The 136795-nt window shown below is 34.4% G+C and overlaps 1 protein-coding gene and 1 long non-coding RNA gene across 2 annotated transcripts; one reads left to right on the top strand and one right to left on the bottom strand.

Annotated features, from left to right (window-relative positions):
- Positions 1–29306: 29306 nt before the first annotated feature.
- On the bottom strand, positions 29307–45966 carry LOC101135308 (dynein light chain 1, cytoplasmic-like). The gene is made up of 2 exons (XM_004045673.1): positions 45950–45966; positions 29307–29601 (listed from the first exon to the last, which is right to left on the bottom strand). The coding sequence occupies exons 1-2, from the start codon at positions 45964–45966 to the stop codon at positions 29307–29309; spliced, it is 312 nt and encodes a 103-aa protein (XP_004045721.1).
- Positions 45967–67906: 21940 nt separating this feature from the next.
- On the top strand, positions 67907–135128 carry LOC101135069 (uncharacterized). Its single transcript, XR_175133.4, has 4 exons — positions 67907–68043; positions 95838–95978; positions 121026–121134; positions 134667–135128. It is a non-coding gene; the product is annotated as an uncharacterized lncRNA (long non-coding RNA).
- Positions 135129–136795: the final 1667 nt, after the last annotated feature.

Raw genomic sequence — 136795 nt, 5'->3', positions numbered from 1 at the left:
CAGAGACTAACTATAATAGGGGAGTAAATATCTGGTAATGTTTGTACTTATTTGAAAAAAAAATTCCATTCTAGAACTTTAAGACGTTGAGTTATTTGAAAAATTACTGTGAAAAAAAGAAAAAGATGACCTTATCTTACATGTTAGATTCCTGATTCCTTGCTAAAACATTTATGAGATACAAATTAGGTACCTCGGAAAAGGAAATGTCAAATAAAGAAGAAATCTGTGGGATCAGAGATAGGTACCTCAGAAAAGGAAATGTCAAATAAAGAAGAAATCTGTGGGATCAGAGATGATGGTATGTTTAAATTTTTTCCATTAATTTTTCACAAAAATTTCATTACTTATTTGTCTCACAGGTACAATAAGTTTTTCTCTTTTCAAATTAGCCATTTATAGCTTTTCACCCTATGGGCAGAGTGCTTTTACAATCCTTAGTCATGACTGTTTTAAGATTTGAGGTTTGGCTCTACTGTTTTAACTATAGTGTTTGGTGTATTATAAAACAGGAAACAATGGATGAAGTTGATTATTATTGCTATTTTATTATAAATGAGCTTTTATTTAAAGAGAGATTCTGGCATCAAACTAAGTAAGGTATATTTTATAAATGCTAGGTTTAGTTATAATGTTCAATACTGCCAGCATACATTGTCTTTCAGGGTAGTATAAAAATAAGACCCTCTTGTTAGAAGTTTTTCAAGGGCCTGAACTTTACACCTTTTATACCATTTCCACATGAGGACAGTCTTTCCACTTTATAGTGCTAATAAATTTTCTCTGAGGAAAAAGTAATAGGTTTTAGTCATGCTTTCAGGAAAAATCTTATAGGTTCAGATAAAATTTAACCTTTGACTAAACTTGATTTGTACTCTAAAAGTTAAAAAGACAGAATCCAGATAAATGAAAACAATATACATTTAAAATATTTCTTTAAAAAATAACTAATATTGAAGTAATAAAGAATGTGTAATTGTAGCGCTAAATGCCACTCATTATTTTAAAACCTAAGAGATGAAGAGGGTCATGTAAACATACAAATAATACAGTCAGAAAACATTGCCATTGAGAAAATTTACAGATTAGATACAGGCATTTAATCAATCACATGAGACCAACTTCATAAATACAGTTTTGGGTTGCCCATTCCAAACATAGGAACTACAAATTTTAGAATTGGAAGTGGAATCAGAGATTTACCAGTAGAACATTCTCCACCCAACATATAAATCATTCAATGTAAAAATAAATTGAATAATGTACTTAAGTAATGCCATCCCTAATTCTTCTTGAGTTTTCCAATGACTGAAAGAGTCTCTTCAGAAAATATTCATGTATTATTTATAATTTTATAATATTCTCTCATTCCTGTGAAAATTTGTTGCATGCAACTTCTACCCACTGATTATAGTTTAATTTCTACATATCTTATTCAACAAACTTTTGAGTGACTAATTTTTATTAGGCAACATATTTCTTTTTATATACATCTGATGAAAAGAAGGCAAATAGCTCAGAAGACTCATTGAGGCAGCATTCATAGGAAAGAAATAATAAAGACAGGAAAAGAGGTGTTAGAGTTATGCGTTGCCTACCATTATCTGAAGCAGTGCAAAGCAAAGCATCAGGGACGGATGTCAGATTCCACAAAGGTGATCTTTACAACCCTTCACTCCTTTTCTAGAATGATTAGGGGACGGAATATAATAATACCAAGTGCTCTCTTGTCAATTCAGTGTTCAGAGAAAGTGACGGTACAACGGGTACCACTATTCCTCTGAAGAGAGGGTAGTCAAGCTCCAAGCCAAAGATTACAGTAAGATTTGCCATGTTTGTGTTTATGATTGGGGGCTGGAAGTTCTTGACTAAAGTGAATGATTATTTTAAGTACCTTACTGGGAGCATAACAATTTCTCACCAGTTCTGTAGGAGGCCAGTTTCTTTTCTCTGAAACCAGCCTTAATGGAACCAGGCTTGGAAAAGTTAAACCTTACCTATCAAAATATTTTCAGATATTTGAAGGCAACTTGCATTTTCCTGTAAGCTTTTCTCTTTACTTAAATGCACAGATAGTCTGCTGCAAGCCTTGAACTCCTTGAGTGCAAGGATCATTTTTTCATCCCATTATCAAGCACAGTTTTGTTTTATAGTGTGCACTTCAATGTTTGTAGAATGCATGGATAATCATAGCCCTAATCCAGGGTATTGGTTCAGCATTCTTTCCATAACACTGAAGTTTATGGAGGTTCCTCTTTAAGTTGGTGCCCAAAACCAGGAACCATCTTCCAGATCTGTGTGTTTAACTTTCTTTTATATTGCCATATGTAAATTAGCACAGTCCAAAAGTAGATTTCTTTTAAGTATCAGAGTAACACTGTTGGCTCATTTTGAGATTGTGGTCATATAAAATCTTGGACCTTTCCATGAACTCTTGTCATTCCAGAAGACCAACCCATATATTACATTCAGAAGAAAAATGGTCTCATCTTGTAGCAGTCACATCCTGTACTTAGAAAATTATCTTTTGAACTCAAAATCAGGGCCACATGTTTTCTCCTTTATACTTCATCTTGCTGCTCTAAGTTTATTTCATTCTAACAAGCTCATTTTGCATTCTAAATATATCACCCTACATATCAGCAACCCCACATTGCCTTCTGAAGACTTGACAAACATATCTTAATAGTAAACAAAATCAATCATTTACAAAAGAACAAGTCCCTGTGGCTGGTACAATCAACTAGGTTTGACATATATGCACTCATCACAATTAATTTGCTTTTTTTTTGTTTAGCAACTATGAGTTAGAGCAACCCACGTAAAACAAAACAATATGAAAAATGTGCACTATTCTATTTTCTTAATCTTGCAATCTACCATCATATGAAGGAGTGTGGAGTGAAGAACTAAGAATGAGTTTGCAACTTAGATTCAGATTTCCACTCCAACACTCTATAACTGTGTATGTTCAGCATTAGCCACTCTGAGTTTAACTTTTCCTTATTTGCCAGAACGATGTTGGCGTGAGCTTTGAGATGGTGTGTGTATTGCACCAATGCAGTTCTGGGACTTGCAATAGAAATGAATTAAATATTGAATTCCTCCTCTATACAGAAAGGACACAAGAACATTTTGAACTATGGATATTATAAACCTGTTTGCTATTTGTTGATCGCCTTGTCTTTATATTTTATTTGATCTCAATACATCTGAAGTTTATGGTTTTTTAGAGTCTGTATTTTAGTTTTTAAATATTGAGATAGCTGTACACCTCTATTATTTTGGGCCTGTGTTTGTCCAGGACTTCTGAGAAACAGATGCCAAGATAGGATTAAATGTGCAAGGGTATTATTAGAGAACCAACTGTGTGGAGGAAAACGAAGAGGGAACAGAGAATTACTGAAAGAGCCTTGGGACCTAAGTGAAGGAGAGGGAGAAAAAGTTGTATAGAAGCCCTCTAGACAGTTGAGCAGGCTAAGGAAGTATTAGTAAAACCATCAGAGAGTCCTTCAGCCAAAGTCCTCAGAGCAGTCTGTGTCTGCTGGCGGCAGTGCTGTCTTTGTATGCTTTCCATGCTCGGTCATTGGCTGGGGGCACTCTGTGGGAAGCATGGCTTCAAAGCAAACGCTAAGATAGAATAGAGAGCACTGTAGCATCAGTCTTAACCAATTAAACCTCCTGTTGTTGGAGGTCTATGAGGCAGGGCCTCTTTGAAAAGTCTGGGTCTTTATTAAAGAAAAGTGTAAATAATGTATAGTATAGATCATGATGAACTGTATCCTAATAAGGATTTTTTTTAAGTAACGTTAAAAACATGACTTTTTGGAGGTCTTGTTATAAATGAGCATCTGCAAAATACAAAGATAATAACTCATATTAATGTTTTGACGTCATGTAATATAAATAGGCATAAGCACGATTAAAAAGAATAAGAAGAGAAGAAGAAAATGGAAAGGAAGGAGGAGAAGTAAGAGGTAGAAAATGCTCCCACAAACAACACTGATACAAAATACCACCAAAAGCTATGAAACATATGGTGCATTATAAGGGACCTTGGATATTGCCCAATACAAACTTCTCATCTAAAAATTAGGAGACAGAAGCAGAGATTTAAGTAATTTGGTCAAGGCTACACAAATCCTTGACTTTGTTCTTTACATTGTATCACTTTAGTAGCTTAGTTACCAAATGGAAATTATAAAAGGTTCTAAAACATAGTAGGTAAATAACCTGGCAGTGTAGGATTGAATCTTATTACCAACACATGGTCACATAAAGCAAATTGATTTAATGTCACCTATAATATTCATAGCCTAGAAAAGCAGACATTGTTGCTGTTTTCTAAAGAGCTAAAGCAGAATCTCAAGTACAGTTCGGCAGAGACTGGCAAGCCATTTTCTGTCCTAAACACAGGGAATAATTGTGAATAATAGAGCTCCTTGATTACAAAAGAGTTCATTGTTAAAGCTATGATATCACATTGATAATGCAAGTGCAGTTCTCCAAACAGGTGAGTGGAAGATGAATGGAAGAACTTCCATCCAGCTGACATGGGACCCAGGGAGAACTAGCACTCTTTTTTGATATTTTTGCAGGGTTACTTAAGTGTGTGCTGTAAAGAGGGTAAGGCTAGTTGGAACACCAGAGCATCATCTAAACTGCCAGTTTTGGATGGCAGATAACTTCACAAAGGTCCACTTTCAAACTCTGTTAATTATAAATATTTTTAACCCAAATGTGCTTCCAGTGAAAAAATTTTTCATTAATCCAAGGTCCTCCTTAGAATTTAAGCATGAAATAAGCAAAACAAAGAAGCAATAATAGTCATTTATACTTTGGAAACTCACCAAACAAGATATAATCTTTTTTATTACAAATTTTGAAATAGTGAAGAGTCAAAATCATTCAGATACAGGATTATGGAGTTTGTTTGTTTATTGTTTTTTACAGAATATCTGTAGTTACATAGTTTTAAATTTCTAATGTCTACAAGTGGAATTTTTCTTTTCTTCTAATTTCTGAGAATGAGCAAATGGAAATAATGCTGATTATACTTAATGAGAATAAATATAATGTCATAAAGATATTATTATGTAAAATGTATAAACGGAAAGTATGAAATAAAAACAGTGAAAACTTGACTCACAAGTTGTTTCTGACGAAGTTATTCAATTGGTGTTCCAGAGACCACACCTCCATTCCCTTCCACACCTGTCCCCATCCCCCATTTCTGTGCTCCACTGCAAGGCAATTCAGTCTTCTGAGGTTTATACTCCGCAGTTCTTGACAACAGGAGATAAATCCTGTAATTTTGTTAATCCCCACTGAAATGCTGGGATTATTGCCATTTGACTCTTAATGTAAAAAACTAAGCAACAAAAATATGTTTAGCAAATATAGCCATGAATTATTTCAGTAAAACTGTTAACTATGGTTTGTGTTTAAAAAAATAAATAAATGTAGAAATACAAGAACACAACGGCCTCTGTAAACTGAGATTAGTGTTCCATTACAAAACTAGAAGGTACTATGAGTTTTGGTATAAACTGAGGGAAGAGGGGCTTTAGTTGTTATGCTTTCTAGTAAAAATTTTAGCTTCAACCTAAACCATTATAATAATAAGCATTGAATTCTGTTTTCTTGTCACTAACAAGCAAAGGATAATATCTCATTATATTATGTATTGAAAGATTCTTCTTTGAACTCAAAAAGAAGAGAAAGGCTGTCAACATATCCATCTTTAAAGAATATAAGATATTAAGAATGAGAAATTTCCACCATTCATTCAGTTTTTAACACCATTAATTATGAATTTTATCACTCAGTATTATGGACATTTAACAATTTGCCTAAGGCCATGGTGACAAATCTACAGAAGGACAAATAATCTACAAATTCTTGATTTTTACTTCATAACACACAATAATAGGCCACCCAGTTGCTGAATATTTGTAAACATTAAGAGAAACACCTAAGGGTCAGTTTTAGAAGACAAATGCCATCACACAGTTTAAATTACCAGGAAACAAAAGAAAATAATAAATAAAATCAACAAGGCTTCATACAGGAGGCAGTTTTCCATTTCTAGACACAATTATTTATTCATAAATAAACTTATTTTTAGTTGAGTTTCAGGTGCTTTTACAGCTACAAGCTGATGACTGAAAGTGGCCATTGATATCACTTACTCTATTCCCTGTTTCCCTAAGTGGCACTTAAATACTCCTATCCAATTGATGACTGTACTTCAAGTGACTTTCAAAGAAGGGGATCCCTAATCTCTCAGTTGGAAATTCAAAGTTGTCTTGTGTACAAGGAGTTATAATAAAGTAACTTAAATTATTCTGAAGTATTCAGATTTAGAGAAGAATTAGTCATTATCCTTCTTCATAATAGCATTAATATTTTTGAAGTGAATCTCTGTATTTGATCTTCCATACTCTAAGAAAGCTGGTAGTGTTTCCCCAGTTCTAGCATTCCCACTTGACAGTCTAGTTCCTTTTGAATTTTTAAGATTTATTTGGTGACTTTTGATTTTTGAATTGATGTACATTGTCCTTTTCTAGCCTTTCCACAGCGTTATAGCACAGAAGCAAAATATCACTTAATAGGATTAAGTTACAGATTTAGGTAATGGTAGGCATTGCTCCTCCTATCGGCTAGGTACCAGCTATCTGCAATGTCTGCACATCACTACCTTAGAAATTAGACACCTATAGTTGACCTATTATCAGATTGATGGTTGTAAGATAAAAATAGACATGAAGACAGATAAAAAAGTTATGTATTTCTTCTTTAACAAAATGAACATCTTGCCTTATGGCTTTAAACCTGTAAAAATGCCAAGGGAGTTTTATTCTTTTCCTTATCTAGCAAACCAAAACTTTAGTGCTTACAAAAATCTGCCCAAGGACATAAAGTCTGGCTCAGTTTATTGTAATTTCTTTTAATGAGAGGAAGCCAGAAAATGTGCTAGTTTGGGTCAGGTTGCTAGATTTGCTGCAAGAAAAATCAGACCACATTATGAAGATTTATCAGATAATTATGTTTTATTTAACAATAAACTAAAAACTGAGGACTTATAAAGGATTGAAGACAGAGACAGAAAAAAAATTGAAATTCTGAATCTGTTGCTTTTCTCAAAATCATATTCACATGTCCAAATAAGTAAATAAATGTCTTCTCCATTTCAAAATATGCAAGGCTCAGGGAAATGTGCAATGGGGCAAGGAAGATCATTGCTTCAAGAAGAGGGTTATAATTATAGTTCTGCCATAGATTTATTCAAACAAATCACTTATATTTGATAAGTGGGATTGATAAATCACTTACACGGGATACATTCAGATCAGCTGGTTTTCCTCTTTGATACTAAAAGATAGTTTCTTCTGTAAACTGCAAAACAAAATTTATAAAAAGAAAGAAGACAAATGTCTTTATCAACTGATGATACTTTCTTAAATATAATATGCTTACTAAAAGTACATTATTTGGTCCAAATGAGAGTTAATTCTAGCATAGTTAAGAATTTTCATACTGGCAAATGTCCTGTTTGGTTTCACATGAGTACCTGAGTGTCTTTCACAACGTATATTTATGCATCTGGTCAAATGTTATTGAAGTATCTCTGTTCTTTGTCATTTCTTTGTTAGTAGATAGGGGATAGGGCTCATTGAAGAGATTATCTATCTATCTATCTATTTATCATCTATCTATGTATCTATCCCTTCTCCAGTTTCTTGAAGGATAATTTCTTATACATGGGGAAATATTCTTGAAAATATTTGGATGTGGTTTCCATATGTGTATATGATTTCATAACAACATTACTTTGTATATGGATTATATATATTACTTACCTGATATGATTTGGCTGTGTCCCTACCCAAATCAATTCTTGAATTGTAGCTCCCATAATCCCCATGTGTCATGGGAGGGACTCAGAGGAAGATAATTGAATCTTGGGGTCAGTTACCCTCATGCTACTGTTCTCATGTGAGTGAGTGAGATCCCAAGAGGTCTGATGGTTTTATAAGGGGCTTCCCCCTTCACTTCACTCTCATTCTCTCTCCTGACACCGTATGAAGAGGTGTCTTTTGCAGTAAGTTTCCTGAGGCCTCCCAAGCCATGCAGAGCTGTGAGTTGATTAAACTTATTTCCTTTATCAATTACCAACTGTCAGGTATTTCTTTATACCAGTGTGTGAGAATGGACTAATACAGTAAACTGGTACTAGTAGAGTGAGGTATTGCTATAAAGATAACCCAAAATGTGGAAGTGACTTTGGAACTCGGTAACAAGCAGAGGTTGGAACAGTTCAGAGGGCTCAGAAGAAGACAGGCAAATATGTGAAAATTAGGACCTTCCTAGAGATGTGTTGAATGGTTTTGACCAAAATGCTGATAGTGATATGGACAATGAAGTCCAGGCTGAGATGCTTAGATGGAGATGAGAAACTTATTTGGGACTGGAGCACAGGTGACTCCTGCTATGCTTTAGCAAAGCAACTGGTGGCATTTCACCCCTTCCCTAGAGATCTGTGGAATTTTGAACTTGATAAACATGATTTAGGGTATCTGGCAGAAGAAATTTCTAAGAAGCAAAGTTTGACTTTGGTGCTTGTAAAAACATTCAATTTTATTCATTCACAAATACATGCTTTGGAATTGCAACTTATATTTAAAAGGGAAGCAGAGCATAAAATTTCAGAAAATTTGCAGTCTGATGATACAATAGCAAAGAAAAATCCATTTTCTGAGGAGAAAGATAAGCCAGCTGCAAAAATTTGCATAAATAATGAGGAGCCAAATGTTAATTGCCAATACAGTGGGGAAAATGTCTCCAGGGCATGTCAGAGGTCTTCACAGCAGCCTCTCCCATCACAAGCCTGGAGGCCTAGGGGGAAAAATGGTTTTGTGAGCCAGCAGTCTTAGGACTTGGAACCCTGCTTCCCAGCTGTGGCTAAAAGGGGCCAATGTACAGCTCAGGTCATTGCTTCAGAGGGTGCAAGCCCCAAGCCTTATCAGCTTATTCATGGTGTTGGGCCTGTGGGTGAACAGAAGTCAAGAACTGAGGTTTGGGAGTCTCCTCCTAGATTCAGAGGATATATGGAAATGCCTGGATATCCAGACAGAAGTATGCTGCATATATGCAGTCCTCATGGAGATCCTTTACTAGGACAGTACAGAAGGGGAATGTGGGATTGGAGCCCCCACTGAGAGTCCTCACTAAGGCACTGCCTATTGGAGCTGTGAGAAGAGGGCCACTGTCCTTTATACCCCAGAATTCTTGATCCACTGAGAGCTCGCATTGTGCATCTGGAAAAGCCAAAGCCACTCAACACCAGCTTATGAAAGTAGCCAGGAAGGGGGATGTACCCTGGGAAACTACAGAAGTGGAGATGCCCAAGACTATGGGAACCCAACTCTTGTGTCAGTGTGACTTGGATGTGAGATATGGAGTCAAAGGTGATCATTTTGGAACTTTGAGATTTGAATGCCCCACTGGACTTCAGACTTACATGGGGGCCTGTAGCCTCTTAATTTTGGCCAATTTTTTCCCATTTAGAATGGGTATATTTACCCAATACCTGTACCCCCATTGTATCTAGGAGTTTGCTTTTGATTTTACAGGCTCATAGGTGAAAGGGACTTGCCTTGATGAGACTTTGGACTTGGACTTTTGAGTTAACACTGGCATGAGTTAAGACTCCAGTGGACTGTTGGAAGGGTGGGCTTGTGTTTTGAAATGTGAGGACTGTGAGGACATGATGTTTGGAGGGGCCAGAGGTGGAATGATCTTGTTTGGCTGTGTCCCCACCGAAATTTCATCTTGAAATGTAATTCCCATAATCCCCATGTGTTATGGGACAGAGCTGGTGGGAGGTAATTGAATCATGGGGGCAGTTACTCCCATGCTGCTCTTCTCCAGGAGTGTGTTCTCAAGAGAGCTGATGGTTTTATGAGCGGCTTCCCCCTTTGCTCTCATTGTCTTTCTTGCCAGCCTGTGAAGAGGTGCCTTCCACCATTATTGTAAGTTTCCTGAGGTCTCCCCAGCCATGTGGAACTGTGAGTCAATTAATCCTTTTTTCCTTCATAAATTATCCCATCTCAGGTATTTCTTCATAGCAGCATGAGAACAAACTAATTCATTTCCTAACATACAATGATAATTTTTGCTGATTAACTACCTGTCATCCTTACTTGGCATTATAGAATACTCTTCATGTGGTCCATGATGTGAAAGTGATTATAATTTTGAAGAGAGAACATTTATATATTATTAGATCAGTACTTGCATGTATATTAGAGAATAAATATTTCTTATCTTGTTATTACCATCTATATTGTTTTGTGACTAGGCTTGGAATATATCACAAAATCAAATCAATGGTTATGCACACAACTTTGGTCACACTATAACTTTGGTGCATGCTTCTCTTGACAAGGTTTCATGCCATTCATCCTTGTTTCTGGGTTATACATGTGTTCATCTCAAATCCCTGTTAATGGAAGCCTTCTAAATAAAACTAATTATTTGAGCCTCTATGAACTATACAAATGGACATAGTTTAAACTACCCAGATGAATAATGAAGTTAATAATGCTATAAATATTATCTGAAGATTAGTGAATATGGTTGCTTTGAATTAAAAAATAAAACAAAAAACATTAATCAGATTAAGATCTGAATTGTCAAGTTTTACACTCTTTTAGAATCTGTATTAGAAGTGTTTTCATAAAATACATCCCTGAAGTAAATTTACTTCTCTGTGAGCAAAATTTAGTTTTTTAAATCAGTTATAAATTGTTAGTACTTATTCTCCAGTATCTACTTTTAGATTAAATAGCTGTTTGTTGTTTATATGAAAGAGTAAGGAGATGAATGGTATCTTTATAAGGAAGAAAAACATCTGGAACCACAGAGTAAACTCTACATATCATTACAGCCTTGTCCTGTGGAAAAGGCAGATCTTTTCAAATGTCTTGAAAACATTATGGTGAGGCTGGTTGTTCTTGAGCTATCTTCTTGTCTTCCTGGTCACTGGCTTATGGTCACGTCTGTTTTTCTGATTTCCTGATGGACTTTCTCACTACATTGCTACATAAACCACTAGACTGCAATCTCAATCACATTTGGAAATGTTTTCTGGGATGTGGTTTTTGCATTATTTTTTTCTTTTCTCTCTGGCAGCAAATTCAATTCCAGCTAATCTTGCTTCTTTCGTTGTTGTTGGTGTTGTTGTTGTTGTTGTTGTTGTTGTTGTTTCTGGAATAGATTTCTTGGATCGGCTCTCTACTTTGGTCTTGGTTTGCTTAAATTGAAATATAGCTGGCACTTATTAAATAGAAAGTACTGAACAAACTTTTGTTTAAGTTTCCAAAATAATTCCTAAAATTATCTCTTATTTTGACTTAACTGTAATACGGATGAAAGCAAGTTAATACTTTCTCATCATTCAATGCTATTGTAGATTTTCTTTTCTTCTTTAACAAGCACGTAAGATTCAAATTTTGCTTGTCATTGCTCTTCTATAAGCATGTAATTTTTATAAAGAAAATATATTGTGATTAATGTAAAAATGATACTTAAAATATTCTTACAGTATTTGCCTAAGCATTTTGCACAATGTGGTCATGTTTTGCCAAAATTTCTTTTGTATGTTTATGTATTTTACAAATACAATTGTACATAATAAACGTGTATAACATGTTGTTTCAAAATATGTGTACATTGTGGAATGGCTACATTCATCTAATTAACATATGTAGTAGTTCACATACTTAAAATGTTTTTGTGGTGAGAACACATAAAATCTACCCTCCTAGCAATTTTCAAGTATATAATATTTTGTTATTACCTACAGTCATCATGTTGTACAATAGATAGCTTGAACTTATTTCTCCTATCTGATTGAAATTTTGTTTCCTTAACCAACATCTCTTAACCCTTTTTCCCCCCACCCTCATCCTCTGATAACCATCTTTCTATCCTCTACTTTTATGAGGGCAACATTTTTCAATTTCACATTTAAGTGACATCCTGTAGAATTTATCTTGCCCTGCCTAGTGTGGTTCACTAAACATAATGTCCTCAAAGTTTATCTATGTCAAAAATGACATGATTTCCTTTTTAAAGGCTGAATGGTATTCCATCGTGTATATAACGCATATTCTTTATCCATTTATTCTTTGACAGACACTTTGGTTGGTTCCAATCTTTGCTATTGTGAATAATGCTGCAATGAACATGGAAGTGCAGATATCTCTTTGATATGCTGATTTCATTTCTTTTGGAAATATGCCTAGTGGTGGGATTGTTGGATCATATGGTAGTTCTGTTTTTGATTTTTGGAGGAACCTCAATTCTGTTTTTCATAATGGCTATACTAATTTACATTCTCACCAACTGGGTTCAGTGTTCCCTTTTCTCCCCGTCTCACTAACACTTGTTATCTTTTGTCTGTTCGATAATAACCATTCTAACATTAGTATAGTGCTAACTCATTGTGGATTTGATTTGCATTTCTCTGATTATTAGTTATATTGAGCATTTTTTTTCAGATCGCTGTTGACCATTTGTAAATTTTCTTTTAAGAAATATCTATTCAGATTTTTTGACCAATTTTTAATTGGGTTGCTGTCCTACTGTTGAATTATTTGAGTTTCTTATATATTTTGGATATTAATCCCCTTTAGCACATTTATGATTTACAGATTTTTTTTCCCATTCTGTAGGTTGTCTGCTTATATTGATGTTTTCCTTGGCTGTGCAGAAGCTTTTTAATTTAACAAAATCCCATGTATCTCTTTTTGATTTTGTTTCCTATGCTTTTGAGTTCATATCCAAAAAATTATCACCCAAACAAATGTTATTGAGTTTTGTCCCTATATTCTCTTCCAGTAGTTTTACAATTTCAGGATTTACATTTATGTATTTAATCTATTTTAATTTGATTGACATGCATATATGGTATATGATGAGGGTCTAGTTTTTCTGTATGTGGATATTCAGTTGTTCCAGCACCCTTTATTGAACAGACAGTTTTTTCCCATTGTAAGGTCTTGGCATCTTTCCTGAAAATCAATTTACCATAAAAGCATGGACTTATTTCTGGGCTCTCTATTCTGTTTCATCTGTCTGTGTGCTGTTTTTATACCAGTACTTTGCTGTTTTGATTACTATATCTTTGTATTGTATTTTGAAGTTAGGGAATGCTTTGCTTCCAGTTTTGTCTTTTTTGTTCCTGATTGCTTTAGATATTCAGGGTCATTTGTGGCTGTTTACAAATTTTATTTTTTATTTATATGGAAAATGTTATCAGTATTTTGATAAGTATTGCATTGAATCTGTAGATCACTTTGAGTAACAGAGATATTTTAATAACATGATTTCTTACAATTTATGAACATAGAATATCTTTTCATTTATTTGCCTTCTTCAGTTTCTTTCATCAATGTTTTATAGTTTCCAGTGAAGAAGTTTTTCACCTCCTTGATTATTTTTTCCTAAGAATTTCCTTTGATAACTATTGTAAATAGAACTGTTTTCTTTACTTCTATTTCAGATAGTTTGTTGTTAGTATATAGAAATGCTACTGATTTTTGTATGTTGATTTTATATATTGTAACTTTACTACATTTGTTTATTAGTTTTATCTCTTTTGTCAGTTTTTAAGGTTTTCTATATATAAGATCATATTATGTGCAAATAGGGACAATTTAACTTCTTCCTTTCTAATTTGCATGCCTTTTATTTCTTTATTTTGCCTAAATATTCTGGCTACAACTTCCCATGCTACACTGAATAGAAGTGGTGAGAATGGGCATCCTTGTCTTCTTTCTAATAACAGAGGAAAAGCTTTTAAATTTTCACCATTAAGTATGATGTTAGCTGTGGGTTTGTCATATATAGCTCTAATTGTGTTGAGGTATTGTCTTTCTATATCTAATTTATGGAGAGGTTTTATCATGAAAAGACACAGGATTTCATCAATTATTTTTCTGAATCTATAGAGATAATCATATGGTTTTCTGTCCTAAAATTTGTTAATGTGGCATATCACATTTATAGATTTGCATATGTTGAACCATTCATACATTTCTGAGATCAATCCTACTTTATTGTGGTTAATGATTCTTTTGATATTCTGTTCAATTAAATTTGCTAATATTCTGATGAGGATTTTTGCATCTATGTTCATCAGAGATATTGGCCTGTATTTTTTTTCCTGTAATGTCTTTTTCTGGCTTTGGTATCAGGGTAATGCTGGCATATTAAAATGAATTTAGAAGTATTCTCTGTTCTTCAATTTTTTGCAAGAGATTGAGAAAAATTGATGTTAGTCTTTTTTGAAATGTTTGGTAGAATAAAGCAGTGAAGTCATAGGTTCTGAGCTTTTATTTGATAGAAGGTGTTTTATTACTAATTCCATCTCCTAACTAATAGTTTGTCTGTTCAAATTTTCTATTTATTCATAGTTCAATCTTGGTAGTTGCATGTGTCTAGGAAATTATTCATTTCTTCTAGGTTATGCAATTTTTTTGGTTTATAGTTGCTCATGGTAGTCTCTTATAATTGTCTGTATTTCTTCGTGAATTGTTGTAATGTCTTCTCTTTTATTTATAATTTTATTTGAGTCTTCTTTTTTTTAGTAGTTAGTCTAGCCACAGGTTGGCTGATTTTGTTCTTTTCAAAAATAAAAAAAAAACTCTGAGTTTTGTTGATCTTTTATATTATTTTTTCTGTCTCTTATTTATTTCTGTCATGATCTTTATTATTTTCTTTACTAATTTTGAGCTTAGTATATTCTGTTTTTCTACTTTAAGTGTACTAAAGATTGTTTATTTGGAGTCTTTCTTCTTTTGGGATATAAGTATTTATTACTATAAATTTTTTTGTTAGAACTGCCCTTGCTGCATCTCATAAGTTGTGGTATATTGTGTTTCCTTTGTCATTTGTCTCAATATATATATTAATTTTTTAATTGCTTCTTTGACTCATTGTTTTTCCAGAAACATGTTGTTTATCTTCCAAGTACTTTTTAACTTTCTGAAATTGCTTCCATTATTGATTTCTAGTTTTATGCCTTTGTGGTCAGAAAAGATACTTGATATAATTTCAATCTTCTTAATTTTTTTTAAGATTTGTTTTGTGGACTAGCATATCATCTATCCTGGAGAACGGTTCACCTGCAGTTGAGAGGAATATGTATTCTGTAGCTGGATGGACAGCTCTGTATATGTCTGTTAGATTCATTTGGTCTAAAGTGTAGCTCACATTTGATGTTTTTATAATGATTTTCTCCCTGGAGAATCTCTTCATTGTTAAGAGTAAAGCCTTGAAGTCATTTACTATTATTGCATTACAGTCCAATTCTCCTTTTATTAGTATTTGCTTTATATATTTAGGTGCTCCAATGTTGGGTGTATATTTATAATTGTTGTATCTTCTTCCAGAATAGACCCCTTTTTCAGTATATTTAGCTGGACCTAAAGCTTATTTTATCTCATAGAAGTGTAGTTACTGCTCTCTTTTGGTTTCCATTGGCTTAGAATATCTTTTTTTCATCCCTTGATTTTTAGTGTATGTGTGTCCTTACAGGTAAAACAAGTCTCTTGTAGACAGCATAAAGTTGGGTCTTGTTTTTCCATCTAGTCAGCACTCTATGCCTTTAGATTGAATAATTTAATCCATTTACAAATAAGGTGATTATTGATAGGTAAGTAATTACTACTGCCATTTAAAAAAATTGTTTCCTGGCTTTTTTGTACATCCTTTGTTTCAGTCTTTCTCTTTTGTTGTCTTACTTTGTGGCTAATTAATTTTCTCTAGTGAAATGTTTTGATTCCTTTATTTTTATCTTTTGTGTATTTACTATAGGTTTATGCTTTGTGGTTATGATGAGGCTTACAAAAAGCAACTAATAGTCATAAAAATCTATGTTAAACTGAATTTATATTGATTTCATTTAAAAACTACATTTTTACTCCACCATCAGTTCTGATATTTTAACTTTTTGATTTCACAACTTAAATGTTTCTATATTGTATGTCACTTACCAAATTATTGTACCTATTATTTTTAATAATTTTATCTTTTAACCTTCATAATAAAGAGATAACATGATTTATGTAATATCATTACAGTATTAGAGTGTGTGATTACTTTTTCCAGTGAGTTTCATACTTTCATATTTTTGTGTTACTATTTAGCATCTTCTCTTTCAGTTTGAAGAACTTCCTTTCTCATTTTTTTGTAATATGCTAATAATGAAATCCCTCAGTTTTTGTCTGGGAAATGTCTTATCACTTCTTAATTTCTGAAGAAGAGTTTGTAGATACAATATTCTTAGTTAACAGTTATTTTTTTTCTCTTTAGCACTTTCAATATATTATCCCATTTTCTTTTTGCCTGTAAAAATTGCTTCTGAGAAATCTGCTGCTTGTCTTATTAGAACTCCCTTATATTTAATTTGCTTCTTTTCTCTGAATGTTTTCTGGATCCTTTGTTTGTCTTTAATTTTTGACAGTTTTGTTATATCTTGGCGTAATCTTGTTCCAATTGAATCTGATTTCAGACTTTTAAGCTTTTTGTGTTTGGATATGTATATCTTTCTCCAAATTTGGAAAGGTTTCTGCAATTATTTCTTTAAATAACCTTTCTAATAATTTGTTTCTCTTCTTCACACAGCCCTATAACTCAAACATTTGTTTCTTCGTATAAACAATGATAACTTGAATATTTGCTCTTTTAATGCTGTCTTATAAATCCAGTAAGCTTTCTTTAGTCCCTTTTATTCTTTTTTATCTTTTGTCCTCTGACTGTATTTTTAAATAACCTATTTTCAAGTTCACAGGTCTTTCCTTCTGCTTGATCTATTTTGATGTTGATATTCTCCTGCATTTTTTATTTTAATTGTGGAGTTTTTTTCAGCTCTAGAATTGTTTTTGGAGTTTTATTTTAATTTAATTTATCTGTTAAATTTCCAAGTTTCATATTTCAGTACTTTCTTGATTTCATTGAATTGTTTCCCTCTATTTTATTGAAGTTTCCTGTACTTTAAAATAATTATGTCCATGGTGGTTGTGAGGTCTCCTGCTGCAGGATTCCAGGGATCCATGGTGAGAGCAGGCCAATCCTTGCCTGCTCAACTCACCCCTTCCCCAGGAGTTACCGGAGGCCAAGAATGTATTCCAGTGTGACACAGCCCCATGCAGAGATCCCAGCTTCTTCCTCTTTCAGACCAGCCTCTGTTTCCTCCTTCCATCCACTCTCAATGTCTTCCTTCCAAAGATGTGCTCAGAGTTTGTCAGTCTTCCTTGTGTCCCATTCCCTCAGTGGCAGATGTTCCCCCAGCTGCATCTAGTTGGACACATTCCTTCTCTGCTTTTTTGAATATACTTTAAAGGTAAAGTCCAGAATATTTTCAGATGAATAGGATATTGGTATAAAAGACAGCTACTCAAATATTGTAAACTGCAAGGCTACATAAATTCACCAAAGGATTAATCACAGATTGAGAAGAGGACTATGTTAGTCTATTTTGCATCACTATAAAGGAAAGTCTAAGACTGGGTAATTTATAAACAAATATATATATTTGGCTCGTGGTTCTGCAGGCTGTAAAAGCAAGGTGCCAGCATCTTCTGAATTTCTGGTGAGGACTCAGGAAGCTTACAGTCATGGCAGAAGGCAAAGGGGGTGCTGGCATATACATGGTGAGAGCAGGAGCAAGACAGGGAGGTGGAAGTACCAGATTCTTTTAAACAACCAGATCTCATGTAAACTCATAGAGTGAGAACTCATTCATTATTACAGAGATAGCAACAAGCCATTAATGAGGAATCTACCCCCATGTCCCAAACACCTCATAGCAGGCCTCACCTCCAACATTGGGGATTACATTTCAACATGAGATTTGAAGAGAACAAAAATCCAAACCGTATCAAGGACCAAGATTGAGCACTAGAATATTCTAATATTAAAGGGTCAAGGAAAAAAAGAGAAAGAGCAGAGGAGATACAGATAATCAAGAGGAAAATAAAAAGGACGTGGTAACTTGGAAACCAAGGCAGGAAAATTATATAAAAACAGCAATAATAATCAAGTGTTTTAAAATCAACTATTAATTTACCATGGCTCAATCAAGAAAGTCGAATCTCTTTGAATATTGTACAATAAGAAATGTATTGCTTATACAATTGCAGGAGGAGCTGAAAGCAAGTTCTAAAGGAAGTTAAGAGTTCAGGGAAGAGCTGCTAACCAGCCTGCTGAAAGCATTGGTATGAATGGATAATTTAGAGTTTGCAGGGAAATTGTGAGGAAGCCTGGTCATTCCAGCTGATATCGTAAGACTGCAAAGAACAGCTAAAGCAGAAATCTATGGAAGGCTATTCTCTCTGCATATGGTGGTGGACTTGGCTTGAAGAACTGGTATTTGCAAAGCAAAGCTTCAAGCAGGGAAAGGAAGAGGAAGGACAAGCTGAAACCCACTGGCATCTTGTGTCTGCTTCAATTCTGCCGTCTTGAACGTGTGAATATTTCCTTTTTGGGCAACTCTAACCCAACAGAAGTATAAAGGGTAATATATTCTAGGAATTGTAGTTACAGCTTAGCCATGTTGACATGAAATAAAATTATCACAGTCCATCAGTTTTCAACCTGAGAGCTATATACATAGGTTTAAAGCATATTTTACTTTCACATAATGACAATAGCAAAATCTTGTTTTAGCCTAACCTGATAAAACTGTCTCTCATACAAATTAAAACAATATGTCTTTTCAAAAGAAGATATAAAGTTCACATACCACAGTGTCTCTATATATTTGGGTAATTTTCAGTACTTTTCTAGCCAAGCACTACTCCTCCCTGATATCCTATAACTTATGCACAGAGCTATGACTTCCACCATTATATTAATGTGATATAATTATAACATCTTACCTTAAATATTAAGAACATAAGAAACAGAAAGAAATACAACAAAATTACCAGAACACAAACATATATATGTCAATGTAAAGAATAAATACTCATAACTACTTCAGTCTTCATTTCTACATGTGGTCACATGGTCATAGCTGCAATTTGTATTTTCCTTTTTCCTTTACCTACAATCCATATTCCCTTTGCAAGAGCTTCAACTAACTGATTTCTTGGTGGTGACCCAAGCCTTCATTTCTAAAGAATCTGTCCCAATAGCAATTTTGGCTGTATTCGCTGTTGTACTTTTTAAATTAAATTTACTTCAGAATATGAAATAACTAAAAGATATCTCGGGAGATCTTCTGCATTCTACTTTCACCCCTCCTTATCCAGTCCTATCAACATGATTTTTTCCTGATAGAATCGATTCTCCAATCTGTACAGTTACCTTCCTTCCCATTAGTACACTGGCATAAGAAGCCCAAGTGGCCAGGTGGCAGACTCAATTTATAACATATTGTAACCACTGCTGGGTATCCTGATTCTAGCTTTCCACCCTCAGGAACAAAAACCTCTATACCAGAAAAGCACAGTGTTGCAGGAAAAAGAAACAAACATTTGTAGTACATAATAAAGGGTAAAAGTGATGTGATAGAGACTACTGTCATATTCACCCCTTGATTCCCAGGTCAGGGACTCTTGGATATGGGAGAAACAGCCCCATATATTGATTACTGATCCAGAAGCTACACCATGTTCTAAAGAACTTTACTCCGTCTTGCAATAGCAACGAATTGTTACCCAGTGGCCGCCATTTCCAAGTCTTCCAAAGGCCATTCTACTTCAGGAAAATTTGGGAAAATCTTGCCTTTTTTCCTGTATATGGTATCTCCTCACAGATCCCATTTGGTACCTTAAATCCTAGAGCTTTCAGGGACTTGAATATTGTTATATGTTTGGGAGAAATGTGATGGGATAGTGATAGGCCTTCAGGAGGATCACCCTTCTCCTGAAAAGCAACCACATTAATAGATGCCATTATAGGTTTTTTTAGGGCAAGGAGAGGGTGATTTGCTTTTACTGATGAAGCTCAACAGCATTTAGGGATCTAAGATAGACAGCATCATTGAAATCTGTACACATTTCATCATACTAAATTTTAAAGTTTCACTTCTCCTAATAAATGATATAACTTTAAGATGAAAGTGCAATATTGCAAATTCAATTTACATTGTAATTTAGCTACCCACAGAATTAGACTTTGGATTTGGTTTTCAGAAATTTAAACACTGCTATATGAGATAAGTCTTGTAGGGTAACTCTGGGAAGCCAAGTATATTGAGATAACAGTAGAACTACGAAGAATATCTGGCAGACAAGTCTATTGAACACTGCTGTTGCTTTTGATAAAATGGATCAGCTTGCAATCAAATCTCCCATTTTGGTAAAAGAAAGAAGAGAAACAGCACTTAATGAGCACGAGTCTAAGCATCATACAATATTCAACGAAGTAATAACATCCAGATTTCCTTTTCTGGTGGTAGTGTGAGTTCTATGCTCAGCTGATCTCATTCTGCTTTCTATGAAGATCTCCTGTTATTTACACGATAGGGTCACATCTGAAAGGGTTTACTGAGGAGGAACTCTGTTTCTGAAAAATGCTTACTTTTTTTTTTTTTTTTTTTTGACAGAGGGTTCCTCTATTGCTCAGGCTGGAGTGCAATGGTGTCCTCCTAGCTCACTGCAGCCACGAATTCCTGGGCTCAAGCGATCCTCCTGCCTTATCCTACCCAGTAGATAGGATTATAGGTGTGTGCCACCACGACTGGAGGATTTTTAAATTTTTTTAAATGGGATCTAGATATGTAAAATGCTCATTATTTCATTCAAGAGTGTGAGTTTGTGAACCCAGAGACTGGGGAATGGGTGAAGCTGTTCCAGGTCTAACAGCCTCCTTTAGGATTTCTGAGAAAAAGAAAATGCATCCCTTAAAATATTAGCTGGGTATCAAATCCCAAACACTAGTAGGCAGAGTTCAAAATCAATGAAGAACCATACATCATTCAAGGTTCTGGCACTGGGATTTCCATAGAAAAATCTTTGTATCTCCCTTAACTGCAGATAACAGCTTAGGCACCTTTCTCAACAGATTTTGAATTACTAACCAGAGATAAAGATGTAGAAATAATCAGCCCTTATACAAAGACTGTGGTTCTAGTGGATACTGCATACAGTGGGAGCAATTACTACCTCTGCCTAGATGAAAGGGTATGGCAGACAGATGTCTGGAGAAGGGATCTGAAGGCAGGGATTATCTCTCAAGTTGTCATATTACTTTCAGCTTTGTTTCTATCCTTTATTCTTCTGCTGAACAAACTTTAGCTTAAAGCAGAAAACACAACTAGTTCAAACATGTGAAGCTCAAAATTATTTAACTCTTACTCAGTTTAGACTTCTCTTCTCAGGAAAAAAAGAGCTTTTCTTGACAAAGTGGTGTTTTGCCTTCTTTTATGCTTCTATGTAGTCCTGTTTTAAATACAATGGAAATATGACTTTAGTGAGGGTCACAGAAATAAACTTACACAACACACAAATTTTTCTGTTTCTTGACTTTGTAATTTACAGTTTAAATCCTAAGGTAAATAGGATGCAGTTCAAACAACTGTTTTACATCTGTACAAAGATAGTCACTTTCCTAGCTGAGGAAGAAAGACCCACATTTTTCTCCAGTCAATTCTACATTGTAAAGTTTCAACTTTACACTGTTCCACCTCTTTCGCCATGTTTCATATACTCTCCACTTTTAGTCCAGCTATCGTTTTAGCAAATAATTTGTGAAGGTATAAGATAATAGTACCTCATATGTACACCTCATATGTAACACACCTCATGTCTCCACTTTTTGGCATGAGTCACTTTGGTAAAATCCATCTTGCAACTAAGCTTGGGAAATCTAGAAATATAAAGGAGTTAACACATTCTGGAGAAACGTCTGGATTGATGGAGATAAGAGCTGGTGGATGAATATTCCCCTTTTTCGTCCTTTGGACAGACGATTCTGAGCATATATATATACACCTTAGTGTTCTTTAGGAGGTCCTTGTAAAATCAAGATCACATTGCCCTGCTTTAAACAACTTGGGAATGTACCCTTGTGTTAATTTTCCCTCTTTCTTGGTTCTTTTTTCCCAATCTCCAATCCTAATTCTGGGGATAAATTTGCAAAATACTCCACCTGTCCTTATATACTTGTCCCAGGCAATTCTTTCTGGAGAACTCAGGCTGAGGCAACTCCACTCCTGTACATAATTACTGTTTGATTTGGAATATTGTTAGTAGTCAGCAAGTCCACAATGCTTCAGCCTAGCTGAATTCAAAACTTCAAATAAAGGCCGTGAGTGGTGGCTCACGCCTGTAATCCTAGCATCTTGGGAGGCCAAGGCGGGCGGATCACCTGAGGTTGGGAGTTTGAAACCAGCCTGACCAACATGCAGAAACCCCGTCTCTACTAAAAATACAAAAAGTTAGCCAGGTGTGATGACACGCACCTGTAATCCCAGCTACTAGGGAGGCTCAAGCAGGAGAATTGCTTGAACGCAGGATGCGGACGTTTCAGTGAGCCGAGATCGTGCCATTGCACTCCAGCCTGGGAAACAAGAGGGAAACTCCATCTCAAAAAAGGAAAAACAAAACAAAACAAAACAAAAATTCGAATAATCTGTAAGGATTCTAGCTCCATGCATCTGCTTCCACTCATATAATTTCATTCAGGCAGACAATTTCACGCAGTGGTACAGTTATCACCAGCAGCTCTTAGTTCTTATCTTCTACTCTAAGGGAGTTTAATTAGAAATAAAATGCCTGCATGTTTTCATCCAAAATTGCAATATTGTGTCCAGTTGGCCTGGCTTACATCACATCCCAGGCTCAATTAGTCACTGGCCAGGGTATGGAAGGCTTTGACCTCTGGAATAATTGAAAGAGGAGAGGAAGGTATAGTTCCTCAAAGAAAAATCAGTTTACCATTCCAAAATAACAACAGATATTTAATATTCATTACTTCTCTTTATTGTGTTCCTCTTATTGCTCTCTCCCTGCTATTTTAGCAATATAGACTTTTACAAAAGATTGTTATTACTATACAGTAAATTGGCTTCCTTGTTTATTATGGTTTACCTTATCTTGTCTAGAACAAAGAATTTTTTTAAGAAAAAGAGTGAAGTAAAATATGCTAAAGAAATTAAAATAAATAAAAAATAAAAGAATGTGAAAAAATATGAAACCAGGAATTAGAATAGGTACTGTAGATACCTTCAACTTGTATTAGAGGGTATCTATAAACTTGACTGTAAGCTTTCTAGTGGTTACTGTGATCAAGGAAACGCAATTAGTGAGAAAAGTATGTGGTTTCTCCATGCCAAAACAATATAATTATTCAGAAAAGATAAGATACTCCTCTTATCAAGACCAGAAATTCCTGCAGTAAGCCTCACCAACAAAATCCTGTACCATTAACAAGATACACATTCAGCCACTTATTTGTAGTAAATATGTTGATGTTATTTCATAGAACTGTCCTTCTAAAGCCTCTTGGTATAAGCTTAGGACATTATACTGAACTGTAATTTAAAATAAACAGTTATATGGATGTTAACATAGTTTGGATCTTTGTCCCCACCCAAATCTCATGTTGAAATGTAATCCCCAATTCTGGAGGTGGGGCCTGGTAGGAGGTGATTGGATAATGGGGGTTGTTTTTCATGAATGATTTGGCACCATTTCCTTTGATACTCTCGTCTCTAGTGATAGTGAGTGTATTCTCATGAGATCTGATTGTTTATAAGCGTGTGGCACCCCCTCTTTCTCCTGCTGTGGCCATATAAGTGCTCATTCCCCCTTTGACTTCTGCCGTGATTATGGCTTTCCTGAGGCCTCCCCAGAAGCTGAGCAGATGATGGTATTATGCTTCCTGTACAGCCTGCAGAAGTGTAAGCCAATTTCTTTATAAATTACCCGGTCTCTGGTATTTCCTTACAGCAATGAGAGAACAGACCAATACAAATGTCAATATTCTGTAATCTGAGTATGTGGTTCTCTAAGAATCTGACTTAATTTAGGAATAAAATGTCAAAAATGGAGACCAGATTTTTCTTAGGTCTGGTACAGTAGACATTAATCCCTAGCAGCCCTTTGATGAAACGAGACAAAATGAAAGTCATATAAACTCAGAAGGCACTAAATATTATCTTAGAATTAAAAAAAAAGTCACATTGAGGTATTAAATATTTTGAGGGAATTTATAGTACATAAACATTTATATTTATTACTTTTCATTTATTCGGCAAATAGTACCCACTGTGTTCAATATGTGCTAAATGTTACGAATGTGATGGTGAGCAAGTCTAAATAAAGTGGATGCTCTCATAAAGCTGAGAGTCTATGGAATAAACTGACATTAACAATCACACTTAAAAAGATATAATTACAAACTCACGTAAGTGCTCTGAAGAAAATAACTTGGCCCTGGTGTCTGCGAGGACTCTTCTAAATATTCATGCATATGAATCCATTTAACACTTTAGATAACCCTATGAATTAGGCATTATGACTGTCCCCAAATTATATATCAGCAATCTAAGACACACAAAACAAAAGCACATGGCTACTAATGATACTTCCAGGAGGTGAACGTAGGCAAGTCTAACTCCAGAGAGCCATTTTGTTCCTATAACATGGATTATGGTTTTATAAGACCACATAAAAACAAATTGTGAAGAGACCAAACTATCCTTATTTTCAGGTGATATAATGTGAAAAAATAGAGTTGGATGTAATTGATAAGTCATCCCCAGCAGGATGGCATTGGCCAAATGATTACACCTGCCAGGGCATCAGCTATGCTTCTTCTGCTAAGTCACCTGGATAAGTGCTTACCTCGGGCAGCCAGTCCTGCTCCCTGTGCCCTCAATCTCTTCGCCAAAGGCTGGATTTGAGTCCAACCACAGGATTATTCACAAATTACACAGACACTCAGGGCTAGGTTTGCTCTACCTGCCCCAAAGTCAGAGTTCCCCCAGCAGTGGTCACTCTGCCAGCAATGTGCTTATGCCAGAGTGAGTAATACATCTTCAAGTTCTTTGTTACTGGCTTTAGTGGTGTGTTTTGAAATCCCAGTACTATAAATGGGAGAAAATGATAAAACACGCAACAAGTTAGGTCCTGCCTTAACATAACTATTATTAACAAATTATCTACTGGTTCCAATAAAAGAAACAAGAACTATCTCACATAATACCAACTTAACAGTAAGTGGTGTTCCTGTACACAATCAGTAACTAAAAGGAGAGGAAACTAAGATAGATTAATTTTCAAGATAGCAAAATAAAATATTCCTCCAAAACAATCAAACAAAAGAAAGCAAAGAAGTAAATAAAAACAACCCGGCTGGGTGCAGTGGCTCACGCCCGTAATCCCAGCACTTTGGGAGGCCGAGGTGGGTGGATCACAAGGTCAGGAGATCGAGACCATCCTGGCTAACACGGTGAAACCCCGTCTGTAATAAAAAAATAGAAAAAGTTAGCCAGGCGTGCTGGTGGAGGCCTGTAGTCCCAGCTACTCGGGAGGCTGAGGCAGGAGAATGGCCTGAACCAGGGAGGTGGAGCTTGCAGTGAGCCGAGATCGCACCACTGCATTCCAGCCTTGGCGACAGAGCAAGATTCTATCTCAAAAAATTAAAAAATAAATAAATAAATAAATAAATAAATAAATAAATACAACCTATAGACCATCTAGAAATTACATGTAAGTAATTTAGAAGGCTGTCATAAAGTAGGTTGTAGCACAAGATTTAAATAAATGGAAACTAATACCATATTTCTGAATGAGATGACTTAATATTGTAAAGGTTTTAATTTTTTGTAAATGTATCTATAATTGCAAAATAATTCCAATAAAACTCAAACAGAGTTTTGGAAAAACATGAGGAGGCTATTTTAAAAATTTACATAAAAGAGGCTGGGCATAATGGCTCATGCCTATAATCCCAGCACTTTGGGAGGGTGAGACAAAAGGATTGCTTAAGCCCAGGAGTTTGAGACCAGCCTCGGCAACAGAACAGGACCTTATATCTACAAAAATTTTTAAAAATCAGCTGGATGTGGTGGCAGACGCCTGTAGGCCTATAGTCCTAGCTACTCAAGAGGTTGAAGCAGAAAGATTGCTTGATCCCAGGAGTTTGAGGTTGCATTGAGCTATGATCACACCACAGCATTCCAGCCCGAGTGACACAGGCGCTTTCTCTAAAACAAATACATAAAAAAGAATAAAAATTTATATAAAGAAGTAAAATTATGTTGCTTACTAATAGTATCTTTAAAAGATAAAACAGAGAAGAGGCCTCATGCTACTGGACATTAATCCATGTAATCCATGTTAGAGAACATTATGATGGAAACAGTGCACTCCTTATATATGAACAGAAAGATTCACTAACAGTCTTGTATACAAAGACACTGAGCATAGATTTAAGGAGGTCTCAAACTTTAGGGGAGAAAAGATGGATTATTTAGTAGAAGGCATTGCAAAAATGGCTCATTTTTGATGTGAAAAAAAATTGCCTCATTTTATATAAAAGGTAAATTTGATATGAAAGACTTGAATATAAAAGGCAAAATATAAAAGCTAAGAAAAATATTAATAATAAAATATAAATTTAAATGCCTAAATATTCAAGTTTTTTCTTAAATAAAATGTATTAGAAACTTGGAGAAAATATTTGCAATGCTTAAAACAAAGAATTTACAAGAAACTCTGCAAATCAAAAGGAAACCTAAAAAACACAAGTGAAAATGGGCAAAAAGCATAAACAGGCAGTTCACAGCAAGATTGAAAAGTTGCTCTATTACATTACTAACATATTAATTTAAACAGAAACAATACCAAGATTCTATAAGACTGGAATTAGAACTCAGAAAAAATGCCAAGTATTTGCAAATATGTATGAAATGAAAACTCTTGTGCTTTGTGCACGGTTGTTGGAAGTTTAGACAGCTGCAGATATCCAACAGTATTTAGGGAAATTAAGCATGCTTGTTTTTTTTGTGAATATATCTTTGAACTAGTAATTTCACTCCTTATTGTGTACTCCTTATTACATATTTGCTAGTTCATATTAGAGTATTATTTTAAGAAGGGAGGAGTTATAGTTTACCCAGGTATTCAGCCCAAGACAATCGGATAATAAAACTAGGATGAGTGCACACTGTGGAGTAGCATGAAGCATTCAAAAGCAGAGAACATGAGATTCATATACCACCCTAGAATGACTGTGAAACAGTTTGGAGTGGAAAAAGTCAGGCAGAAATTTTTAGCATAAGATCATTTATTTTAATGAAAATAGATACATATAAAAAAGCAACTGTTAATGTTCCTTATGGATATATACTTAACCAAAGACACGTGTTAAACAGACTTGTGTAGCTGGAAAGAGAAAGAAAAATAGAGTGGCAATTATGGCTCAAAGAGTAAAAATAATAAATAATGAGATAAACCAAATGCACCTTTGTCTTGGTTATTATTATTGCTGTGAAACAAATCTTTCCAAAGTTTAATAACATAAAACAATAGCAAAGACTTGGAACCAACCCTAATGTCCATCAGCGATAGACTGGATTAAGAAAGTGTGGCACATATACACCATGGAATACTATGCAGCCATAAAAAAGGATGAGTTCATGTCCTTTGTGGGAACATGGATGAAGCTGAAAATCATCAGTCTGAGCAAACTGTCGCAAGGACAGAAAACCAAACACCACATGTTCTCACTCATAGGTGAGAATTGAACAATGAGAACATTTGGACATAAGGCGGGGAACATCACACACTGGGGCCTGTCATGGGGTGGGGGGATTGGGGAGGGATAGCATTAGGAGAAATACTTAATGTAAATGACGAGTTAATGGGTGCAGCAAACCAACATGGCACAGGTATACATATGTAACAAAACTGCATGTTGTGCACATGTACCCTAGAACTTAAAGTATAATAATAAAAAAATAGTATTTATCATACTCATGGATCTATGAGTTAGGGCCTCAGAATGGCTATGTCTGAGGCCTCTGCTTAGAAGATTCAGATGGCTGGGGACAAAAACACCTGGGGCTGTATGATCTACTTCCAAGATGATGTCTGCACTCACATGTTTAAAACCTAAGTTGAGATCATTTAAAGACTGACCCAACTGTGACTGGTCAACAGAACACTTATACATGGCTTCTCTACGTGGCTGAGGCTTGTCACAGCCCAATGGCTTGGTTCTGAGGGGGCATCCTAAGAGGGTCCTTCATTGAATAGGTGTTCCAAGAAAACCAAGTAGAGGTTCCATGGTTTTCAAAAACCTACTCTCAGAAGTCACAGTGTCAATGCTACCATACTCATTGGTTGAAGAAGTCACAACCTCACTGTGCTATAAGAAGTGGAGATGCAGTCCCCACCTCTCGGTAGGAGGGGTGGCAAAAGAAGCATAATGAAGGACTGGAGATATTATCAAGGTCATCTTTAGAAAATATAACCTGTCACATTTGTCCACAAAAAGAAAGTGATAATGTCTCCTGAGCTGCGCAATGTATTAATCACTCCACATCTCAGGTCTCCTCCACAACACCCCCCAACACATGAAAGGGAAGAAAAGATGTCTGATCTAAATGGCAGGTGGGTGTGATCAGTAAAAGCTTTAGCCCTTGAACTTAAAGCTAAAATTTGTGTAGGAATTAGATATAAAAAAGGGAAAAGTATTTCAAGTGTAGGAGGCAGCATGTGTTAATGCATTGCAGCAGCAAGGAGCCAGGGTTATGGCGTACACTAGGGACTGAAACATGGTCATTATGACTGGGGCACTGTCTCAGTCTGTCCATTCTGAATTTACCCTGCTATAATAAAATACTTGACATTGAGTAATTGATAAATAATAAAGATTTAATTCTCACAGTTCTGGAAAGAAAGTCCAAGACCAAACTGTTGGCATTCAGTGTCTGGTGAGGGCTTTTTTTGCTTCCTCTGAATGGGAGGAACTCTGTGTCCTCACATAGCAGAAGTTCCTTCAGCCCTTTTGTAAGATTACTAATCTCACGAGAGCTCTGCCTTCATGACTTAATCACCTCCTAAATGCCTCACTTCTTAATACTATCACACTGTTATTTAAGTTTCAACGTATGAATTTTGGGGGACATATTTAGATCAAAACAGGAACCAAGACAGAGAGACAGAATAGGGAGGTAGGTAGAGTTCAAATAATGTAGGTAATATAAAAAATGTTGCAGCTCATTTTAATGGGAAAAGGGAGCAATGGAATTTTTTTTTTTTTTCAATGACATGATTTTAACTAGATTTGAACAGAAGAATGGCCACTTGGCCCAGGTAGAAGTAGATGAAGTGTTTGGTTTCATGTGTCAGGTAACTACCGAAGCTCCTCCCCACGATGCAACTCCAGGTGAGATTGTACTTCTTGTCAAATTCCTTCTTGATATGAACCGCAGTGTCCTCTATGTTGTATTTCTCCAGCGCCTGAGCAGCGCACTCCACTGAGTCCTGTTGCATCTCTTCCGACATGTCCGTATTTTTGATCACGGCCTTTCGGTCGCACTTGATTACCACGGAGAACTGCAAGGGTCTCCTGGGGAAGGTGCTAGCACCGCTCAGGCCCGGCTGGAGCTGCCTTTGCTACCGAAGCCGTGGCGCCACACGCCCAGTGATCCATCCAAAAACAAGGACTGAAGCCTAAATTCCAAATACCAGAGACTGAAATTTTCAGGCTTCCTAAGGGAACACCTCGTTTGAACCTTTGTCGTGTTTTGTACAGGGCATTCTCTGTACTGTTTTGTTGTGGTTATAAAACAATTAGTAGAATAGCCTACGTTTGTATTCATTTTCTGTTCCATACTTCTGCCCCACGTTGTTTTCTCTCAAAATCCATTCCTTTAAAAAATAAATCTGTTGCAGATGAAAAAAAATTTTTTAAAATGACATGATTGAATGTATGTTTTGAAAACAATCCTATTTCTGTAGTGTGGCAAATAAATAGGAGGAAAACCAGAGTCAATATAGGAAAACCCAAATTTAGACTAATAAAGCGATCTAAAGAAGAGATAAAGTTTGCTTGAGATAAATGAAAACAGTGGAAGTGGAAAGATGTATACTTATTCAGAGCAGGAATCGCAATGAAAATGCTAATGATTTGGATATGGTAGAGGAAGAAGTAAGAATTATCCTAAACTGAGCAATTGGATGGACCCAACATTTTCTGGGAGAGAGAAAGTTGGTTAGGGTTATGCTTATAAATTAAGGCTTGATCATGAATTTTGAACATAATATCTGTGCTCAGATTAGAATTTTCATCTGAAGTAAAATTTTGGAGACTATTGCATGTTTAGTTTGCTGTGAATATGGAAAAAATTATTTATGAAGATTGTAAAGTTCAAACATGTTTTCTAAAAATATTTGTTCAGAGTCCTTTTTAAAATCATTTATAAAGTCATATTGAGAAACTGAAATGAACAAATATTATAAAATATTCTTTGAAAGAAGATGGATGAATACGTATCTTTCAAGAAACCCAGCATGGTTTCTTTTAACCCCTATTTTAAATTGTTTGAAAAGGCAATGGATCTGAGGTGAAGAACAGTACAGATACTTAGAATACAATTAAGGTACAGAGAATGATAAATTTGGGGTCACATTTTAACAAGCCAGCAAAACTGGGAGAGAGACTAATGTCGTGTTGAAAACATTGAGCTAACTGATATTAATTTCTATAGCTAATTTCATTGAAACTGTTTATGTGCTTAGCACTTTACATGTTTAACTAATATATTCATAACAATCTGATGAATTAAGAAATGGTATTATTTTTACTTCAAAGACCATGAAACAGACTCGGGAGAGTTATATTTCTTAAAAAAGATTACCTGCAAGGGCAAAAACTAGAATATAAATTTGTGTGGTTTCTATCCACCTCAAAGACAACACAAATCTCCATGAAAGGGAGACACAAAGATATTCATGAGAAACACTGCCTTGTATTTTATGTTGCTGTTCTATAAAATGAGATGTATACAATAAGATTTAATAAAATATAAAAACCTAGAAAACTGCAAAGTCTAATAACTTTGGATCAGACTTTAAAAATTAATCAAGTAGAATATTTCAGATGATTTTTCTCTATCTCATCTGGCATAAGGTGTGGAGGATTGGCAAACTGAATTATTTGGCTATGACATGATGAGTAACATATGAGTGAAAAATATCTAGACATGAGACCCTAGCATGTGCTTCCTAACCACTCTTTGGCAGAATTGAAGCTTCTCGTCTGTCTGCTAGCCAAGACTCTTAACATTAGGTATGGCATCATTAGGTATTAGAATGCTTTTATAGCGTATTTCTTGGAAGGAATTTTTGGGAAGCCTTAAATCTTAGCAAATGGGAACATAGACCTTTTAAGGTAGTGTCCAGAGATGAACTCAATGTAATTTTCCATGTTTTAACAGCTGCTATTCAAGGAGATCATATTTTTTTGCAAACAAATAGCATTTTATAATGTTTACAGGTAGTTTTTTGCTATATTTATTAAAAAGTAAAATCAAAATGCTAAATGGTAGATATTAATTAGATGCAAAATAATGCATAGGTCCCACATGTATGAGTTGGTTTTGATGTCATGAAAGAAAGTACATTTAACTGCTTTGATTAACTGACATAACTAAGAAGAACTCAACTGTATGACCAATTGGGAATAATCTTTGGTAGAAAGTTGGCCTATAATTACTTGTGTCTTATTTGCCTCTGGCTCTTTTTCTTTGGCTTTTACACTGCTGGTAGCATTTTTTAGCCTGCAGGGACATCAAGTTTTCAACATTCTACCAGTAAGGAGAAAAAATGCTCTTAAAGAGTCCTGATATTCAAAGCCTCTTATATAGAGTCCTTGGGATACTTTATGAGGTCACTGGTCCATACAATTGAGCTTCTAGTGAGACTAATAATAGAATTATAAGTAAAAATTGAGTATGAATACACTTTCTTTTCTTGGCTCTCTCTTGTGTGATATATATTTGGTATCCCTTTCCCCTATGTGGTTTCTACGGAAAAATAAGGTCTGAGGTTTTATTATTATTATTTTATTATTTTCTTAATAATGTAAGCATTCACCTCTCCCCTGAATGATCAGCAAAAACTGAGTGGAGGCCAACAACAACAGCAAAATTCCTAAGCTGGCTTAGAGATTCTCTACTTATTTCTATCTTATATGCTGTTATTCATCATTTATCAGTGGAATTTGTATGGTCTAGAAGAAAAGGATTACGGTATAATCCCAGGGAAAATACACAAAAAGCTACCACTGTGTCTGTCTCTCTCTAGTTAGCATCCTAAGGTAAAACTTCAAGAAAGGCCCTAAAGAATAATATGTAATTTGGCCCAGCTTACAAAGGTAGAAACCCAAGTATGATTTAGAATCAAGTGCTGGGTAGAAACAAATATTTGCCTTGAGCATTGTCTTCAATGAAGGCAAAAACAATTTGGATTTTCATACTTTTCGATAGTAGAATAAGTCTAAGACAATGAGTCCCATAAGTTATTGGATTACAAATCTTAGAATCACATTCCATGAGTACATTTTCCTCCCTCAGTAAAATTCCATCAATCTATATTAAACCATTAAGACTCAAATGGTTTTAAAAATTGGCAAGTAAATAAAAGAGTCATAGGGTTTTATTGGACTTTAAGTCCTCGCATTCCTTAAATTATACCATGGGCAAACATAAATTTACAATGTATCTGTCTTAACTTTGCCCCTATATTTTGTGAAGTCAAAACATTTCAATTTCAGGAGCTAAGCAATTACAGTGTCCAGTCACTTTGCAAATAAGTCTGCTTTGTCTGACCACCTGAATACACAAGTCCATCATTCTTAAAACAAAGTCTTTGCCTCAACATTTCTTTTGTTGGCTTTATACTAGTTAGCTACTTTTTGTCAGCTCTTGTCTTGATAATCTCCTTTACTTGGGACACTTATTGCTTCCTCTAAGATTTGAATCTTACCCTGTCCTTACCAGTATTTCTTAAAACCTTAAAAATGTACCCTCAAAATCCTGTCCCATCACTGGAATCTTGACGCCTTCTGTTGGGCCCACTGACACTATTCACTTGTCTGGATTTTTGAAGCTTATTGGTCCTATGTCAGTGTTCCCTACTCATCTGTTAAAATGCTCACTAGTTGTCTTCGGCTGAATTTTGCCTATTATTACCAGTTGCTATTCTATCCATATTCAGATCCTATTTGTCCAGCTGGACTGGCTGTGGTGTATGAAATCACTAATCTTGGTTAATTGTTTAGTTCTGATACTGACCTAGCTGAATTTGTTAATGGTATTGAGCTTTATTTTCTTCACCTTCAATATGGGGACAGAGTTAAGCATCTATGATTTTATATCTAATTAATATAGAGAAAGGTGGTTATAAATATACAGAAATTATATAGATAAGTAGGTAACATTGATTCAACACTTACTGTATGAATAAGCACTGTAACAAGCTCTTTATTGAAATGATAATAATGTAGGGATTGCTATGATTTCCATCTACGTGACTTGCTAAGATCTCAGACTTTCTTCTGAATCCAAGACATAATGACTATTATGACTTAGTTTATACTATTATTGTAAGAAATAGAGATAAAGCCCTTGGCATTGTCCCTGATATTTAAGCGGCAACTCCACCTGTCCTTGTGGCTGAGTTTAAAACAGACAGGAGTCCTGATATGGTTTGGCTGTGTCCCCACCCAAATCTCATCCTGAATTGTACTCCCATAATTCCCACATATGGTGGGAGGGAACTGGTGGGAGATAACTGAATCATGAGGGCGGTTTTCCTCACACTCTTCTCCTGGTAGTGAATATGTCTCATGAGATCTGATGGTTTTATCAGGGGTTTCTGCTTTTGCATCTTCCTTATTCTCTCTGCTTCCTGCCATCCATGTAAGATGGAACTTGCCCCTCCTTGCCTTTCACCATGATTGTGAGGCTTCCCCAGACACATGGAACTGTAAGTCCAATTAAATCTCTTTCTATTGTAAATTGCCCAGTCTTGCATATGTCTTTATCAGCAGCATGAAAACGGACTAATACACATGGCTATTTCTCTGTATCCGTAATAATATTTTATAGTATTCTGAATAATTGATTCCAGAAAATATAATCATGCTTTGGTACTGTGAAGAGTCAATTTCATTTACAAAATAGTGGTGACGGTGCTACCAGATGAAGTCTGTGGCGATAACTACACCAGAATATTTCTGGTGATAGATATACCAGAATAGATAGAGAAAGAATCTATAGAACAAGACAAAATTTCAGTTTTTGTAGTTTTCATCCTTTGCATTAGTTCATTCACTCAACCTATATGCCTATTCTATATTTAAGATATGGCCAGCATAATTGTATGTATGCTAGAAATATTGTGGTGAATAAAACAGAAAAAAAGTTTCCATATTTTGGAATTTAGAACCTAGTGGCACAATCCATCTTTACCAGGTAAGTCATGACTATTTAAGAGAAACACAATGAGCAACTGCCTGGTAACTACCAATTAATGTTATGTCCCCATTACTATGCAATTAATAATTAAGAAAGTCAATATTACGACTTTTGACACCCAAAAAAGATGAAAAAGGTAGTTTTTTTTTCCTACGAACTGATTCTCTTTCCTATTTTATACTTTGCTTTTCTTCATAGTTGCTAATAGCCTATGTGTGGGTGTTTATCTTATAAGTAAAACTTGTTTATTTGCAAATGTTTATTTTCTACTATAATATAAGATGCACTAGAATATAAGAAATCAGGGATTTCTGTCTGTTTCATTCAGTGTTACATATAATATAAAAAGTTCTGACACAGAGTAAGTACTCAATAAATATTTGTTGACTAAATTAAATTGATGAATAAAATAGATTCCCAGGGAGCAAAGGGCTCCATAGATATTCCCAAAGGTAACTGGAGTTGAAGAAGAAAAGGTCTCCATTTGGTATTAGATGTAGCATATCTTTGTATTAACAGAAAAAAAAAATCCTATGTGAAACTTTGTTGGAGGCTGGAATTAAAGTATAATCGGGGTTGGAATTAAAGTATAATTCCTTTAATACTGAATATATATGAAAACAAGAAAGTATAGTTTATTACTTTTAATGGAAATGTGTTTATACCCTCCTTTCTAATGTGGCCTGGTGAAAAATGGTTTCATATATAAAAGTGATCATGAAACTTCTTTTGAACAGAAAACAGATCTAAAATTCAGCCAGACATAAAGAAACAAGATATTTTCTTAAAATATGACTTGGGATGAAAAGACCAGGGCAATCTCTCCATATTTAGTTTTAAATCTCAATGGAAGGCAATTAATTTAAGGTGTATGAAAGGATAATTCTATAAACATGTTTAATGAAGACTTTCCTATGCCAAGGATGGTGATTATACCAATTGCAAATGATAGATTTATGTTTTTAGCTTTTCCCTCACATATGCCAGCTGGCCTGGAATAGAAGAATATGAGTTAAAATACATTTCACTATTGTGCTAAAAATATCATTTTGACTTGAAACTTAGGCCTGAGATAATAGTCTTACTTGTAATGCATACCTTTAGAGATAATATTTTAGACAGTTGCAAAATAGGACAAAAGAGATGACCCTTTAAAAAACATATAATGAATTCTTGACATTTCTGTAGTTTGGCTAAATCCAGTGTAAAAACGGTTTCAGGAAGTGAGATGTTTTATATAGTTTCATTTTATAAATAAGAATATGTGTGTTCTTTTAGTTTAAAAAGCCCCAAATGCAATGACTATCTTTCAGACTGCTTTTGCCTGAGGAGGAAAACAATTATCATCTTGTTTTATTTTTTGTTTCAATAATTTTCAATTCAGAAAATCAAGTTTTAAAAATTATGTTTATGCCTTGTGAATATCCTAAAGTGTTTTTTTAGAAAGCAGCTGTAATGAAGTAAAAAATAAGTATGAGGAACAAGCTAAAAAAGAATTTTATTCATAAGCAATAAAAATCTCTATGTGATGATTCTAAGAATTTTTCAAACTCAAGGGAAAAAGTGGCCCAAATCATTTCACAGGTGTCACAGTTTTCAGATTTAGAGATGAGATAGCATCATTTATTATCGAAGTATTACTAAATCAGTAAAAAAAGACATTTTAAAATATCTAAGCCCTCTATAAGTTGTAGACAATATTTATATTTCAATCTACAAAATAGTTAAGTATTAATATTTGGAAAGCACAGGAACCCATGACCTGACGGGACTTCATTCTATAATTCTAATCGCTAAATTTAATTCATAAGAGAAATAAGTTGTAATTCTAAGGTGGTTCAATTTATAAGTGAATGATGTAAAAGAATCAATGCTGCTTTTACTAAGTTATACAAAAGAACTACTGACAGAGAAAAAATTCATAAGCCAATATGTTTCGCAACGTATTTTTAATCAAAGAAAGATTAAAATACCTAACAATAGCCTTTCAGACTAATCTTTTATTCATTAGTAGATTATACCATTAATCGACATCACAGTTTTATTATTTTGTCTCTAATACTTCTAGAATTTTTGTCTCTTATTAGTATTTAATATTTACTTGTGATTAAAAGAAATTCTTCAATTTGGTGAGACATTCACAAAAACACACACATGTGGCTGGTCTTTTTAAGAGAATGCTGCTTGCCTGAATCCATCTTTATCAGGTAAACTACGACTCTCCCAGAGAGCCACAACTAGCAACTGCCTAAAAACTACAACCACTCATTTGCCTTCATTCCTATGTATATAATTTCTACCCTCTTACCAATGAATATAGTTCTCTTTTTAAATTTGGGATAATGCTGGGGAATGGCGATGGGAAAGGGAAAAGAAAGAAGCATGGGCTTTGGAAAAATTTGACCCTGTAGCTACGTTCATGCCTAACAGAATTTTTAAAAAATGAAATAAAATAAAATAAGTCTTCAGATGGTAGAAAACCCAAGAGCTGTCTTGCCACACAATGATCAGAATAAACACTAAGATTCTGGTAACTTCTTATAACACCTGTTTATAAATATCATTTAATCCTCATAGAGCTCTTTGAGGCAGATACTTTATCAGGACCTCTTTAAATGTACAAGAGATTAATTTAACTCAACTCTGTTTTATATAATTTAGCTAAAATATTCTGACTCAAGATCACGAAGTGCAGTGGTTTGCAGTTTGAGGAATAGTGACAAGGACGCTTCACCCACATACCATCAGAAGTCATGCTCAAATTGCATTTGGGCTACTTTAAACTACTTACACCACAAGCCTGCTCTGAGTTTGACAGAGAGGCTACTCCATTTAATTATATATTATTTATATTAAATTTTCCCTTGCCTGAATTAGGAAAATGATTTTATACATTTATTATACAGTTGGAGTTTTTTTGTCACCACCAGAATTATTTTCTGGGATACCCTGACTTCCTGAATGATTTTTAAAATTTGCAAATATTACAGTTTATCTTATAAAATTCTAAATTTTCAAAAACGTATAATGTCATGTATTTACCATTACAGTATCATACAGAAGAGTTTGATCATCCTAAATCTCCCCATGCTTCACATTTTCATTCTTCTGTCCATGAACACCTTCAATCATTGATATCTTACAGCCTCTATAATTTTGCTTTTTGCAGAATGTCATACAATTGAAATCACACAATATGTAGCCTTTTCAGACCAGCTTTCTTATCTTGGCATTATGCATTTGAGTTTCCTCCATATCTTTTCATTGCTTGATAGTTCATTTTTTAAATCACTGAATCCATTGGATGATGTAACACAGTTTGTTTATCCTTTCGCCTGTTAAAAACATTCTAGTTGTTTCCAATTTGATTGTGAGTATGAATAAAGCTAAACTTTCCTCTGCATGTTTTTGTGTGATCATAGTTTTTAACTCAATTAGATAAATACCTAGGAGAGCTACATCATATGGTAAACCTATTTTCCTTCTTTGTAAGAAACAGTCAAATTATCTTCCAAAATGGCTGCACAATTTCACATTCCTATCAGCAATAAGTAAGAGTTACTGTTCTTCCACATTCTCATCAGCATTTGGTATTGTTAATGTTTTGAATCTCAGCCATTCTAAGAAGTCTATAGTGGCATCTCATCACTGTTTTAGCTCAAAATTCCCTAATTGCAAATGATATCAAGTATCTTTGCATATTCTTGTTGCAGTTTGCCTTATCTTATTTAGTGAGGTGTTTACTGTGATCTTTTACCCATTTTTCAACTGCGATTTTTATTTATAGTATTCTATTCTATACATTTCTCTCTAAGCACTGCTTTTACTTTATCCCACCAATTTTGTATTTTTATTGACTTTTAGTACAAAATACTTGTTAATTTCTCTTGAAACTTCTTTTTTGACCCATGTTTTACTAGAAGTATGTTGTCTAATCTCTGTTTTTAAAATTTTCAGCCCTATTTCTGTTATTGACTTCTTGTTTAATTCCTTGTAGTCTGTGAAGATATATTCTATGAGTATTATTCTTCAATTTTTCTTTAGAGTGTGTTTTAGGGCCCAGAATGTGGGTTATGTTGGTGGAGGGTCCATGTGAGCTAAGAAGGCATCATGTTGTGTTGGTTAAAATATTCCATTCTATCAATTAGATATATTTGATTGATGATTGTGTTCCATTCAACTGTGTCCTACTAATTTTCTGCCTGCTTTATCTGGCCATTACTGAAAGAGAGGATTGAATTCTTCATCTGCAATAGTGAATTTGTCTATTTCTTCTTATACTTCTATCAGTTTTGCATCATATATTTTGGCACTGTGTTGTTAGGGGCATATACAGTAAATTTTGTTTTGTACTTTTGGAAAATTAACCTCTGTAACATTATGTAATGACCCTCTTTATTCTTGTCTATTTTATTTGCTCTGAAGTTTATTTTGTCTGAAATTAATATAGCTACTCCAGCTTTCTTTCACTTAGAATTAGCATAATATATGTTTCCATTCCTTTACCTTTAGCCTGTTTCTTTATATCTAAAGGGAAATTTTGTAGACAATGCATAGGTTTTTTTAAATATATTCTGATATTCACTGTTATTTAATTGGTACATTTAGGCCACTCAAAAAGTGCTTATCAACCACTTTTTAAAGTGCTTTTTTATATAGCTGAAATTATATCTACTGTATTTGTAACTATTTATTTTGTGCATTTTTCTTTGTCTTTTTCAGTTCTCACATTTTTCTTATTTTTCTGGTTTTATTGAGAATCTTACATTATTCAATTTTGTCTCCCCTCAGTAAAATAAATTTTATTTCCTTAAAAAATGTTTTAGTGATTGCCCTAGATTTTGAAATGTACATTTTACAACCATCTGAATTCATTTTCAAGTAACCCTATACTTTTTTTGAGTAGTGTAAGTAATTTCTAACAGAGTAGTTAGTCCTAATTTCTCCCTACTGTTGTTAGTGGTGGCAAGTCTGTACACATATGCAGCAACCTCAATTCTTGCTGCTCACTCAGATGAAAGAATTGGACTAGGAGGCATAGGGCAGAAGGGGAGACCCAGGCACGTTTTCGAGCAGGAGTGACATTTTATTAAAAAGCTTTAGAGCAGAAATGAAAAGAAGTAAAGTACACTTGGAAGAGAGCATGTGACTTGAGAAATCAAGTGTGTGGTTTGACCTTTGACTTAGAATTTTATATGTTGGCATGCTTCTGTGGTCTTGGGTCTCTTCTCCCCTGATTCTTCCCTTTGGGTGGGCTGTCCGAATGCCCAGTGGCCTGCCAGCACTTGGAGGGGACTGCATGTGCAGTGTATTTACTGCAGTTGTATGCATGCTCACTTGAGGCATTCTTCCCTTACCAGTCAAGTGTTCCTATAAAGTCATATACCAGTTAAACTCTGCCATTTTGCCTCCTAGCATGCATGCTTGAGACCACTTGCCCAGCTCCTGAGATCTTATTGTGAAGCTGATCAACAGTTTCAGGTTTTTCTAGCTATTGGTGCCTTTCTCTGGCACAGGCTATTGCCAATTATTATTTAAGAGAGACAGTTAAGTGCCTGACCATCATCTGATGGTCACCTGACATTCCTGCTGGTAGAGGAGGCCCTCTCCTGTCCTCTTCATGTCTGACTAGCTACCTATGCAGCACCTCTCTTATAATATTGATGCCACTTATTTACTTATTTGTATAACATTACAACTTTGAACAAATAGTTATCTATTAGATAACAATTATACATCTATTATAGATTTATTAGATCTGTAATGATAATTATTTATACATCTATTAGATCTATAATAATAATTATATTATATTATATATAATATATATAATTATATAATATATAATATATATAATATAATAATTATATTATATTAATATGATCTATTAATAATAGATCATAATAATAATTATTATAGATCTATTTTATATAATAACTATAATAATAACTATTTACAGATCTATTACATAACTAGCTAGATCTATTCCTTTTGACAATTTCTCATTAAACATAGGAAAACAAAATTTTATTTTACCGATATTCATTGCTTCTCAGATGCTCTTTCTTTATGGAGCTCCAATTTTGTATATAATTTTCCTTCTTTCTGAAGAACTTCTTGTAAAGTTTCTTTCAGGTAGTTTTTACTAAAACTGCTAGTAAAAAATGTTTCCTCAGTTTTTGATTTTCTGAGAAAGTATTTATTTCTGCTTCACTTTTGAATGATCATTTTGGTGGATAAATTATTCTTAGTTGGAATTTTTTTTTCAGCATGTGAATACTTCACTCTACTTTTTTCTTGCTTCTATTGTTTCCAAAGAGAAGTTTGATGTAGTTCTTATCCTTGTTCCTTGAAGGTGGTTTTCCTCTCTTCTGTCTATCTTGTTTCTTTTTCTTTATATGAATGCCAAGGTGTATATTTTTTGGTCTTTATTTGCTTAGTGTTTTCTGGGTCTGTGTTTTAGTATCTGTCAATAATTTAAAAAAATTATCAGTTATTACTATTTCAAACATTTCTTGTGCTCCTTTTCTCTCTTTCTTCCCTAGTATTTCAATTACACATATATTAATCATTTGTAATTATCCTACAGTGCTGGGATATTCTATTATGTCATTAAATTTTTTTTCTGTTCATTTCAGTTTGAAAAGTTTCTATTGACATAATTTCAAGCTCATTGACTCTTTTTCTCAGATGTGCCCAGTCTACTTATAAACCCATCAAAAGTCATTTTACATTTCTGTTACTATGCTTTTGATTTTTGGCATTTCCTTTTGACAATTTCCCAATGTTTCTATTTCTCTGCTTACATTACCCATACCTTCTTATATCTTGTCCACTTTTCTCATTAGAGCCCATACATCATTGATGAAAACTGTATCAGTCTGTTCTCACACTGCTGATAAAGACATACCTGAGACTGAGTAGTTTATAAAGGAAAGAGATTTAATTGACTCACGGTTCCACTTGGCTGGGGAGGCCTCACAATCGTAATGGAAGGCAAAGGAGGAGCAAAGTAACATCTTACATGCTGGCAAGCAAGAAAGAGAGCATGGGCAGGGGAACTCCTCTTTGTAAAACCATCAGATCTTTTAAGACTTATTCACTATCATGAGAACAGCATGGGAAAGACCTATCTCCATGATTCAATTAATCCCACCAGCTCCCTTCTACAATACGTGGGAATTATGGAAGGTACAATTAGAAATTTGGGTGGGAACACAGCCAAGCCATATCATTCTGCCCCTGGCGCCTTCCAAATCTAATGTCCTTTTCACATTATAAAACCAATTATGCCTTCCCAACAGTCCCCAGAAGTCTTAACTCATTTCAGCATTAATTCAAAAGCCAACAGTCCAAAGTCTCATCTGAGACAAGGCAAGACCCTTCTGCCTATGAGCCTGTAATGTCAAAAGTTAGTCACTTCCTACATACAATGGGGGTATAAGCATTGGGTAAACACACCCATTCTAAATGGGATAAATTGGCCTAAACAAAGGGGCTACAAGCCCTATGCAAGCTCAAAAATTCAACAGGGCAGTCAAATATTAAAGCTCTGAAATGATCTTCTTTGACTCTAGGTCCCACATCCAGGTCACACTGATGCAAGACGTAGGTTGGCTCCCATGGCCTTGGGCAGCTCTGCCCATGTGACTTTGCATGGTACAGCTCTGCTCCTGGCTACTTTCATGGGCTGGCATTGAGTGCCTGCAGCTTTTCCAGGAACATGGTGCAAGCTGTTGGTGGATCTATCATCCTGGGGTCTAGAGGACGGCAGCCCTCCTCCCAGAGCTCCACTAAGTAGTGCCCCAGTGGGGACTCTGTGTGGGGGTTTGCATCCCTTCGGCACTAACCTAGCAGAGGTTTTCCAGGAGGGATCTGCACCTGCAGCACACCTCTGTCTGTACATCCAGGCATTTCCATACATTCTCTGAAATCTAGGCAGAGGTTCTGAAATCCCAATTCTTGACTTCTGTGTACCAGCAGACCCAATGCCATGTGTTAGCTGCTAAGGCTTGGGGCTTGCACCCTCTGAATCAACGACCTGAGCTGTACATTGGTCTCTTTCAGTCAAGGCTGGGAAGCAGGGCACCAAGTCCCTAGGCCGCACAGAGCAGGAGGGCCCTGGGCCCATCCCAAGAAACCATTTTTCCCTCCTAGGCCTCTGGGCCTATGAATGGAGGGGCTGTTGCGAAGTTCTCTGCCATGCCCTGGACACATTTTTCCCATTGTCTTGGCAATTAGCATTTGGCTCCTTGTTACTTATGCAAATTTCTGTAGCCAGCTTGAATTTCTCCCTGGAAAATCATTTTTTATTTACTACTGCATTGTCAGGCTGCAATTTTTTTAACTTTAATGCTTTGTCGCCTTTTGAATGCTTTGCTGCTTAAACATTTCTTCCACCAGATACCCTAAATCATCTCTCTTAAGTTCAAAGTTCCACAGATCTCTAGATAAGGGGCAAAATGTCGTGTCTGTTTGTATGGCAAGAGTGACCTTTACTTCAGTTTCCAACAAGTTTCTCATCTCCATCTGACACCAGCTCAGCCAGGACCTTATTGTCCATATCACTATCAGCATTTTGGTTAAAGCCATTCAACAAGTCTCTAGGAAGTTCCAAACTTTCCCACATCTTCTTGTCTTCTGAGTCCTACAAGTCTTTAGGAAGTTCCAAACTTTCCCACATTTTTCTGTCTTCTTCTGAGCCCTCCAAACTGCTCTAACTTCTGACTGTTACCCAGTTCCAAATTCATCTCCACATTTTCAGGTATCTTTACAGCAGCTCCCTACTATCTGGTACCAAGTTACTGTATTAGTCTGTTCTCATACTGCTAATAAAGACACAGCCAAGACTGGGTAATTTATAAAGGAACGAGGTTTAATTGACTGACAGTTCCACATTGCTGGAGAGGACTCAAAATCATGGGGGAAGGCAAATAAGGAGTAAGGTCACATCTTCCATGGCTGTAGGCAAGAAAGAGATCATGTGTAGGGGAACTTCCCTTTATATAACCATCAGATCTCATGAGACTTATTCACTATCATGAAAACAGCATGGGAAAGACCTGCCCTCATGATTGATTTACTTCTTACCAGGTCCCTCCCAAGACAAGTGGGAATTATGGGAGCTACAATTTAAGATTTGGGTGGGGACAAAGCCAAAACATATAAACATCCAAACCCTGTAAAAGATTTAAAGAGTTATATTCTGAGCAAATATGAGAAATCATGGCAGAGGACAGTCTCAAGAGGTCCTGAGACAGTGTGCCTGAGGCAGTGAGGTTACCATTTGTTTCCATATACTTTAGGAAGACAGAAATTATAGGCAAATACTTAAATTAATACATATATGATATACATTGGTTCAGCCTACAGAGGCAGGATATCTTGAAGTTGACAGGAGTGGTGGGGGGGAAGACTGAATTAAAACTCATAGGGGGATTCAAACATTTTCAGATTGCTAATTGGTTGAAAGAGTTAAGATTTCTAAAGACTTGTCAGTAGAAAGAATGCTTGAGTTAAGGAGGGCTGTGGAGGCCAAGGTTCTTGTTATGCAGAGGAAGGCTTCGGGTAGCAGTCTTCAGAGAGAATAGGCATAAGCATCTCTTTTCAGATCTTAAAGGTCTCTGATGTATCTCTCTTAGATCCAGGAAAGAACTAGAAAAAGAAAGCCTGGCTGCATTAATGAAGATTCTCTCTACAGATATATATTTCCCTCACAACAGACAGCTTTGCAGGAACATTTCAAAATATGTCAAAAAATATGTTTTGGGGTAAAATGTTTTTATCTTCTTCAGGGTCTGCTATCTGTTATGTGATGCTATACCAGAGTCAGGTTGTAAACTGGTATCTTATTGCCACAGAAAGTCTGTTTTGTCAGTTTTATGATCTTTATTTTAGTGTTAATGCTGGCAAGTTGTGCATAAACTCCAAAATGGAGGGGATATATCAAAGTATGTCCAACCTCTCTTCCCATCATGGCCAGGAATTTAGATGTATAGGTTTCTGTGGGGTCTCCTTGGCCAAGAGTGGGTCCATTTAGTCAGTTGAGGGGCTTAGGATTCTATATTTAGTTTGCATTCTTAATTATAGTAATTTTAGATTCCTTATATGACAATTCTAAAGTCCATATCAAATCTGAGTTTATGCTTGATTTTTGTATTTTCTCTTGCCTTTAATATGCCTTGTAATTTTTTGTTGAAAGCCATACAAGATGTATCAGTTTCAGAAAATGTCCTTTAGTATGGCTTTTATGATAATCTTGCTAGAAGGTAGTCTGTGTATAATGTTTGCTGTATTCTATTGGTACTAGTGCTAGAGGCTTCAGTGTCCTTTAGTGTTCTTGTTATTGGCCCCTCCTCCTCCCTGCACACCCACCCCCAACTTTGGAAAGTTGGAAAGGTTTCCAAGGTTGGAAGTTGGTATCTTATTGCCACACAGAGTCTGTTTTGTCAGTCTTATAATCTTTCTTAAGAAAGATCCTTATGATTCTAAAGATCATAAGACTGGCAAATAAATAGATGGAAGTTTCAGCTTTTACAACTGTAATTCATTGTGATTTTATTGGTTTCCTGTTGATGTGATGGTAAGGTGTGGGGAAAAAAAGTGTTTAATAATCTTGTGATTAAATCTTAGTATTTTACTGGGACTGAGTTGTTGGACTGTGACCTTCACAACTTTTTATTTTTATTTTTTGCCTTTTTCTATCTCTCAGTAGAAAGAAAGAAGAAAGGCTGGGAGGATTTAGGGACTGGAGTTTGTTAATTGTCCTCCCCCCAGGTCAGATAAGTTTCTGGGAAAATAGTTTTCCTTGCAGTGCTGTCTTCATTATGGAGAAAATGATTTAGCTGTGTTTCAAAAGGGTTACTTTTTTCCCTGTCCTGCCAAAAATATAAGGGTATTTTTCTTTGATCTTCACCATGAGAACCTGATGTTTTTCTTAGAGGTAAAACTCACAAAAGTATGCTCCTACCACCCCAACCCTATGACTGGGTGACTAGGAGTTTCTCACTCTCAAGCTAGTCCACACTTAGCTTCCAGCAATTCATCAAAATTATCATTTGAGTATTCTTATCAGCATATGGCTCCAGCAGCTTCTGGCCCAAGTAATCTGACGGCAAGTATGCTCATCTTTGTTCACCTGTCTCTAGCTTCTAGGTTGGTGGCTTTGCACTGTGACCTCAATTCTCTGATGCTTCTCCATTAAGTCATTAATTATTGGTTTGTTAAGCATTTTCCTTGTTTAATTGTTATTTATTTATTACTGCTTTCTCTTGAAATTGTTTTCTATGATCTTAGTAGCACACTATAAACATCATTTTCTCCCTGGTTTTCCCTGTAATTCACAAAATTGAATACTACTTCTCTGTGTTTTATTATTATAACAAACACTAGCTCTCTATTCTATATTGTCCTTTATGTTCACTTAGCAAACTTTACCTGGAAAGCTCATTCATGCTACCGTCTTCAATGATCACCTATAGAATTATGCCATGGAACTATTTTGTTTGGTCTGGACATCTTCCAAAGTTCTAGATGTGTGGGTCCATCTATTTACTGAGCATCCTGACACTGAGGCATAAAATTACTGAAAACTGATTACTGAGGAGTACTCTCAAGAGACAACCTGGTTAAGTGTACATCTTACTCAGTGATCTTTCCCTCTTGCAGGAGTGATCTCCTCTCCAGTTTCTGCCTGCTTCTGTTGTTCTCCAATGTCTTTAAGAAGGTATCATCATTATAATTATAGCTTATCTTGGTATTGATGGAAGGTTAATCTGACATAATGTTTTCTTTCATTATCAGAATCATACCTATTCTGAATGAAATTAAATCCTCAAAATGTATTCAAACTTATCTCTGTAGTTCACTACCTAAACAACTGTGAAACTGACACTGAGCACAATACATTTACTATCTAGGGAACAGTTTCCTGAGTAAAGCCCTTTCTTTTTACAACAGCATATCTAATTGAATATGGCAACAAATGTACATAATTGCTAAAGAGACAAATTATTTTCTGAATTCTATTCCTGACCTTATAACCCAAGTTGAGTGAAATAAATTTTAACAATACAAATGTCAATGTGCCTATTTGATAGATTTATATAAGAAAAGAAAAAAATGTTATGAATAGACGTAAGTATACTTGACCATATATTAGTATATTTTAAATTAATTTTTGAAACTAAGTAGGCTCTAAGGCACTCAGCTTAAAAAAAAAAATAAAAATAAAAACAAACCTAAGAAAAGATGCTATAGATACAATTTTTCAACGTCACATTCTGGCTATTTGAGATTAAGAGATTCTGTTTTAGGTAGCCCGTATTTTAGATGGATAAGAAGAGTGGCAAGAACCCCATTCCTTTATAGCAGGTACCGTCATTTACCTGCTATAAGTATTCAGTGGTTTGTTTTTTCAATATTTGCTTCAACATAGTATTTTTTTTCTTTTATCAGGGAAGAAGGTTTGCACTGGCTTCATATACTGATCTAATTTTAACTTTTTTTTTTTTTTTTTCGGTCTTTACCCTTCTGTCTTACTGGGTATCTAGGCTCTCTGGAAAGTCAATACCATAGCACTAAACATGAAGAATTAGGGGAGGATGACAGGACATACACAAGTTTTAATATTTAACAACACATTGACCAGCACGTTGACCAAATACACTAATTATTTTAAAATGAATTACCTTAATTAGGAGAGAAATATGGTTATGTGTCTCATATTTGGTTTTCTGGTACCTAAGAAATGTTAATATAGTTGCTAAATTGCTTTGCTCTTTAAAAGTGTTTTTGGAGCTCAATGTAATTAAAACACTTTTTTTTTTTTTTTTTTTTTGACAGGTTCTCACTCTGTAGTCCTGGCTGGAATGCAGTGGCAGGATCACGGCTCACTGCAGCCTTAGCCTCCTCAGGCTCAGGCGATCTTCATACCTCAGCCTCCTGAGTTGCTAAGGCTCCAGGCATGCACCAATCACACCTGACTAATTTTTATATTTTTAGTAGAGACAGGGTTTTGTCATGTTGCCCAGGCTGATCTCAAACTCTGGGGCTCAAGAGATCTGCCCGCCTTGGCCTCCCAAAGTGCCAGAATTACAGGCGTGAGCCACTTCATCTGGCCCAATTAAAACTATTAACGTCAATTCCAATATTAGTAGTATTGCTTTAGTATCAGATATTAGAGACAGAAATAAACTAATAGTTTAAACTTCACCGTTTTGATGTTCAGTTTATCAGCATGGGAAAAGATAACCATGCTAATCCTCTACTACATCCTCAGCCCCACATGTTACCTGTTATTGGAAGGTTGAAATGTATGTAATTAGACAAAACTTTTATTCTTCAAACAGTGATGAGTCTAAAATACATGAATATTTCCTCAAGAGATAAAATATTGACTTAAAGTCACAATATACACATTAACAATATTAATTTCCTAAAAAGAGTTTTTTTATTAAAATACAAAGGAACAAGGGTACTAGCTACCTACAATTATGAAAATCGTAAGCAAATAAAACACTTGGAGATCAGTTAATATTTTACCTAAAATTGTAAAGATCTAATATTTTTGACTCCATTATCTTATTTAATTCTTATAGTAATCATAAAAGGCAGGAATTCATTTTCCTATTTTTATATTTCAGAACATGGAAACCTAGACGAGTTAAGGATCATTTCAAAGGCAGTGAAGCAGAGGTTGAACTCATGAGATTCTGAAGGTTATGCTCTTTCCATGATATATTCTGAAGGCTTTTAGTATAGTCTGTAATAATTAAAAAATTATTAGTAATCTTTAATTATAAATATTAACTAACTATATAGGTTATTCCACTGGGATATTTATTTTAGAAATTCTTTTTGTGCCTTTAATAAGGTCTGAAAACTATTAAATTTATTATTATACTGTGTTTGTTTACAACTTTGCAATGCTGATGAATATTCTCACCATATATAGGCTACTGTCTTTCCTTTTTAATTAACTTTTTATTTCAGAAGAATTTTAGATTTACAGAAAGGTTGTAAAGAACACAAAAAATTCCTATATACCTTACATGCAGTTTTTTGTATTGTTAACAGGTAGCATTAATATAGTACATTTGTCAATATTATCGAGGCAATATTGATATATTTTTACAGCAATTACTTTATTCATATTTTCTCAATTTTTACCTAATAGTCTCCTTTTTGTTCTAACATCCCATCTGTTAAACCACAGTATACTTGCCATGTCTTAAGCTACTCTTGGATGTGACTGTTTCTCAGACTTTTTTTATTTTTTATGTAGATGAATTGGCTGGTACAGACTTTCTTTATTTTTGATGACCTAAAAAGTTTGAAGGAGAATCGATCAGGTATTTTGTAGACTAGCTATCAATTTGCTATTGTCTGATTATTAGTAGAATGGAGTTAAATATTGTGTGGAGGGAGACTACAGAGGTGAAATAATATCTTCTTCACATCATATCAAGGGCACACACTGTCAACATGACTTACTACTGTGGATGCAAATCTTGATCTCCTGGCTGAGGTAGTGTTTGTCAGGTTTATGCATTGTGAAGTTACTTTCTTTGCCTGCCTTCCATACCGTACCCTTTGGAAAAAAGTCACTATTCACAGCTGACAGTTAAGGGTTGGAGGGCTGTGCTCAATCTTTTTAGGGTAAAGAATCCACATAAGTTATTTGATATCCTTCTGTACAGGAAAGTTTTTTTTTCTATTCTCCCTTATTTATTTATTCATGTATTAATTTTTCTATCAGTATGGACTCATAGATATTTATTATATATTGAGTTATAATCCAAAATTCCATCATTTATTTTGTCGCTCAAATTATTCCAACTTTGGACATTAGGAGCTTGTTTAGTTGGCTTCTGTAACCTTTGACATTCCATCATTGTGGTTTTATGGAGCATTTTCTTATTTTCCAGCACTGCAAGGTGTTATACACTCATTTTTCTTTCTGTTTTCCTTTTTAGGTTTGGGTTTAGCAGTGTGCTAGGATAAAAGAAATAAAGCAAGGGAGGAGGGAATAAGGGAAGGAAATCTACATTCATCTTTCATATTCCCTGTTCCGGTCCTGGAAACAACTATTTATCCAAAGGGCTGTGGTTCTATCTAATGGAGAATGGTATTAGAAACTAAGATCTGGTATAAAAATAAGATCTGGTATAAAAAATGACAGCTTTCAAACTGAAAAATAATGAAAAAGCAAAATTGAAAAATCAATTTAGAGATAGAATGTGCCAGAATTGTTTTGTTATTATTTGGTTAAAAGTAAATATTTACATTTTAAAGGGATTTTATGATATTATTAGCATAAATTAACAAGCATTCATATTATTAAATTTTTATAAAGAGATGTAATATATCTGTTAACCGAAAATATGTCACATGTCAAGTACTCTTCTAGATGTTTGGAATTTTTGTCTCTCCTTCATGTCTTAGTTTGACTCTGCCTGTCTCTGTTTTTCTGTCTCTGTCTCTCTCTCTCTCACTTACACACATATGCACACAGACATACACATGCACAATCACATACACACAAAAAAATTTAAAGAGAAAAGGAATGTTTACAAAGCTTTTATAATCTATTCAAGGATGTGAGCATAATTTTAATATATTTATTACATAGCAAGTAAAGAGTGGTGGCAATCTGATTTACATTGTGAGAAGTGACGTGAAGGGTCACCACAATGGTACAAAGGACACTCAGCTGACAGGCGCATGTATGTCAATCTTATGGCTTAAAAGAACCATAACCATAAGTATACCTGAAGATCTTTTTAGCAATAATGCTAGTTTCTAATAACTGCATTGACACATGATGACACACACTTAATTCTTCTAAATTATGAGTTGATATTCTTAAATGATCAGGTGAACTATTTAGGGCAAATGTTAATGATAAAATGGAATAAAATTTCCAGGTAAAAAGGATTAGGCAAACCTTGATCCAAATACTGCATTTTATTTTAATTAGTGAAATAACCTGAAATGGTGTTTTTAAACTTTTTATAACACAGATAACTCATCTAAAATAAGTATTTTTTAAATTGTGGTGTTTAAATGATCAAATATTGGTCATAAAACTATATTAATTTATAAAATGGTCAAATTCAAACATCAGGCCAATATCCTTGAGGAATATAGATGCAAAAATCCTCAACAAAATACTGACAAACCAAACCCAGTAGCACATTCAAAAAGCTAATCCATCACAATCAGGTATGCTTTATTCCTGGGAGGCAAATTTGGTGCAACATATGCAAATCAATAAGTGTGAGTCATCATATAAACAGAACTAAAACCAAAAACCACACAATTAGCTCAATAGATAAGGAAAAGTCTTGCTCTAACATTCAACATCTTTCTGTAGTAAAAACCGTCAATAGCTAGGCACGTAAGGATCATACTTCAAAATAATAAGAGCCATCTATGAAAAAACTCACAGCTAACATCATACTGAACGGGCAAAACACTAGAAGCATTCCTCTTGAAAACCAGAACAAAATAAGAATGTCCTTTATCACCACTCCTGTTCAACATAGTACTGGAAGTCCTGGCCAGATCAATCAGGCAAGAGAAATAAATAAAAGGCATCAAATAGGAAGAGAGGAAGTCAGACTATCCCTGTTTGCAGATGACACAATTCTATATCTAGACAAACCTATATTCTCTACCCAAAAGTGCTTTGATCTGAAAAAAAAAAAAACCTTCAGCAAAGTTTCAGAACACAAAACCAATAAACAAAAATCAGTAGTATTCCTATAAACCAATGACATCCACACTGAGACCAAATCAGGAACTCAATTAATTCACAATTGTCAGGAAAAGAGTGAAATATGTAGGAAGACAGCTACCCAGAGAGGTGAAAGATCTCTACAATGAGAATTATAAACCACTGCTGAAAGAAATCAGAGACAACAATATAAATGGAAAAACATTCCATGCTCATTCATAGGAAGAATCAAAATTGTTAAAATGGCCATATGGCCCAAAGCAGTTTATGGATCCAATGCTACTCCTATCAAACTAAAAATGATAATATTCACAGAATTAGAAAAAAAAACTATTTTAAAATTCATATGGAACCAAAAAAGAGCCCATATAGCCAAGACAATGCCAAGTGAAAAGAACACAGCGGGAGGCATCATGTTAACTGACTTCAAACTATATTACAAGGCTACAGTAATCAAAAGAGCATGGACTTGTACAAAAACAGACAAATAGAGCAATGGAACAGACTAGAGAGTTCAGAAATATTGCTGTCCACCTATAACTAATTGATGTCTGACAAAGCCAACAAAAACCAGCAATGGGAAAAGGACTTACATTTCAATAAATGGTGCTGAAATAACCTGCTAGCCATATGCAGAAGTTTGAAATTGAACCCCTTCCTTACACTGTACAAAAAAAATCAACTCAAGATGTATAAAAGACTTAAATGTAAAACTTAAAACTGTAAAAACCCTGGAAGATAACCTAGGAAACACCATTCTGGATGCAGGACTGGGCAAAGATTTCATGACAAAGGTGCCAAAAGTAATTGCAACAAAAACAAAAATTGAAAAATGATACCTAATTAAACTAAAGAACTTCTGAACAAGCACACCCTAAACTATCAATAGAGTAATTGGACAACCTACAGAAGGGAAGAAAATATTTGCAAACTACCAGTCCCACAAATGTCTAGTATCCAGAAGCCATATGCAACAAATAGGTTCACAAGCAAAAAACAACTCCATTAGAAAGTAGGCAAAGGACATGAACAGACGTTTTTCAAAAGAAGACACACATGCAGCCAGTAAACATATGAAAACAATGCTCAACATTATGCATCATTCAAGAAATGCAGATCAAAACCACATTGAGATACCATTTCACACCAGTCAGAATGGCTATTATCCAACAGTCAACAACAACAACAAAAACAGGTGCTGGTGGAGTTGCAGAGGAAAGGGAACACATACAGTGCTCATGGTAGTGTAAATTAGGGTAGCCATTGTGGAACTCAGCATGATGTTTCCTCAAAGAACCTGAAACTTGATCCAGAAATCCCATTATTGGGTGTTATGATGGTTAATATTGAGTGTCAATTTGATTGGATTGAAGGATGCAAAGTATTGTTCCTGAGTGTGTCTATGAAAGTGTTGCCAAAGGAGATTAACATTTGAGTCAGCAGACTGGAAGAGGCAGACCCACCCTCAACCTGGGTGGGCACCATCTAGTCAACTACCAGCACGGCTGATATACAAGCAGGCAGAGAAACATGGAAGGACTAGACTGGCTAAGTCTTCTGGCCTCCATTTTTCCCCTGTGTTGGATGCTTCCTGCCTTCAAACAGCTTTTGGACTCTTGGACCTATACCAGAGGTTTGCCAGGGGTTCTCAGGCCTTCAGCCACTAACTGAAGGTTGCACTGTTGGCTTCCCTACTTTTGAGGATTTGGGACTAGGACTGACTTCCTTGCTCCTCAGCTTGCAGACAGCCTATTGTGGGACTTCACTTTGTGATTGTGTGAGTCAATATTCCTTAATAAACTCCCTTTCATATATGCGTCTATCCTATTATTCCTGTCTCTCTACAAAACCCTAACTAATACAGGTATATACCCAAAAGAATATAAATTCCTCTATCACAAAGACAGATGCTCACATATGTTCATTGCAGCACTATTTGCAACAGCAAAAACATGGAATCAACCTAAATGCCCATTAATGATAAAGTGAATAAAGAGAATGTGGTACCTATGCATCACAGAATACTATATAGTCATAAAAATGAACAAGATCATGTCTTTTGTAGCAACATGGCTGGAGCTGGAGGCCATTATCCTTAGCAACTATGCTTATTAACTGGGTATTAATTAATCTGTATACCAAACTCCCATGACACATCGTTTGTCTATAAAACAAACCTACAAATGTACCCCTGAACCTAAAATAAAAATTATGATTTAAAAAACTAAAAATAACAAAATTGTCAAATTCTACTTTAATTTCTTTACCTCTCACTTTTTATTACACAACTTTTTCCTGAAATTTAATATGCTTATTATTTTTTCAGTTATGTTAGAGGAAAATAAAATGTAATTAATAAAACAATCTTGATAAAGGAATTTTTAGACATTTCTCAATTTTACAAAAGGAAATAATAACTTCAATATTAAAATTGATTTAAAATTATAAAACAAGTTTTTATATTTAAATATTTAAAAAACTATAATTAGATTACTGATTTGTAATTAAAATTTAGTAAAACCACAATGACCATAAAACAAAATGACAAAAATCTTTGAGCAAAGAATTACTAATCTATTTATAAACTTTTGTTTTTCATACTGTGGTATTGGATTATTGTTACTGGGTATACAATAATTTCCATTTTTTCTGTTTGCTTTTGCTTTAGCCAATGGTAATAAAATATTTGGTACTATTTGGTTGTTTTTCTTCTGTTTCGACTGAAAATATTATTATATAGAGACCTCATGTAGCCAACTAACTTAAAACATTCATTTCTCTATTTATTTCTTCTTTTATGTTGGTCTTATACCAGCATTTGAAATGAAATTTTCTGGTTTGCTGTCTTTTACAAACCATGTTTCCACCATCTACATATTATTTTACTAAGGGAAATAAGTATAGAAAATAGAAGTAAATATTTCCTTATGAACTATGATTTCTACTCTAGTTGTAGAGACTATATGTGAGATTTTATAGATGTCAGGGAAATGCTTGACTTAAATAGGGACTACATATTATGTGTAAATGAATGGTAAAGCCACTTTGAAGGAAATATACACATTATTAGGTTAGGTGAACAGGTAATTCAAAATGGAATTTATTTCTAATTTCAACTTTATTTATAGATTGTTAAATAGAGGAATGTTAAAGCTAAAATGATATCAGGGATCACTTAGTTCAATCTCCACAAATTAGAAATTTAAGAACTATAAATGTCCTAATTTACAGAAAGCTGTACAACCAGTAAGTGACAGATGTAACATGAGACCTAGGCCTCCTGAGTTTCAGGGAAATTTAGTTTCCATCGAAATATGCTGTATTCTCAGTTGTTATTACATGCATGTAAGGCATAGACTGTGTCGAATGTTTTATTTATAAAATGTTTAAGAAGTTTTTAGTCCTATTCAAATGTTAGTTTATTTAATTGGATTCTAGTGTAAAACACGTGTCTAGGGACTATGACAAATTGTAGTCCTTGGAACCAGGCAAATCTACACTATTTTGAGCTAGTTTCTAGCCAGCTGTGTACTTTTGTCAAAACTCTTAGCTTCTACTGCCACTGTACAAGACTGCTGTGGGGATTATATGTCACCTAATGTGTTTCCTGGTCTGTTTTAAGTCATTGACAAATAATAACAATCAGTAGCAGTGATATTGTTTGTGAAATTTTAAGATTTATTCTCAAGATTTAAGTCCATTTATAATCCATAGCAGGACAACAATTATTTTAAATTAAATAGTATTAGAAAAATGCAGAGCAATTAAAAATAATTCGTCTAGGGATTTAAGTCAAGGTTTAGGTGTAACAATAACAACACTTTCTTCCACAAAGTAGTCTTTTTATCTGTAAACTAAACAAATGGATGACTACTGAGATTTTTTTCTCTAAAAACTCATAATTCCATAAATAAGCTTAAGCATATATTAAAAGAACAAAAACAGCTAGAATATGTAAAATACAGTATATGCTTTGGAAAAGTAATAATTTAAATCAGACTTTTGTATAAAAAGTAAAAGATTTCAAACTAATGGAAAAATAAATAATTTTAGTTTTTAAAGTTATACATTATTTTACTCAAGACAATTTAATTGATGAGAAAATTAAAATTGATATTTAAAAATAAAAATCATACCAATTACTTTAATGTATTTGCATACTTATATTTATAATAAAATCAGCAACATAATTATAATCCTTGTGATCTTGGGCATGTCACTAGTACTTTTAGGTATTAGAAAATGAAAATAACAACTGTGTTGTAGAAGCTCTCGGGAAACTGTCATCATACATGCATAATGGAAGTCTAAATTGAAATTAAAATTTAAAACATTAAAATTTTTATTTGCCTAATACTAAACGTAAATTGGTGGATAGCAAGTTGGCCATATTTATCTACAACATTACTAGTTAGTAGCCTTACCTTATGTCCAAATGATAATTCTACTTCTAGAGAATTCCATGGAGGAAGAAATGAATACATATATACTAGGATAACTATCATATTTTTATTGATTATAGTAAAAAATTGGAAATAACAAATATTCGAAGTAGGAAATTTGTCAAATAATTTATGGTACATTATAATTAAATATAGTAACAATTTTAGAGAAATATGTTAGAGCATAAAAAAATGAGGAGGAATATATTACTACATAAATGATAAAAAATTTAACTGCCAAGTTAAAAGTTGTATTAAACAATTCTATGTCTATATATTACATGCACCTATATAATAATTTATGTGGAATACATATTGCAGTGTTCTTACAAACCATCCCTGGCATATTCGGATACAGATTATCTGTATTTTTCTGAATTTCTTAAAAACGTGTTCATATTAATAATAACAAAAATTTATTACCTTTTCAATGAGTCAGGTTGGGCTAGATGTCTCCTGGGGTTTTTCTAAGCCTGAAACTTTTATGGTTTTAAACTAAATGGATCATTTCAGGCTCACTACCATGTAGTTGTTAATAAATTGATTGGCAATTTAATGGTCAAAGTATGCAGACATTATGGAATGGAAGCCAATTGTTTTATTTACAATAATACTAAATATTTATAAAAGAAATATACAAACAAATTCTCAAGCAAATTATTTTATATAAGCAGAGCTAATATTCAAATGATAGCTACCTGTGCAGCTTTAGTAGTTGTTTTTGGCTGGTTCTCATTCTGATGGATAAGGGCCTGTGCAGTTCTAGTTGCTAAACATTTAAAATTTTTATTTGCCTATTACTAAATGTAAATTGGTGGACAGTGATTTCAGTAACCAAATTTGAAAGGCAGAAATAAGTCTGTATATCGAGGAGGGGGAAATATATGGGGACATAATCAGTGAAAGTTCTAAATCAGTTGATTCGGAGGTATCTAAGGTACCTGTGGCAAATTATACTTTACAAAATGGCTACAGAGTATTTCTTTCTAGTCCCTCCTGTTCATCAAGGTCCCTTCCACTGCCCCAACAGAAGATGAAGTCCATGTCTCTTCACCTTAAACATACGTGGGTCTTTGTGATTTCCTTGACTAAAAGAATATGGTAGAGGTAATGCAATATAACATCTGAGATTAGGTCATAAAAGGCAATACAGCTTCTTCCTAACTGTCTTGGAACACTAACTCTTAGGATTCATCCCAATGCTGTGAAGAAGCCCAGCACAAATGCAGAGGCACAATTAGAAAGCACCTGTGGCATCAGTTGGGTTCCAAATCAATAGCTGGTATTAACTTGCCAGCCATGTGAATAAATTATCTTTGAATAAGATCTTTCAGACCTCAGAGCCAGCCTAAGTGATGCTACATGGACCAGAAATTAGACTATTCTGGAGTCTTGCTATAATCGCAGATTAATTAACAAAATAAATGAATGTTGTTTTCAACCACTAAGTTTTTATGGTCTGTTTCACAGCAACTAATAACTGATATAGGATCTTACTGGTTGTTATTTGACTTTCAATAAAAATATTTCAGTAATATATTACACAAGAAAATGCAGAAAATTAAGCTCAACTGAATCAAATAAGTGCAAAGGCTTTTAAACGTGTTGGCTTGAAGGCAGAAACATTTTAATCTGGCTAAAGGAAAAGAGAGACATGAAAAGCCACATCTCCATTGTTATGATACTTAATTTTTTTCATCCACGGAATTGTATTAATATAGTTGTCTCACATTTACATCTCATAAATGTTCAAGTTTTTTTTATTATATTTTCCTCTTTGTAAACCACATCATCCTTCTTTTCATCCCCTTAATTGATAAAATATTTTGTAGGTCAAGTCATAATCTAAAGATTTATTTCAGCTGAGCATGAAATAAATGGTGGCTCATGCCTGTAATCCTAGCACTTTGGGAGACTCAGGCAAGCAGACTGCTTGAGTCCAGGAGTTCAAAGCCAGCCTGGGCTACATGATGAAACACTGTCTCTACAAAAAATACAAAAATTACCCTGGTGTGGTAGAGTGCACCTGTAGTGCCAGCTACTGGGGAGGCTGAGATGGGAAGATTTCTTGAACCTGCGAGGTCAAGACCGCAGTGAGCTGTGATTGCAACACCACACTCCAGCCTGGGTGACAGAGTGAGACCCTGTCAGAAGGAAAGAGGGAGAGGGAGAGAGAGAGAGAGAAAGGAAAGGAAAGGAAAGGAGAAAAGAAAGAAAGAAAGAAAGAAAGAAAGAAAGAAAGAAAGAAAGAAAGAAAGAAAGAAAGAAAGAAAGAAAGGAAAAGAAAAGAAAGAAAGGAGAAAGAAGAAAAAGAAAGAAAGAAAAGAAAAGAAAAGAAAGGAAGAAAGGAAGGAAGGTTGGAAGGAAGGAAGAGAAAGAAAGAGAAAGAAAGAAAGAAAGAAAAAAGAAAGAAAGAAAGAAAGAAAGAAAAAGAATTTTCAGCAACCATCCAGAAACTACAGCAGATGGTAAGAGTTAAATTCCCAGGAGTTTAAAAAGCTGGGAAATCTTATTATAAAATTTATTTATCATAGAAATCACTACTTTGTCAATATTGCTGAAGTTCGGGTCCCTTAAAGCCAAGTTTGCTCCCTGTGAACCTCTGAGCAGCACCTGATTCTCCTGCTGCTGTGACTACTTGGCAAACAAGTTCAATACTCTGTTTATTGAGAGGCAGTAGAGCATGGTATTTAATGGTACAGACTTTGAAGCCAGACTAGCTGTGTTTGAAGCCCACCACAATCCACGTAACCTTGAGAACTTCATTTAACCTCTCCTTGCTGCAGTTTTTTCATCTATAAAATGAAAATTGTATAATAGTGTCTAACACATTGGAATAGTATTGTGCTGTTGAGGAAACTAAATAAGCTAAAGTAAGGTTCTTAAAACCGTACCTGATACTGAAGAAATACTATCTGCCAAAGTAGTTGGAAGACTTTCTCAAATGCTTTTTAACTTGCTGCTTTTGCTATGGAGCTTGAAAATCCAAAACTTCATATTCAGTCTTCCTTACATTTAGAGGCATCCATTGATTTAAAGGGGATTTCAGGAAATCACTTGCTTTCCTTATTAAAGGAACAGTTGAAGTTAGTACTGGCATTCTTTCTCCCCTTCTGTCATCTTATAAAGCTGCCACATTGGCTACAGCTGCAGCAGGGAAAAGTTGAGATAAAAGCACGACCCTAAACTCTAACATCTGTCAGATGTTAAGCCCACAGCAGCAAATATTTATGAAATAAAAAAAAAATAAATCAGTATTGGAGACACAGCTAGTTGAATCACAACATATATAATGGTACAATTGCTGCAAATAATTCCACTCCTGTCTAAAATGCCTAGCTAGGACTTATAATACCAGGTACTCTCTATACATTTCATACATGTAATGTATAATTCTAATAGACCTGCTGGCATGGGTATCATTATCCCAATTCAAAGGTGAGGAAATTGAGGTTTAGGGAGATTACATAAAATTACCTAAGTTGTACAGTTAGTAAATAGAGGAATAGAAATCTGAACCAAAGTCTGTAAGACTTTACCATGCTCTTAATAATTATGCTTCTCAGCTACACTATAGGCATAGGAAGTAACCTAGGTGCAGAGAAGGAGAGTATCTGAAATCGCTTTTATAAAATTAAATACAAAATTGTTCAGCAATTAAGAAATAAAGACACATTTCACTTAAATTACTTTTATAGGTATCTAAATTGATCCAATTGATCGACATTTATTCAAATTCCTATTTCTCTTTGCCCATAATAAAATAGAAAAAGAGCTATTTAAATTCTAAATTATACATTCAGTTTTTGGTGGAGAAAACTAATGGTTTGTGTCTGGAGGCATTTTCTGTATCATTTGTGAATGGGTTAGTGGTTGAAATCCACTTCCTAATTGTCATGTGTCCACCCACCACTATTGTTACAGATTTAGTGGTGATTTCAAGATCTGGTATGGTAGGAAGGGGCACTGTTTTCTAGGGCTTGGTATTTGTCCTTTCACTAAAAACAGGATAGTTACAGATTAATTCCTTTGTAACATAATCCATTTCCATCATCACTGCTCATGTCAAACTTGCTATCCTATTTTTTGATTAACCCTCAAGATTATAAATTCTTACCTTCAGAGGATATAACCTTTCTAAAAGTAGTCTGAAACTTGAAGAGATCTGTAAACATTTATGTAGGAATCATAACCGCAACCCAAAATAAACAAACATAGGAAACCATTGGGGTGTCTGGTGAAGTTTAGAACAATAATAAATATGCTCACTTTGCTACTAGGAGATAAAATAATAACAAAACCAACTACACACTTAAATATGATGTTTCTTCACATGGTTATTTATTTTCCCTTCAGAAATAAATTTAACTCTTTTGTTGTTAAGATACGTAAACAGTTTTAAATCAAAAGCCAAAAAAAAACCCATCTTGAAAATGAAAATGATAATTTATACGATGTTATGCATTGTAATCTTGGGCAACAGAGGCCATAAGAATGATTTAGATCAATCTGGTTTTGTTCCTTTTGAAGAGTTAAGCATTAACATATTCCAAACACATAGACGTAAATTAAAATGCAAAAGGAACACAGATTTTTGTGCATTTGTTCTACATTTTTCTCGTTCCTTTTACTCATTCATCCTACAATTATTTCTATATCCTATTATCTTATAGGAAGTAAGGGAACTGAAAAGCCACAATCAAAACTTACGTTTTCCATGGACACTTAATAATCTAAAATGAAAAATAAAATGTAACAACTAGAAAGTATAACACATAATGCTGTGTTAAATATCTTAACAGTAATACAAATAGTAGCTGCAGGGTTTCAAGGAATAGAGTTCAATGAGAAAATGAAGGCAGAGAATGAAGGATGAATATGTAGAGGATGAAGACTGAGGTGGGGTTGATTTTTATTTGATTTTGTAGGAAAAAAAATGGGGCACTTCTACTTTTAGGGAATCAACTTCTACACTTCTGAATGTCCTTCTCTCTGACGCTCGGTCCCATCCCTATCTCAGCAGCTGTGCTTCAGAAAAAAAAAAAAAAAAAAAAACAAAAACCTTACCATAGCAGGCCTGTAGCAGTTACCTATAGAACGTTTTCTTATGGGTTGGGCTTTTGGCTGGCACTGGAACATTCAACCTTCAGAAAGTCTGATCCATTGATAAAGTTGGTTTGCCCGCCTGTGTCACTGCACATCTACCTTCTTTCTGGGAGTCTGAAATTTCATCAGCTACAGCTGATTGTGCCTATGCAACCATCCTCAAGTAAAAACCTCTAACTCCCAAACAGGGCTCCCTTGGCGTGACCTCTCCCAAGAGGGAGAACATAGGGAGCCTATGCACGGACCCCTCCAGATTCTGCCTGCCCTGTTTCCTTTTCTTTTAACTAATGATCCTGCTGTGCATGCTTGCTGTGTTGAAGTTCTGTGAGTCTTTCCAGTGAATCACTGTGTTTGGATGGTCCCTGGGACCTTAAAACATCAGTCTATCAGCCCCTTTCATTTTTCACAACTCTTTCCTACCTAGAATAGATGCCATACTGCATCATTTTAGTACAGCTTACTAATCACTCTAAAGTAAAAAGAGGTTACTTAAAATAACCCTACCAATATATCTCAGCTATCTTGGATGCATCTCTCTTTTGATAGCCATACCCTAGTCATCCTTAACTCTTCCTAATTTCTCAAAAAACACTGTCTTTTTTTTTTTTCTTATTTGGGGTCTATTAACACTGTCTGTATGATTCTTCACCAACCTCTTCTCCCCAACTGCCCACTATACACACATTTGAATGGGTGGATTTGTTTCATCTCTGAGGTCTTAGTTTAAATGTAATGTTTTGTTTGTCTTTTTCTTTTGAGACAGAGTTTCAATCTTGTTGCCCAGGCTGGAGTGCAATGGTGGGATCTCAGCTCACTGCAACCTCTGCCTCCCAGGTTCAAGCGATTCTCCTGCCTCAGCCTCCCAAGTAGCTGAGATTACAGGCGTGCACCACCATGCCTGGCTAATTTTGTATTTTTAGTGGAGACGGGGTTTCACTATGTTGACCAGGCTGGTCTCAAACTCCTGACCTCAGGTGATCCACTCGCCTTGGCCTCCCAAAGTGCTGGGATTATAGGCATGAGCCACTGCGACCGACCTTAAATGTAATCTTCTTAAAGGGGGATATTTTGACTACATAACTTTAAACAGTACCTTCCCCTCTCTATTATTTGCTTATATAACACTCTGATTATTTGTTTCTCTAGCCATTTATCAGAGTTTCTAATTACATATTCAATTTTCTTTTTCCTTTTTGTTTGTCTTTGCTATTAGTCTGTAAGTTCGATAAAGACAGAGACCACTTTAGTTTTTTAATCAATGTATACTCGGTCCCTAACCCAGTAGCCTAACAAAGAGAAGGCAATTAAAAATTATCTAATAAAAATTTTTTATTCAAATATAGGAGCTAGATGTAGCTGACATTACTTAAAGCAAAAACTCCAGGAAGGAGAAGATACTGGATAAACTAGTATACACAGAAGAAAGCACATACATTACATAGAAGAAAACACATCAGATTATTTTTTAAATGCTTGTCATTCTGATAATTTTTGGATTATGTGAATTTTACTTTTAGAAATAAAATAGGATCTGTGCAATCTACTGGGTATTCTTGGGTCAAAGAAATGGTACTTAAGTATTTACTGTAGTATTAAATAAAGTGCAGGAAAGCTAAGTATAAGCTGAAAAAAGTAATAATTCTTCCCTGGAGCAATGTGTGCAAGGCTTACCTGGAACTGAAATGACCACTATCCAGTATGCTCAGGTATGTCTAAGACACTGGGGATTTCATCAAAAAGCAAATGTATCTGTAGGCTAAGTTTAAACTGTTGCCTAAGGATAGATCTAAATGATCTAACAAGAAAATTGATTCCAGTTTGTCATCGCCTATAAAAGCTTGAAAATCAGTTGATAATATTTATTTATGAACTTCTATAAAAATCTTCCCAGTACCATATGTTTTAATTTTAACCATTGGCCCCAAGATCATTATAAGTACCTTTATCTACAAGTCATTTCCCTCAAGGACAAGTTTCAAAAAGACCTTTGTCAGTAAAAAAGCTGATTATGGGAAATAGTTCAAATTTCAACAACTTCAATATTTATACCCCAAGACATAATAAAGTTCTGAAATAGAACTTTTGAGGTTATGTTTTCTAACAATAACAACTGTTATCAAAATCTTTCCAAATACATAAATATATATAATCTGCTCATGTAAATCTTAATGGAATGTATTTAAAGAACAGCCTTATATGGCTCCAAAGTTCAGGTGTAAGTATGGTCAAATTTAGCAACCTTGACTCACTTTGTGGATTTTTAGCCAAGGTAAGATAAGAAACTACATCAAGCCAATATTTAGAAAACTCTGTTTAAATATTTTGTTTGAAACAGTTGGTTTTGCAAGGCATACCAACTGTATCGAAGGATCTTGAAAAATAGTTTTAAAATGTTGGAAGCAAGTTGCTGCCCTTCCTAAAGAAATGCTTTGAAAAGAATACTATTTATGTAATATGCACCATACATATATTAGATGATTCACTAGACACAAAGTGGGCACTCTAATACTTGCTGATTATTTAATTTATCTAACATAATCAAGAATATATTTTGGGAGGACAGAGGATGTTTTTTAGGGGAATGAAATATTGCCCCTCCATGTTTGACATTAAAAAATAACATCAGAACTCCAGGATATTTCATATTCATGTTGAAAAATTGGTTCAATTGTGTTCATTATAGTGACTTCTGGCAAATTCCATGTCAGTTTCTTTTCGTGAAAAATCCCTTCTACTCCTTACAAATGAATTGCACATTCAATAGAAGAAAATTATGTGAAGCAAATTGTTTACCTCTTCTTTCAATGAAAGCAAAAAGAGAGGCACATAATAGGGAATCACAAATTGATTTTTAAAGTAGCTTCAAGGAGAGAAGACTGAATTAAAGTAGCTTAAAGGAAGGAAGACTGAATTAAAATTGTTGCCAGCAGGTATGAAGAAACTAGTAAACTCCCGGGATGCTAGGGTGCAGTGGGGAAAACATTTCGAGGCCAAGCTCCACACATTCCAAATTCAACTACCCAATTTCTAACTGAGTGTTATTTAATTCCCAACCCCTTGGACCCTAGTTTCTTCCTCCATAAAGTTAGGTAATCCTACATGTGTAAAAATGTTCCCAGAAATATATATATATATATAAGATAAAATAGAGGGTTTCATACACTCATCAATTTTTACTCCGAGTGTATCAGAGCTCAGCTTTATCTATTGCTTCTTATTTCTTATTTCTTCTTATTATTATGATTTGAGATGGGAGTCTTTCTATGTTGCCCAGACTGGAAGGAGTGACTCAATATACAATGTTCTCACCATAACAATGAGATACCTGACCCCTTCCTTTTTATAAAAAGGGCTAGAAAGTCAGTTACAAAGGAGTGACTGGATTTATAGTAGTCTCACCATAACAGTGATAACTATATGGGGTAATGCATGTGTCAATTAGCCTGATCCAGTCGTTCCTCTCTCTCTCTCTCTCTCTCTCTCTCTCTCTCTCTATATATATATATATATATATATGAATTGAAGTATATATATATGAATTGAAGTATATATAAATATATATATATACTTCAACACATTGTGTTTTACATGATGAATATATACAATTTTATCCTTTTTTCTTTTTCTTTTTTAAACAGATGGGGTCTCACTATGTTGCCTGGAATGGACTCACACTGTTGAGCTCAAGCTATCCTCCTGCCTCAGCCTCCCTAGTAGCTGGACCTCCAGGCACATACCACAACACCTGGCCCTATTTTATCTTTTAACTTAAAAATAAATACAAATTTTAAAAAAGGAGTTAGAAAAACATAGTAAGCATAGCTGTATTTAAACTATATATAATGTAATTATTATTTTAACATAATGCTTGGCATATTTAAATGAATGTAACTAATTAGTGAAACTTAGGCTAATTTCTCTTAACTATCAAATTGTGTATCTACCCTCTCAGTAACCCCACATGAATACATAAAGGATATCTCTAAGTTAATATGGTCAAAACTGAAACCCCAAACATGGTCTCCCTGACTCTTCCTTATTTCAGTAAAAAGCATCATCGTCTATATATTTGCTAAAGCCAAAGTACAAGAGATCGTCTTTTTTTTTCTTATCTCCTCTCAGCTTCAGCACACTAACCTCAAAATCCAAACAAGTATCATCAAACTCACCCACAAAATATATCCCTGAATCTGTTTATTACACTTCAGCTCCTTTAACAATCTCCAAAGCCATCATAATTTCACCCTAGTTTCGCCACCCTAATTCCATTACGTAGTCATTATTTTTTTCTAGTTTACCAAAGAAACCACCAAACAGATATGTTTACTGTCAATCCATTCTCCACAGGAAAGTCTGAGTGATATTTTAAAAAGAAAAAAAGTCATGACAATCACCTACTTAAATATCTCCAGTGGTTTTTCTCAGTGTTTAAAATACAATCCAGATATTTTATGTGTGGAAATCTCTACCAGATCTGTCCCCTGCCTACCTTCTCAGTGTCAACTCATATCACAAGAACACTGATCATCTAACTGTTCCTCAGACAGGTAAAGCCTTCTAAAATTTCAGGTTCTTTGCAAGAGATTTTGATATATCTCAAAAGCATCCTTCTTGTTTTTCAAAAAACTGTTTTTCTTTTGGCATTCAGTCCAAGGGTAAACGATACCTCTTTTTGTTGAGCTTTGTTTGAACTGACCATGTAGAGAAATCAATCTGAGTTTGGATTATCTGCCTGGCATTTTTCATATTAGGTTAATAATCTGTGGTCTGTTCTTTGCCTGCTAGCCCTAGATTGCAAGCTCAATGGGCAATAGTAAATAACAAATCAATAAATCTTGAATAAATAAATGGATGAAGAAGAAACTGATAAATGCTTGGCTTATTCTATCTATCTTTCTTTCTTTCTTCTTTTTTTTTTTTTTTTGAAATGGAGTCTCACTCTATCGCCCAAGCTGGAGTGCAGTGGCACGACCCCGGCTCACTGCAACCTCTGCCTCCCGGGTTCAAGCGAGTCTCCTGCCTCAGCCTGCCAAGTAGCTGAGACAACAGGCGCGTGCCACCACGCCTGGCTAATTTTTTGTATTTTTAGTAGAGACGGGGTTTCACCATGTTAGCCAGGATGGTCTTGACCTCCTGACCTTGTGATCCGCCCGCCTTGACCACCTAAAGTGCTGGGATTACAGGCATGAGCCACCAAGCCCGGCCAATTCTATCAATTTTAAAGTCAGTTGAAGGCTAGGCTGTGTACTGCTTCCTGTGGCACTCAGCAAAATATTTTGTACAGATTTAGTAATCAATGAATATTTTTGATTAAATAAAATGTTCCACGTCTCTTCCCCACCCCCCCACCCCCACCCCCACCCCCCCCACCCCCACCCCCACCCCCACACCCCCACCTCCACCCCCACCCCCACCCCCACCCTCCCGGAGAAGGAATTTCAGCACAGCAGTTTTCTTACACCATGTAACAGGTGTGTTGTTTCCGATTTTACCTTGTGTTGCTGAATTGAGAACAGGTGTTCCGTTTCAGACATTTCTCCAGTTGTATATTTAGTAGTAAAATAAATACAATGAGTATTTTATATTAATGTAAAAAATAGTTTTATGTTAAATGACATATGAATATATCTACAGTGACTTAGAGATTATGAATCATTTCACTACAGTCTTAATTTCTAAATTAAATCCAGCAGTTTGCGTGTGCTACCTCAAGATTAATTAAGAAAGATGTATGAAAATAAGATTATTTGGTTAGCAAAAAGTCATAGAATTTTAGAGCTAGAAGAGAATTTAGAGATTGCTAATATTTGTGATTTCTTATATTAATAAATTGAAGGCCATAAATGTTATTGGCTTGCCAAGTTTCTTACAAATATATTTAGTAATCTCTTACCAGTCTTGATAGTTACACTTCTAAAAATTCTGTGTTTACCAAAGTCATAATTAGAAAATCAAATAGTTAATTTTAAAAGGAAATCTAGAAAAAAAGTAATAAGACTGCATAATTCACATCAGCTTATAATGTCTTCATTTAAAAATTAATCAGATTCATGGTAGGAAAGAGCCACTCAAGTAGCTACCCTTTCTTAAGTATTATCTCTTCAGAGTGTTCATGAATACAGTCCCATGATCTCCTGAGGCAGATTGCAACACAACTTTTCAGGTAAAAGTTGGACCAGTTTTTGAATTTTATAAACCAGATCCTACTACTTTGAACTGAATGACTTTTGGATTTGTATACGCTTTGTTTTTTGTCATTTTTCCTGATCTGGATAAATTACATGTGTAATCCTCCGGTGTTTGAAAAATATTAGCAGTTAATATTGATATATTTAAGTGTACCATATATTCTTTTCTAGGCCTTAATTTCTATCAGGTAAAGAGAGGTTTTTTGCTTTCTTTAGAAATTTCAAAAATACATCTACATGGACAAATGAGCAGAAATTATCATTGTGGTTTGTTAGTAAGGGAATTAGAGAAAATCACTGTAAAAAGACCATATATTTTAGCATTATGGTCAACAGGCATAAAATCAAGTTTTCTCAAAACTTCATTGAAGAGAAATAACAGTACATGGACAAGTAGGTCATAGCATACATTTCTTCACTCAGTCCAATGTTCTCAAATTGCGCCTTCATATTTTAGCTTATGAAAGTGTTTATAATAGATACTAGTTATAGTATATAATACATCTATAGTAGATACTATATAATAGATATACTATTATATACTAGCTATATAAGTTATATAACTATATAAGTTATAGTACATAGTATATAATAGATACTTAGTTCAGAGAAGATAAGGTCTGCCTTCCTCTCTTGTTCTCTCTCTCTTCTTCTTCTTTTCTTTTTTTTGTACAAAAGATTGGTCCAAAAAGATTAGCTAAGACATTTATTAATATGGAGTGTTATTTACTCAAACTAGGGCTCTCATAGGTGTTGAGTGGATAGATAATTTTGTGTGTGCTAGATACATCAGTTTACTTGAAAAGATTGGAAATAAATAACAGGAAATTGGTTGGTGCTTAGATAATTATTGGAAAGCAAAAAATAAAATTAATCTAGGAAAATAATAAGAATCCTTTATTCTCTGCTTCCACTCAGGGTGAATCAGGACCAGTGCAATAAATCACCCTCAATACTTCCTGTGAATGGCAACTGCTGAAGGGAAGCTTCTGCCTCTCATCATACGCTGCCTCAGGGGGGAACAAAATAGATCATTACAATGGAGGCCAAAGAGTGGTAAGAAAGTTCTACTTATTTTTATACCGACTTATTTTTATTTTATACCTCTAAATAATTTGTACATGTTGGTTAAGTATGGAGAATTGAATGGGGTTAAAACTAATTGTTGTTTCTAATTTCATAAAAATATTCCAATTATGGCAACATCTAGCTGTGTGTTAAAAATTATTTAAAATAAATTCCAAGATATTCTTTTATTGCTTGAATGGAAAATGTTCAGGGCCTTATCTGCTATCCAGTATAATCTTGTCATTTTTGTGGCCACTTATGCTACAACTTTAAGTTTTTAGGATTTCCATTTTAAAAAAAACTGCTTTTCAAGAATGGGAGTAAACTTTTCATTTTGCCTTGAGCCACAGCCAGCTGACAAAGTATTTATTTTTGTTCTTAAAAATATATACATTGACCTATTTTGGAAAATAAACAACTTTCATTTTTTGGCTTGAAAAAGTTTCTTTTTTTCCTAATTTAAACCCATACACGTAAATACACACCTTCTCTGATTGAGAATAAAAAACATTGGAAAAAGAAGTTATTTATGTCTCACTGCAAAAAGTTATATCCATATTGGTTTTTAGACTTGAAAATGAAGAATGAGAACAGTCAAAACAACAACAAAACAGCTTAATGTTTAGTTAGCTCCTTCATTTTACAACTGAAGAAACAGGTTACAGAAAGGTTGTTGGTGCTGGAAAGGAATCAGTGGCTATTCACCTCCAGATCTATGGAAAGTAAAAGACACAAAGGATCCTTGCCATCAGCTATATTGTGGTGTCTTTAGACAATAGGACCAGAATTATGTAATAGCCTCATTATATTTTATGTCATTTAGAATTATTTAAAAAATGTGAAGACAAAATAAATCTGTAATTTAGAGAAAATGTGCTTACATAATATATTTTAAAACATCCAAATACAGCAATAAAAAAATAAAGTAAAATGACTTAAGAAGGAAAATGGCTTAAAAATACAATGAAATAAATTGAAATGGCTTAGTGACTACGTGAGGTTGTCACTCTTTACATTAAAAAATTTGTTTTAACCTTGCAGAACAACTTTTAAAATAGTAACTACATAACTTAATTTGGGCACACATTTATAGATTACAAACTTATTAGCAAGGAGTTTTGGGGAGAAAAGATTAGAATTTATTGCCAAGTATGTCCAAAAAAAAAAAAAATAGAAAAAAAAACTCCTGAAATTATACCAGCACAAGAATAGAATTAGATTTAAATAAAAATTTAAGCAGTACATCTGTTAAGGAAAGTGAAATATGATGGCACTTAACTATTGATTCTTTTGTGGGAACCATGAATTGTGTTTACAATAATGTTATGTTTCAATTACATTTTTTTAAAAATAAAAGATTTATGCCTTTAAAAAGGAAAAAGACTCTCAAGAGCAAGATGTCAAATTACAGGAGCAGAACTACACTAAAGAAAGATCCCCTGCCAGGTTGATAATCACCTGATTATAGAAATTAGGAAAATAAATTAAACATGTTTTACTAAATTAACTTTTTAAATTAAAAAGTTACAAAGGATATAGGTTTTAATAGAGTGAAGTAAAGCACGTACGACATGGTATTTTAGGCTTTCCTTTTTCTTTTGTTATCTTTTAGGGGCAGGTCTAGTTAATTGTTATAAATATATACAGGCCCTGTATGAGAAGGCAATACTATAGGTGAAAATAATTAAAGCAGTCCCTGGATACAAACAGAATAATTTTTTTTCTGTTTATCACTAGCATTTCATAAGGCTATTAATGATTCAGGAGCCCAAAGATTTTAAAATCTTTCAACATTATGTATAGATGAAAGTAAGTTACGTTTTGAAAGTATAAAGTGAAACCTAAGACAAATGACTGATAACAAAGAATTCCAGTGGCTTTGGGTTCTTTGTATTTTCTTAGATCTTCAACTGTAGTATATACTGAAAGATTACAAATTATGAATGTTAATACTCATGGCAGCGGCAGCCTTCCGGGATGGCCACTGAGAAGATGTCGGCTAATATGGGGGAGGTACAGAGGGGCTGCGTGCTCCGCGGAGCCAGTGAGGGCCTCTCCCGCTTTTAGGTCCTCTGGGCGGGAGCCCGGTGTTTCCCCGCACAGCTATAGCTGCCCAGCTGTGGTTCCAGACCCTGGCATACCTGTGCTACTCCCTGGGCTGGGAGCTGGCAGGAGCCCCGCCTCCTACCTAGTTGGTGGAATGGGAGCCCCTCACTCCCTGGTGCAGCTGCAGTTGCATAGCCAAGGCTACAAACCTGGGCACCTCTGCACCCTTGGGGTCCTGGGAAGCCACCCGTATCCCGCAGGTTCCCTGCTTCCATTACCTGGGTTCCTCTGCTCCCAGCACCTGCTCTGATTTCAGAGCAAAGTTGAGGATGAGCTCAGGCGCTGTGGCGACCTGGCCACTTGCGCGCACACTCAGGGCAGCACTGATATGCCAGCCCCCTGCTGCCTCAGGCCCCTCCAGACTTTAGGTGCTGACTAGCATGGGAGGGAGACTGCTGGAGATGCCGAAGGCAGCTCAGGGTGGGCCTGCAGGCACCCGTAGACATGAACAGCCTGGGTGCCCTGGATGACATGTAGATGGCAGCAGGAGGCAGACAGGCTCCTGGGCAGAAAGGGATGGATCCCTGGTGAAGCCTCACCTTCAGGCGAGAAATGGCCTATGGCATGGGGACCAGGCTGTAAGTTCCAGGTGGAGTCTGTGGCTTGAAGTGAAAACTTCTGGTGCTTTTTCCAGGCCTTCCCATGGCCACCCATAGACCAATTAGCATGCACGGCCTCCTATCTGAAACCTATAAGCCACCCCCACCCCCGACTCAGCCAGACTCACAAAGACGTCCGAACGACCTGCCTGCAGATAGGAGCTACATACTCACTCAGGATCTCCTCTTTGCTAAGAACTGCATATTCCTTCGGATGACCTGCCAGTGGAAAGGAGCTACCCACTTCAGGCCTCCTGAGAACTGTGCTGTTGCTTTATAAATCACCTCTTGGCTTTGCTCACCCTCCAGTTTTCTGTGTACCTTAGTCTTCCTAGATGCGGGACAAGAACTTGGAATCTGCTGAATGGTGGGAATGAAAGAGTTGTAACACAAACAGGGCTGAAACAGACACCCCCTCCCCTACCCCTGACTCGCCATATTGCAAATGACAAAGAGAGCAGAGCTGCAGCCCTTCGGAAAGCCCAGACCTAGCTCATGCACCCCTTGCCACTCCACACCTGGCTCACCCTTGTAGATCCGGGCTGGCAGCATGAGCCAGGCACAGCCTGACAGGCCGAGTGGGTGGCGGAAGGAGCCCAGCAGGCCTGAGCAAAACTTAGGCAAAGGCGCCACTGGCCGTAGAGACTTCAGGCTGGAAAAGTGACACCCTAAGGATCCTAGGACAATAATTTATTATCTTAAATAATAGGATATATTTTGTATGACACATATATGATATCCTATGAATTTCAGTCAGGGTTGTGCTGGTTAATGTTCAAAAACTTATTTTTCAGGAGAAAAGCATCCACGATCTTTTGTTGATTTCTATGGTGTAAATATTCCCAGCAAAGCCACTTTTTAACTGTCAGCAAGGCATCTTCAAATACTGGGTTGGAAGTAGATATGGAACATACCATGGGCTCTCAAAAGCAGGCGTAAGTCTACTCCAGCAACCCCTGATCTTAACTCACCATCCATGCTTTTCTATACCTAGATTATCTTACCATTAGGGCTGGGCACAAAAACTTAATTCACCTATGTAATTTCTACATGATTTTGTTAATTACATTTTTGCTTAAGATGAAATGATAAGTACCTATGGCACCTTAATAACTTCACAAAGTCATTAAGCTAGAAAATTGTATACATGATTGAGATGCAGAGTGGCCTTTTGAAATTTTAATATAACATACTCATTTGCTTGAGAAAAAAATTATTTTGTAATAAGACTTCATCTATTACACAGAGATGTGGTACACAGTAAATAAGTAAACAGCTAATTTTTGGCGCAACTGACTATCATTGTTCCCACTTCTTCACTATCAGTGTTTTCCAGGCTCTGTGTTTGACCCTTAAATCATATAGTTCTACACATCCAGAACATTAAAATAAAATTAGGAAACTGGCTTTAATCACTACATGAAATCCTTTGGTATCAATATGTTCTGATTTTATCCTTAGCCTTAATTTTTTTCCCTCTTCTGCTGTTATATTTTTTCTAGTTTTATATGTTGTATCCAAAATCCCTTAAAATCACTTTGTAACTTATAAGGAGAGGTATAAGTATACAAATTAAGTTAAAAACCTTTCTCATACAGTTGATCCTCATTACCTATGGATCGTATATTTGCAAAATTTGCCTATTCACTAAAAGTTGTTTGTAACCTTCATGTCAACACTCATGTTTTCACAGTTATTTGGGAAATGCACAGAACTGTGACAAATTTGAGTCACCTGATGCAAATGTTCCCAGATGACATCAGATAAGGTGACACCATGCCTTTCTTGCTTCAGGTCTCAGACTATAGAACAAGTATCTTTTTCAAGATGTACTTAATGCCAGGTTTTCACATTTTAATGCTTCTTGGGGCAATTTTGTTGTTTAAAATGGCCGACAAGAGTAGTACTGAAGTACTCTTGTGTTCCTAAGTATAGGAAGACTGTGATGTATTCTAATGAGAAAATACATGTTCCACATAAACTGTTCAGGCATGAGTTATGTGCAGTTGGCTGTAAGCTCAATGTGAATTAATTGATAATAGAGTACATATAAGAATGTGTTTGGCCCTGTACTCACAAGGTTTATTATTTACTCATAAGGTTTATAATCTATTTGTTGAACTTCTATTTAAATGAGATACTCAGGGTTATTTTAAATTATATTTTCACTATTGCTTAAGCTGATCATTTTAAAATTATAATCTTCCTAGTTAGGAAAATGGAAATTAGAGCAAGAGTTAGTGGAAAAATCATAAAAAAGTCTTCATTCCATTTCTGCAACATCATACAACAAGAATTGGCCCAGAGGCAGTGGAGCAAGATAGTGGAATAGAAGCCAGCACTGTTCATAACCTGTGCTGTAACACCAAATTTTAACAACTATCTGCACACAGAAAAGTACAATCACGAGAACCAAAAATCAGGTGAGCAATCACAGTACCTGGTTTTAACTTCGTATCATTGAAAGAGGCATTGAGGAGGTTCTGAGAGACAGTCTTGAACCACAGATGCCACCACAGAGTATGTACATTTGGCGGAAAAAGAGCACAGTGAATGGGGGTTAATACCTTGAACTCAGTTTTGCCGTGTCATAGCAGAGAACAAAGCTGAACTGAGCTCAGCCAGTGACCACACACAGAGGGAGCATTTAGACCATATCTAGCCAGAGGAGAGTCATCCATTCCATTGGTCAGAACTTGAGTTTCTTGGAAAGTCTCACAACCACAGGTCAAAGTGCTCTGGGTCACTAAACAAACTGAAAAGGCACTCTAGCACTCAGGGACTGATTCCTAGGCAACTCCTTGTGCTGGGCTGAAAGCCAGAGGACTAGGGTGGCATGTGACCTAGGGAAACACTAGCTGAGGTAGCTAAACAAGGGCTTGCATCACTCTAACCCAACTCCAAGCTGTGGAGCTCGCAACAACAAAAGTGTCTCCTTCCTTCTGCTTAAGTGGAAGAAAGCAAAGACTGGAAAGGATTTTGTCTTGCATCTTGGATACCAGCTCAGTCACAGTAGGACAGGGCATCTGGCAGAGTCGTGAGACCCTTATTCCAGGCCCTAGGTCCCTGGGGATTCATCACTGTTGACTAAACAGCCCCTGGGCCCTAAGTAACCACCAGTGATACCCAGGTAGTATGCCATGGGCCTTGTGCTCTAAGGCATGCTAGCTACAGGTGTGATCTAGCATGTTACTGGTTGTGATGGCTACAGTGAAAGACTCCTTCTGTTTGAGAAAAGCAGAGGAAAAATTAAATGGGACTTTGTCTTGCACCTTTGCTACCAGCTTGGCTACAGTGGGGTAGAGCAACATGGAGGCTTTTGGGGTCCTTGAGTTTAGGGCCAGATTCTTGGACAGCACTTCTAGACCTGACCTGGGCCAGTGGTTAGCCCACTACCCTGAAGGGTGAGTCCCAGACCTGACAGTATTCACCACAAGCTGATTGAAGAGCCCTTGAGCTTTAAGTGAACTTCGGTGGTGGCCTGGAAGAACTTCCTTGTGGGCCTATGGTGGTGGTGCCCAAAGGAGAGGCTCCTCTGTCTGTGGAAAGGGGAGGGAAAAGCTGGAAAGACTTTATATTGTGGTTTGAGTGGCAGCTTAGCCACGGTACAATATAACATCAAACAAATTTTTAAAGTTTTTGACTCTAATACCTGGCTTCCCGAGAGCATATGTGGACCCACCTGGGGCCTGGGAGAACTCACTGCCCTGAAGGAAGGGCACAAACACGGATGGCTTAGACACCTACTGATTGTAAAGCCCTAGGGCCTTCAGTGAACACAGGTGGTAGCAAGTAGTAGTTACAACAGGTCTTGGGCAAGCTCCAGTGCTGTCCTGGCTCAGATCTGACCCAGTGCAGTGTCAGTGGTGGTGGCCACATGTGTGCTTGAATCACTACACCCCCAGTTCCATGTGGCTCAGCAGAGACAGAGAGAGACTCTGTTTGGGGAAATTAAGATGGAAGAATAAGTGTCTCTGCCTGGCAATCTAGAGAATCCTGGAATTTATCCAAGACCACAAAGGCAGTACCTCTACCAGTGTGAAAAACCACAGCAATATTGAGGCCTAATTCTCTTTGAATACGTGGAAAGCCTTCTCAAGGAAAATGGTGACAAACAAGCCCAGACAGTGAAGACTACAATAGATACCTAACTCTTCAATTCCCAGACATCTACAAACATCAAGATTATCCAGGAAAACATGACTTCACAAAACAAACTAAATAAGGCATCAGGGACTAATCCTAGAGAAACAGAGACATGCAACCTTTCAGAGAGAATTCAAATTAGCGGTTTTGAGGACACTCAAATAAATTCAAGATAACACAGAGAAGAAATTCAGAATTCTATCAGGTAAGTTTAACAAAGATATTAAAATAATTTAAAAGAATCAACAGAAATTCTAGAGTTGAAAAATCCAGTTGACATACTGAAGAATGCAGATGTCTTTTAATAGCATAATTCATTGAGCAGAACAAAGATTTAGTGAGTTTGGAGACAGGCTATATGAAAATAGTCAGAGGAGATAAAAGAAAAAAAGAATAAAATACAATGAGGCATGCCTACGAGATCTAGAAAATAGCCTCAACAGGGCAAATCTAAGAGCTATTGACCTTAAACAGGTGGTAGAAAAAGAGATAGGGGTAGAAAGTTCATTAAAAGGAATAAGATCAGCGAATTTCCCAATCCTAGAGAAAAATATGAATATCCACGTACGAGAAGTTTATAGAACACCAAGCAGTTTTAACCCAAAAAAGACTATCTCAAGGCATTTAATAATCAAACTCCCAAAGATCAAGTATAAAGAAAGGAACACAAAATCAGCAAGAGAAACTAATAACATAAAATGGAGCTCCAATATGTCTGGCAGCAGACTTTTCAGTGGAAATATTACAGACCAGGACAGTTTCATGACATATTTAAAGTGCTGAAGTAAAAAAAAAACAAAACAAAACAAAACAAAAAACCTTTTACCCTATAATAGTATACCAAGTCTAGTTATCCTTCAAGCATGAAGAAGAAATAAGTACTTTCCAAGACAAATAACACGAGACTTATCCTACAAGAAATGCTAAAGGGAGTTCTTCAATCTGAATGAAAGGGATGTTAATGAACAAGAAAAAAAATATCATCTGAAGGTAAATAACTCACTGGAAATAGTAAGCAATTGGAAAACATAGATTATGATAACACTGTAATTGTGGTGTATAACCTTCTCTTATCTTAACCCTTTTCCTGTTTGCCCCAAGAATACTCACTGGCAGCACTTGTGGCTGCAGTGGTTATCCTGAGATAACTATGCCATGAAATATCTCACTTTTATTATTATTTTCACATGGCTTTAGTACATTAACTTTGAAAAACCTATTTATATCATTCTCTGTTTTCAGTAGTGGTCTTTCCATTTACAAAATATAGTAATTCTAAATCACTAAAAATGTCAAATCTTAGAAAATGTAGCATTCCTATGTGTGATGTTAACATCATTCTTGAATAGTTGTTGGCTGAAGATTCATTTGATGAATTTGATTTTTTTCTGAAATAGATGATTCTGATGATTCAGATAATTCTAATGTTAGTTCTGTTTAGGAAATAGTTTTTTAATACTTTATTTTCACATTTAAGGAAGGAAAGAAGGAAGAGAAGACAACCAAACAACCAGAAAAAAAATAACAAAATAGCAGGAGTAAGTCCTTACTTATCAATGATACCATTGAACATAAATGGGACTAAACTCTCCAATCAAAAGTCATAGAGTAGGGGAACGGATTTTTAAAAAGACTCATTGATCTGTTGCCTACAAGAAACACACTTCCCCTATAAAGAAACACAGAGACTGAAAATAAAGGGATGGAAAAACATAATCCATGCCAATGGAAACAAACAACAAAAAAAGCAGAAGCAGCTATACTTATATCAGACAAAATACGTTTGGGAAAAAAACTACAATAAAAGACAAAGAAGGACATTATGTAATGATAAAGAGGTCCATTTAGCAACAGGATATAACCACTATAACTATATATGTAGTCAACACTAGAACACTCACATATAAAGAAAATATTATGAGAGAGAGAGAAACAGAGAGAGACCTGAATACAATAATGGCTGGAGACTTCAACATTCCACTTTTGGTTTTAGACAGATGTCCCAGACAGAAACTCAAGTAAGAAACATCAGACTTAATCTGCAGTATAGAAAACATAAACCTAATAGATATTTACAGAAAATTTCATTCAATAGCTGCAGAATGCACATTCTTCTCCTCAGCACATAGATCATGCTCGACAATAGACCACGTTAGTTCACAAAACAAGTATTAAAACATTCAAAAATATAGAATTTTTTTTTTTTTTTTTTTGAGAGGCGTCTTGCTCTGTCACCCAGGCTGGAGTGCAGTGGTGCCATCTCCGCTCACTGCAAGCTCCACCTCCCAGGTTCTCCTGCCTCAGCCTCCTGAGTAGCTGGGACTATAGGCGCCCGCCACCATGCCCAGCTAATTTTTTGTATTTTTAGTAGAGACGGGGTTTCACTGTATTAGCCAGGATGGTCTCGATCTCCTGACCTCGTGATCCGCCTGCCTCAGCCTCCCAAAGTGCTAGGATTACAGGCAAGAGCCACCACGCCCTGCCAAAAATATTGAAATTTTATCAAGCATCTTCTGACCACAATGGAATAAAACTAGATATCAACAGCTAGAGGAATTTTGGGAACTATACTAACACATGGAAATTAAACAATATGAGCCCGAATGACTAGTGGGTCAATAACAAAGTAAAAAATAATTGAAAAATTTATTGAAACGAGTGATAATGAAAACACAACATATCCAAACCTATGAGATACAGCAAAAGCAGTACTAAGAGGGAGATTTATAGCTATAATGGCCTGTATCAGAAAAGAAGTAAAACGTCCAATAAATAACCTAAGAATGCATCTTAAAGAACTAGAAAAAGATGAGCAAATTGAACCCAGAATTATCAGAGGAAAAGAACTGACAAAGATTAGAGCAGAAGTAAATGAATTTGAAATGAAGAAAATAATACAAAAGGTCAACAAAACAAAAAGCTGATTTTTTTGAAAGAAAACAAAATTGACAAACCTTTAGGTAGACTAAGAAAGAAAAAAGAGATAAGACAGAAATAAATAAAATCAGAGTTGAAAAATGAGACATTAAAACTGATATCACAGGAATTCAAAGGATCATTAGTGGCTACTATGAGCAACTATGGCAAATAATTTGAAAAATCTAACTTTAATTGATAAATTTCAAATGGATAATTCCTAGACACATATAATCTACCAAGATTGAACCGTGAAGTAATCCAAAACATGAACAGACTAATAACACTTAATGAGATGGAAGCTGTAATAAAAAGTCTCCCAGCAAGTAAAACCTGGGAACCAATGGCTTCACTACTAAATTCTACAAAACATTTAAAGAAGAACTAATACCAATCCTACTCAAACTATTCAAAAAAAAAATAGAGTAGGAGGGAATACTTCCAAACTCATTCTACAAAGCCAACATTACTTTGATACCAAAACCAGATAAAGACACACACACACAAAACCAAAACTAAAGGCCAGTATCTCTCAGGAATATCAATGCAAAACCTTCAATAAAACACTAGCAAAGCAAATTGAATAACACAGTAAAAAGATCATTCATAGCAACCGAATGGGATTTATCCCAGAGATGTGATAAACGTTCAAAACACTCATATTAGTCAATGTAATACATTATACCAACAGAAAAAAGGAGAAAAACCATATGATTGTTTCAACTGATGCTCAAAAATCATTAAAATTCAACATCCTTTCATAATGTAAATTCTCAAAAAAGCTGGGTATAGAAAGAACATACTTCAACATAATAGCCATATTCCACAGATCCACAGCTAGTATAGTAGTCAATGGGGAAAAACTGAAAGCCTTTTCTCTAATATCTGAAGAAAAAAGGATGCCCACTGTCGCCACTGTTGTTGAACATAGTCCTAAAAGTCCTAGCTAGAGCAATCAGAGAAGAGAAAGATATAAATGGGATCCAAATTGAGAAGAACTAGTTGAATTATCCTTGTTTTCAGATTATATAATGTTATATTTAGAAAACCTAAAGACTCAACCAAAAAACTATTAGAACTGATAAACGAATTCAGTAACACCGTAGGATACAAGATAAACATACAAAAATCAGTAGCATATTTATACAACAACAGTGAACAATCTGAAATATAAATAAAGAAGTAATAAAGTAATCTAATTTACAATAGCCAAAAATAAAATTAAATACTTAGGAATTAACCAAAACAAAGTGAAAGATCTCTACAATAAAAACTATATAATACTGATGAAAGAAATTGAAAAGAACACCAAAAAATGGAAAGATATTCTATGTTCATGGACTGGATGAATCAATATTGTTAAAATGTCCACACTATCCAAAGCAATCTACAGATTCAGTGCAATCCCTATCAACATATCAATGACATTATTCCCAAAAACAGAAAAAAAAAATTCTAAAATTATTTGGAACCACAAAAGACCCAGAATAGCCAAAGCTCTCCTGAGCAAAAAGAGGACAACTAGAGAAATTATATTACCTGACTTCAAATTATACTACAGGGCTATAGTAAACAAAACACCATGCTATAGGCATAAAAACAGACATATAGACCAATGGAATAGAATATAGAACCCAGAAACAAATTCACACACCTATACTGAACTCATTTTTGACAAAGGTGCCAAGAATATACATTGTAGAAAGGACAGTCTCTTTATTATAATAAATGTTGCTGATAAAACTTTATATCCACATGAAATTGAATGAAACTAGGCCCCTAACTCTCAGTGTAAACAAAAATCAAATAAAAGTGAATAAAGGCCTTAAATCTAAGACATCAAACTATAAAACTGCTACAAGAAAACATTGGGGAAACTCCAGGATGTTGGTCTTGGCAAAAATATCTTGAATAATACCCCACAACCATAGGCAACCAAAGCAAAAATGTGCAAATGGGATCACATCAAATTTAAAGGCTTCTGCACGTTGAAGGAAACAATCAAAAAAATGAAGAGGCAAAAGAGGCAAATGACAGAATGGAAGAAAATACTTTCAGACTACCCATCTGATATGGCTTGGCTCTATGTCCCCATCCAGATCTCAATTTGTACCTCCCATAATTCCCTTGTGTTGTGGGAAAGACCTGGTGGGAGATAATTGAATCATAGGAGTGGATCTTTCCCATAGTGTCCTTGTGATAGTGAAAAAGCCTCATGAGATCTGATGGTTGTAAAAATGGGAGTTTTCCTGCACAAGCTCTCTCTTTGCTTTCTGCCATCCATGTAGGATGTGGCTGGCTCCTCCTTTCCTTCTGCCATGATTGTGAGGCCTCCCCACCCATGTGAAACTGTAAGTCCACTAAGCTTCTTTCTTTTGTAAATTGCCCAGTCTTGGGTATGTCTTTATTAGCAGTGTGAAAACAGACTAATACAGTAAATTGGTACCAGTAGAATAGGGTGTTGCTGAAAAGATACCCAAAAATGTGGAAGCCATTTTGGAACTGTGTAACAGGCAGGGGTAGGAACAGTTTGAAGGGCTCAGAAGAAGAGAGGAAAATGTGGGAAAGTTTGGAACTCCCTAGAAACTTGTTGAATGGCTTTGACCAAAATGCTGATAATGATATGGACAGTAGGGTCCAGGCTGAGGTGGTCTCAGTTGGAGATGAGAAACTTGTTGGTAACTGGTGCAAAAGTGACTCATTATGTTTTAGCAAAGAGACTGGAGACATTTTGCCCCTGACCTACAGATCTGTAGAACTTTGAACTTGAGGGAGATGGTTTAGGGTATCTGGTGGAAGAAATTTCTAAGCATCAGAGCATTCAAGAGGTGACTTGGGTGCTGTTTAAAGGTATTCAGTTTTAAGATGGAAACAGATCATAAAAGTTCAGAAATTTTGCAGCCTGACAATGCAATAGAAAAGAAAATCCCGGTCAGGCACCATGGCTCACACCTGTAATCCCATCACTTTGGGAGGCCGAGATGGGCAGTTCACAAGGTCAGGAGTTCATGACCAGACTGGCCAATATGGTAAAACTCTGTCTCTACTAAAAATACATAAATTAGCCAGGCGTGGTGGCAGGTGCCTTTAGTCCCAGCCACTCAGGAGGCTGGGGCAGGAGAATTGCTTTTAGCTGGGAAGTGGAGGTTGCAGTGAACCAAGATCAGCCACTGCCCTCCACCCTGGGTGATAGAGTGAGACTCCATTAAAAGAAAAAAAAAAGTAAATTCCATTTTCTGAGGAGAAATTCAAGCTGGCTGCAGAAATTTGCATAAGTAATGAGGATCCTAATGTTAATCACCAGGACAATGAAGAAAATGTCCCAGGGCATGTCAGAGACCTTTGCAGCAGCCCTTACCATTGCAGGTCCAGAGGTTTAGGAGGAAAAATGGTTTCATGGCCCAGGCCCAGGGTCTCTCTACTGTGTGCAGTCTAGGGACTTGGTGCTCTGTGTCCAAGACACCCTAGCCATGACTGAAAGGGGCCAAGGTTATAAATAATTATAACAGCTTGGGCTGTTGCTTCAGAGGGTGGATGCTCCAAGCCTTGTCAGCTTCCATGTGGTGTCTAGCCTGCCAGTGAATAGGAGTCAAGAATTGAGGTTTGGGAACCTCCGCCTGGATTTCAGAAGATATATGGAAATGCCTGGATGCCCAGATATAAATTTGTTGCAGGGCCAGGGCCCTCATGGAAAACCTCTGCTAGGGCAGTGCAGAAGGGAAATGTGGGGTCGGAGACCCCACACAGAGTCACTACTAGGGCACCATGTAGTGGAGCTGTGAGAAGAGGGCCACTGTCCTCCAGGCACCAGAATAGTAGATCCACTGACAGCTTGCACCATGCATCTGGAAAAGCCACAGACACTCAATGCCAGCCCATGAAGCAGCTGGGAGGGAGGCTATACCCTGCAAAGCAACAGGAGTGGAGCTGCGGAAGGCCATGAGAACCCACCTCTTGCATCAGTGTGACTTGGATGTAAGCGAGGAGATCATTTTGGAGCTTTAATATTTGACTGCCCCACTGGATTTTGGACTTGCATTGGGCCTGCAGCCTCTTTGTTTTGGCCAATTTCTCCGATTTTGAATGCCTGTATTTACCCAATGCCTGTACCCTCATTGTATCTAGGAAGTAACTACCTTGCTTTTGATTTTATGGCTTATAGGAGGAACGGACTTGCCTTGTCTCAGATTAGACGTTGGACTATGGACTTTTGAGTTAATGCTGAAATGAGTTGAGACTTTGGGGGACTGTCAGGAAGGCATGATTGGTTTTGAAATGTGAAGACATGAGATTTGGGAGAAGCCAGAGGTGGAATGATATGGCTTGGCTCTATGTCCCCACCCAAATTTCATCTTGTTGCTCCCATAGTTGTGGTAGAGACCCAGTGGGAGATAATTGAATCATGGGGGTGGGTCTTTCCCATACTGTTCTTATGATAGTGAATAAGTCGCATGAGATCTGATGGTTTTAAAAATGTGAGTTTCCCTGCACAAGCTCTCTCATTGCCTGCCACGTAATATGTGGCTTGCTCCTCCTTGCCTTCTGTCATAATTGTGAGGCCTCCCCAGCCATGTGGAACTGTAAATCTATTAAGCCTCTTTCTTTTGTAAACTGCCTAGTCTTGGGTATTTATCACCAGTGGGAAAATGGACAAATATACCACCTGACAAAGGATTAATAACCAAGATATATAAGGAGCTCAAACAACTTTATAGGAAAATAATTTAATAATTCAATTAATAAAAACTAAGAATATGACTGCATTGTTTGAAATACGAAGGGTAATTCCTTGAGCGGATGGACACCCCATTTTCCATCATATGATTATTATGCATTGAACGCCTGTGTCAAGATATCTGATGTACTCCATTAATATATACACCTGCTAGGTACCCACAGAAATAAAAACAAAGAATTGTCCCAAATCATTTTTAGCAAATGCAGTTATCAATTGATTAGTTTTCTTTCTCCATTGATGTTCACATTCTCCACAAGACTGAAGCTATTCCATTTGTTTCTTATTTTTGTCAGCACACTGTAACTATGCTGACGAACTATCCTGTGTCTTTAATTATTGTGGTTTTTACCCGAGAGAGACTGCAAGGACATAGACACCACCATCACCAGGACAAAGCAATTCAGGGAAGAATGTCTTTGAATTCAAATTTCAATCACATTATTTTTTAATCATGAGATTAAAGATATGGACAAACAAGACCTAATGTGGGACCTGGAGACAGTGAGAGTGGGGTGTTTTGCAGATGTTTAAAAGTTACTGACAATTACGTGTATATACAAAGAAACTGTGCCTATTATCTCTCTGTGAATGCCTCCAAAGCAGCATTACCCAGACATATGGAACAGGTTTTTCTCTTCCCAGAAAGAAACTAAAATTTAAGGAGAAGAAATAGAACAAGCAGACAGAGAATTCATTTATTGTATGGCTCCTGTGGACCATAGTGCACAGGGAATGACACTGGGTAAAACCCCCATGCAAAAGTGGCTTTTATAACTAACCAACTCAACCATATGTTTAAAGCATTTTAAATTTCCCTAGAGTTGACTCTCAGAAATAAAATCAAGAACTCTTTAGTTAGTCCAAAGAAGTTTAATGTAACTTTGAACAAATTTCTTACAGTCAAACATTTTCAAGGAGCCCAACTATCTACTAAAGAATTAAGATTACACTGCAACTCCTAAATCAGCAGAGACTATAATTATGCTTTAATTTTTTTATATCACCTAGCACTCTAGGGGAAAATTCTGGGTTTGTTTCAAAGGTTAGAAGGTAAGGATCAGAAAGCCTTTTCAACGGAATGTCTTTTGTTTCTTAAATAGAAGGCACACATACACACAGATGGATTATTTTTCATGTGATTCAACAGCAACATATGATCTCCAGCGAACATCAATTTTTTAATAAAGGATGAGTGCAATATAAAGAGGAAAACTATTAAGTATTGCACAACAAAAGAAAAACAAAAGATACGTAGTACTTCTTTATGTACTCCAAAAGAAAGACTAGAACCATACCTGCTTTTCAGTTGTTTGATTGCCCCCACTGTATATATTTGCCCTTGTTTATAGTCTCCAAAATTTTCCTTCTTGGCAAACTTCATTTTCAGCAGCAGAAGGCAAATTAGACATGTAAAGGAGTCTCAGAGCAAAGCATGACAGAATGTCTTTGAGTTCAAATTTCTCGTTGTTGTTTTAATCACGAGATTAAGGATGTGCACAAATAAGACCTAGTGTGGAGCCCAGAGACAGTGAGAGTGGGGTTTTTTGCAGATGTGTAAAAGTTACCGAGAATTACTAGTGGACAAAACAAGATTGTTCCTGTTATCTCCAATAGATTGGACAAAAAATAGAAAGCTAACTTATTAATAACTATATTTAAGTGATTTGGATGTATACTATATTTTTGCTGAAATTAAACAAAGGTAATTTATAAATTGATACATAAATTATCATGTTTTTTATCTTCTCAAAAAAGAAGAAAACCCCTCTGGGATAAAAGGGAAGGTTGAAAATATTTCATAAAATGAAACTGTCTGGGTTTTTATGGTTCTCTGTTTTACGTTTAAGTCTTTAATCCATCTTGAGTTAATTTTTGTGTAAGGTATAATGAAGGGTTTCCATTTCAGTTTTCTGCATACGGCTAGCCAATTTTCCCAGCAACATTTATTAAATAGGGAATCCTTCCCCCATTTCTTGTTTTTGTCAGGTATTTCAAAGACCATATGGTTGTAGATGTTATTTCTGAGGTCTCTGTTCTGTTCCATTGATCTATATGTCTGTTTTGGTACCAGTACCATGCCGTTTTGGTTACTGTAGCCTTGTGGTATATAGTTTGAAGTCAGGTAGCATGATGTTTCCAGCCTTGGTCTTTTTGCTTAGGATTGTCTTGGTAATACGGGCTCTTTTTTGATTCCATATGAAATTTAAAGTAGGTTTTTCTAATTCTGTGAAGAAAGTTGATGGTAATCTGATGGGAATAGCATTGAATTGATAAATTACATAGGGTAATATGGCCATTTTCACGATATTTATTCTCCCTATCTGTGACCATGGAATATTTTCCATTTGTTTGTGTCCTCTCTTACTTCCTTCAGCAGTGGTTTGTAGTTATCCTTGAAGAGGTCCTTCACTTTCCTTGTAAGCTATATTCCTAGATATTTTGTTCTCTTCGTGGCAATTGTAAACGGGAATTCATTCACATAAGCATGGGCAAAGACTTCATGAGGAAAACACCAAAAGCAATTGCAACAAAAGCCAAAACTGACAAATGGGATCTAACTAAACTAAAGAGCTTCTGCATAGCTAAAGAAACTAGCATCAGAGGGAACAAGCAACCTACAGAATGGGAGAAAATTTTTGCAATCTACCCGTCTGACAAAGGTCTAATATCTAGAATCTACAAGGAACTTAAACAAATTTACAAGAAAAAAAAACAAACAACCCCTTCAAAAAGTGGGCAAATGATATATACAGCCACTTCTCAAAAGAAGACATTTATGTGGCCAACAAACACATAAAAAAAAAAGCTCATCGATGATCATTAGAGAAATGCAAATCAAAACCACAATGAGATAACATCAGTCAGAATGGAGATTATTTAAAAGTCAGAAAACAATAGATGTTGGTGAAGCTATGGAAAAATAGGAATGCTTTTACACAATTGGTGAGAATGTAAATTAGTTCAACTATTGTGGAAGACAGTGTGGCGATTCCTCAAGGATCTAGAACCAGAAGTACCATTTGACCCAGCATTCCTATGACCGAGTATATACCCAAAGGACTGTAAATCATTCTACAATAAAGACACATGTACCCATATGTTTATTGCAGCACTATTTACAAGAGCAAAGACATGGAACTAACCCAATGCTCATGAATAATAGACTGGATAAAGAAAACGTACATATATGCAATGGAATACTATGCAGCCATAAAAGAGATTGAAATCTTATCCTTTGCAGGGACATGGATGAAGCTGGAAACCATCATCCTCAGCAAACTAACGCAGGAACAGAAAACCAAACACCACGTGTTCACACCCACAAGTGGAAGTTGAACAATGAGAACACATGGACACAGGGAGGGGAACAACACACACCAGGGCCTGTTGGGGGGTGTGGGGCAAGGGGAGGGAGAGCATTAGGACAAATACCCAATGCATGTGGGGCTTCAAACCTACATGACAGGTTGATAGGTGTACAACAAATGACCATGGCCCATGTATACCTATGTAACAAATCTGCATATTCTGCAAGTGTATCCTGGAACTTAAAGATAAATAAAAAATAAATAAAATGAAACTGTCTGGAATTGTTACTGCCTTTAAAAGGGATAGCACAGCTTATGTTGATAAAAATTGACATATATAGCCTTTCCTTACAGTGTATAGAAATTGGTAGGAAGGAAGGAAAGGGGAAACTATTTTTAAATCCTTTCTTATTCCCTCTGTGTTGCAAAAATGAAAAGATCACCTACTCTAGGACTCTATTCTTAGAAGGAAAGAAAATCTTGGCATAGTGGTCTTTCATTTTAGTAAGAATATTAATGATTACAGTTATCCTGTAAATCTCCTCCCCCATTTTTAGGGCAAGATAATAATAATTTTTAAGTCACAAAAATTTTGTGAGAAATAAATAATATTTTGTATACTAAACAAATTTGTATAAATTAAACAAAGTATATAATTATTTGTTGTCAATAGAAACAGATAATCATAGAAATGATCATAGCACTGTTTCCTGGGAATTGTTGCCCAAATGATATTTCTCCAGAATATCTGAAAATGATCTGTGAAAGACCTATTCAGTGATCTTTTTATCTTTTAGTTTTGAGGATAATACTAATCTTTTGGGTTAGAAATGGGGTTAAACTATAAAGTATTTCACAAAGTTGTAAGCAGAAAGCTAGAAGAAATATGTTTATACTGTATGGGCTAATGTCCTAAATTTATAGAGAAAAAATTATTCTGAACATATAAATTATAAACTCTAGATATTTATAATACAGATTCAGGGTTGGTAAACACTTTCAGAAAAAGGTCAGATAGTAAATATTTCAGGCTTTGTGGGTCCCATATTCTCTGTGGCAACTACTCAACTGTGCCATTATGGTATGAAAGTAGCCATTGAGAATGTATTGAATAATGACTGTGGCAGCTTTTCAGTAAAACTTAATTTATAAAATCAGGCAGTTGTCCAGATATAGCCTATGGGCTATAGTTTATCAATCCTTGCTATAGAGTAAAACTAATAGTGTAATTCTGGACAGTTTCCTGACATCAGACCAAAATAAGACAATGGGATCTAAAAGTCCATCATGGGCTAGCATAATCAGGAATTCTATTAGAAACGAATTCCTTATTTATTTATTTATTTATTTAACAGGTGTTGAACACTGCTTAGTGGCAGATACTCTGCTATTACCTAGGTAAAACAGACTTCCAGGGCGTGGGCTCTGCCTTCCAAAGAGAAACATGAATTGCATGATGACTGCTTGTTATACTTCAACGAAACTATAATGGAGGAGAAAAAAGTATTTAAAGGCCTAATTAGAATGATCGAAGGATTATAAAGGCTTCTTTATGAAGATACACTTAAATAATTAGGACCCTATAATCTGGAAAGAATAATTAAGAGGTGATGTGTCTGATTTTATTAGAATTAACTTTATAGATGCTAATAGGTTACATGTGCTAATTTATAGTCAAGATAGCTTGGGGAGTCTCTTGTTGAATGTTTTTGTGACTGCTAATAAAAAGACACAAACAATATGTCAGAAACAGAAATCAAAATTATAAGAAAAGTTCAATATTCAAAAATTCACGTTTTTTGTGTGTCTTACAGAATTCTTTTATACACGTATAATATTTTTGCATTGCTATTATCCTAGATAAGATGTAATCAATTTCTCAATTAACATTGTAGCATATATTCTCATGTTGTCAGTCATTACAATGATAATTTCATTCAATTTTGGAATTCTCTTCTGATGTCTTTGACTTTTCGCTGTAGAGTATATGTTACCTTTGATGTATTTCTACGTCATTTTTTTTTTTAGCACAGACTTCTATCCACTGATACTCAAATCTTTATCTCAACTATCTTTTGCATTTTCATAGGTCACATATACCACAAACTCAACATGTCCTGGAAATAAACTATCATTATCGCTGTTCAAAGCTGTAAATTCCTTCTTTATTCCTCATCTTTCCAAATAGTGATATCGTAAACCAAATTCTCAAGACAAGATTCAAAGGATTACTTTAGACTCTTTGTTTTCCCTCTCCTCTGATTCTGCAAATAATTGCATATTAAATTCTGTCATTTTACCCCCGGGAATCAGTGCCTTAGTGTAGACAGTAACATTGCTTGCAGTGATTATTGCAAAAATCTCCTTTCCAGCCTCCTGTCTTCAATTCATCTTCCTCTCTGCTGCAGAATTATCATTCTAAATGTACATTTGATTATGTAATACCTAATTAAAATCCTCCATTGACTGTGAATAATAATCCAGACTATTTAATCACAAGTAAAATAAATCTTACCAAAACTGGATTAAAATTATTGGGGCTTTACCAATTTAGAAAGATGTTATGGAGATGACATGATCCCTGGCTTGAATGATGTTTTAAAATTTATTATCTCTGATTCTCTGTCATGGTTTTCTCTGTCTCAGTCTCTCTCTCTCTCTTTTCTCTATTTTTTCCTTCAAAAAACTTTAAAACACTTGATTTTTTAGTTAAAGAATTAAAAGATTCAGAAAACACCTAAAAGTAATAGGTTTCAATACACAATTTGGAAATTATTGGAAAATTCTGCTTGGTTTTGTTCTCTGTCTCTTTCTCTGCTTTCTATCTTTCTCCCCTTTCATTATTAAAACATCCTAACCAAATCAATAAATGAGTATTTAAAAAGCTAAAAATACATCTAAGTATCTAGGGACAAAAGTTTATATAAGAAAGAAAATAATATGTTTAATGTTAGGAAAAGGAAGGTAACAGTCTTAAGATCGCTCAAGCTAAGATCACAGATATGTCTAGACTGAGCTAATTCCCACTGGAGGCTCCGCATTGTTAGACACTTAAGTGATTTTGATTATTTTTAGATATAATTTGTGTAAATTGATGTATATAATTTATATCGCCATTTGAGTTATTCTAGTTTATTTTGATTATTTCTTTTTGTTGTTGTTGTTTAGCAGGTTAGTTAACATGCACCACAACTTCCTTCAATCATATCCTGTTAGGTAAGAATATTAATAGCAACACATGAAAAGTGACTTGGATATTAAAAATATATACATAGACCAATATAAAAATTCAGAAAACGAAAGTTGTATATACACATATATACACAAACACACACACTGCTAACTTATTATTTCATATATCTCAAACTATTTATTAGTGTTATATTCATGATTGCTAAGTTACTATTCTTAAAAGAAGTATACTTGAGAGTGCTAATTATTATGGGAATTCAATTCTCTGAAAATGAAGAAAAAGACCATTTTTAATTATAAAATGCAATTCCAAAGAGTTGTTTGTTAATTTTTTTGCGCCTCACACTGATTTCTGAAGACATCTCTTACATAAAAGGAAGGGATTAATTCCAGTCTTGGGGCAGTCTTTAGGGAGAGACAAGAAATATCAACTTACATTTACAAAATGATGTTTCAGGGCCCTTTTGTTGAGGTCTCCATGCACCAGCTGATATAAGATGTTGAGTTACATATAAACACAGGGAAGAAGGGCCTGCACATATCTCTGTAGTAGATCTCTGCCTGATTGATCCACTAGACAAAGAAGGAATATTGTGTTAGTGGATAGCATTCATTGGTTCCCACGGTAATTCAAGTATTTATAGACATGCTTTTTCATTTTCCTTCATACCGAATCTTGAACCATTTAAATCCAGATTATACCAATTATCAAGTACAACTGTTTGAAATCAGGGTTCTTTGACAATACTTTAAAAGTTTTCTTTTAAACTATCATATGCATAGATGCTCAAAGACACCAGACTTGAATTTTCCCATGTAAAAATTATGTGAAAGACCCCTCTAATGGTCTACCTCCTCATATGTATAAAAATGTTATTATAGTTACAAAAAGAGACACAATCTGTTGCTTAAACAGTATTGTCTCCTTTTTAAAAATGGTTATTTTGAAATAGAATTGCAGCTGAATCATTAATAAATATCGCTACATAAAAATTTTACCACAATAAGCAAGCACCATGAGCATTTACCTGTGATTATTATGTTAGTACTTTACAATCCCTTAACTGAATAATTGAACAGAGATAAGAATACATAAATATATTTAATTTATTAGTCATCATATTTGTCTGATTAGGCTTTATTTTTAACATAATACAGGGAGATCTTTGTGGAAATAACAATGAATATTTGCTACAACTGGGTATGACAGAGGTATGCTAAACTGGACCATATAGCTATAAATAAAAAAGAAAGGTAAGGTCATGTGAGCATCAGATTCATTTATATGGCATTAATTAACTGAATAATTACTACAATTTATTTTAAAAATTCCTATGAGATAAAAAGTCATAGTAGATACAAGGCAGGTCTAAAACATTAACTCTGAACCTGAGAAATTAAAAATGAATAGCAACAGAATTAACAAAAACTTGGATAATGCTATTAATTACCCAGGCGTGGTGGCACATGCCTGTAATCCCAGCTACTCGGGAGGCTGAGGCAGGAGAATCGCTTGATCCTGGGAAGCAGAGGTTGCAGTGAGCAGAGATCACACCATAGAACTCCAGCCTGGGCGGCAAGAGCAAAACTCTGTTTCAAAAAAAAAAAAAAAAAAAAAAATCACGTTGGTGAAGCATAGCGTTTTCAAACCAAATTATTGGAAAACTGTGGTTACCAGGAGCAATACAAGGATTTTAAGTCTTCGCTTTGAATTTTATGAATACTACGTATGTGTGTGTGTGTGTAACTTAAAATTATATGAAAACATTCAAATTTATAATTTACTGCATATTAATACGTTAGAGACCAGTAATATGTTAACTCATGCTTCAAATTTAATTGGCAAAGGACTTCTCATTTTTCTCCAGACCTTAAAATAAACGTCTCCAACTGTAAACCACATTAAAATGTATTTGAATTTCTTATAATGTGTCACGGATCTTCATTTGAATTTACATCTTCACATGGGCACCCATGTATTAATAAAATGTATGCATGAGTTCACGACCTGAACACACATACACCATGTTTCATTAAATGCTCAACGAGTCTCAGCCATGTATGCTGAGAGAACACTCATGTCAGGGAATAATAGTTTTTCAGTAAGAAGTAAACATCTAATATACTATGTTATCATAGACTTGTATCATTTTAACATTTAGAAATTCTATTTATTGTGTATTACTTATATTATTTTAATATTTAGGTTATAACGTTTGAGAGCAATTGATTAAATTTGCACTTAGAATTTATTATTTCACTTTAGTGTTTCTAAATCAGCTTAGCTCAAAATCACGCGATTTTTTTTTTCTTTCTTTCTTTTTTTTTTTTTTTTTGAGACAGAGTCTTACTCTGTTGCCCAGGCTGGAGTGCAATGGCATGATCTTGGCTCACTGCAACCTCTGCTTCCCAGGTTCAAGTGATTCTCTTGCCTCAGCCTCTTGAGTAGCTGGGATTACAGGTGCCTGACACCACTTCCAGCTAATTTTGTATTTTGTAGAGATGGGTTTCACCATGTTGGCCAGACTGGTCTCAAACTCCTTACCTCATGTGATCTGCCTGCCTCAGCCTCCCAAAATGCTGGGATTACAGGTGTGAGCCAACATGCCCAGCTAAAAGTAGGTGATAATGCCAAGAGATCTTAAACAAGATCCAGTTACTATGTCTTAAATATACAGAATTTTGCTGGATGATATATATAAGAAACTTATAGGATTGCTCTATGTAAGGAGTCCTTAGTTCTGGAAGGGATAGAAGTTCAATTTACTTTTGGTTGTATTGTATTACACTGCATACTCATTTACAACATAGTTATTGTTTAAAATTATTACCATGTGCCTCCTGTAACAAATTAATTGTCTAGTGCAATGTGGCAAATGTTATAATTATGGATTTTTTTAATGTAATCTGAAATGACTTCATCGTAAGACTCCAAGGGTTCTTGAATCTAAACAACGAATATAAAGTAAATTTGAATCTGACATGCAAATGTTATTATCATTAACCATTTATATAGGAAAAATATATATTTTTTAAGTCAGGAAATACATTTATAAAATGCGTTTGAATATTTTCTTTCATATATGTCATCTGAGAAAATAACTTTTAACAGCCATTTCCCATAACTGCTATAAGGCCTAACTTTGTAATATACTTTCACTTGTATTGGATCATTTAATTCTTCCAAGAAAAAAATGTGAGGTGGGAATTATACTCATTTTACAGTGAAGAAAACTGAGGCTCAGAGAAGTTGAGAGCTTCTGGTAAGACCAAAATATACTGTTCTGTTTTTCACAATATTTCCAGGGATGGAAGATGTACATATGAAAAAGAAATAGCACAAATTTGAAAGTACAAGACAAGCAAGCACAGTACTTTGTACATAAGAAATTGAGAATTCTAAAAATAATAAAGGAATGGAAGTTTTATTCCAGGAGCATCATGAGATGGACGTATGGCCTCAGCGCTCTGAACAGCAGCACTGACACCTGGTAGAACCTCTGCCTTAGTGCCAGTAACTAGATGTTTTTTGGGTTCCTTGTGTCTAAGTCCATGTCTTGGGATTCTTTCTACTATCCCTGTTCTGTTAGGATCAAAACCTTACCTGTCTTTGCTACTTACCGCCTAAAACACAATGTGTATTCATTAATAAGTATCTGATAAATAAATTTCTGTTTTCTGTCATCAACCTAGAGATTGGTTTTATTTTCCTGAACCCTAAACAGATTATTGAGTTGTAGTTATGGATGCCATAATTGTTCTAATGCCAATAACTTATCTGCCCTCATATTACACATTGTTTTCTCTTCACCATTCCCTCACTGTCATGTTAAACTAACTGATGAAACATAATCTATTCCTTTATGTTTGTAACCTTCTTCACCTCTGCAATGCCCACCAATTTTTGTTTGCCTTATTCTGCACTATTTAGGATATTGCGTTCTCTCTGCTGCTCATGACTTCCTGAAGAGATTAAAGCTTACTTCATTTACCAAATATCCGTTGTGCTCATTTTATAAGTTCAATGCCAGGCCAGCTGTACCCCAAATGTCTCAACTGTGCTTATTTAAATAGACTGTGTCCAGGCCTGTCCTAAATCATCACACAGAGTATAATTTACCACACTGATTTGTGCAAAGGCATTCCTCCAAGTGATATTTGACAAGAACATAAACATTATATACAGCATTTTTTCAAACCTTTAGTATTCATGATGACACCTGACATTCTTGAGAATCACAAAGAAAAAAATGAATAATTTATCTTTGAATATCATTTCAGTAGAAGGATCATCTTGCAATGCTATATTTAGTAAATTAATATCAGCATATTCTCGCAAAAGTGTATATTCTGATAATTATGCTTTTCGTATATTCCGCCTGAAATATAGGTAATGTATGATGCTGTTAATACATACACAATAGCCTGCAATGGATAAAAGTTGTTTAAATTCCTCTAGAATTCCCCACCCCCACCCCCCTGCCAACCAATTCTACTCCAAGAGGAATCTCTGCCTCTTTTTTTTTTTTTTTTTTGAGATGGGATCTCACTCTGCAGCTAAGTCTGTAGTGCAGTGGTGCAGTCAGCGCTCACTGCAGCATTGATCTACTGAGTTCAAGTGTTCCTCCCGCCCCACCCCTCTGGCCCCAGCCTGTAGCTGGGACTATAGGCACTTGCCACCATTCCAAGCTAACTTTTAATGTTTTTGTGTGGAGATGAAGTCTCATTATGTTGCCCTGGCAAGTCTTGAACTCCTGGGTTCAAGGAATCCTCCCACCATGGCCTCCCAAAGTGTGGGATTACAGGCCTCAGCCACCTGGTCCTGCCAAGAGTAATCTCTACCCCACATTTTATGTTTGCATGTCCCTTATTTTTATTTATGTATTTATTTTTGAGACAGGGTCTCAGTCTCTTGTCTGGGCTGGAGTACAGTTTCATGATCTTGGTTCACTGCAACCTCTGCCTCCCTAACTCTAGCTAGCCTCCTGCCTCAGCCTCCTGAGTAGCTGGGACTACAGGCACATGCAACCATGCCTGGCTAATTTTTGCATTTTTGGTAGAGGCAGGGTTTAAGCTTGTCCCTTATTTTTAGAGTGTTTTATGATATAAATAATATAATATTTTAAGTCTTGCATGTTTTTGAAGTTAAATAGTATATTGTGTGTAATCTTACATTAATAAATTAAGTTTCATTTTAAAAATATTTAATTCTAAATACACTAAAATTTATTCATCCACTCTATCGATGGATTTTTGGGTATTTTCAAGGTTTTATTGTCTTAATGAAATGGTAATATAAATATTCTTATGGTCTTCTGGTGCACATATGTTCCCTTAGGTACCAATCTAGGAGACATATTGCTTGTTTCAGAATATACAAATATTAAAATTTACAAGATAATGCCAAATTGTTCTTCAAAGTAGTTGTAGCAATTTACACTCACACTAGTAATATACAATTAATACCAATGTTTTTTTCCAACATTTTTTATTGTTGAACTTCTTAACTTACGAAAATTAAACAGTAGCACATTGCTGTCTTGATTTAAATTTCTCTAATCTCTAATATTGGTTATATGCATTTACTTTCAGAATACATATTCCTATCTTTTCCCCACCCCAAAAAACACACAAAAACGAATTTCTCTAGAATATCTGTAATTAAATATTGTGCTATATAGGTTTGGAGTTGTAGCTGAGTACGGGTCAACTTTATGAAAAGATACTCACAAGGCTATTGCTTCTTATTGTATGTTTATTATAAATCAGTAGAGGAATAGTAAAAACAACATTATAGCAAAATTTTTGCTAATGGTCTTTCTTTAGGATTTTAAAGAATCAAAATAAAAATAAAACAAGTAAAGATGGAAGTAGATAAAATACAAATGGGGGCCATTTACTCCATTATAATATTAAGACATTGACTAATGGAAAATCATATTAATTTTTTTGCATGGTACTAAAAGAGGAAAAAATGTAAACATATTTCACCCTTTAATGGATGAAGCTGCATGTTCTACTTTCAAAAATATGTAATTTTCATTATGGTGCCACAAAGAAGTTAGCGTTATCATCTATACTTCTATTGCCTTTTTAAATATATGTAGCCAGTGAACATTGAGTTAAGACTTTTCTTATATTTAACCAGGACCAACAAGCAGAACATAAAACCTGAATTCGATCACCAGACATTATTTTAAGACCATCTTTAAATAGCCTGTATGAGTTAATTGTATTTAAAATGAATGGCTTGGTTAATTCACTGAAATCAACGGGTTTATCTCTCCGTAAAGCAACAGTATCCCAAACTTGTACCTAATGAAAATGTACATGAGGAACTTACTTAAAATATTTATTCTTCTACCCTCTCTTAGTGAGTATAATTTGACAGATTTGGGGCTTGGCTCAGAAATTTGTACTTTCAACATGAGCTCCAGAGTAATGGTGTATCAGCTACACTTTAAAAAAGATTTGGGGGAAATACTATCAGAACAGACTTCCTCCCTTTGGTAGGGTTCCTAACAAGAGCCCTGATAGAATCATGTCACTGTATTACAACCTGGGCTACAGAGCAAAAGGCCATCTGAAAACAAAACAAAACAAAACAAAACAAAACAAAAACAACTCTGAGAATTCAGAGTTGACTAGAACCTGGGGAAGCCTTCTAGATTGTTCTCTACATTTGTAAAAGAAATAAATGTAAGAACTGCTCTAGAATGTACATTCTCAACCAGAGTGCCAGCTTCATGAATGCTGAGATTTGCGTTGGTTTTACAGCTTGAATGTCTCTGCCGAAGGCTTTCAATAAATATTTGTTGAAAAGGAAAGAAGGAAGAAAGAAAAGGAAGAAGGAACGAAGGAGGAAAGGAAAGAAGGAAAGAAGGAAGGAAGGAAGGAAGGAGTTAATGAAGACTCAAGGTGATTCTTAACTTTCTAATACAGAATTCTCTTTTCGTTTCCTCCTTCAATCCAGATAAATGACGTGCCATGATGGAAAATCTGAAATATGTTTTGTGATGCCTTTTTGCTGCTACTACCAACAGTAACCTCAAACTCTTGAAACTGGGGTTTTTTCCTCTTTTTCTGCCATGCCCCATAGTAATCTTCCTTGCTTGCATGTTCTACTACACCTCAGTGATGCTTCAGATATGCAACTAAACTACTGCACAATAAATATAAAGCTAGGACAAGTCACTTAATTCAGGTTTAAATATACAAATTTTCCTTGCAGTAACTTAAAATTGATACTTCTCATCCACTGATTTCCTGTCAGGATCTTGCCTACTAAGGGCCATGATTATTCTGGCTGGCATATCTCATTTTTTCCCTTTAGTTAGGCAAATTACTTTAGTGACACTCTTGGTAGAGACTCTTTTGTTTGGTGTCTGGAAGACGGTCTTTTTTTTTTTTTTCTTTTTCCTTTCCCAGTGTTTTCTTTATAATCTTTGTAGTCCACTGTAATTGGTAAGCTTGGACTATAAACTCAGTTTTGAGTTCTGAAACTGACTTATACTCTTAAAACTTAGATGATTTATTTTATTTTGGATACTTTAATTTCATCATCAGAAAAATGGGAGCACTGCTACAGAAGACCTCTACGATCTCTGCTATTGAATGATTGTGTGATTCTCTGCAGAAAGGTAATTTTGCTTGTAATGCTGACCCTGATTCTTCAGACTCACTCTCTTACACTGTACCCTCAACTATTTGTTTTCTTGTTCTCTATTAAGTATAAATAAATCCACAAATTTTCTGAAGGTAGAAATCATAATTCTCTACCATTTTTGGGGAGGGATGATATTTTGTCACCACTCTGTAGGAAACAAATAGTTTAGGATTCAGAGGGGTTTTGACTTTATGAACTTGAGAATAGCTCATGTTGAACATAAAAATTTGTATATTCTCTGATGCTCTTTACGACCTTCTAAAATGTTCAGCAACAGTGAAATTATCCAGCCTTGTTATCTGAAAAAAAACTCTGAGAAAACAATTACACAAACTTTTGTTTGTTGACAGATGGCTGACAGACAGTTATAGGCCCCTTGTTCTTTTGTTACTTCTTTTGGAGCAGTTTAATCATGTTAAATAGTAAAGTTTTCACTCTGCCAGCCCGGCCCCCAGTACATCATGGTTTTACATGTTGATGAACAACATCACCTTAATGCCTTAAAAATGCAAGATATTTAAGCCAATTCCCCCATGTATAAAATAAATATGTGTATACATGTCTCTTAGCTCCTAGCTCCTTCCTGTCAGCACTTAGGTTTCCAGAATTCATGGTCCTCGTATATTCTTTCTCTGCCTCTGATTTCTCTCCTTTCAAGCAATCTTAGCACTGTTTCCGTTCCTATAATACCTATGTCCTATAATTCTATATTTCCCTCTATACTTTACCTTTAACATATATGCCTTATGTTTAATTCAACAAATATTTATTGAATAGATATGTATAAGGTATAAATGTTCAAAGATGACTTAGATACAGCTTTTACACTCTAGGAGTTTTGCTAAGAAAGAGAGAATATATAAACAATTGTAATAAAGAATTAGTAGGATATATGTAGATAGATAGTTAAAGAAAAGATTAAAGTTTGACCAGGTTATTTCCTATTAGCTCTATTTTAATCAACTAATTTATTTTCAAGTATGATAAAGACTAGAAATTGATTCACACCCAGATTTTAACAGTGGATTTATGCATTTGTATTGCCTTCCCCAAAAATCAGGCCTCTAATTTTTAATTTTTTTTTAATGTTTGATATGGTAAAACTGCAAAAATGACTTGGTGGCAAACTGGTCTTTCACATTAGCCCCTTAAATTACACTAAGTAGGCAAGAGAGGAATATAATTACATATGAAGTCAGCAGTGCTTAAAACATAAGCAATGGAAATGTTTTATGTCAATGATAACAAATATATCAAACACTTACTACAGGCCAGGCTCTATTCTTAATTTATTCATGTAAATTAAGACTTAATTAAACTCCCTTATGTAGAGACTATTATAATAAACATTTTATAAATGAAGAAAAAGACATAGAAAGTTGAAGTGAGTTGCCTAGCTAGGAATAATTATGCAAGTTTGTTCAGCTTAAGAGCCCGTGTTCTTAGTCGTTACCTCTGTGTCTCCGTGGAGTAAGAATGCTGTTTGAAGGGCAAATGGCTAGGGAATCAAAGAAGTTGGGATCAGAATATTTCTGATACTTTGTATGAATCAATTCTATTAGTCTTAGATGCTTTAGAAAATAAATATAAGCTATTCTATCTAAAATGCCTAATAAACTTCCTTGAATATGGACACTTGCATCTGTCCAGTTTCCTACCCTTGGGCAAGACGTATCAAGATTCGCATTCATGAGCTTCTGTCTTTTGAAGAGCACATGCATCTTATTGGCATCTTTTTAGAGTGTACATGTGGGGTGCATCGCATCAAAAGATAAATGCATACCACAATGGCTGAAACATGGCTAGCAAAATAGTTGTGTTGAAAATTTGTTCTGACTCTTACCATCATCTAACCATCAAAAATAGCTGACATGATAACAATATCAGAACAGCTGTGCTATTTTAAAGTGTTTTGTTTCCTAAACAACCTCCCACTATTACTCCCTGTCAAGATTTGCTGTTTTTATCCACTTGTGCAAATAAATTATTACTTGAATATGGAATAGATCAGGAGAAAATATGAAAGAAATATGCTTAAGTAGATATATTTCCAGACCCAACAGTCATGGATGCAACTGATTTGCCAACTACATTCAGTTTATACATCGTAAAAATGAATCTGCTACCAGAAAGCCTGAGTTGAGAAAGTCCAGACTGGTTTATAACAATCTCCTGCTGGTGTTTTTGACATAATTTAACTCTGAGTCAACAAAAAAGTTTTTTCTATATCATGTAGCTTGACAATATTAATTGAATACTTCCCTTAGAATTTGAACCATTGACATAAAAGACAAAATTTTTATCATGTTTCCAGAGGTCAAAGCTTAATTAGCAGGCAATAGTTTCCTGGGCAGGTACAGTTGTTATGTCTAAAAAAGACCTCAATGAAATATACCATCACTCAGTTTAATGGTCAGTTTTCTGAATAAGAAAGAAAATGGATCCACTGGAGGGTGAACGTAGTGTCATGATAACTAAAGTCAATTTGTTTGTTTGGGAATCCGCTTAGAATTTTAGTTATTCAGCTGTGTTTACTAATAAACTGTGCAGGCATGTAAACAAGCAGTCTCAGAGACACAATGGCTAGACTCTCTGTTTCCAAAATATTGGCCCCAATTGTAAACTTCATTCACAAAACTACACTTCCATTGGTTAACCAGTGGATAGCTGAGCAAAAGAGAAGCTGTTGTTCTAACTTTGTGATATTTTTGAACATTATGAAATATCAAGGTACATACTACGTAATACTACCAAAGAATAAAAATAGAATAAGAGCAAAATTTCATATAAATACATACAAGTGCCACACAATTCTTTTAAATTTAAAAAAAGAGATGGAAAGGAAAAGGAGATGAAGATCAGTGTTATCTTCAGGCTTTTTATGTAGGGTATACTAAAAGACCATGACCAAATGGCTCTGCCATTGTGGGTAGTTCCTGACCTGCCATTTCCCACAGTCCAAATTTTTCAGGTCAGAAGAATGGGTTAATTGCTTTACAGTCTCTAAGATTCTTTTATAAAATTGTTAGGTCACATCAATAAGATCTGCCAAATTAAATACTTGACTTTTATCTGATATTCTAGATCTGGTAAAAAAAAAACATATATATATATATATATGTCTAACATTCCATAAGCAACTCAAGTCAATGTTTTATGAGTTATAAATATTATACATATATCCCTTTAAGTAATAGGTCATAAAATACATTTAGCTTTAGCTTTCTACTCAACATATATTTATAAACTTTAACATTACTGAAATATCTTGGATCTCAATATACAGGTAGTCTATAATTCCCACAGAGTTTAAATTAAAGCTACTTTTAAAGAGTTAATAAAGTTTCTTATTTAGTTTTTAAATGAAGGAAATAAAAGTTGAGCTTGAAATATTAAGACTGACTCTTCATGGGAACTGAATGAATTGTTCAGAAGCATTCAGTTTTTCTGAATGCCATATTTTTTTCTAGTATAAAAGGTGGATACTCTATTCACTCTGAGTATTTCCTAAAATTTCATGGATTCTGTGTTTTGATCCCAACATAAATATTTTGGAAGTCAAATATTAGAAAAACGTTGGAGAAGATTCTTGAATCCCACCTTTATATCCCTTTCCCTCTGTAGCTGAAGTAGAAGTTTTCAGCCTTGTCCTAACAAAACTTCACTGCAAATACCTGCGTCACTTTGTTTCCCCATCTTAGGCTTTCTTCAGCTCTGCAACCAAAAATGCACTAAACTTAATATACCCAGGGTAAATCCTTAGCAGATGAAAGACTAGGTGGATAAACCCCCAGCCTTCTTATTGTTCAGTGGGACAATTTGAAGGTGTGGTCCACACAATAGCTCAGAGGCGATCCAATAGACTGGAGCACCAATTATCTGTAGCAGTAACCCTCTCATTAATGTACCATTTATTGGCTTTTCTCCTTTTCCCATCTCACTTATCTCATCTGTCCCTCATTCATATCTCCTAAGATCACCTCCCAAACAAATTATATGTTTGTTTGTCTTTGTCTCGTATTGGCTTTTGGAGAAAAATGAACTAAAATAGTTTGACCTCCAGTTTCTATAAAGAGATACTTAAACCTTTCCAATACCAATAAACAAAAATTCAGTGAACCTCTTGAAGTAAAACTCACAAAACAATGTTCTGATGAATTAATCTACGTGATTCAAAAGCTCGTGTGTTCCATTGCCCTGACTGCACAGAGAATCTACATATCAAAAAGAAACCAAAGTTATCCTCAATTGTCCCTAATTTTTGGTTTTGCTGATGCATGAAACTTAGATGTTGCTATGTTGTTCTGTATTTGGCCAGCAAAAAGCTTGGCTAATTCTCTTATCATTAACCACAACCTACATCATCATTGTTGCCAAGAATGTGAAGATAAACTCCTCAATGTAATACATGCCAAAAAATATTGTGTCCTTTGTGTCTAATTGAACGTTTTTTCCATTTTTTAAAAGTGAGCACTTTTTTCAATTATATTTGTTTTTAAAAAGACTGTATTTTTAACCGGATGAACTGCTTACTAATTCTTTCTTCTTTTTCTGTTTTTCCTGTGGAGTACTTCCTATTTACTTTTCTTACCTAAGGTGAACAACATAATGTTTATACATATATATATACACACCATATATATTAAAACATATACAGTTTTATATGTGGTTTTATGTATACACACACACACACACACACAAACACATAGTTAAATGGTTAGTTTAAACACATGAACAAGGTAAGGCTATTATTCTTTGGTTGGTAAGTAACTAAATGAAAATGCTTTACTGCTAAGTATTTTTATTAAATACTAGTACCACTAAATTAGAAAATTCTCAGGCCCTAGATTTTATATTAGGAATTTATTTAGCTGTAGTGCAAATATGTAGAATATAATTCATAGGGAAACATTTTTTCCAGTTAAGAATCTTGAGGACTACATTAGCAAAAAAATACTTAAATTTGATTTTTGAGACTAATAAAATAAATGTAATTAATAATAATGCAAAAACATAACTACAATTGTTAAAATATATTAGTTTGATATTTTGTCTAGTTAATTTAACAAAAGAAAACGAGATGGGGCAGAGAAAAGGAAAGAACATAAATTGTCAGAAAGTTGGTCTACTTTGTAAAATTCTTAATTGACTTAGATGTAACTAACTTAATAATGTTACTTGAAAATATAAATAGTGAAATTTGTTATAATTTTAATTGTTATCTCATGGCCAAATGAGATGTAAACTGTAGAAAACCTCTGTTTTTCTAAGTTGTAATGAGGAAAACTTATCTTTCTGTCTACCTGTAACTTTTCAGAGCCAAAATATCTCTGAAAAAAATTTGTCTCTTTGAAACACTTTTCCTTTTCTGATAAGCAATAATTATATAGTTTTTCAAGTGACAACTCATTCTTAAGAGCCATAAATGACATTGAGAGAGTTATAAAAGATTTTAATTTTATATATTGACAAGTATAATCCAAATTTCCTATTTCACCAGATAAAAGTAAATTTTCATAATTACATAAAAATATGTACTAGTATGTCTTGAAGTTGATTATTCTATTAGTGTTTTTTTTTTTCCTGCTTTTGTATGGATAGAATCAACCTTTTGTATGCTGTTACTTTTGCCCTATCTTTATATTTCCTGGGTACCAATCTCCTTACCTGCAAAGAAAGAGATTTGAAAATGTGGTCTCTAGTGTCCTCTCCTGACATAGCCTATAGATTCTAAATCCTATCCACAATTCCCAATTCAAGACCAGATGGCCATTTTCAGTTCCCCCATCCACGTTATCGAGATGGGCTGACTTCTCTTTGCCAAGTTTGTTCATGGGACCAATGTGGTATATCCAAAGTGTATCTAATCTTGAAAAAATGATGACATCCTTGAGGATAGACTATGTATTATACTTTCCTATCCTCATCACAGAATAGATGTTTAATAAATACCTATACTATCATCACAAAATCACTTATATCTTGTATGATATTGTACTAAAAAGAAAAGAAAGTGACTGTCACTTGATTAAGTTTCTTATCTTTTGGGGGGCACAAACTCTGCTTTTTACAACTTTTACTCAGGAAACTGATTTAACACAGAGAGAACCAGTTAAGTATCACTATTTTTGTTGTATCACTTCCCCCTGCATATCCTGATTTAGAAGTATTCTTTAATTACCAAAGAAATAATGCATCACTGAATCAGGAAATGTTTAATTATGGTCTGGTAGGAGCTTTGCTCACACATAGGTAAACCGTGTAACTTCTGGAGTCATTGAAAAATAATATTTCTTAATATCTGACAAGTCGTCAGCTATGCACTTAGGACAAGCCTCAAAAACACTTGTTTGACTATAGGTGGAGAGGTGGACATTGGGTCAGAGTCAGACATGTGTTTGAAATATAGCTTTGCCATTTATTGAGTAAACTTAGATAAGTTGATTAACTCTTCTGAGCTTCAGTTTCTCTGTTACAGTAAAATAGAGAATGGTAGTAACTATCTTACATTTTTGTTGAAAAGATTCCTTAGGATGACATATATAAACCACTTAGCATTCCTTGGCATAAAGAAAAAAGTTCAATAAGTAATTTTCTTACTATTTAAATTATTGTGTGGAAACTATTATAGAGTGTATTTTTGTTTATCTTTAAAAACAGTTTGCTTTGGTTTGTCAGATTAATTTGTGAGAACATGAATAGCACAGTTGTGTAAGAAGTTTAGAACCTGTTTAGTGTAAGATCATGGAATCATCGAATATTAGAGCAGTGGAACACTGAGACATGAAACGTTTCATTTCACTTCCATCATTCACAACACATAACACATATACATCATACAGACGAAGAAAAGGAGACCCTGGAAATTGGAATATATTTTCTTTGTTTGCACATATAGAAAACTTGGGGGCTAGTCCTAATTCTCTTTTTTTCTAGCCATCATTGCTTTATCCACACAATTCAGTCCTCTCAGATAATGAGAGATCAACATGAAGAAAATTGGAAGAAAGTAACAAAACATGACATAGATTTGGAGTGTATGTGTTATCTATTAACAAAATAATGCTATAAGACAACCATAATGCTCAGTAACATACAATAATAAACATTATTCAAATCTATAGGTGGGTTACTTATGCTGGACTTAGCTGGCCAGATTTTCTGATCTGACTGGGCACCCTCAGGCATCTGTGGTCTGTTTCTGAGGAAAGACGGCTATTGGCTGAGGCGCTCAGCACTTCTTACAGTCTATTATCTTCAAGGTAGCTTGGGCTTGGTCTCACAGAATGGTAGGAATCTGAGAGAGAGAGAGAGCAGAGGCATTCACATCTCTTGAGGCTTAGGCTTATCCCTGCTACCGTATCACCTCTGCCAAAGTCTACTAATCAAATACATCATGAAACCAATCCAGAACTAAGTGGTGGGGAAGGTGGGGAAACAGACTCCCCTTCATGATGGGAAAAACGTCAAAGTGCTGTTGCTAAGATGTAAACACGAATAGGGGTGAAGACTTGGGTACAATTTTTTAAGCCTTCAAAGGATATTGCACAATTTTGTAATAAAATTAACCTTTCCATCCTCTGTCTTAATAATATTTCTCCAAAATATTTGATATGTTGGTGTCTAGTTGCTGTCTAATTGATATTATAAGAAAACTTCTACATTTAATAAGAAAAATGCCAAAATAAAATATTTAAATGTTAATAAACTCAGTTGGATTGCAAAATGTAAATATCAACGTTATCTCTTCTTTAACCATAAGCAGCCTTCTATACCCTTAGTCAGAGTGCATGTGGGCTGTTCTTTATCATGAATTAAAACCAGCTTTGAAATCTCTTTGTCACTTTCTGAAATCAAGATTAGAATTAAGCGTTAGTGCTACCAAATATATCAATCATCTTAACACAACCATTTAGGCACTCATACATAAGACTTATAATCCTATTACAATACAACATATCAGAAAATCTTGAAAATTATTGTTGTGATATATATGCATTTATACATTTTTATTTTATTTATATTTTAATATAGATAAGAGTAAAAATAATTACTAAAATAATCAGTTTATTTTATTATTTTTAATGGCAAATCAAGTAGATTTTAGGTGAAAAGATTTAGAGTTGAAATCATCTATCTTATGTATAAGGTAGAAATATTTGCCCGTTTTCTAAATTATTATTGTTAGTTAACAAGAAGCTAATTTGAAAGGCTGTTTATAAAACAATCTATAATTACTGTTTGAAATATTAGTAATATTTTTCAAGGATATTAGTAAGTTATTGGAACTGATTAAGAAGATAAATCTCTGAAATTAATTTTCTATCATAAACACAAACATTTTTTTAAAAATTGAGCTTATCTCAATAGAATAATATTAAAATAAGCTTATTCCCTACTTCAACACTTAATACTCTTGTGTTAAAATAAATTACTTTCATAACAAATATATTATGAACAATGCATATGATTTTTCTATTCCACTGGAAATAAAGCTAAACTTTAAAGTAAGATGATTATTCTATAAATTTCAAGACAATTGTAGGTAAAAATGTGCTAATTTCATCTTAATGGTGGTAACTTAAACTTAAGCCAAATCATGATTATAAGAAATCAGACTAGGACAGAATGAAATATAAGTCCCTGAGCTTTAATAAAGAGTAATTATTTTAACTGAGGGTTTTTTCAGGACTTGATGCTTTTTTACATCACTGACATTACGGGAGATATTATCAAAATTATTAACAAGTATTTTTGAAGATGTTAATATTTGAAGAATTATAAATGCAAGACTATAGTTACAAATGCTGTAATCAAACTTTTCTCTTATACATTTATGAAAAAATAACATTATAAATGTAAAGATTTTCTGTTTTTCATCTTTCATCGATGATGTATGGCTTTCAAATTCTTCTGTAAACATAGGAGGAATAATGTTTCAAAATGTATTTTTTTTGAGCATATATATAGGCAATATAATGTGCTAGTTGAACTTCTAACACTTGGCTGATATTAAGTCCTGGTTAATGTGCTTTTACTCTGGTATTTCTAAAAGTGCTGTACTGCAATATTTTTCATTTGTTGATTTACCTGGTTAGACAGAATAGGTGTCTAATTTAGAAAAGATAGCTCTTGTTTATTGTGACTTTTATATTTATTTACAGTGTTCAGTATTGCGTTACATTCTCTTTAACCAAATCAGCTAAATTCCAACAACAACAACAAAACTCTGAGGCATTCATGTAGAGTAGGGTGCAATAACTTTTGCTGTTTTTCCAATAATTCATTTGGCACTTATAGCTTATAATAAACAGTTCTCTTCATGCGCTCTGAGGGAATCTGATCTTTCGCTAAGGTAAGTGTTATCCCAAGGGTTCAGAGAGGATGGAAAGAATTTAGAAACCTCAAAGTTGGCTTCTGTGAACACCTGGTTAATTATGTGAGACAATAAATGGGAAGTATGGCAACTTTAAGCATACTTATTTTTTCCAGACTACCAGGGTGTGTATATATATATGTGTGTGCGTATATATATATACATAAGGTTTATATATATACATAAGGTTTATATATACATATATATATACAATAAACATAAGGTTTATTATAAAGTTATTTATTTTATATGTATTCTACATAGGGAAGTAGGAAAACAAGTATATATGTACATATATGTGTATGTATGTACACATGTACATATATACTTGTTTTCCTACTTCCCTATGTAGAATACATATAAAATAAATAACTTTATAATAAACCTTATGAAAGATAACCCTCCAGACTCTGGCTCATCTAATTTTACCTTGGAAGGAATAGGATTATTCACCAATGTTAATAACAAATAGCTGAAAAGCTACCAGATCATTAGGACTGGAAATCAAAGCACATGTCCATTTAGGAAGGGTCTTCTGAAATTGGTCTTCTGAATTATTTTAAATGTTAGGGATATTTGTGATATTTTAGTATATGGAAATATATTTTGCATTGAGTCTCATCTCAGTCTTTACATGTATGTATGATATACATGTAATAATGTTTATGTTCAGTTGTTGTTTATGGTCAATGAGGGGTAAGAATAACTCTCCCATTGTCTTCCAGAGTAAAATTAACAGCCATAATAATACAAATAATAGCTAATAAAATATGCTATTATGTTACATATGTTAATCTTTCCCAAACCATGCTGATTTTACTATTATTATTACAACTTTACTGATTAGAAAGTTGATTTTAAGTAGTTAAACACTTAGTTGCCCACAATGATCCAGTTCACAAGGGGCGAAACTAGAATTCAGATAGAGGAGATGACGCTAGATTTTGAGCTGTTATTAGCTGCTACACTGTACACTGTGAGCATTTGACTGTATTAGGAGGTCCAATCTCACACTTATATTTGTACTTACGCAAAGCCCAAAACACTCCATTGAAAATGAATATGGGTATGACAGAGGCCTCCTTTTCTATCGCAGGTTTCTTCCCTTTATGCTCATTAGAGCTAACCTAATCAATAAAAATGTTTATTTTTATGAGAATGTTTCTAACATATCAAGATTTGCACATGCCATATCATTACCAATAAAGTTCGTTAATGAGCATGGCTTTGTACATCAAGAACTGTAAATGGTCCAAAGTGTGTCTTATCCTCAGGCAAAATAAGTAACTTCCCACATATATATGTGATTTTGGAGGTGCCTACAGAGCTCTTCTGTACCATCCTATCTCCACTCCCCAAATCCCAAACACCATCAAACACCTAATTTACTCATTACCAAACTCTGAATTGTCAGGATGCGTTATAAATGGAAAAAGCTCCAATGTGGGAAGAGTTGATAGGTGAAGGAAACTGCAGGCTTGGGATTTGAACTAATGCTCTCTCCATCCCTACTTCAGTAAGAAAAGGCAGTGTCTTGCCAAAGAAAAGTCACAGTAAAAGGGAAAATGAAACCGCTATGTTTTGTTATATTCTAAATGATGTCATGACCTAGAAAATGTTATCCTTTCATAAATACCATTGTCAACTATCAAAATGTTAGTGGTATAATAGTAGAAATTAAAAATCTAGTTAGATCAAGATAATAATTTAGTACTGAGGTCCCACTTCCTACTTCAGATTTGGCTTCAATTCTAAAGAAGTCAGAAAAAATATTTTTAGTGCTGTTGTAATAGCATTACAGTTCTCTATTTTTGTTTTGCCTGTTTCAAAAATTATATCTATGCAATTTATTTTATAAATAACAAAAATGGCCATAAATTTTACCCTCTTATACAAACTTACTTTTGTAATGTAACTTTTTGTATCTCCTCCAACTTGCAACTCTTCCGTCAAGAAGTAGAATCTATCTTCCACCCTTTGATTTGTGGCTTATCCATATGACTTGCTTTGACCAATGGAATATTAACAAGTGTGATGCTAATAGAGATTTAAAGCATTTATGCACTAGATCTTGCTCTCTTATGGCTCATTGAATCTTGATGCTCCGTGTGCAGACACCTGAGTATCCCTGGAGGATGACAAAACTTTTTAAATGAGGACTTTATAGACTAATCAACTTGCCAACTGTCAGATATGATTGAGATGATTCTGGACCATTTAGCCTTGGCTGAGCCTGTATAGACAGAAAAAAAAACTGTCTAAGCAATCTAAAGAATTGTGAAAATAATAAATACTTGTTGTTTTAAGCCAATAAGTTTTGGGGTGGTCTGTTGCACAGCAAAAGATAATTGATACATTCCCTAGCTTTTTTTATTGTTGTTGCTGTTATTGTAGATACAGATATTTAAGAAAACGTAACTAGCACTTTCTGGCATGGGAAAAATACATATGGAAATGTAAAAATATGAATGTTCACACTATTCAGTAATTCTAAGAAAGCATCTAATTGCTAGGTTCCGAAATAGAATGAAATACCACTGCTCAGTTTACACAACGCAAAACTGGCTCCCGTTGTGTTGCCAGTATTACATGTGAGGAAAATGAGAAGTACAGTTATGTTTATGTTGACACGTCTTCATTTCAAGTTTAAGCATTTGATTTGTTTATACTTTCCCCCATTTTCTTGGTTCAGCTGCACTGTCTGGGTTTTAACAAGCTTCAGTTTTACCTCATTCGGTGAGACAGTGTCTGAGTTTAGGATTAACATTTGTACAGTGAAACATAAATGCTCATGAATTGTATATAATATTTTAGCAAAGGCTTATTTAGTTTTACTGCTTTCACAAATTTTTGGTTTAACCAGCAGCCTTCTATTACTCCCTTACGAGTTCAATTTAATGGATGGTAAGAATGTAATAGTTGGAATGTCTTTTTTCTAGGTTAATAAGTTTAGTAGGTAGCTGCTGTCTGCTGTGGATTACATAAAAGTTTCAAATTTTGTTTTATCTTTTTCTGTTTCCCTTTATTCAAAATTCTAACTGCTTCTCTTAACCAATAAATCTAAAAAGTTTAAGTTACTCTGAAATAAGTGCATATCCTGATCGGATTAACTAAAAACAATGCTTGAAAAGTTTTTTAAAAACTACACACAAAGTTCTATGTCACTATAACACCATTTTTCTACCTTGTGTATGTAGGATATTTTGGAAATCTTCTGCTTTCCCTATTTTTGCCCTTCTTCCAGTCTCCTGAAATAAGCTCTCCCTGTCCTCAGGAATTCAGTGATCTAAACAACATAGAGTTAGAAGAAAACTTAGAGGCCTTCTTGAGTCTATATTTAAAATATATTTTACTCCTATTATCAGTAAGAAATGTTTTAATAGATATACATATAATATTAACAAAATATCATCATAAATTAATATTTATTTTCATATTTTCATCAATGCATGATGATAGTTTTTAATTCTATTTTATTTCATTTCCATTTACTTCTATTATATTATCTTTTTATTTGTTGGGTTTTTTCTTGTTTTGTTTTTGTTTTTAAGTGTTGGTCACTCACTACTAAATTGATTTTGCATTTTAGTATTGGATTTTGACCTATAGGTGGAAATATACTGTCCTACCTTAGAAGGAATAAAATAATTTACATCTTAAGATGCCTGTTATTATAACTATTTCATTCCTTCTCATCTTTCTCTGCTTTTCTCCTAGTAAAGTAGATATCTCTATTCTAACCTCCTTTTGAAGGAGAGGAAATGTTATCTCCACAGACCTCAGGCCCATGGCAGAGCCATCCCATGAATCTTCTATCCTTGGATCTCCTTTTCTTTGATTTCCTGATAATTATAATGACTCTCAAATTGGCTTATAGTTCATTTCATCTTTTTAAAAAAAGTCTTGTCACCTGTCCTTCTTAAGCCACCCTACACACATATACCCTGCTTCCAGCTACTTTTCAGTTTTCTTTTTTAGTTTCATTTTTCTATCCCAGTGGCCCCTGCCCCAAGACTTTGTCTTAGATACTCCTCCTTGTGATCATAGCCCTTATCAGCATCATTTTTGTAGAGCCCCAAACACAACTAGGAATAATTTAAAATGGCTGGAATCAAGTATGGTTAGCAAAAATGACTTCCAAAGATGGAGAAATAAAAAATTATTTTGATGAGAAATGGGTCCCTCTACTGGTTTAAAAAATAATGAAGATTTAATTAACTGATTTATGTCCCTTGAATCTTTCTGTCACTTTTCTAGATAAACATTGGACAATGATATCAAGTAAATAAATTAAAGTTTGAGAATATATGTCCTTGTTTAGAATTATGTCAGGTAATCTCTCATATATGAGCTGAATCCCAATCTGCTCTACTTCCCAGAATCACTCAGAACTCACTGGAGGGAAGCTCTTGCTTTTCTGCCTCTGGTATCTGCTCAAATGCAGGCACTCTTATGGTTACAAACTTTCCCAGCTTCCACTCTCTCTTATGTTTCTCACCCCAAACCTTTCAATCTATTTTCCCCCTTTCAATCTATTTCCCCCCTGCTTACCTATGTCCATCTTTATGAGAAATGAAGTATGTTATTTTCAAACCCAAAAGTATCCATCCTTGCAGGCACATGCAATTAAAGTGGGGTAAGTGCATTCCTATCATCACTTTCCAGACTTTCAGCTGTAAGATGGGGATGCATTTATACTGTTCAGAGAATCTCACTGTGCTGAAAACCTATATTCTTCTCTTGGGAATCAAATCACTTCCCTTCCTTTTTCCTCACTAACCTCAATTCCCAGTTACTCAGTGTTTATTGAGTAAACTACATCTATCTACATCAGCTAGATGTAGATAGAAAAGCAAAGTTCAGGGTCATAGGTCTCTGCTAGAGAGCTTTTGCAGTTTTGAAGGTTATCAGATTCACTATATTGCTAATTGGTGGATTTCAACAGGGAGGAAAAAAAATCAGTCAATGTAGGCTGAGAAAATAGTTAAGTGCCAATAATCTTACTTCATGTTTAATAGTCACCACATGCCTTCCCTATCTCATCCTTTATTTATTAATATTTATTGATTGATTCATTTTCTAATGGTTATATAATTTATTACTAGAGTCTAATTTTGATTTGATAATTTTTATCACTTATTTATAGCAATATAAATCACATAGTAATCTGCCGTTTTTCACTAAAGCCAACATATGAATTGTATTTGATCCTTTTTATCTGGAGGGCCAGCTGAAATTTTTAATTTTAGAAAACAAAAGCAAAAAGTAGAATCTTTTCTTAAAAAGAAGAGCAGATATATGTCCTTAATTCTGTAAAAACTCAATCAATAGAAGCCAGAAAGTGGTAAGAGCAAACTAATGACAACTGTTGACAGACAATGTCTCCTTGACAGAATTAGCTACATAAATAATTTGTAAGGTCCCAGTGCAAAATAAAAAGAGGGGCTTCATGTTGAAAAATTACTAAGAATTTCATTATGCCAATAGCAAAACATTGAACTATTCTCAGGGCCCCTCTAGGTATATAGGACTCTTTCCAACTGCACAGGTCATGTATATCCATGAAGAAGGCCTTGATTCTAGAACATGTTTTACAAATGTATACTGAAAGCTACAATCTCCTCCTCATCTGTATCTGCATCTATTGTATTAAGTCTTTTTTTTTTCTTCACAAGAAGAACTTTTTGGAAGAGTAGTCTAATTGACTGCTAACAAATTCATTGAGAAACTGCTTATATGTGTGGAAAATAACACAATTAGATTTACATTTCATACTATTAAGCAAATAATCAGTTCTAGGTGGATTTAAGACTGAAATGTAAAAATTGAAAGTTTTTTTTAATTTGAAAACAATAGAGATTATGGCTTTAGGCCAGGGAAATGTACTTTAAAGAAGTACAAAAATGTACAAAAAGCACAAAAGTTGAGATTGATGTATTTAACTATATTAAACATTTTAGAAACTAAATTAAAAGACAAATTAAATACATTAAAAAAAGTCAAGGCTATCATGTGAGAAAGTTATCTGTCATACAGATAGCTGGTAATAGGCTACCATCAGAATGTATAAAAAATCCTTTAAAATAGGCAATGATACATTTTAAAAATACTATAAAAAATGAATATACTTGAATGACCGATATATCTATAAAAACATGCTCATTATCAGAACACTTCCAGGTACCATTTTACACCTCATCCTCATCTCCATCAATAGCCTTGGATGTAGTCACAGAACTTCTGAGTCACTAGGGGTAGGATGGGGCCTTGGAAAGTTAATTTTGAAGAAGCTCTCTGAGGGATTCTGATGAGTACCATGGTTGAAAAATGTTTTCTTGAATTTTAACAGATCCTGGTCCAAAGGAATCAATCATCATAGCCTAAAATTGTAACTTCCACAGAGTTTTTCAATCTGTCACTTCCTTTCCATTGCTGTGGTTCAGAGAGGTTTAGAGAGGGACTTTGGTACGTGTAAAGAGGTTGGTCTTAAATGCCAGACAGCAGTATACTCCAGCTGTGCAGGAGGTGCAAGGACCATTAACCCACAACTACATGGAAAGCAAGGAGAATAGTGTTCATGAGTCTCCACCAATGTCTTCTATATTAGGTGACAATCATTTCCTCCAAACCCTTTCTCTCTAAACCCACAGCTCATAGAGAAACTGTAGTTCCTGATGTCCACAAGAACCTGTCTCACTTCTTCTTTCATCCTTGATTGATGGAGGGAATAAATCATTCTTCACTTCTAGTGAAAAAGGAGGGAAGAAGTGCTCAGGGAAGGATGCAGCCAGGACACGGATTTTAATTGGACCTGAAAAGAAGATTAGTTGCCCTATAATAGAGCACAGGCATGTTCTGATAACAGTAACTTCTACATCATTTGAGGCAGAAACAGAAAAACAAACCTTATACAGTGTCTCACAGAAGTACCCTTTAGCTAATCTCTCTAATATATAAAAAGCTGTAAATCTGAAGAAATAAGAGATTAAAAGTATATATAAAAATGGGTAAAAGAATGGATAGAATGTACACAGAAAAAATAAATGTACATAAAATATACAAAAATATGCACCATATTATTCTTTATAAAAATGCAGAGATTACTATTACTGGGAAACTGGAAAATTTCAAAAGTTTTATGGTTTATTCTGTAGCTGTGGCTTTTGGAAAGCAGTAACTCTCATGTCTTGCAAAATGGTCAATCTCTATCAAGGAAAATTCCCTTTGATCTATAATCTCACTTTTAGAAATCCACCCTGACAATAAGCCTTCCAGAATACAAAACAACATATTATGATGAATTGTTATAATTTTGTGTTGCCTCGGCATTCATTTTGAACACAAGTTAAACTTTCTGATACCAGAAGAGGGGCTCAGTCATTTTTGACACAATTTCCAGTTCTACACCACACTTACATGACTCAACCTGGCCAAAAAACTTAAATCCATCTCTCCCGCTTCTTTTAAAAGGACAGTCAGGCTTTGCGTGGGAATGTAAAGTGACCCACACCATATTCCCTTACATATACCGCTAGTTGCCATGTGCTCTTCTCCCTCTCTGTCTGACTCTTCATTCCTGCCTCTTATGACCTGGGGACAGAGGATTGCCCTCTTGACTCATTGTGCCTCCCTGCCCAGGATCTGTAAGTGAAAATCTTTGAACTTGTTTCTTATTGTGGTAGTATATTAAATTTGCGTCTTCCATCTGAAAAACCAGAGGCTTCCCCAGACTGGGTTTTTTCCTGGAAATGCAGGCAAGAGCACATAGTCAGGCTTCCAGTGCCAGAGCAATGGTCAGTCATAATCTGGACACAAGTCAGACAAGGACAACGTAGGTATCTGCCAGTATAAAGAAGTTTCCCATGTGACAGACACCCCAACTCCACCCCAACATCATGAGTTAGACAACCAGACATTAAGCCATGCTCTGAGTAAAAGAAATAAATATCCTGTGAAAGGCATACTGTAAACACCCATACCCAGCCCCAGTCCTTTTCCTTTAGGGCAGGGTTACTAGGCGCTCTGGTACTGGCACCCCAGTTTAGCTGGGGGCTCTCAAAACACATATGCAAATGTTATTTTTTATGATGCTATTTCATAATAGCAAAACTTTAAAACTTAAATTCTCATCTATAGAAAACTGCTTTAATAAAGCATCATAAAAAAACAAAAAGAAATACTAAGTAGCCATTAGAAAGAATGAGAAAAATCTGTATAAATTGATAGAGGAGTAATTTCTAGAATATAATTTTATGGAAAAAAGGAAGGTCAAAGATTGCATTCAATACTTTAATATGTTATTATTTGTGCAAAAAGAAGATAGATTTTCCCCCAAAAAGAACTAGGGGAAAGATAAACCAAAGGGCAATAAAAATGATTATATATAATGGATAGGAGGGAAAGGGTGGAGCTGGATATAGTGAAAGGAAGATTTCCTTGAGTAAAATTTTTAATATAGTTAAAAATCTAAATAAGATAAAAAATCTAAAGTTATCTAGTAACTGAGTCTATAATTATTACTATTAGTGGCAGTATCCCTATTTACGATGTTATTTTATGGGCACTGTAGAATAAAGCCAATAAATTAAAACATTAATTTTATTAAAAGAAAACATGCCAGTAATCCCAGTGCTTTGGCAGACAAAGGAAGGAGGATTGCTTGAGGTCAACCTGAGTAACATAGTGAGACACCATCCCTACAAAAAATGTTTAAAAATTAGCTGGGCATGGTGGCCCAAGCCTGTAGTCCTGGTTACTCAGGAGTCTAAGGCAGGAGGATTGCTTGAGCCTACTAATTTGAGGCTGCAGTGAGCTATGATCATGCCATTGCATGCCAGCCTGGGTGGCGGAGCGAGACCTTGTCTAAATCATACATACATGCATATTTTTACTGAGAGAAAAACAGGTACCAATATAAAATACAAGGTAAAAAAATCCTGTTAATGTTAAAATTTTATTAGAAATATTAGCTTGAATTCTTGATTAAAAACACCAAAAGACATTTCCTGTGTCTGTCCACTATAAAGGTCTAGAAATAACAATAACCTAGTAGCAATGAGACCCCAAATGACCAGATATTGGTTTCTAAGTACAATTGCTGATTACAAGTAATTAATACCTACTATGCCTGAAGGAAAAAAAAATACTAAAACGCTCATGAAGTAAAAGGGAGGGGGCAACACTGACCTAAAGGGGCCCCTTCAATTCTGGTTAAGTTGAGAATCTCCTAGAATAATGACAAAATTTGATTATAATCTAAAACTGTGAGTCCAAAACCACAAAACATAAAAAATAAAAAGCAAAAGTCTCCTTTTACAGAAGACTACCAATAAAGCATAGAATAAATGATGAAATTAGATGAAATGTGAGAACTAATGAGTTTGTAGCTCCCAATGTAAAAACTCCTTTAGGCAATTACTATAAATAGATGTTTAAACCATTGGGTTAAAGATCATTGGGGAAGAGAATCTTTTTGCATCAGTTGTAAATTATTACCCACAGATTACCAGCTAATTACAGAGGAAAAAGTTACAAGGAAGAGATATGATAATCACTACTCATATCCAAGTGATCCAGCAGTTACACACACAGTTGGGCAGCCTGATATTATGTACCTCCTACATGTGATGCTGTAGAGTACACAGCGTTATTTATGTGGTGTCATTGCTAAATGACAGATTTTCCCTTAAGGTAATTATGATGAAATAAAATAAAGCAAATTCAGAAAGTGGAATGTTCTCAAAGAAAAATGGCCTGACTCTTCAAAACAAAATGTAAAAATATAAATAAAAAACAGTAAAGTCTTTAAAAGTAAGACACAAAAGGAGTGTGTTGGGGGGAACTCTTGTAGATTAAAATAGACTAAATAATCATAACAAATGCCATGATGAAACCTCACTGGATCCTATATCAGGGAACAAACCTAAAAGTTACTTCTAGGACAATTGGGAACATATGATTGTGGACTGTATACTCAATAATCTTATAACATTATTGTTAACATATATTTTATGTCGGATAATGATATCGTGGTTATGCTGGATAATGTCTTTCTTTTAGAGGTGTATGCAGCGTATTTATGAGAAATTATTGTATCTGCAACCTACTTTTCAAATGGTTAAAAATTGTATGCTGAGAGAAAGAGAGAGAGAGCAATGATGGAGGATAGAAACACTGATGAAGCTAGGTGAAGGGTTTAGAGTTAGTCATTGCATCTTTAAAAAGTTCTCTATAGAGTGGGATTTTTTAATAATACGAAGTTGGGGAAGGGGAAGGTGTTTGTCTCATATTTACTTTCTGCAGCTCATATTCTGCAAGTAATATTCTTGCTCCTTTCAAACTGTACCAAAACACCCTCATTAAGCAGTCAAGCTATAACCGCAAAAGCATCACCACACCCTCAAGAACAGTTGAGTTTTATACATTGTTCTCTCATTTTAAACAGCAAATGGCTGTTTCTTGCCCTCCTTGTCCATCCCCACACTGTCTCTAAAGGGCAAAAGCCCAGATAAGCAATTTAACAATTTACATTAACACATAATACTTAGTATCTGATTTCAGGTTAAGGTGATTTCATAATTGCTATTGCTGTTGTTTTTGCCCATTTATATAATTTTTCCCAGAACAAAGAATTCTATGACACAACTGGGGATTATACATTACAGCTTTAGGAAAAACCTAATTACCTAAAAATTTTAAATGACTCCCATATATGCACATGCTACATTACATGGATTTGTAGGGTATCCTCACAAAATTTTCCATTAGGTAAAAATGCATTTCCTGAAATATTTATCATACCTGTAATTATTTATGCAATGTTGGTTTTCTCATTTATATTAGGTCTGTATAGTGCTAAAACCTAGTAATTGCTTAACAAATACTTGCTGAGTAAATCACGGAATGTATGGTACTGGAGACTTGAGGTTCAATAGAAATAATCAATAAATAAATCTTTGAATATAAAAGAGATGTCTGAGGGAGATGTGTAGAGTTTAAGGGAAATAAGTCAAAGAAGAAAAATTAACTGAAAAGGGAAGAGGAAGAGTAAAAGAATGGCAATAGCTGCAAACATCAAGAGGGATGTTTCATTCATATTGTTTAATTTTTCTCTTAGTCACATTTTAAATGAGTACTCACTACCTCATAGCTAGAGAGGCTACCATATTGGAGAGTGAAGCTTATAAAAATTTTCCATCTATTGCATAAAGTTCTATGAGGCAGCACTGCTGGAGAAAGTATTGGAGTAAAAAAAGAGGTAAGAAGTAAAAACTTGAAGAAAAGAGGCAATAAATAAAACTGCAACATCTGTAACAGTGACATCTGTTGGTTAAGAATGAATCAGGAGACTTTCAAAAATATTTATACTTTTGATTTTATATTCTATTAACATGGTTTGATTTCTCATGGACCCTTACATTAGTATTTCCAATTAAAACCACACTCTTTAAAATTGTGTTTGCTGCATATAAAATAATCATTGTTGTAGCAAATTTTTCAAAAACTAAAGCCAAGGCAGTTTAAAGATGTGTGATGGAAAAGAGAGGGGGAGTTAAGTCAAGAAGCAACAATTAAGGAAATATCTTAAACACCAGCTCTATTTTGGTTTTCTTGAGCATTTCCACTCTTTCCACTTGTGTTAGTCACCATCCCGCAGTTTCCTTTCATGTCACTGAAAGTGAGTTAACTCAGAAAATAAAGAGGCATCTGTCTCCATGCTTTCACTATTCTAAAAACAACTTACATTGCTCGCTACTGCGGCATAGAAGTTTAGTCAGACTCATTTGTTTTTCAAGTACCTTCCACTGTCTGCTCAGAATAAACACTACTGGAAAAAATTTACTATAGTAATCTTATGTGAGTTGTTTCCCTCTCTCTGAACTCAAAACATTCTTTCAGTATGTGAGAAAGGCAAACTCAATTATTTTATGCTCAACAGAATTTTATTGAATCCCCTGACAGTTCAGATAAACTACTAAATGAATGTTTATTATAAGCATGCAGGCAAACGATACATTATAGGGAGGAAACTACTCGAAGCAGTTATTCCACCTGTAAACAAAGTTTGCCTGGGAAGATTTTATTTTATTCCTAGAAAAATGCCATGGATTAGATTGAAAACTGGAGGATATGTCATTGTAATTTTGTTTGTCTGACTGCATCTTGTGTAACCAGTAATGTCTATTCTCATAGATTTTGAATTTAGACCAAGTGAAAACTTGACAACAGACTGTGTCTGCTTTTCCCAAACATCATTAACTTTTGAAAAACCCAAACCATCAGATGTGGTGAAGACAGGAGATGAGGGAGACTGATAGATAGATAGATAGATGATAGGTGATTAGATAGATAGATAGATAGATAGATAGATAGATAGATAGATAGATAGCAGACATAGATAAGTAATTTTAGTGTCAATTCTAAAGTCTCCTATGAATATTTGCACCACTCTTTAACAGATTTTAAGGTTTATTTTGTCATCATTGTGAAATCAAAGAATAGGTAGAACTTGCTTATGTTTTCAACAATGCTTTTAACACAAAGTATAACACTTCTATCAACACATATTGTATATAATACCCTTAATTACTTTGACATTAGTTATCTTTTCATTATTAGGATTCTAATCAATAGAATAATTGAAGCATATATGTTAAAAATCTGTTAAGTTAAAAATCTTAGTTTATAATATTTTAAGGAATAGTATATCCGAGTAGAAATCCATAGTCATAGAATCACAAGGAATCAGCATAACAATGGAACTTATGTTAGATTAGTCTTGGGACATCATCAGATGATTCCAGACATGACCTCAATTGCTCTCCATAATATTATATGTATCATGCATATATGAGATAGTAAATATGGAAGTGTGCTTCTAAACAATTTCCTGATAGTGAATGCTTCAAAACTTAACTGTGACTCTATTTAATAAGTCTGATAAAATTGTAACTAGAAGAAGGACAAATAAGGTGCAAAAAAGAGGAAGAAGAAGGAAAATAAGAGAGAGAAGGACAAAGATACAGAGAGAGGGAGGGCGCAAACCACCACCACCATTATCACCACCCCTATCACGACAACAACTGGGATAGCAATGTTTTAATAGGGTAGTGTTATTATCATTATTATTGCTTAATCTTTATTTCCATTAGCACTCTAAGTGTGGTGTATGTAAAAAATAAAATGTGCAGCTTCCTAAGGAAATAGATTTGAGAAAGCCAACTCGCAAATCTAGTGCTTCATTATATCAGCTGCATAAATTGTTTCCTAATTGGACACTTACTCATCTTTTAAACATAGTAGCAGGTATAAAATGTTCAGGTGGAAAACCAGTTTAGGTTAATATATCATGTTATCTATTAGCACTGTAGCTGATTACTAAGTAATGCAAATGTTTAAATTACCAAAAAAACTATATCCTAATAAAATTGGAAATTTTTAATAATGACATTTTGTTTAACATTAATTCTCTAGAAAATGCACAAAACAATGTATATTTTCAGGCATCATGGAGCATTTAGACTAACATTTTCCTTCATATTGATGTCAAAGAGAAAGAAATCAAAGTGACTTATGTCACCAAAAGAAACAGGAAAGAAATATTCTTTTAAACACCTACTCACAGCTGTTACCAAAAATCATAGTAGATTTACTATCACATCAAATAAAAAAATATCAAAATGCTGTTTGTCTTTATTATTTCCTCTCCTCTGGGAAAGTAAGTGACCCATGCTAGTTGGTGAATGTTTTTCCTTTCTAGTGCAGGTGACAAGAGTAGGTTTTGGCGTTTGTTTTGCATTACTGTCATTCTAAAAAAAACTAGAAAATGTATAACATTTGTATATATTAATTTCAGAAGCCAAATTACATAATATTTGTAATGAAAATTAAATGCAACAAATTCAAAGTCATAAAGAATTAGATATACTTTTATGTTAAGATGGCTTTTCTGTTAGGCTCATCTTTCAAAATTACAGCATTGAAAAATACATTTATCTGGTTTCGATCTGAATACCTACATTCTCATATGCACATCTTCATACAAGTCAGACAGTGCCCACAAATATGCTCCTTTAGTAGTCTGAGCAGTTTTGCTGGCCTGTACCAAAATAGAAAGAAAATTATTAAGTAGAAATTCCCCAAGGGGAATCAAGTTGAGGTAATTTAAATGACAATCTTGTTTAACTTTGCATTTTTCTATAGGAAGTCATCTCCTGATCTTGTCAGAAAGAATTTTTTCCCTTTGCAACTCAATAACCCCCACATATGCCGTTGTTATAGTAGTCATTTCATTTTCAGTTTATTTTCCTTATTTCTCTCTATTACACCTAGAACATAGAATTTTTATTAGTACTCAATCACACATTACACGTAGAACATTGTTTAGTACTCAATAACAGATAAATTAATGAACAAAAATTATTATTTAAATTCTATTAGGTTTCACATATAGCAATCCTACAAAAGAGTGCAAGGGAATAATTAAGACACAGAGCCAATAGTTTATCAGCACAGAATTTGGTTCCTTTAAATTAGGTGCTTAATATTAACTTGTCAAGTGGATTTATATCTAAAATATGCAAAAATTAAATGATAATATTATAGATTATGGTCTGTAAAATAGTAAGAAAGCATCTTGCACATGTTACAAAAACAGTAAATATCCACTGTTTTGAGTTGACTTACTTAGAAAAAGCCTCAGTTAATTCCAGTTAAGTTAAAAAGTTCTGTTTTGGAAAGAGTTCCCCCCAACCCCGGCTAATAAGCATTAATGACAGCTTAATCCTATCACATCTTTTCATGAGAATACCATGTTTTGGCAATGACCTCAATTATAATGTTAGTTTATTCTTTTCTGAAAGATATACCATGAAACTTCTAACTGCTCCACTCCCACAACAGGATGTTCTGCTCTGATTGGCAGGGAGAGTTTGAAGGTGGGTTGGCAGAGACTGTGACCGCAACTGACTGCGTTCTGCAGAATTATGGTAATGAAATTGGGAGCCAACTTTCGTGAAGCAGAAAGCCTCAAGGTAATTGCCATGTACTATAACTTTTCCTTCCATTTGGAAAACAGAAATAAACAGCACATTTTCCCCATGAATCTACTGTATTTACCAGTATTGTTTGTGGGGTATACTTTGCCAGTTGACATTACTTTAGTAAACTTATTATTATACGGTAAACACCTGCCCCATAAATATAGAATTGAAAAGCTATATTATATTTGTGTTTGGTGAAATGAAGTGTTACCCAAACTCAGATGTGGTGAAGACCTTTTGTGCTCTCTATATTTATGGGAGCTACATGCCACTTAACATATACCAAATTTGGTAAGCAAACAAGCTTGACTCAAAGTTCAACTTTACATGATCTTTGTGACCGGAGATTGGGTCATTCAGTTTCTAATGTATAGTTTCAACTAAGTTAGAATTCTAAGTATGTTTTAAATTTTAAAAATAAAATGTTAAGTTTCTTATTGAATAGCTAAATATTGAATTGAAAGACTACTTCCACACTTGATTGATGGAGTTTTCTCTTATTAGTATAGAAACCCATCAGAAGTTTATTTAGATTAAGTATTACTTAGGAAGATAGCATTAGAAAGTACAATCTTATCTTTTCCTATAGCAACAGGATGTAATGGTAAGAAAGAACAGAAGCCAGAGAGATCTGGACTTGTATTTCTGCTACTTTCTGTGTTCTTAGATAACTCACTTCAACTCTCTGAATCCTAATTCCTTGTTTAAAAATGCAACTCTATTCTGTAAGTCTGTTTTTTAAGAACTTAGAAATAACATATATAAAGACCAAAAACAATCGCTGGTATAGAAAATTTAAAAAAAACTGTTGTACTGAATGCTGTTAATACTACTACTCTTGTACTTTTAGTAAAATATCTTATAACTTAATTATTCTAATATTATACTTTCCGTTTGTCTTATTGTGAAGACAGAAATAAAGTTATAATTGCACCCCTCAACAACAAAGACATTGTTGAATGTCTACTATGTCCAATTGTAGTTGGATAACAGGACTGTAGGAAATGTAAAACCAACGCAACGCCCCAACCACTTTCCTCAAGTCAGTTGGTATTGCCACTGAAAAGGAATTTACTGTGAACCCCCTGGAAGAAGGTATAGCACTAGAACTGAGGGTCAAATACTTTGAATTAATTATCAAGAATTTCTTGATTTTTCAAACAAAAACTGTGACCTATGAAAGTAAAGTGAACTGAGAAACAGTTATTGATTTATATATAATATATATAGATATATATTCCAGATAAATGTAATCTTGGTATTGCTAGTTTCACGTTGTACTGCCAAGTTACAAAACAAAACAAACCAATCTAGTACGCCCATAAATAGAGTCTGGCCATAATTCTCTGCTCTCCTCAGACTGGAGAAAATAATGTTACCAGATAAAAATATAGTGAATGACTATCTTAACAAGGAAACTGAGGAACTTGTTTCTCCAGTTAAATTCAATGTGAATTTCCTTACTATTTATTTCATTTAGAAGCAGAACTCATGAAGAATGAAGTAGGGAGAATGTCTTTATATTATACTCACATTATTAGTCATACTCATGTGCAATGGAATATTCTACAATTTTTTTTTAATCTGTGGTAACTTTACATGAACTAATATGAGCAAATCTCAAGACATGTTAGGGGAATAAAATAAGATTTTATAACAATGAGTATATAATTCTATTATTTTTTCTTGTTCTGAAACTTAGCATGTTTAATTTAATTTTACTTTTTATTATTGTGAAAACCACATAACGTAAAGTTTACCATTTTAACCATTTCTAAGTTTGTGGTTCTGTAGTGTTGAGTATATTCACATTGTTGTGAACAAGATCTCCATAACTCATTCATATTGCAAATCTGAAACTCTATACCCATTAAACAATAATTCCCCTTTTCTCCCAAGCCCTGATAACCACCATTCTACTTTTTGTTTCTATGAATTTGACTACTTTAGATATCTCATGTAAGTGGAATCATACAGTATTTGTCTTTTAGTGACTGATTTATTAAACTTAGCATAATGTCCTCAAAGTTCATCCATACTGCAACATGTGACAGGATTTCCTTCCTTTTTAAGACTGAATAAAATTCAATTTTATGTATATGCCATGTTTTGTTTATTCATTCATCCATTGATGGACATTTGGGCTGCTTCCATCTCTTGGCTAGTTTCATATTTTAATTGAAAACATATGAGATATGTAATGTCTACATCCACGTATAGTCGGATATTTACGATATAACATATATATGTGTATATATATATATATATATATATATAGACATTTTACCAAAAAATAAGCTTTTAGAGTAGAGGAAGATATCATCTTAATTTATTACCAATATTATTTCTCTAGAGGTATAACCACTTTTATCAGTTCATTGTATATCAGAAAAATATTTTAAATAAATGTATGCATATATATACATTTAAAATTGAATTACGTATGCTATGCTATTGTATTTATTATTCATTTTTTAAAGCTAGCACTCCTTTAGAGTTATATTTGCATCAGTAAATAGAACTTTACCTCATTTATTTTAACTGTTTATTAATTATATGATTATTCATGATTATGTGGACTGCTTTCACTATTGTGATATCATTTAGCTATTTGTGAAGTATAATACATATACAGAAAAGTATACACACCAGTTAATATGCTTTCACAAAATAAATTCACCTAGATCCGCAAATAGATGATTACCAGCCCCAGAAACTTCCCAGTCACTGTTAACTCTGAGTGGCAACCATTCTCCTGAATTATAACAACATAAATTAGTGTTGTCTCTTTATGTACTTCATGTAAATTGAACCATATGCATCACATTCTTTTTTGTGTTTTATTCCTTTCATTCAACATTATGTTTGTGATCCTTATTCCTACTGCTGCAAATACTGGCAGTTAATTTTTTTTCATTCTTATTTCTATACATGCCATTGTATGAATATAAAACAATTTGTTTATTCATTCTGCTTTTGATAATCATTCAGAAAATTTTGACGTGGACTACTACAAATAGTGCTGTTGTGAGCAATATCATTCATGTATTCTGGTCTACCCATTGCTGTTAGTTCTATAACAGGCAGTGAAATTGTTGAGACAACAGAGAATTTATAGATTTAGCTTTAGCAGATCCTGACAAATAATTTTCCAAAGAATATGTACTAATTTGAATTCCAATCACAGGGTGTAAATAAATAGTTTTATCAGAGGTGTGTGAACCAGAGCAACTCCATCTTAAACAGGAGCTAAGTAAAATGAGGCTAAAACCTACTGGGCTGCATTCCCAGACCGTTAAGGCATTCTAAGTCACAGGATGAGATAGGATGTCAGCATAAAATACAGGTCTTAAAGACCTTGCTGATAAAACAGGTTGCAATGAAGGAGCCGGCCAAAACCCACCAAATCCAAAGTGGTAACAAGAGTGACCTGTGGTCGTCCCTCACTGCTACACTCCCACCAGCGCTACGGCATGAATAATCCACCCTTTGTTTAGCGTATAATCAAGAACTAACCATAAAAATGGGCAACCAGCAGCCCTTGGGGCTGCTTTGTCTATGGAGTAGCCATCTTTTATTCCTTTACTTTCTTAATAAACTTGCTTTCACTTTGCACTGCGGACTGGCCCTGAATCTTTCCTTGCCCAAGAACCCCTCTTGGGGTCTGGATAGGGACCCCTGTCCTGTAACAGTTTCTTCATTTTATTGTCACATTTAGTATTTTCTACCTTTTTTATTATAGTCATTGGTGGATCTACAGTGGTATCACATTGTGACAGATATACGTGTGCTATAATATGCATGGACCATTTCTAGGAATGCATGCAGTGCTTCAATGATTACCTATGGTCAGGGAACTAGAATTTGGGTGTCAAGTATATAGAAAAAGTCACTTCTCACTTTACAGTTTTTGATGCTATTTGAAATATTTTAACATGTGCTGTATTACCGTTTTGTGTTCCTTTCTTTCATTTCCTTTTTAATTTCTAAGAGAAAAGTAATATAAGCCTTTAGTATTAGTCTAAAAACCAATTCACTTTTGATCCCAAGGCCACTGGGAGTTGGACAATCACATGGGAAGTGTAAAGCTCAAATTCTCTTGCCAGCCCTTAAGTTTTTGTGGACAGAGCAAGGACATGGGAAACAGAAAAGGAAATGAGACTGAAACTCCAGAGAAATGTGAAGATCCAGATATTCATGGCCCTCCCAAATATCATTTACTGTTCTCTTTACTATCTGATTATTAGAGACGTTGAAAGTTTCTTTTTTTAAATACACACACACGCACACATATATACACACAAATATGTGTATATATATACGCATACACATATGTATATGTATTTATAAACATTTATATACATATATACATTTATACATATATGTATAAATATATATGTGTATACACACACACACACACACACACATATATATATATTTATTCCACAGGGGTCCAGCCTGGAGGTGTAGAAGCAGCTGTCTCTGCCTCCCTGATACTGGCCTATGTTTTCATACTGGCCTGACCTGAAGTGGAAATCAAGAGAAAAGTCATAAAGCTGACATTTAGGTACATGACCAAAATTTCTTGCGCTATTAAAACAGAAAAAAAAATAAAGCAAAGAGAAAGTATAGAATTAAGAAGTATAATGTCAAGATTTATTCTTTGATTGAATAAATGTACCCTCAAATGACTCATCTAACAGATGACTAAGGTTTTATGAGTTGTATTGTTAGGGAATTCATACTTGGAAATCAGGTACCTGTGATTCCCTCAAGAACCTACTGGGCCAAAGCTCATATGATTCTTAAGTACTGTTCAGGTTGCAGAGTCTTGTGCGGTGCGATAGTGTGTTCCCTTGTGAGTGTGACAATAAAGATCAATGGACACAGGAGAATGGGTCAAAGCAATGAATTTATGCCAACAGTAGAGAAGAGCTCACCATTAATTCTTTTTGCTTTATTGGACTGTTTCTGTTTTCCCTAACATTGTTTGTTGTGTAAGATAGAACGGTTACTTTTATAATTAGAATTTGGCAGTGGTGCTGTGAGGACTCACATCTGAATTTGATTAAGGGAAATGCATTTTACCCAGAGATGCTGGCCCTAGAACAGGGTGACTTAACAGCATGTCTTTGGATTGTTCCTGTTGGAGAGAGGATGAGTGTATGTTTATTAAGTAAAATAATTATATTAGGTGGAGCTATTCATGGAATTATACACAAATGTGTTAACTAGACAGCTAAAAAATAAAATGAGGAAGACATAATTTAAGCCTGTTTCCTCACATTTTGTTTATTAACAGCAAGTGTCATTATTTCTGAGGATCAAAGCCTCTCTCTTACTCCATGAGATTGTGGGTGGGACCACTGTAATAAGTGCCATCCTGTTTTCCTTTTCTAACCTGTATCCAAAAAAAATATGTCCTAGGTCTGATTTATTATATACGCCATTAGTTTGATCACAGTCATCGGCTTATTTAGGTGATGTCAGCATAAATTATTCTCTGGGATTTAACATGTGGGTGCCAAACGGGAGAATAGCACATGTGGGTGATAAAGGGGAGAAAAATATGTATTTATAATTAGCAAAGCATACTAAGCTCAGAGGTAACCTGGCCTTTGAACAGGATTGTTACATCTCAGGTTACCTCTGAGCTTAGTATGCTTTGCTAATTATATATGTGTGTGTGTGTGTGTGTGTGTGTGTGTGTGTGTGTGTGTGTGTGTGTGTGTGTGTTTGTGTGTGTGTATAGCTTACTTGCCTTTGACCTTAGTAAGCTTTGCTAAGAACAGTCTAGAGTCTTGTGTGGACATATTATTACTATTTTTTCCAACATGGAGGAATCTTACCTGCAATAAGCCAAATGACCAACAAAACAAAAAAGGAAAGCTGATGAAGACAAGAGACAGAGTGACTGACTAATGTGTCCCTAAGTTACTAAAGCTTATGTAGCCTCTAAGTAACCTCTGAGGTGGAATTTTCGACAGTCCTATAGCTAAGGAAGAACTAATCAAATATAGAAACCATGGCTGAGAGACAAGGTAAAACTGATGGAAACCTAAGTCTCTGAATCAGTTGGAGGCACATGGATTTTGACAGTTTGTCATGGGTATTTGGAAAGTCATGGTCACAATGTAATTGTACATTTTTATGTAAAGAAAAATGTTTCAGCTTGTCACACTCTAAAATTTGTGTCACTATTATATAAAGATGGACTTTTATATAGGTAGATATATAACTTTATGTATAGATTGATACATGGTTTTCTACAGTTTGTCTTTGACTTAAGAACCAACCATAATTTAAGAGGATAATAGATTGTTCAATAGTTAGTAAACATTAAATAGTAGTAAGATATAATATGTTAAACATACCATTGCTTTTATAATCAAAATATGTGCTTACATTAAGTGAATGGAATATCAATATTATGCACAATATGTGGTTATGATTGTCACAGGCAGAGCAGAAGCTTTCTCTCTTGACAGGCATTTAACACAGCCTAATAACATGGATAGAGAGATAAACACTCAAGAGGAATAATAAATTTATGTTCTGTTGCTAGAAGAGGATAATTTTATGTTTTATTTAAGATTGAAGCTTACATTGATATTAAAAACTGTGCTTAATGGTAGGAGTTTGAATTAAATTCTTACTGTTAAGCCTGTTTAGCAAGTAAAAATAATTTAGAATATTCAACACATCATGTTTTAGAAATGCTGTGTTGAGGAGATGGATACCTTGCCACCTTAATAGTGGTGTGTAATATGAAGCACACCAAAGGCCTAATACCTTCATTTTATAGCGTTTTTCCATTTTCTCAGCTGAAATGACAAAATAAATCTTCCTGGCCTATGTTTTGAGTGAGTTACAGTCAGTAGCATCCTGTGCTCAAAAAAAACAGACTTCACTCAAGGCAAACAGGCGTGGGAGGAAGAACATGTGACTCAAAATTAATCTGAACTTAAAAGACTGTCTTTTCCCTCATGCATCATCAAAATTGGATGTGTTATGTCATAAAGCTTTACCTTCTTACTAAAACTGTGTTTTAAACTGCTTAATTTTGTTGACCAGAGGTAGAGTGGCAGAAAGGAAAGCATATGCATTGATTATTTTTTAGTACACTGAAAGACTGCATGTTTAAGCAATATAAGTTGTAGGTTTTAGGATTATTTGATAAAAGATAAATCCTCATGGGCTTCAAAAACAGTAAACCTATTAAGAGATCTAAGATGACTTGAAATCATTTTAAATACGGTATGCACATTTCCAATGCTTGACTAATAAACTGCTTGAAGTTACTTACCTATTAGCTCATCAAATTGTCTATAATAAGGAGCCTTTATATATAACTTAATACATGTTTTTAAATGGATTATTTAAGGAATTTGATTTTAATATTCTTTCATTCTTTTCTTTTTATAATAAATGGTTAAATAATTGATTCTTAATTATCAATTTCTCATAATAAAAATGTATATTAACCAAATATGGGTTTTATAATTTTGTTTGAGTGCCACTTTAAACTTTTTTCAAGAATTTAAGTCTCTCATAGTTTGCAGCCATGAAGAATACATAGTTTATGCTGTTTGTGTATTGGATATAATGTAGAATGGAATATTATTCAATGACACAGTTCATGCTAGTGCTGATCTCTTTCACTGTAGTGAGGCCACAAATGAATTCGCTAAAATGCATTAAGGTGATTTTAGCAGAATAAAATAATAAAGAGTTTTAAATTGTTTTTCTACTCACTGAAAAATTATACTTTTTAATGATACAAAAAGTATTTGGAATAATCTTGCATATGACTTTGTAAAGAAATATTAGTTTCTCTGCAGAATATTTAAAGTAAAACTCTGCTTGGAAAGAGGTTAGATAAACTTTGGAGGACCCTTCAGGTTCTTGAGTCAGTGATTCTGTGATGTAAGCAAATAAGACAGTATGGATTTGAAGTGGACATGTTTCAGCCAAGTCCTTCTATGAGCCAAGCCAGTCATCTGGTTTTAATGAACCTCCTTTGGAATGCAAAAATTTTAATGTTTTGCTTGGGCCCACTATAGTTTTAATTACTTGTATTTGACATGTGTTGAGCAATAGCTAAGCACTAGTGATTACCCAACACAACATTTTATGCAGTGCTTGCTTACTTTAGGCTGAAGTGTAAAATATAAGCATTTTTCAGATAGGGTAAAGGGAAATAATTATAAAGATAGGCCATTTGTATTTCTGATTGAAGCTTAAGAACATTCAGAATAGTTTAAGGTTAATATGACCTATTGCCCATATTTTTGTACATATTCAGCTATCTCCAAAATATATATTAAAAAATTCTGAATCATGTAACTTTAAATTAGGAGATTATGAATACTTGATCATAACCAGATGTTTTGAATCTCTACTAACTAAAGACAAAAAGGGAAGTGGATTAAATTGCATTAGTTAAGAACAGTTACTGCATTGAAATGGAGTGAATTAGTACCTAAATTTTTAAGTCCGAGGACCTGGTTTTTAATGTCAAAATGTTTTGCAGATATCCACATGGTAGTTATGATAATTTTTGTAAGCTCTTATTAGGAAATTATGTAACAACTGAAACTATCATGAGGTCAGTGACATTTCGAAATAAATTTATATGTTTTAACTTAGAAAATATTTGGTCATTTAAAAAATATGTGAATATGAGAAATACTATTTACTAAATCTACAAAAATGTACATAATGAATTTTAGGATACCTTACTGTAACTAAGAACTCCCTGAAGCGTCTTTCATCTTGAGTACCAACCTTGTTATTAGAAATCAATCAAACATATTTAATATCAAATTATTATTTAAATAAAGAAGTTCTCAACAACTAACCAATTTTAAAAACATGTATAAAACTATATAAATATAAATAAGCAAATAAATTGATAACTACAAAACAATGCATATACTTTGAAATATATTGAATGCAGATCATTAAAATGTTTTTTCTTTATCTGTTGTGAAAAGCCAGCATATGCATTGCTAACCTACATTAGAAGAAAATGTAGACTCTGTTAAATCTCATGGACAGATAGTTTTAAAAATTTGTATTTTAGACATGAAAATATCCTTCATCATTTTTATTAGGTATAATATAAGGCATTCTTTTATTTAAATTTTTATCATTTTGTGGTGCTAATCAGAAATGCTTAAACTAATGCTTTTAAGCATGCTTATAAGAGTTTGGGTTTGAGCCTACTTCCTTTTGCATAAATTTATTTTGTAGTGAAAAACATGTTTTAAATATATAGACTGTACTTCTCACTGGTTTTATTGACATTATAAATTATATGCAAAAGTGAATGGAATTAACAAGTGTAAATCTGTCATTACTATTATAAAAATCACTTGCTTCTTAATACAGGAGTAATACTCTAATATTAGCATCTAGAAAAAAGATGAATATAGTACCATGAAGTATAGTGCTCATCCTAAAACCCAAAAGGCACAGTGTTCCAATTTTTTGTATTCTATAAACTCAAGTCAATCAGTATTCATAGCATTCTGCTTCGTTACCAGCAGTATTCTAAGTTCTGATATGGCGGCTACAAAAGAGGAAATGTAAATGGTTGCTGAATTCACATAAGTTAAAGTATATGTACTGAGACTGCACTCATCTACTGTAGTTTCATCTACAGTAGTCTCCCCATATACACAGTGGATACTTCAAAAATCCCCAGTGGATGCCTACACCACGGATAGTGTCAAGCTCTATATAGTATATACTATGTTTTTCCTGTTCATACACACCCATAATAAAGCTTAATTCAAACATTAAGCACAGTTAGAGATCAATAATAACTAACAATTGAATAGAATACTGTAATAATAGTTATGTAAGTGTAGTTTTTCTCACTATCCCTCTCTCTCTTAAAATTTCTTATTATACTATACAACTGGTAGCTGAAACCTTGGAGAGTGAAACAACTGATAAGGGAAGACTACTGTAGAAAAGAAGGAGTAATTTTTCTATGCCAGTTGGCCAGTGATAAGAACTTTACAAGTCTGACTGTATTATCATCACAAACAAGATTGTAATTCGATACATCTTTATATTAACAGGGGCTGGTGGGATTTCCACTGACCTTTTGTTTTTCTTTTTTAGTCCAACCAAATCAATTTCTTTGGCTTGTTTATGAAAATCATATTAGACTTCCTGTTCACAAGTGTCAGTTGCACTAACCAAATAGAGTTGGCTGATTTTTCTTTGCTCATAAAGGTGAGAGTTAACATGATTAATACCAGACTATTCAATGTTGATAGAAGAATCTGAATAATTATGATGATAGGCTTTAGTATATTCATGAGGGTTTCTTGGGATTACAGAGGGTGAATAACAAGAACAAATTTCTGTTCACAATACATTCATAGATTTTTATCAACAAAATTAAATAATTATTTTCTAATCATCCCTAGCTTAGTAAGTTACAACTTCTTTCTCCCAATTTTGAAAGCCAAAACTTTGAAGTCATTTTTGATGGCAATTTTTCTCTTATAGCACACATCAATTAATTAGCAAATTCTGCCATCTCTGTATTCAAAGTTTGTACAAAATCCATGTACTCTCACAGTCTCTACAATTACCACCTAGTCGATGCACTCAAAGTATAACAATAAACTCCTAATACATGAATAAAGCATTGAATAAAGTACATTCCCAGCATGTAAGAAAATTAGTGGGTGACTGAGACAAAGAAAAAAATGATTAAGGTAGTGTAAAACTATATATGTTTTTTTAATATGTTAATAAACATGCATGCTTATTCTGTATGTTTATTTTAAACACATTAAATGTAGCCTTATAAAATCTAGAATAAAATGAAATATTCTAATATAATGCAATCAATTCATAGAATTAAAGTGTTTTTTTAATATGATATCCATCAGTGATCCTCAGTAATGCTATATTTCCCAGGATCTGCAGTGATTCAGCATATTTCTCCAAGCTTGCAACATTTCATGACCAGAGCTTCTTAAATTTAAATGCTAGGATGCTTTAGGTATAACTCTCTAAAACTGACTGTGATAGATCAAATATGCTGCTTCTCATTTTTTGGAACAAATTATATTATTTAATACAATTAAATATAAGTTAAAATGACTATTATTAGAAAAATATATCTATCAAACAATTTTAGGCTTTTATTTTATAATTTACCATTAAAAACAAAGAAAATTATCTTATAGGACTAATAATGCTGGCCAAATAGGAAATCCACTAGAATTGTTACACATTTAAATCTGGTAGATGAAATTTTTCTTTTTTTGTCTCCATCTTTTTTCTTTTTCTTTTTCTTTTTTTTAAACGAAGTTTCGCTCACATTGCCCAGGCTGCAGCACAATGGATTGATCTCAGCCTGCTGCAACCTCGGTCTCCCAGGCTCAAGCAACTTTCTTGACTCAGCCACCTGAGTAGCTGGGATTACAGGCACCTGCCACCATGCCCAGTTAATTTTTGTATTTTTAGTAGAGACGGGGTTTCACCACGTTGGCTGGTCTCGAACTCCTGACTTCAGGTGATCCTCCCACCCTGGCCTCCCAAAGTGCTGGGATTACAGGCATGAGCCACCATGCCTGGCTGTCTCCATCGTTTTTTATACTTTATTAAGGTATAATTGACAAATAAAAGTTATATATATTTATGGTGTAAAAAGTGACATTTTGATACATGTATACATTATAAACTGATTAAATCAAGCTACTTAACATATTCATCACCTCACATACTTTTTTTTGTAGTGACAACATTTAAGATCTGGTCTCTTAGCAATTTTATGTATTAAAAACTTTATTATTAACTATAGTCAGCATGTTATATATTAGATATTCATAATTTATTCATGTAATTGTAACTTTGTATGCTTTGACCAACATTTTTCCATCCCCCACATGCAGCCACTGTCAACCATCATTCTACTCTCTGCTTCTATAAATTCAGGTTTTTAGCTTCTACATGCAAGTGAGATCATGCAGTACACATCTTTCTGTTCCTGGCTTATTTTACTTAACAGTGTTCTCCATGTTCATCCATGATGTGTAAATGAGAACATTTTATTATTTTTATGGCTAAATAGTATTTCATTTTGTATATAACCACATTTATGGATCCATTCATCTGATGATGGACACAGGTTAATTTCATATCTTGTTTATTGTGAATAATGCTGCCATGCACATGAGAGTGCAGCTATCTCTTTGATATACTGATTTCATTTTTGGGAGATATATACCTACAAGTGGGATTGCTGGACAATAGAGTAATTCTATTTTTAATTTTTTGAGGAACCCCCATTCTGTATTACATAATGGCTGTACTAATTTGCATTCTCACCCAAACGGTACAAGAGTTTTCTTTTCTCCACATCTTCCTCAATACATATTATGTTTGGTATAATAGCTAATCTAACAGATATCTCACTGTGGTTTTAATTCACATTTCTCTGATAACTAGTGATGTTGAACTTTTTTTTCATATATCTGTTGGCCATTTTTATGTCTTTTAGTTATTAAATCTTTATAAGATGTATAGTTTGCAGGTATTTTCTCCAATTTTTAGGTTTTTTCTTCACTCGATTGTTTTCTTTGCTATGTATTAAACATTCAGTTCGATGCAATCTCTTTTGTCTATAATTGCTTTTGTTGCCTGTGTTTTTGGGTTCATGTACAACAAAATATTGTCCAGACCAACGTCAAGAAAATTTTCTCATAGTAGTTTGGCAATTTCGGATCTTATGTTTAAGTCATGAATTCATTTTTTTAACTTTTGCATATGGAGTGAAATGAGGTTCTAATTTCATTCTTCTGCATGTGGATATCTTGTTTTCCAACACCATTTATTGAAGAGACTATTTTTTTTCCTGTTTGTGTTCTTGAAAAATTTGTTGAAGATTAATTAACTGTAAATGTGAAGATTTACTCTTAGGCTTTCTGTTTTGTTTCATTTGTCTCTATTTCTGTTATTAATGTTAGTACCATCTGTTTTGATTACCATGGTTTTGCAGTAAATTTTGAGATAAGGAAGTGTGATGCCAGTACTTTTGCTCTGTTTTGCTCAAGGTTGCTTTGGCTCTTTGGCATCTTTTTTGGATTTTACAAATTTTAGATTTTTTTTCTATTTCTGTAAAAATTGTTACTGTAATTTTGATAAGGATTGCATTGATCTGCATATTTCTTTGGGCAGTATGAGCATTTTAATAATATTATTTCAATCCATGAACATGGGATATCTTTCCATTTATATGTGTTGTCTTCAATTTCTTTCATACATGCTTTATAGTTTTCAGTGTATAGATCTTTCACTGTCTTGGTTATATTTATTCCTAAGTGTCTTTTTAAAATGTCATTATAAATGAGACTCTTTTCTTTATTTTTTAATTGAATAATGTATAGAAACACTAATGATTTTTGTATGTTGATTATGCATCCTGCTACTTTATTGAATTTGTTTATTAGTTCTAACAGGTTTTCATTTAAATGGTATTTATTATCTTTCAGTTTCCAGGTGCTGTGCTCAGTCCAGGAATACAATGATGAATAAGATCAAGGCCCTTATTTCAGAGCTGACACACACTATACATAATGCATCAAAAATTGTGTTCTCGCTATATTTCTGTTTATTTGGTTTTATATGCAAGAATATAGATAGCATCTGCTTTGATATAAAACTTTTATGTGTCTTATGTAGTTGATTTGTAAATGTCCTATCTATAAATATAAAACAATAAATTACTAGTTACAGTTAGCTTAGGAAAACTTTTAATCATGTCCTACATTTTACAACTTGTAATTTCTACCAAATGTTTGTATTTTTATGTCTTATTAAATATAATAAATATTTGTCTTAACGTATTTTAATAGAATTCCTCATATGTTTTGCAGAAAGCTAATTATGGTTTTCCATGTGATTTTTCTTTCATATATATACAGTATTATTTAAAATAAATTTGTATAAAATAAGCCAAGTGGTTTTTATTGTAATGTGTATATTACATTAAGAAATAATATACATTGTCTAATGCCATTTTATATGCAATCTTCTAAGCACTAAGTTTATATTTACCAGGAAAATGTTCAATTTGGTGACTTAAGTCATGGCTTTTTTATTCTTTATTTAGAGTTGACAGTAGTGTAGGCGTATGTCTGGGCCATTCGCCCGACTATACCAGTGGTTCCCTTTCATTTTCTTTCCCTGATTCAGCATCAAGCATGAGTTACATATGGTCACCAATCTTCCAGACAAAAAATAGCTAAAGAAGAGTAAATTTTTCCACTACATTAGTCATCTGGGACTCCTCTCTGTGGTCAGTACCTGCATGGAAAAAGGATTAAAAAAGCATTTTCACTGATAACAGTCCTTCAAATATATTATTTTTTCAAAGATCATCAAACCACAAAGATAGTTCCAGTCAGACATCCAGATGTTTACTCTGAGTCACAGAGTAGCTATCAAACACTGTGGTAAGGGATTCCCTAAGTAGGTAACCGAGTTTTCTGTAGACAGCAAAGGCTTTTAGACATGGATTTGAGTAACCAAGTTTTATTTAGTTTGCTGACTTTCAAGTTTCATTCCATGGCTTTTTTGACTACTCTGTATAAAATTTGGAGCTATGTTTTATAATAAATACAATGCAGAATAGAGCAAAGTTCCCACAATGAGGTAGTTCATAGATGCATCAGATGTGCTTAAGAAACTATAAAAATAGCTAAACACCTAGACACATTATAATTAGCACTGTCAAATATCATTGGAACAATTTAGAGGATAAGGGTATCACATCTGTTTGGAAATTTCAAGAAGTCTTCACAAAATTGATTCTACACTTTATGAGACTGAAGGATTTCAACACACAGAAAGAGGGTGACATTTTAGGGAGAAGCAACGTTATGAGCTTGTATTAGACTTTTGTGACCATAGGAAATTATTGGGATTAAATCATGAAAACTATGCAGAGCTTTAATTTTGGATGCTGATTTGGGCAATTTTTATTTAATTTGGTAGCTTTTTTTAGTATAATTACATTTTCTAAGTGTGATCTAGAAAATTTAATCTGAAGTCTTGAGTAGAATGAAATAACATCGGGTAAGAATAAAGAAATGAAACCAACGAGGAGATAACGAGACCAATGAAGAGATAAGAGAACAATGAGGATGCCATACAAAGTACAAAAAAAAAAAAAAAGAGGGAGAGACAGAAAAGAAAGGAAAGGAGAAATGTATTGACAAAGTAGAAATTATACTGCCTAACTAGCTAAGAAATACATTTGACAAACTATGCTAAACATTTCTGTTATTTTGAATTGGGACTTGTATATTGCAGACATTTTTATTAGATTGAGAGGTAGGTTAGTAGACTTGGCTTTCACCCTATTAAATTTCTAGTTCCATGAATTCTTCTGGGCAGTTTATCTAGTAGACAATTAAAATTAGAGAACTGAAAGTCCAGAGAAATCTAGACATAATTCAACTGGTGGTAATTGTGAAATTTGTTAATTATTGAAATCAAAGTCTTATATTTTATTGACAATGTTATAGGGTATTCCATGTGTAGTATGATTAGCTTTATGCTACAATCGTTTTCAGCAAATTTATCTCAATTTTGCTTTATGCGTTGGCTGTAATTGACA

This window comes from Gorilla gorilla, chromosome 6 (assembly GCF_029281585.2).
Source record: "Gorilla gorilla gorilla isolate KB3781 chromosome 6, NHGRI_mGorGor1-v2.1_pri, whole genome shotgun sequence".
NCBI classification, from domain to species: Eukaryota; Metazoa; Chordata; class Mammalia; order Primates; family Hominidae; genus Gorilla; species Gorilla gorilla.
The sequence above is the reverse complement of the archived record's forward strand: the minus strand, read 5'-3'. Positions and strand labels throughout refer to the sequence as shown.